This window comes from Podarcis raffonei, chromosome 4 (assembly GCF_027172205.1).
Source record: "Podarcis raffonei isolate rPodRaf1 chromosome 4, rPodRaf1.pri, whole genome shotgun sequence".
Taxonomy (NCBI): Eukaryota; Metazoa; Chordata; class Lepidosauria; order Squamata; family Lacertidae; genus Podarcis; species Podarcis raffonei.
The window spans coordinates 38814036-38958214 of NC_070605.1; the positions used below are offsets into that span (position 1 = coordinate 38814036).

The 144179-nt window shown below is 42.7% G+C and overlaps 2 protein-coding genes and 1 non-coding gene across 7 annotated transcripts; 2 read left to right on the plus strand and 1 right to left on the minus strand.

The window, feature by feature from the left end:
- Nucleotides 1-19358: 19358 nt before the first annotated feature.
- Nucleotides 19359-73894, minus strand: MORC1 (MORC family CW-type zinc finger 1). Of its 5 annotated transcripts, none has more exons than XM_053386287.1 (27): nt 73759-73893; nt 68877-68930; nt 66999-67033; nt 65234-65302; nt 60265-60352; nt 59322-59430; nt 58860-59019; nt 57163-57268; nt 55354-55479; nt 54243-54322; nt 48549-48622; nt 46509-46573; nt 45029-45172; nt 43423-43577; nt 40313-40441; nt 39472-39577; nt 38552-38684; nt 37855-37920; nt 35837-36055; nt 34903-34995; nt 32358-32424; nt 26129-26231; nt 24616-24762; nt 23807-23897; nt 23217-23267; nt 21761-21943; nt 19359-19896 (listed from the first exon to the last, which is right to left on the minus strand). In XM_053386287.1, the coding sequence occupies exons 1-27, from the start codon at nt 73827-73829 to the stop codon at nt 19786-19788; spliced, it is 2835 nt and encodes a 944-aa protein (XP_053242262.1). In that variant the 5' UTR covers nt 73830-73893; the 3' UTR covers nt 19359-19785. The 5 variants fall into 5 exon arrangements, with proteins under 5 accessions (XP_053242262.1, XP_053242261.1, XP_053242265.1 ...); XM_053386286.1 differs by having other exon boundaries at nt 35837-36058; XM_053386290.1 differs by lacking the exon at nt 21761-21943 and having other exon boundaries at nt 35837-36058; nt 73759-73894.
- Nucleotides 73895-75208: 1314 nt separating this feature from the next.
- C4H3orf85 (chromosome 4 C3orf85 homolog) lies at nt 75209-80771 on the plus strand. The gene is made up of 4 exons (XM_053386296.1): nt 75209-75327; nt 77312-77445; nt 78452-78537; nt 79399-80771. The coding sequence occupies exons 1-4, from the start codon at nt 75279-75281 to the stop codon at nt 79514-79516; spliced, it is 387 nt and encodes a 128-aa protein (XP_053242271.1). The 5' UTR covers nt 75209-75278; the 3' UTR covers nt 79517-80771.
- A 13609-nt stretch (nt 80772-94380) lies between these two features.
- Nucleotides 94381-94456, plus strand: TRNAG-UCC (transfer RNA glycine (anticodon UCC)). Its single transcript has one exon. It is a non-coding gene; the product is annotated as a tRNA-Gly (tRNA).
- The last annotated feature ends 49723 nt before the right edge of the window (nt 94457-144179 follow it).

A 144179-nucleotide genomic window follows, 5' to 3' on the forward strand; every position in this document is an offset into this window, starting at 1 on the left:
AGCAACAACATAGTGTGTGTTATGGACCCAGAGTTATCACATAGTTCATGAGTAAGGTGTCTCCTCATGAGTAAGGAATCACCAAAATTTCTTCCTCTGCCAACAGCTGTGGTTAGGTTGTGGCCCAGGAAGGGTATATAATGCTTCCTTCTTGAGTTACTGAAAACAACAGAGGTCTGTGGTTCTTCATTCCAGAGTCTAGTCCCCTGTGTTGTATGTTGCCTGAACACCCTGTGATATTGACCTTGGATTCCTGCCTGACCTTATGTCTGGATTGGATTTTGGATCAAGACCGATACACTATGCTTGACCTTAGTTTGTCTCAACTGCATTGCATCTGTAACCCTGTCCTCGTTGGTGAGTATTTTGCTAAGAGGCTTATGCCAATTGGAACCCCACCGCCTGAGGGCACTCACTAGAGCATGACAGCTGTGTGTTGTGCCTGGCTGAAAAGTGTTGTTGAACTCTGCTAATGTCTCTTGCTTATCTGGCTGGAGGATAAAGAGGAGTCTATGTAGAACGGAGAATTTGTATTTGTTGCACCACCCACTTTTGCTTCTGGACACACCCATCACTGTCATGTGGCCCTTGGGAGGTTGTACAGAAGGAAGTGTGGTCCACAGGCTGAAAAAAGTTCCCCACACATGGTCTCTAAGTTTCTTTGGGCTTCCATTGGATGTATTTCCTACATCCACTGAGATCTTTTCCTTTGCCTCAGGCAGCAAAATGTCTTGGGCTGGCTTGGGCTTATGAATTCAACCTCTGTGTAGACTGGTGCTCAGCAAATGTTGATAATACCCTTTATCAAATATTGATGGAGCCTTTTCAAATCTGAAAGAAGCTCAAGAAAAGTGAGATGCTGATTTGATCCCTCGCTGTTTTGGGGGGCAAGGAAAGGGATCTCTGCCATTGAGATCAGAAATAGGATACATACAGATCTTTCAAGGACTGTACCTAGCTCGAGTGGTCCCATATACTCCGGTGATCCATAAAATCATGTCTTGATTTGGTTCCCCAAACAAATTGCCACAAAAAATGAGGGCTTATCCAGAAAGAAGGGAAAACCTGAATTAGAGGCTGCACTATTCCCATGGTTGCTCATGCTATTAAAGTAAAGGTTCACTGAGCAACGCTCACCAGGGCTTAGCCCTAGAGCTCCCCCCCACCCCCAGATGCTTGGTCCTGCAATATGCCAATTCAATAAATAAAGATAAGAATGAATATATACAGGTGCGTTGTCTCCATTGCTAAGTAACTAACTATATACAGCTATTAATATACTTTAAACAGTAACACCCTGCTTTTCACCAGGTGGGTCCCAAAGCTGCTTATACTGTATAGAAAAACACAGAAGGATAATGAGATTCTACACACTTGAGCTAAAGGGAAGGACTTTCAGCTCAGAGAGTGTTACATTCATGCAGGATTAACCTTTAGTGTGTAGCAGTGGTGGAGTGACCCGTAGCTAATTGTTTTGGTGTGGACTGCTAGTTATGCCCTCCTCCAGGACAGAATTCTTTCTCTTTTTTGCCCCTCCCTTTAACATAATGTGTATGCCCGCCATCTTCACTGTATGATGTTTATATTGCTATTCCCAAATCTGGTAATAGTGCAAATTACAGGTCAATCTCCTTAATTAATGTCGATGCCAAGATATTACCAGCAATCCTTGCTTGCACCTTGCAGGGTGTGATATATCAGGTGGCGTTTGTTTGCCAAAGGCAGGGTGCACATAATTTAAGACTAGTAGCAAATCCGGTGGCTTTAAAGAGTGAAAGAAATTATGCTGCTTTGATTCCCAATCCCCCTTGATGCTGAAACAGCATTTTATAAAATATATTGGCTGTTTCTTTCTGTTTTTTAAATTTGGGTTTCCTCAGGAATTTATTAATTGGATTATAATATTGTACCTGTCTCCCCAATCACAGTTGAGGGTAAATGGGATTCCCTTCAGCATGGCTGGTTTAGAGAAAGGTAGGAGGCAAGGCTTCCCTCTCCGTTGATCTTTGATTTGTGTTTGGAGCCTTCAGAAGAACAGAGATTCATGGCTTTGTACACAGACAAGTGGAATTTAACACCGTGGATATCCAGATTCATTGTTGTAATTTATCAGTAGGCCCAAATCATCCATAATTTTTGTGTGATTTCTGGCTATACAATTAACTGCTTAACATTTGAATTAATGTCAGGGGGCGCAATTAATATATCTAGTTTATATGCTAATTGGCAATTTATTTGGTACTTAGAGGTTATAACAGATTAAGTTACAGTGAAACCTCGGTTGTCGATTGTAATCCATTCCGGAAGCCCATTTGGTTTCCAAAATGTTTGACAACTGAGGCGCAGCTTCCAACTGGTTGCAGGAGCATCCTGCACTCAAGTGGAAACAGCGTCAGATATTCGGCTTCTGAAAAACGTTCGAAAACTGGAGCATTTACTTCCAGGTTTTCGGAGTTCAAGAGCCAAAACGTTCCAAAACGGAGCTGTTCAGGAACCGAGGTTTGACTATATTTTGTTTCCAAGAAGCATTTCTCCATGATTAGATTGATTTTCAATAGTTTGACAGAGGAAGCTGTTTGGAAACATGGGTGTTTCTTGGACTTCATATTAGGGTGAGGCTGAATAAGATGAATATTTGGTCATGGATCATATGTGCTTTATAATATTTCTTTATGAATTCCCCAAGTATTTTTTTCTCAAATTTCATGGGGCATTTCAGAGGTTTGCTTGGGAGACCTCTCTCTCTCTCTCTCTCTCTCTCTCTCTCTCTCTCAAAAAACCCCCCCAAAAAACTTTAGTTGTCAATATTGGAAGAAAGATTTAATTTTTAAGGTCTTTGTTTATACCTTAAAGCATACTTTTTACCTTGTACAAATGATTGGTGAGCCTCATTTTTCTACAAATACCCTCATGTGTATAAACTTGGTAAGGGTGCATTTGGTACCCTTTTATGGATGGATGTTGTTAGGGTCTACAGAAATAAGAAGAAAAGGACCAGCGTGGTGTAGTAGTTAAGAGTGGTGGACTCATAATCTGGTGAACCGGGTTTGCTTCCCCGCTCCTCCACATGCAGCTGCTGGGTGACCTTGGGCTAATCACACTTCTCTGAAGTCTCTCAGCCCCACTCACCTCACAGAGTGTTTGTTGTGGGGGAGGAAGGGACAGGAGATTGTTAGCCACTTTGAGACTCCTTAAGGGGAATGAAAGGCGGGATATCAAATCCAAACTCTTCTTCTTCTTTTCCATCTGTAGTTTCAGTGGCTAGGGAGGCATGACATATAATGTCTCATCAGTTGTATTTTGACAAATATTTTCATGCCAAATTAACTCCTTGTACCTTTGATCAGTTGTTTGGATGGGATGGATAATTTTAGTTCTTTTCAATGCTGCTGTTTAGGTACCACTTACCTGCTTGGGCTGAATGGTATTATCTTCAACTGCAGCACCTATTGGTGCCCATTTATGGATCATCAGCTTTGAGTTGCCACAGCATCTCATATATTGCTGGAGGAAATAATTGGATATTTGCAGAAAGCTAAACCCACAATAGTTGTTTATAAATGTTTATTGGAATGTTCTAAATTGGATGTTCAGGATCTTAGAGATGAATGGAATAAGGTGTTAGAGGGTTCCATACAGCCTAATCAATGGAAAGTTGCTTTAGTGGCTATATTTAATATTTTTTAGATTTAAAATGGAGACCAACTTAACAAAAATGGATGTTCTTGGTATACTGGACTCCACAGTGTGTTTTTAAGAAGAAATTGATTAGTTCAGAGAGAAGCTGACAATATAATTCGGATAATGCCTCTTTGAAGCATATGATTTGGGCATGTCCTGTGCTATTCTTTTTCTGGTCAGAAATTATTGTTCAGGTCGACTCTTCAAAAAAGCAATGCTTTGAGAATGTTCATGCACTCTCAAATTATATTCTTGTGGTGTGGAGACTAGCAGATGGACAACAAAAGTGTCTGTCTTATGGTTACAAAGAGATTTATACTTCAAGCTTGGAAGAACAAACAATTTGAACGCATAGCTTATGGTCATCAATCTAGTTTGGATATAAGTTTATGTGTGGAAGTCAAGATTGATGGAATAATTTTGTGTGTGAATGTCAGCTGACTATGTTTCTTTCCTGTGTGTTATATTTGCAAAAATAATGTTGGCCACCTCAGTTGCCAATCGCAATCCTTTACACCTTACCCAACCTTACCCAAGCCTGCCATATCTTCACAGCTTCCCTGTGTCCATCCATCCCTGCTTTATTCAAACTTTTGCTGTTGTTTAAAACTCTCATTTTAAAACCTGCCAAACCTGCCTTCTGTTACACTCTCATTCCCTATCCTGGCTTTATTCAGATCCAGGACTGTGATGTGGTACTACAAATCCTCCAGTGGAGACTGCTCAATGACAGCTTTTACATTTTAACATATGTAGGAGGGTGCATGTAAAATCTCATGCTGGCATTTCTGTCAAATTCTCGGGTAGTTTATGTTAATAGAAGAATACAGTAAAAACACATTAACAAAGCTCCATATTAAAATGTTAAATCAGCAGGAAACAGGAAGGCACAAACATGATAGAATCTAACAAAACATCACTAGGTGTTCTGAGCGAATGAAAAATGTTATGCCTAGCACTGAAAAAAGCTGGAACTACACAAGCTTCTTTAGAGCAACACAACCAAGCAAACCCTCTCCCCATTCATATTATGCCTAAGTTCAGAATATACTTGTAGAAGTGCATGTTTTCTTCTTAAATTCTTCACATGAAAAATCTCATTTGGAGTCAAAACGTGTTGGGTTGGACTCCCTGCCACCGCTCTGGATTAGCCATGTGGATAAAGTTGGAAACATTAGTGTTACTTCTTAACTATCCATAGATGGTTTAATCCAAACTGGAAACTGAGGTTAATTTTAACGATGGCTTATTTGAAAAAGCCAGCGTCAGAAACCATGGTTTGACGTTGGCTTGTTTGTGGGTGGTGTTGTGGGTTAAACCACAGAGCCTAGGACTTGCTGATCAGAAGGTCGGCAGTTCAAATCCCCGTGACGGGGTGAGCTCCCGTTGTTCAGTCCCTGCTCCTGCCCACCTAGCAGTTCGAAAGCACATCAAAGTGCAAGTAGATAAATAGGTACCGCTCTGACGGGAAGGTAAATGGTGTTCCCGTGCGCTGCTCTGGTTTGCCAGAAGCGGCTTAGTCATGCTGGCCACATGACCCGGAAGCTGCACGCCGGCTCCCTCGGCCAATAAAGCGAGATGAGCGCCGCAACCCCAGAGTCGGTCACGACTGGACCTAATGGTCAGGAGTCCCTTTACCTTTACCTGTTTGTACAAAACCTTAGCTAAACTAACTACAGTGTGCCCCTCTTCAAACAAAACAACAAACTGTAGTTACTTGAAAATGGTGTTGGGTGCTTCCAAGTTCCTTCCAGCAGGGGAGCAACAAGCCTGAGTTTCCTTCATGTAGAAATCAGCAGAGGGAGCCTTCTTGGTAGTTCGTCCACCCTTGGGTTTTGAAAGGAGTGACTTGCAAGAGGGAATTCTTTGTGGCAGCCCCTGAGCTGAAGAATTCCCTCTCCACAAAGCTGCACCTGGCACCCTCATTGCACAACTTTTGCCCTATGCTGAGGAAATGACCTTCTCTGTATGAAACCTGCACTGGAACCTTTCTGGTGAAGAGAAGGTTGTTGTTATTAACAACAACACAATAATACTAACATGAGAGATATGTCTATGTATGACAGTTCACCAGTGGTGCTTTATATGTTTCTCCTTAGATTAGAGATAATGGTAGATATTTATTTAAAATTGCATACCGTATTTTGCCCTTCACAGAAGCATTTCTCTGTGCTTCTTCTGGGGTAGTTTGTCCATCTTTGGTTGAACATCCAACTAAAGGAAACCAAGAGTCCTGTCCTTTTATGGGGGGTGGGGACTGAAGATTGAAGCAAAGGACGACACTATCCTTACCCTTGTGACATTGTACAGTCATTTATGTGCAAGGACTGGAGAAGGTCAGAAGCAAGAGTTTGTGAAAAGCTTATTGATGAAGCTCATTTTAAGAAGAGTTTTTCATTAGAATTTCCATGCCAAAAGTAAGTTACTTTGAGTGTAGATTCATTATTTAGAACAGGGAGGCCAAATCTGTAGTTGATCTATCTCTCTTCCTCCAAACTTGTGTTAGTCCCTCAGCACAATAACAACACACACAAAAACTATTTATCATGACTATTTCTCCCCATGATAGGACAAGGATCAGCTCTTTCTGTGTGGGGGATGCATATTAATAAAATGGCAGGGAAGGTTTAAACACCTTTTCCCAGTGTCTGCCCCCTGGGAAGATCTTTTTTAAAAGTCAGGCCATCCAATCAATCACAGAAGTCACATGTTATGTTGTTTTGACATTTAATGAATGGATTACTAGTACTAAAGCTTCATATGAAGTCATTCTGTTGCCTTTTAAAGCTTGCCCTCTCGCATTATACAATCTGCAAAGGTCACTCACAGCATACATTCCGATTATATTCTAAACGAAAAAAACGGGCAACAGATTGCAAATTGCTGGATGCTATAAAGCTCCATAAATTGAATAGGAATTGTGGAAACAGCCCACAGGAACTTTTTTCTTTTGCATAGCTCACAGTCCACGGCCCTGAATCTCCAAAGATCAAGTACTGCAGTTTGCTATCTTATACCTCACTGAAATAGGCATGGCTACTCTAAAAAGTTTTGTTTGATTCCAGTTCCTACAATTTCTATGTGTCTGTTTCTAGAAGACAGTGCTGCTTTTAAGTTTTGTCAGCAGTCTTGTTTTTAGGAAAGAAACTGAGCTCGTATATAAAGAAATGTGGAAGTAAATGTGGAGCAACTTCCCTATAAGGAAGGGTTACAATATTGGGTGCTCTTCTTTTAGTTTAGAAAGAGGGTATAAGGAAAATGTCTGGGGAATGTTTGCCATAGCATGCTGAAGTCCCAAGCCCAGATCCTGCTATCTCTAGGTAGGGCTAGGACAGACCCCTAGAGTCTGATTTTGTATAGGGCAGTTTCCTACTCTATAATAGAGGAACATAAAATTATGCCTGGAGTGAAGAAGGTAAACAGAGATGTTTTTTCTTCCTCTCTCATAATATTAGAGCCTGCAATCATCCAGTGAATATGAGTACAAAATACTTGGGACAGACTGAAGGAAGCACTCCCGCAGCACTAGAGATTGTGGTGGAGTAGATGTGATTCAGTTCACATTTAACAACAATTTACTTCATTTATGCTTCCTGAAACCATAGATGAACTGAAATGTAATTGTCCTTCAAAATTTGCACTTCTCCAAATTGTGCAGTACATTTCTCCAAACCATGTAAACAAATATGCATTTACTAGGCAAAGTGTGCCTAAAACCCAGATATTCTTAAAAATAGTCTTAAAAAAATAACATATGAAATGCATTATATTAGGAGAAATTCACACAACGCTGATGAATTTTCATGAAGCCTTTTTTCCATATTTTTTTTTAAATCACAAAAAGATGTGGAAAACTGCACTTCATTGGGGGGAAAATTAGAATCTAAAATGGACAGATTAGTCTATAGCTACACAGCACTTAGTTAAACTATGGAACACGTTACAAGGTGTACTGATGGCTTTACAAAGGATTTGGACGATAAGAGTTATCAGTGGCTACAAGCCACAATATCTATGCTCTACCACCACAGTCACTGGGAATCTCGAATGACTCCTATCCTGTTTGGGAGCTTCTGATAGGTATCTGGCTTCCCACTTTAAGAACAGTGTGCTGGATGAGATGGGCCTTTGGTCTGATCCAGCTGGGCTGTTTTTATATTCTTACGTATATGTATAAAATGAGAAGACACAATTAAAATTACAATTTTAAGAAATGCTGGTAAGATTTTTATTAAATCACCTTCGATTGAGAATTTTCTTTTTCTTCAGCATCGTTGCTGAAAAATGTCGTTCTATGGCTATCAATATAAAATTTCAATGCATGGTATGAGTCATAAACCCCAAAATATCAGGAGAAATACTGCAGAATAATTTGTTTACTGTCATCACGTTTAGAAAGTTTTAAACTGGCACAGATTCTTTACTGCCTACGGTTATTTCATGTAGATGCCGCTATTGCTAAAAGAAACTGTAAATCTGAATATGAGTCAAGAATAAAATGTGAGCTATTCAGAATTTAAAATAATTGAAAAATAAGTGATGCACAATATAACCCAAACAATGTACTCTAGAAATAATTCTTACCTTATTTGAATCAAATATATTAAACACTGTCTCAACATAGGTATTTGCCTGATCAGTTGGGTTATCAAGACCAAGGAGCCTCTTGCATTCATACATGCTGAGTTGTCCAGACGGGCATTCTTTCATGAATTTTGCATACCAGTGATGGTTTTCCATAGCAACAATCTCCTCAATTGATTCATTGCCACCCATCTTGTTGTAAGATCCTTGTACTTCTCTTTGCTCAAGTCTGCTTCTACACAGGAATCTACCCTCACTATCAATGGCTCTCATCCAACTGGGATACACAAAGAAACTACAAACCCTATAGCTATTGTAAACCTCTTACACATCATTATAGATGTAGGCTGGGTAAAAATAGAAGCCAAGTGGGATTACCTACAGCAATCCATTTTAATATGGGTGGATTTCATCGATAAGTGCACTCCCATCGAGTTATAAAAATAGCAGTAGTCTTCTGTGAGGACTATAAAGAAGGCTGATCGCCAAAAAATTGATGCTTTTGAATTATGGTGCTGGAGGAGACTCTTGAGAGTCCCATGGACTGCAAGAAGCTCAAACCTATCCATTCTGAGGGAAATCAGCCCTGAGTGCTCACTGGAAGGACAGATCCTGAAGCTGAGGCTCCAGTACTTTGGCCACCTCATGAGAAGAGAAGACTCCCTGGAAAAAGACCCTGATGCTGGGAAAGATGGAGGGCACAAGGAGAAGGGGAGGACAGAGGATGAGATGGTTGGACAGTGTTCTCGAAGCTACCAGCATGAGTCTGACCAAACTGCGGGAGGCAGTGGAAGACAGGAGTGCCTGGCATGCTCTGGTCCATGGGGTCATCAAGAGTCGGACACGACTAAACGACTAAACAACAACAACAATTGTCAAAATGGGGCATCATTCAGGCTCAAAGGAAACTGATATTCAATCTACCATTAGATGTCCTATGAAATGTTTTGCGTGGGCAGGGAATAAAATACTGGTTGCCCCAGTGATGGTCTGAAAGTCCCCACTGTAAACAGCGTTCAAAAATTCCCATTGTTCTAGGCGCATTTTGCAACAGGGAATTTCATTAATGCGAGCTGTTTCTGAGCTCAGGGTGCAGTACTGAGCCAAAGATTTCAGATTAAAACTGCCACTGCTGGAAGAAAAGGATTTTTTTTCTGCCTCCCCACTTCCAGCCGTTCTCAGAAGACTAGAGAAGAGACCCTCATAAGAATATTAGGAGGGTGGGCAGGGGAAGTATGGCTTTGTTTTTTGCAGTCTTCAGATGAGGACTAGACCATGTGAAAAATGGACATAAGATTTTAGCTGCAGTTCATTTTCAGTTTTGTATTCTTCTTATAATAAAGCGCACCTAGACACACCATTGCGGCGCCCATAACCTAGGTTTAAGGTGCCATTTAGCTCCTAGCTTTCATATCTCTGTTTCTAACACTGACTGTAAAATGTGCTAGCAACCAGCGGTGCTCTTTGCCTCCCAATAACTGTAGCTCATGTGTTAACAGTATCCCTTCTTCTCCTTAAATGTGCCTAAGTTTGTATCCCATGTGCTGATTCCACCAATATATATTCTGCCCTGAGTAGGGCAGTCCTGGGACCTTGCTTTTGGCCAGGTGAGTAGCTGACAGCCTGTAACCCAGCTGGCAGTGTTCCCCTGGCCAGGGGCTGGATTTCAGTTTGGTGTGATTCAGTGCTTGGGACAATCTGGGCTCTAGGAGAAAGTGGGAGCCCATCAAGATTTGAGACATGCTGGGATGAGTTCTATGTTACACAAAGGACCAAACTCTACCAGCACATCCCTACAAACATGTGTCAAAAGAACTGAGGAAGGGTCTCAGTGGACTTCGCCAACTATCTAATCTAGCATCCCGTTTCCAGAGTGGCCAATTGCAGCGGTGGACTTTGGGCTCTCAAATTTCTGTGTGATGCTAAAATTTGGTGCCCCCTGTCTCTCGTGCTCTACTCTACAGCATTGTGTTGGATCTTAAAAGTGAATACCTTGTACTGAATTCTGCCCTTTATTTCCTTAACTTGCATTGTTGATGGTTTCTTTGCTACTAAGAGGGCAGTTTATTGTGCCACTTCCACATCAGTTCAAACATGGCTCTTATTCAGTTCCCTCTATTTAGGCGGTTTCCTATTCCTTAAAAGATATTAAGCATATAACTTCTTGGAAGAGGATTCATTAATTTGTCAAAGAGGTAATAAGAAAGACGCAGCAGGGCTCCCAATCTTTAAGCTTTATAGCATTAATTTTATCTGATTAATTTGATTATATCTGGATCACAGTTTTCACAACAAAATTCATCGGCCTCGTGCAGAAGTTACACTTATCAGTTATTGAGCTAATAATTATTTTGCTATCAGATTGCCTGATCTATGAGCCACTGCACCACAAAATATCTCTAAGCATGGGGGGTGGGGGTGGCTGCTCACGGTTTTCACAACAAAATTAATTGCTCTCATGCAGACATATTCTTGGTTCATGAGATAGTATCTGTATTCCCCCAGGTTGCCTGATCTATGAGCCACTGTACCAGCAAATATATGTTTTATGTATGGGGATGGATGTGTGTTTGATGTGCCATCAGTGTTATGAATGGTGATGCTGTATGGGCCTCATGATTCAGCAACCTTAGAATCTAGATTATGCTGAAGTAGCTGCATACTTCATTTATGCTGAAACGGCTGCCACTGTTGATGGTGCAGTGCTGTACATTTTGGGATAGTCCATCAATGTTGAGGGGGGGAATCCTGGATCACATTTCTTCTCTGTCCTTCTCCTGTGGTCATAATTCAAACACACACTATTTTACCCTAAAGTAAGTTCCATTGAGGGATGTTGGGGGCGCTGTGGTCTAAACCACAGAGCCTAGGGCTTGCCGATCAGAAGATTCGCTGGTTCGAATCCCCGCGACGGGGTGAGCTCCCGTTGCTCGGTCCCTGCTCCTGCCAACCTAGCAGTTCAAAAGCACATAAAGTGCAAGTAGATAAATAGGTACTCCGGCGGGAAGGTAAACGGTGTTTCTGTGCACTGTTCTGGTTCACCAGAAGCGGCTTAGTCATGCTGGCCACATGACCCGGCAGCTATCTGCGGACAAACGCTGGCTCCCTCGGCCTATAGAGCGAGATGAGCGCCGCAACCCCAGAGTGGTCCACGACTGGACCTAATGGTCAGGGGTACCTTTACCTTTAACTTCCATTCAATACAGTGGGACTAACCTAAGAATATACATTTGAATGCAGCATGAGGGTGTTTATGGGCTTGCACAAGTTTAGCGAGCTTTTTCTTCTCTTTGGAACATTCCCTTTATTCAACACTGCAAACTACATTTAAAATAGGCCCGTGTCTCCAAAAGCAATTTGGAGTGCGTATCGGGCCAGGCATGCAGTTCTCTAAGGTGTGGCCCCTTTCAGCAGAGATGGAAAGCCCATCTTCAAAAATCCTGGCTTGTGCTTCCCTTCTATCAAGAAGAGCTGACTCCATGCTTTGGGGGGGGGCATTGTCCAAGGGCCCTTTTGTGAACCTCCCCATATATCGCCTGGCTCTCTCCAGCCCTTTGCCAGTGTTCCTTTTCTGGTGGGGAGCACTGGTAGTGGCATACAAGAGCAATACTGCAGGCAGCTGAACCGGGAAACTTGCCATTTAAATTCCCCACAAAGCCCTGACATGACACGAGCTCAGGAGCACTGTGGGATATTAAAATAGTGGGCTCCGGACCTAGCTATTTGGTGCCAATTGGAGCAATGCCTCCCTCCATCCCCAGAAAAGGCATTAGTGGCAGATCCTGCTGGGGTCTTGATGGCTGCCTAATATTACTAATAATACAGAGCCTTGGGTGCTAATAAATGCCCCTTTACTCTTCAGCAGATAAGATTTGCTTCGCCTTAAGAGGTGTAGAAAGAGTTCTCCTGAACAACAGGAACAGCTTCACCCTGTCCCTTGATAATCACACCAGTCTATCAGAGGGAAGGGAGAGCCCCTTCTCTCCATTTTCCTACTATCTAATTGTTGCAGCAGTTGAGACCAAAAGGCAAGCAGTTTCGGGGCTAGTTGCATTCCCCAATGAGGGAATGACAGCTGCATTCTCTTCTGAGATGTAAGAAATTTGGTTTTACTCCTGTTCGATTATACAATTTTGAATAGGCCACAGCTCCGTTTCCAAGCAGAAGCTTCCAAATTCAATCCCTGGTATGTCAGATTCATTGGACTCTTGAAGGGAGCACAGGGATGTCTCTTTGCCTGTGGGCCTGCAAATATACCACTGAAGAACAAAAGTGCTCTGAAATTCACGAGAATGTAAGAGCCGACTGGATCAGGCCAGGGCCCTATCTAATCCAGCATCTTGTTTCTCCCAGTGGCCAACCAGATGTCTATGGGACACCCACCAGTAGGACCTAAGCTCAACAACACTCTCCTCTCCTTCAGAGCATACTGCCTCCTACAGTGGAGGTTAAAATATAGTCATCCTAGTTAGTAGAAATTGATAGCCTTTCCTCCATGCCTTAAAAAAGCCCATTGAGCTTCCATATGGCTATTGAAGGCTTTCCCTGGTTGGGGAAAACTTCCCTCTGGTGGACCTCTGCCCTTCATCAGAAGGCTTGGCAGAATGACCTGTCTGTGGTAGCAGCACACCAAGCAGCACTAGGTGGCTGGATTGAGTCAGCTTTTGAGTTTCCCACAATGCCTCAGGGCATAGGCATTGTTGGAGGTTAAAAGTGTGGCTAGATGCAGCCACTGGACGATGCTCATAATGCTAGGTCATATTATTTTTTTAGGAGTCCGGGGCAGGTAACAGCAATAGGCCCCGCACCTGCTCATGGCTGCCAGATGCCAACAACATTCCTTTTTATTTTTCATATACTACAATCTTTGACCAGAGAAAAACCTGTAAACACGGATCTAGGTTTTTAGGTCTGCTAGGTCTAGTTGCTTGCTAGAGATGGGCACCATCCCTATAACTATTCTTTGAGTTGAAAGAACACTAGAGAACACGAATTGTATTATTGCTTCCTTCTATTTCTCTTATCACTTCCTCAACTGTGCACCACTTTCTTCCACCCAAAGTGCAGGTGACGTGACAGCTGTTAGTGCCTCCTTACCACTGCTGTGACTCCAGTCATTTTGCAATGGTTTATGTATGTTCAAGTACTGACCAACTTAAAGTTCTAGGAACACTGTTATACAGTGGTACCTCGCAAGACGAATGCCTCGCAAGACGAAAAACGCGCAAGACGAAAGAGTTTTCCGTTTTTTGAGTCGTTCTGCAAGACGAATTTCCCTATGGGCTTGCTTCGCAAGACGAAACGTCTTGCGAGTTCTTGCGAGTTTGTTTCCTTTTTCTTAAAGCCGCTAAGCCGTTAATAGCCGCTAAGCCGCTAATAGCCGCTAAGCCGCTAATAGCCGCTAAGCCGCTAATAGCCGTGCTTCGCAAGACGAAAAAACCACAAGAGGAAGAGACTCGCGGAACGGATTAATTTCGTCTTGCAAGGCACCACTGTACATGTCATCAAATTAGAACTGTGGTGTGCCCCGAAGAATAGGGGTAGCCAACACTGTTCGAGGGCCTGAGTCATGTATAAACCCAACCACACACCTACGTTTTTGTGGCTTCCCAAGCCTCTCCCAATTTTAGTGATGGACGCAAAAATAATAAGTCCTTTGAAGGATATGCAGTTGCTCCTTTCCCAGTCATCAGGTAGTTCATTCAACAAGTGGAGAGGGGACGATGAGCATTGATCAGCTGAGGAGGTGGGTTGTGCCTGTGTGTGCATGTGAGAATGTGCATGAGTGTGGGGTGGACATGCCCACTCTTGGCCACTGGCAAGTGACTCCCAAAGGGTTGGCTCAAGCTCAAGGGGGTCCATGGGCCCAAAAAGGGGTGATTGCCTTGCCTTAAGTGTATGAGATGTAAACATGGCTTTTAAACACTATGCGTACATGTCACAGGGGACTGGAGCCCATTGCAGCTGCCTGCAGTGTGGACACACTGGGCACAATTCAGGTTCCCTTTGCATTCTTTCCATCTCCCCTCTCATCATGTTTTGCAAAGGAGTTTCCAGGCCTCCTCCTCCTTTCCCATCAGCATCCCTCTGTGATTGGAGAGCTTTGCTCATGGGAAGACATCTGAGGCAAAGGGGTGGGCCTCGTAGCAGGGAACACACAAAGCAGCAGTAGCACATCCCAGAAGGCTTTGGAAGGACACAAAGCGGGGACTGGATCATGCCAATGGTGTATTTGAGATATGCATGCGATGTATCTCTGTCGCTATGGAATACATGCTGGGGGCACACATAAAGATTGGATTTGTCTGAAGCATTGCTAGTCTGTTTTTACTGGAAAAGCATGTATGATTTTCATGAAACCTTTAATGTTTATTGATCAATCCACTAAAAGTTGTACTGTTTTTATCCCATCCTCCTTCCAGGGAGTGTGGAGTGATTTCCTCTTTTTATCCTGACAACACCATGAACTAAGTTCGATGGAAAAGGAATGATGAGTACTCTGGTGAGCTTCCCAGCTGAGTGGATATTTGAACCTGTGTCTCACAAGTCTTAGCCCAACACTCCATCCACCACACTGACTTTCAAATACAGGCTAGATAGCTTTGGGTTCAAATCCACATTAGGCCAACAATTAATCGGGTATCGTCAAGGCAAATCCATACCCTTTTGCCTCAATTTATCGCCGTTAAAATAGAACAATAGCACCGTTGGCTGAAAAACTAAGACAAAATTGAAAAACTACTGTATATTCTAAGTGAACCAGAGTCACTAATAACAACCGATTTTCATTTGCTATCTAATAAATGTATCATTCAACACCATGGTGCAAAATTCCAGAAGAAAAACCCAACACCACTTTTATATTCCACGACAAGCCACATCCATTCTCTATCGCATGGGAATGTTTCCTAGGAATGACTGAACAGAGTTTAAATGATTTGATTAGAAAGGACTTGATGTCTAGCATATTCCCCAGGGAGCCACAGAAATGCAATTGTCAAGTAAGAAGCTGGATTTTCAAAAGAACATGGGCTATAAATTGGCATTTCTTTCATTTCTAAGCATTGCATTCAATGAAACGGTATGATGCCGAGATACATTTCGAAGCGTATTCAAAGTTGTTTAAAGGTGGTTTTTATAGCCAAAGTACCAGCAGTGAGAACAATGCAAATGTAGAAGATAATTATACCTTACCTTATTCATATCAAAAGTATGAAAGACTTGCTCAACATACTTATTGGCTTCTGGAGTGAGTCCTTGTAGACCCAACACTGATTTAAATTCATGTAGACAGAGCTGTCCAGAGGGGCATTCCCTCATAAACTTTGTGTACCAGTGGTGAATTTCCAGAGCATCGATGTCATCCGCAGACCCATTGGCACCCATAATGTCCAACATTCCAAGTATCCTTGTTTGATTTTTTTAGTATATTTTCATCCAAGTGATTTCACTGCCCAGTGGCAATTGCTTTGCTTATAGCTACCATTCAAACACCAACATGTCATATAAGGAACGAGCTACCGTAAACCTCTTTACAGCTTACTGCAGAAATAGGCTATGTATATATAACTTCCTAGACAGATTACCTTCAGTACCCAGTTTAAATACAGAAAGGTTTTCTCAGTGGGTGGCAGTCTCTCCTCAACCAGAATTAAGTAGTACGATGTCTCTGTGTATTTATTTGTACAGTGCATCGTGCAATGATCCCAGCTGTCTTCAGTGTGTGTATAGATGTTGCTGAGTTGTTGTGTTTTAAATATCCTGCGTTGATAGGGGTAGGACCTTTGATGCAACTTCCAAAGCTCTGTTTCTACCAGGCTTTGATATAAGTAGCAATTGGGGGAAAAGTTTTCTTAGTAGGGTATTCTTACCTTACAGCAGGCTTTCTCAACCTGTGGGTCCCCAGATGTTATTGAACTACAACTCCCATCATCCCTAGCTAGCAAGGCCAGAGCTCAGGGATGATGGGAGTTGTAGTCCAACAACACCTGGGGACCCACAGGTTGAGAACCGCTGCCTTAGAGGGTCTCTTCTAGGACTTTGCTATCGCTTTGGTGGCACATTACTTTTCTGTTCTCCTAATCTTTAACGTTCTGAATTTTACCGTGGTCTTTTTTAAAAATAAATAAATTGTAAGCCTTATTACTTTTTATGTTTAATTACACCGCTTTCATTGTTGTTATATTATCTTGTTGGAAACCAACCAACCAAACTCTGTGAACTATTTGGCTGAAGGGCAGTATATAAATGTACAAAATTAACTAAACTGACCTCTTTTGGATACCTCCAGACTGGCATTAATTTGCAGGAGTGATTCAAATGCAGACTGGAGGGCTAGGTTTGTGCATTTGAAGTGGGTTAAAGAGCTGTGTTGTCCCACTTCCCAGGAATTTTTTGCATGTTTGGAAGGTAACTGGGAAATGCATTGAAAAGCGTGTGATGAACAAATGATTAACGGGAAGAGCTGTAAATACCCTATGCATATGGGATGAAAAAAAGAATGAATGCTCATGGTCACATCACTGCCTGGTGAACAAATTGGAACAAATACTCAACAAAGACTGGACATAATCCAACCATGCTGTAATCTTTGTACAAGCAAATCAGGATGAATGTTGAATCAACAGGTTATCGGGAGGAGCCCTGTCTTAAAACAACTATGAGACGTTGTTTAATTGTATGAACTTGGCAGGGTAGCAACTTGCTCACACTGACTTGCTTCTTCGGTGACAAGGGCAGTATCAAACTTCCATGTTTAGGACATGCTATTATGCCAATTGACAGCTGTTTATTCTGGCTTTCCCCAGTTCAGACTTCATTCCCTTTATTGTATTTTCCTTTCCTCTCCTCTCTGATGTGTAAAACAACCGTTTTGCAGCCTCTTAAAAGACTAACCTACTTATTATGGCACAAGATTTCATGAACAAATGGAATCGAGTCCATGAATGTATATGGCACCTATAACTAGGCAACCCATCTGAAAGTTGCTCCTTATGTGTTTTGCCTTTACCGTTTAGATCACGAGTGGGAAACCTTTGGCCTGTCCAGATGTTATTGGACAACTCCCATCAGCTACAGCCAGCATGGCCAAGCTGATGGGCGATGTCTCAGCAACATCTGGAGGGACAAAGGTTTCCCCAGCTCTGGTTTAGATTGTTATCATGAGGACAAGGCAAAGCAGCATAACAAAAGTGCATCAAAAGATCAAGGGTTTACCCCAGGTTACATTCTCCTTGTCATCATATTACTGTGAAGCTAAGTACATAATGTACTTTAAAAGTCCAACTTCCCCACTAAAGATGCATATATAAAAGACTCCTGCATGAGTTTGAGTGGAAGACAGAAGTGCCTGGCGTGCTCTGGTCCATGGAGTCACGAAGAGTCGGACACGACTAAATGACTAAACAACAACAACAACACAGGAAAGTTCCCTGCCTCTAAGATCCCAGTGGCTTCAGGTGTCCTCACTATTTGAAGGTGGAAGATGACCCACACATTTTCAACAGTGGCACTAAGGGTTCAGAATTCCTCTTAGAATAAGTTTATTTTCTCTCTCTCTCTCTCTCCCTCCCCCCCCACTTTATGTTAGTTTTCCAATGCCAAGCAAAGGTGGTGTTGTTTCAGCAGCTGTTTGGAGTTCTCTGGGTATGAACGGCATTGCTCTCCAACTGCTGTATTAGGTTTTTCTTTTTGCTATTTTGCTACTGGACTGTTCTGCTGTTTATAATGACTGGTGGGGTGGGGGCAGGCATTAAATCATAAATGGTCCACTGTCAACTGTCCTCAAGTGCCTTTGGCAGAAAAGGCCAGATCAACATACTTAAATAATGGATAGATTAAAAAGTGATAAAATACAAAACTTGAAGCAATGTTTCTCATTCTCTAAGGTAGTTGAGGCAGGCACACATGGAATTTGGCCGCCGCAAATGGTTTACTTTAAGTCTCTATGCCAGTTGTTTTTTTTCTGGTGACACCATCGACTTGTGATAGAAAACGTATGTAATTCTTCCTTATATTTCCCTAAGTGGGGTTAAGTTTTAAAATGGAGATACAGGCAAAATTGTCTCCTCAGAATTAGGCATCAAGCATCCCTCTTATAGTTCCCCACTGGGAAGTATAAGTTATGAGTTTAAAAAAAGGAAGGTGCCTTTCTGAGAGCGTGACCTCAGGATCCTTTGGTAAACTTCATGCCTGTAGCATGAGCCATGCGGTTTAAACGGACTGTAAGCCTATAAAAGAGATTAAAAACAGATGAATAGTCTCAAATACTATGGCAGAGAGCAGGTGAAATAGACAGCAGCAGCAATTCTGGTTTGATGTCATTGAGAATGAGATCCAAGTTGCAAGACACTGGCATTTTGATGACTTTCAATTTATACTCAATGTGTGTCTTTTCTTGGTGTGTGTTTTTGTGTAGGTACATACACACACAGACACAAACACCGCTAGAGATGCCAATGGCGCATCTAGTCTTGTTCACATGATGGCCAACCAGGTGCATATGGGATGCCAAAATACAGGAACTCAGCACATCAGCCCTCTTCCTGTTTGTGATTCTCAGCCACTGGCATTCAGAGGCATTATGCATCTAAGAAAGCACCAGTATGTTCATCATTAGCATTCTGAATGCATCAGAATGTGCCCAGCATGGCAGGGAAGTATTTGCTGCAACTCCTGGTCTTGGTGCATCCATATTGATTCATGCACACCTACCCTGCAACTTCAAAATTACATAACTTCAATGCTTGGCACGAGAGCATAGTGAATCGGGTGCAGCATCCAAAAGGACCTCATCCTAAGAATCATTTTGCTTGCAATAAATATATATATATTAGGTTAGGATTACTAACATCCAAATCTGCATCTGTTATTGCAGGAGGAAAGCACTCAAACTAATCCCCATGGATTAAATGTTTCAAGTTGTATAAATACACATCAATTAACTTCAATCTGTAACACTTGGCAAGTTGAGCAAACTGCAAATTATCTTCCTTTATTATGCAAGGTGATTTGTATCATGAATACGTTGAAATGAAAAGCTTTAATCCCTGTTGGGGGGGAGGAATAAACCCCCAAAATGCCCACTATTTACATTCATAGAAGTTAACATTTTATGTTTAGTGAGGTTATTATTTCCAAACAAACAGAAATCACTTTTAAAGCAACAACAAATGTTTCAGGGTGTTTTCCCCCCACTACATAATATTCACAAGGACCCATTTGGCTGAACCATGTCCACACATTTGTGTGGCGTGTTCCACTGAAATGAAGAGAAATTACACCGCAGCAGTGCAAGTAGGGCTGGATGCGACACCACCAAAATATGGTAGGCAAAGAACAAAACATACTTAGGATGACACCATCCATATCATTTCCTCTACAAGCTCTGCTGTAATATTTAAGGTTTCAAGGAAGATTGTGTCCTGTGTGGCTTGTTTGCTATCTATTTATATTTTTGGCCATACATTATCAAGTGCTAAGACTCTTCCCAATTTCTTCATGGAACAAAGAAAGTTCAGCTTAATTTTGTGGTGTTAACTGTTCACAAGGACCAATGCTCTCATGTCTGTCTTTCTTTAGAACCTTTTCTAGGATGTTGTCAAAGTCTTCCTGGTTATCTATTTGAAGATGCTGAAACAGAATGCAGCAAAGAGAGACATTATTACAACATTAATAGGCTCCACGGAAAGCTAACCAGAATAAGCAGTCAGTCAGCTCTTTAGGCCCCCAAACTGCACAACACAGGCAACTGTAAGTAACGGAAAAGACAAATTGGAAGGTGCATAGGAGGAAAAGCTATTGGGGGGGAGATGATTTGGAAGGAGTAAATGGTAGTTGGGGAAAGGGCATCTCCCTGCTCATCCCTCCAGTGATAAGTAATCATTGTTTCTTCCCTGGCAGGGCTGTTGGGCTACAGTCCATGACCATTTCAAATGGTGTCGCTCCCAGCCCCCATGAACTTGTGTTTTAGTGTAACTTGCGGCTTGGGTCTCAGCATCACAGCTTTATAAAATTTCTGTAAATATAACCACATAATCTCATTTCCAACAAGATTATCTTCTCATGAAGATAAAATGATTATAAACAAGACAAATGGACAAAGGGTGAAATCAGTTAAGTAGTTAGTGTTAAAGAGAATTTCTAACACTAGTGATTAGAGGAGGACTGGAAAAAAATTATGGAGTATTATTAGCGTTAATTTGATTTTTATCACCTGCCCTTCGCCATAAGGTCCCAGGGTGGGTGACAACCAGGGCTTTTATTCAATTGGAACACAACTGAATTCAGTTCCGACACCTCTCAGGTGGGCACCCTTTCCATTATAAGAGGACAAGGGAGGCGTTCATGGTGAGTTCCAGCACCACTTTTGCTAGAAAAACAGCACTGGTGAGAACAATTTAAAATACAAAATTGGAAACTGTTTAAAACAAATTATAACCACAGTTACAGGGTTGCTCTCTCTCTCTCTCTCTCTCTCTCTCTCTCTCTCTCTCTCTCTCTCTCTCTCTCTCCCTCTCTCCCTCCCTCCCTCCCTCCCTCCCTCAACTGTCAAAGGCCAAAGCTATGGATTCTGGGGACGTGCATTCTCTGTGTATCCTGATTCACAGGGATAAGTGGGATTTCTGCGTTGGACTGCTCAGTTAACAAGGCATCTCAAGTTGGATCATGGACTCCCCGAGCTACGAAATTGCCTATTGGAATCACCTGTCCAAAAAATTCACAACTGCCCCCCCCAAATAAAACCAAGTTGTTGGGGAAACACCTCAAGAGGGTAGGAAGAGGTGAGTTGCTGAGGTGCCCAGCTGAGTTGTTGCAACACTCTGAGATAGGGAGATGGGGCAGCAGCAGCAGCAGCAGCAGCAAGGTGCAAATGGAGCTAAACTGGTGCTCCTGACAGTGCATCAGGTATGTGGTACAGCGCAGCCACGCCATGTGCTGCTGGGACGGGGGCAGATATCTTTCATCTCGACAAGCTTCTAACTGTGGTGAATCGTTTTCCTAGGGTACTGCAATTGCAGTGGCTTGGAGGATCAATTAAAAACCACATTTGTTTTTCACATGGGTCTGTCCACCAACTGGCAACATTAATCCACTCCGGAAGGTCTGCTATGCTTGCAAATTTCTGTGAGAAGGAAGGGGGGGGGGGAGTAGCCATTTTTAGATTCCCTGTTATAGTGAATGAAAGGGGAAGGGAGCTTTGTTTCTAACGGATCTAATTTGGTCCCCAACAATGCGTTGAACTGGCAAGGTACCAAGCATGGCTGCTTTTCAGAGATACAGATATAGATTCAAGTTGAATCTCGTGACTGGCACACACCGCTTAATGGATGAAATGGTGGCTCTGACAGTAAATCTTCTACCACCACAAGTGACCTACAGCATTTCTCTATCCATATTGCGGCCATGTTAGAAATATTAGAATGCATCCTATTTTCTCAGATGTAGCAAAACCAGTTAATCAAACCAAGCACTGGAATAAACTGTCAGCACTTACTGGATGGATGCGCAGTAGTAATTGTGCTACTTTCTCCTGCAGATGCTTAATTCGTCCTTCTGTCGCTTTTATTTGCGTCCCACACAGACTAATCTTTTTTTCAGCAGCTTGTTTGGCTAGAAGCCCATGCTGCCTTATAGACAGGAGTTTTTCAAAAAGTTGTTCATCATATTGCGAAAAATACTGTAACAAATATTGATACCCTTGAAATTTTAGTGTGGACTTTAAAAGCAATTTCCCCTCTTACACTCTAATATACAATTTGTTCGTCCAACTAATCAAAAAGAAGCCCCAAGATATATCCATGTGGTAAATGTATTGTCCACCCCGGTCTCAGAATGCTGCCCAGGGCAGCGAGAGAGTCATTCATTTGTCAATAGCTCTGCCATCCCCTCGGGATGAGAGCTCTGCTCTTGAAATTATAAGCAAATGGAAATATAGGGGGAGTTGCTTAGTGGTGGCTGAGTGGCACTTTATACAAGCATAAAGGTAAAGGGACCCCTGACCAATAGGTCCAGTCGTGGCCGACTCTGGGGTTGCGGCACTCATCTTGCTTTATTGGCCGAGGGAGCCGGCATACAGCTTCCAGGTCATGTGGCCAGCATGACTAAGCCACTTCTGGCAAACCAGAGCAGCACACGGAAACGCTATTTACCTTCCCGGCGGAGTGGTACCTATTTATCAACTTGCACTTTGACGTGCTTTCGAACTAGGTTGGCAGGAGCTGGGACCGAGCAACGGGAGCTCACCCCGTTGCAGGGATTCGAACCGCCGACCTTCTGATCGGCAAGTCCTAGGCTCTGTGGTTTAACCCACAGCGCTACCCGCGTCCCTCTTATACAAGCATAGAGGTACATTATTTATGGTCTTTAAAGAAAGTACATGGCCAAAGATGGAGGATGGTGCTGAATAGGCTTGGTGGGAAGAGGAAAGGGGGCAATTCCAAAAGGATTGCAAGAGACCTTTTTCTGTTTACACCACAGGTAATCATTTTGTGTAGATGGTTACCAGTAGGGTAGTTGTACTGTGGAGTGGTAGCTTCAGTTGCATCGTCTCCATGCATCTATACCAGGGAACAGACAGATAGGTGCACCCCTCAGCCACCCAGATCCAAATTGGTGGTGAAACTGGAATTAACCGCAGGATAGGAGACCATACCATATCAACATTGCCTAACTAACACACCTGTTAGGGGCACAACCCTCAACAGCTATCACTTCCTGGCAATTTAGAACTTGAGTGAACAAGGAAAAAAACCCTTAACACAAATTAAACTGCAAGGGTTTTTGTTTGTTCTTTTTAGACATTCATTTTTAGACTGTTATTTTTAGACATTCATTGAAGATGCCAGCCTCCCATGTGTTGCATTTCTCTTCATAAATCTCACATGCCTGTGACTGATCCAATAGAAAATCATTTCAGAGAATATGAATTGGTCGTATTAAATAGCTTTTACCTGAATTATGTCCACAGGCACAGCCTTATTCCGCTCAGAATCCCTGTTCAGCTATTGGCATAAAGGAAACAAAATGCCTAGACTTAGAAAATGGCAAGAAGGGTGAAAATCTTGTACGGTAAGATGCAAAGCAGTAGCGTGGAACCTGTGCCCCACAGCAGAATTTCATCCAGCTTGAGACATCCAGTGCTCTTTCCCACACTGCCCCATCAGGAAATGATTGACTGGGGCAGGAGCACTGGATGCTCTGCATGGAAAGTGGGTAGGTGTGGGAGCCCAACAGTGTTGGCTTGCCCCCACTTGGCTCCTTCCTTGCCTTCCTCATCTTCTTATCAACATCATATCCTATCTTCCAAGTTGGAATTAAGAAACAGAAGTTCCAAATGCTGAAGAAAATGCAAAATCGGAGCAAGTGTCCTGAAGCTGAACAAATGAGACAGCAACATTATAGTCCCTAAACAACATACTCGGAACAACTTGCGCCGCATACCTGAAATCTGAGTGGTTAAGCGTCCTTGTTCTCTTTAGACTAAATACAAATAGTTCCAGCACATTCCCACAATTTTTATATAATTCAAATGTCCACTCACCTTGAACATAGATAAAATGTCTTCAGGGGTCATAGAAGAAAGATGTTCTCTTGTAAGATTGCATTTGGGTAAAAAGTATAGCAGGATCTCTCTGGAAAAGACAACAATTGCAACATACCAAAACAGATCCTTCCATCATAGGTTAAAAAGGCTGAATCCAATGTGTGGGGAATTTTTAACATTCCTCCCATACTGTTTTCTCACCAACCATAGCAAAAGCTGCCATTTGCTCCTGAAATGAGGGTTTTGGATAGAAAATGATGCACGGAAAAGGAGCTAAACTGCAATTGTTCCATGATCTTGACTACCCCCCCCCCCAACATAGCTGTGCTTTGTTAAAAAAGAGGACCTAACCACATTTCTGAGAGTATTTCATATAATGTGTAATTTGGCCTTGAGTGCAAATGCACACTTTCAAAAATTGGGCTCATTGTTTATCTATCCATAATGCTAGATTATTATCAACTGAGTATTTTTTTTAAGTAAGGATCTTGATGGAATTACTTGTCTGCAAAAAATAATAATGCTGAAAGCCTTAACAGAGTTATTAAAAATATTTTTAAGAATCCATACAAGCAGCTATTCTTGTTGACCATATAATCTATGCCTTAAACTGGTCACTGGAGGACCATTTCAATGTCAATTCCACACAGTAGTGTATATTCATTAAGTATTTCACAGTCCAATAGGCCCATCACTCAGTTGCCTTCTTGATTCATATTTAGCATGAAATTAGGCCTCAAAAGGTCCTTGTTAGGATACAAGGACATCACATTTGGCTGCAAGACTGTACCTTTAGGAATACTTACTTGATGCGAGCTGTCAATGTTTCTACCATTTTGTTTTCAGAAATGCTCTGGGGATCCCCACATGTGTGCAAAACTGCATCATTAGACTCCTGCTCAGCAACAAGAGCTTGCTCTTTGCTGTCGTCTTCTGAGGTCTCCATGGAGTCACTGAACAGACATACCACAAAGATCAATTCAAGGACCATACCCCTCCTCCCAAACAGGGAAAGAACCATAGCTGTGGGGTAGAACACAGGCTTTGCATACTGAATTCCTGGCATGCCATCTCAGTTAAATAGGATTAGAAAGGTTTGGTTGAGAACATGGAGAGAGGCTGCCATTCAGATTAGACAATACTTAGCTAGATGGATGAGTCTAGCCAACAGGAATGTTGTCTGCCTTATTTCAAGACTGGCTGGGGCAACAAGGCCAGATGGGCAAGGTCTAAATACAGTGGTATCTCGGGTTAAGTACTTAATTCGTTCCGGAGGTCCGTTCTTAACCTGAAACAGTTCTTAACCTGAAGCACCACTTTAGCTAATGGGGCCTCCTGCTGCCACTGCGCTGCCACTGCACGATTTCTGTTCTCATCCTGAAGCAAAGTTCTTAACCCGAGGTACTATTTCTGGGTTAGCGGAGTCTGTAACCTGAAGCGCATGTAACCCGAGGTACCACTGTAATAAAATTATTATTACTCAAACTATTGGCCTATCTACCTTTGGCAGTATCTCTCCCAGATTTCTGGCAGCAGTTTTCCCCAACCCTACCCAAAGACAATAGGTTTGAAACTGGGAACTTCTGGGCTCTCTGGCACCGTGTTCCAGCTCCCACCCCTCCCTATTCACAGTGCTTAAGGTGGAATCTACATGCATATAAAAACCGTTCTGAAAATGCTTTTTTAAAAAAGCATTTTTAAAAATACATTGAATTTTCTATAAGGTTCACCATCGCCATCTAGTGTCACATTGCATATTGCACTTAAAACACACTTAAAATGTTTTATTTGCAGCTGTGTAGCTGAGTCCTAAGTCTCTACAGCAGGGCTTAAACTATCTTGGCTCTTTTCATGTCTGCCCATATTTACATTATTTCTATTCCCTATTGTGATGTATAGGGTGGTGCTGTGGGTTAAACCACAGAGCCTAGGACTTGCCGATCAGAAGGTCGGCGGTTCGAATCCCCACGACGGGGTGAGCTCCCGTTGCTCGGTCCCTGCTCCTGCCAACCTAGCAGTTTGAAAGCACCTCAAAGTGCAAGTAGATAAATAGGTACCGCTCCGGCAGGAAGGTAAATGGCGTTTCCGTGCGCTGCTCTGATTCGCCAAAAGCGGCTTAGTCATGCTGGCCACATGACCCAGAAGCTGTACGCCGGCTCCCTTGGCTAGTAAAGCGAGATGAGCGCCGCAACCCCAGAGTCGGTCACGACTGAACCTAATGGTCAGGGGTCCCTTTACCCTTTACCTTTATTGTGATGTATACACTGTAAATAAATTAGAACTCAAAACCTTATCCAGTGAGGATCCTGGTACACTCACCTTTCCAAGTTCGCTGGTGGCAAATGTTTTTTCTCAAAATCAAAACAATTATTTGGGCTGAATGCACTGCCTCCCTTTTCATCACACTCTTCCTGTTTTTCTTCTAAGTGAATTAAAAATATCAGAAGAAATAGCACGCAAGTTAGCTTTAACTGAGTGAGCAAGTCTGGATGCGGGAGCCCCATGCAAGCTGCAGTGAGGTTCCTGAAATGTGCTTGGCTAAATGTTAATGGGGCTGGAGTTCATTCAAGTATGAGTTGGTTCATGAGTTGGGTTTCCAGTAATTTCAAATCCGGCTAGAAATGAACATGTAGGTCAAGTCTGACAAACATGATAGGATTTTTCTAGAAGTCATGTAATACAATTTTGCAGTCCTTACAAGCGCATTCTGAACAACTGACTGCCAACAATAAGGGCACATTGGTGTAACACTGGTGTAGTGCAGAAATCTCTAGGTGGCTGTGCAGACACAAAACCAGTGACATTTTCAGCCTGCGTCAAAGATCTTTTCACAGTGCCTGGCACCACAAAAACAAATACCTCTTCCGACCTTGGCCACATACCAATGGCAGCAACCATGATGCTATTCCCTTATCATCTGTGGTTATGAGTCCTCAAGCACAGCACTGTCTTTAATTCACCTTTAAAGCATTATGTAAGTGGAGATACTGGTGTCAGGGAACTGCCATCTGAGACGCAGGAGGTGAAAGGGCTCACGGAGGGTGAGAGAGACCATTCAGCTGAGGAGGGGACCAGCAGGGGGAGAAGTGGAGTTCCAAGGGAAAGTGAGTCGGAGGGAGGGCTCAGAGACACTTCAAGCGAAAACAGTGGGGAGGTTTCAAGACCTCCTGTAGGGACACCCACTCCTCGCCGGAAACTGTCACGCCGAGAGTCCAGAAGACGCGTTTCCGTTAAGGAGCTTTTATGCTGGAAGAAGTTCCGTAAACGCCCACTGTCCGATTCAACGAGCGACTGATGGAGCCATGCTTAAGGAGCTCCGTCAGAGACAGAGGTTTGTGGACTTAGCCAAACTCTGAGGGACTAGGATTTTACGCACAAGCAGCTCACCATCCCATCACAGCAATCGGACAGTCCCTGAAAGCAGCTTGTGCAGAGAGGCATCATGAGCAACCCAGCCGGAGCCGGGGGAGCAGGAGGAGCTGGAGAGGGTCCAAGCCTGGAAGAAAGGTACAGGGTGTTGGAGCTCCAGCTAGCGCTGCAAACGGCGAGGCTAGAGGAAAGGAGGGCGCAGGATGCAGATAAGACAAAAGGCGCCCCACTAGCAAGAAAGATGCCAGGATTGGTGCAGAAGTTTGGGGGGGACCCCAGGAACTATCAAGCCTTTAGGACAGAGATGCAGTATGCTCTCGAGCTGCAGTTTAACGACTTTCCCGACGAGGCATCGCGAGTGGCGTTTGTGATTGGCCATCTCGAAGGGGGGGCGAGAGACTGGGTTAGACCCCTGATGGCAGGGAATAGTGAAATGCTGAAGGACACGAGGAAGTTTTTTCGCGCCATGGATTTGATGTTTTCCAGTGAGATTGAACAGGGACTGGTGCGCAGACAATTGATGGCTTGCAAACAGGGGAGCCGATCGGTTCGTGAGTACTGGACTGAGTTTACAATGTTGATACATAAATTGGGATGGGACCTATCGGCGGAACCCATTCAAATGCTCTTTGAAGAAGGGCTTTCTTCGGCGGTGAAAGACGAACTTTCCCGGGCGCCCAGGGCGGAGTCTATGGACCAGCTGACCAAATCAGCGCTGACCATTGGAGCGCGCCAGGAGGCAAGAGCCTTGGAGAAGCGGGAGGGGAAAGGAGAGCGTTGGAGGGATTTCCGCATTCCAGAGATTCCAGAGCCAAGTTTCCCGCCAGGAGAGCCGATGGAAGTTGGAACAGCGCGCGTGCGCGCAGTTTCAAATCCCAGTGAAGGGAGGAAGAAGGAGGGAAAGAGCGCCAAGAAATGTTATCTCTGCCAGCAGCCAGGTCACTTTGCCAGAGTCTGCCCGCAAAGAAAGGAATGGCAAGGGATGGCGGGAGCTGTTGGGGGGAAGGAGGAGGGAGTCCAGGAGCCAGTAAAAGCCAACGCCTGGCTGCCACCGTCGGGGCACTGCAGCCAGGCCAAGGAGCAGTAAAAGTGCCCACTCCGGAACCTCCAAGACCAGCCCTAGTAATAGAGGTGTTGCTAGAGCTGGCAAACGGATACCCACTAAAGACAAAGGCGCTGTTGGACTCAGGCAGCTCCTGTAATTTTATGAGTAAGGAGTTTGCAGCTGAACACCAGATACAGACACTCCCTTTAAGCAACCCCCTGCAGGTGACCACGATCGATGGGAGGGAGCTGTTGGGAGGAGAAGTTAGCCTACAGACCGTCCCAATGGTTATGAGGGTGGCCAGGCACACCGAAAGGATAGCGTTCAATGTGGCCACCCTGGGAGGGGCTCCCGTCATTTTGGGAATGAGCTGGCTAGCGTTGCATGACCCGCTAGTGGGCTGGCATCAGAGAGTGGTCTCCTTTGGGTCAGCACATTGCCTGGAACATTGCAGAGAGGGAAAGGTGCCAGAAGGGGCAAAAGCCTTTCTAGCAGGGACGGAAGTGGCAGACAAAGGGAAGGTGCCCAAACAATACGCTGATCTGAGCAAGGTCTTCAGCGAAAGGGAAGCAGATAAACTACCACCGCATAGAGACTTTGACTGCCAAATTAACCTGGTCCCTGGGGCCCAGCTCCCCGTGGGCAAGCTGTACGCCATGTCAGACAGGGAAATGCAGGAGTTAAGGGAGTTTATTGATAAAAACCTGAAGAGGGGCTTCATCAGAGAGTCCAGAGCGGTGGGGGGGAGCCCAGTGTTTTTTGTGGACAAAAAAAACACGGATAAACCCAGGCTTGTAGTGGACTACCGGCGGCTAAATGCCGTGTCAGAACCAGTGACTTTCCCCATGCCCAGGATTGATGACATTTTGACCAGGGTGAGGAAGGGAAAGATATTCACGAAATTGGACCTGAGAGGGGCATACAACCTGATACGAATAAAGAAAGGGGATGAATGGAAAACCACCATGTTCACCCCTTTGGGGGCTTTTGAATATCTCGTTATGCCATTCGGATTGCAATCAGGCTCCGCCTGTTTTCAATCGCTCATGAACCATGTCCTGGGACCTTTGCTCTACAAGAATTGCGTGGCCTTCCTCGATGACGTGCTGATATATTCAGAGAATGAGGAGCAGCATGTAAAGGATGTCAGGGAAGTGCTGAGCCAGCTGCAAGCAAACCAGCTGTGGGTGAAATTGGAGAAGTGTCAGTTTCACACCAAGGAGGTGGAATTCCTGGGGTACCGCTTATCAGACAAGGGATTAGCCATGGATCCAGGCAAGGTCCAGGCGGTGCTGGAATGGAAGACACCGAAAACGAAAAAGGATGTGCAAAGGTTCTTAGGGTTTGGGAACTTTTACCGTAAATTCATCAAGAACTTTGCCCACTTAACGGCTCCCATCACGGACTGTCTAAGCAGCAAGAAGAAATTCGTTTGGACGGCGGAGGCGGAGCAAGCATTTGAGGAATTGAAAAGGGCATTCGCTTCGGAAGAACAGTTCCTGCATGTGGATTTACAAAAACCCATGAGAGTGGAAACTGATGCCTCAGACCGGGCGGTGGGGGCGGTGCTGCTTCAGCCAGGGAGCAATAAGTCGGAATGGAGACCGTGTGCCTTCTTTTCGCGTAAGCTGAACAAATCCGAGAGGAACTACACCGTATATGACCGAGAACTACTCGCCATTCACGAAGCGTTCCGGAGATGGAGACACTTACTAATTGGCGCACAGCATAAGGTGCAAGTGTGTACGGACCACAAGAATTTGGAGTATTGGAGAACGGCACGAGTGCTCAACCAACGACAAGTGAGATGGGCCCAGGAGTTCTCCAAATTCCATTTTGAAATCTGCTATGTGCCAGGTCCAGAAAACATCAGAGCGGACGCTCTCTCTCGCAAACCTGAATATTTGGAGGGGGAGGGAGCGCCTGAAGAGAGACATATTATCCCAGAGGACCACTGGGTGTGTGGGGCGGCCTGGGTGGGGCAAAGAGAACTGGTAGAGGGAACGGTAAATGATGAATACGCCCAGGATAAGCTCAGAGGTTTAAGGAGAGAGGGAGAAGACCCCGGAGGTTTTGAAGAAAGAAACGGGGCATTGTATTACAAAGGGGCTCTATATATACCCGAAGGGGAATTGAGGGGGAGAGTACTCAAACAGCTGCACGACAATCCCACAGCGGGGCATTTTGGGCAACACAAGACCATGTGGTTGGTGACCAGGGAGTTTTGGTGGCCCAAGGTGAGGGAGGATGTACGGGAGTATGTGAGAAGGTGTGACCAATGCCAGAGAGCCAAAGGAGAAAGGCGGGCACCAGCGGGGTTATTAGAACCGTTACCCACACCAGAACGACCGTGGGAGGCGGTATCGATAGATTTTATGACTGATCTGCCTAAATCCCAGGGGAAAACCGCCATACTAGTCGTAGTAGACCTGTTAACTAAGATGGGTCACTTTGTAGCTTGCTCACATGCAGTCACGGCGGAAGAGACAGCGAAATTATTTGTAGAACATATTTTTAGGCTGCATGGCGCCCCCTTGAGGGTGGTCTCCGACAGAGGGAAACAGTTCACGTCCAGATTCTGGAGGAAACTTATGAGCTTGTTGCACGTAGAGGTCAACTTTTCGACTGCCAGGCACCCTGAGACCAATGGGCAGGCGGAGAGGGCAAACGGTATCCTCCAACAATACCTGAGGTGTTATGTCAATGACAGAGAGAACGATTGGGTCGAAAAGTTGGCGCTAGCGGAATTTGCTTACAATAATGCGGAGAATGTGTCCACCGGGATGAGCCCCTTTTTGGCTAATTATGGGTGCCACCCCAGGGCGTTTCCAGGGGGAGGAGGGGAGAGATGGAGTGTCCCGGCCGCTGAACATTTTGTAGAAGAAATGGAAGCGATCCATCGTCAACTCCAACTCAACTTAGAAAGGGCCAAAGAAGAATATAAGAGGCAGGCAGACAAGAGCAGAAGGGAAGGTGAAACCATTAGGGTGGGGAGTCAGGTCTGGCTATCAATCCAAGGGTTGCCGTTCAAGGGGGGTTGCAAGAAATTGAGACCCAAAAGATTGGGACCATTTGAGGTCATCCAACAGGTCAACCCAGTGGCTTTCAGACTCCGGTTACCGAACCACATGAAACTGCACCCAGTATTCCACAGGTCATTACTGTCACCATATAGGGGGGAAGGTGAAGGGGTATCCACACGGGGGCCAGCCATAGAAGAAAGGGAAAGCAGCAACCATGTGGCGGAAATCATCGACTCCAGGTGGAAGGGTAATCAGGTGGAGTATTTGGTCGCGTGGGAAGGGGAACCGGAGTCGGAAAACACCTGGGTGACGGCAGAGGAGGTCCGTGACGAGATCTTGATCGAAACGTTCCACCAAAGGTTCCCCAGGAAACCTCAGCCAGTAGCGAGGTTCCGGAGGGAGTACTTTGGCACCACCGACGATGAGGAGGAACTGGAAGGATTCAGGGAATCGGAGTTGGAAGGAGGAACAGACTCCGATGAGGAGGAGTACTGGGAAACCGGAAACAGCAAGAGGGGGAGGGAAGTGTTCGAAACTTCGGAAGATGAGGGAGGTTCCTTCAGGGGTTTTGCTCCCTCGCCTCCCGCAGAGGAGGGGAGGGAAGGGGGTGAAGGGGGCCCTGGAGGGGAGGTGGATGTCAGGGAACTGCCATCTGAGACGCAGGAGGTGAAAGGGCTCACGGAGGGTGAGAGAGACCATTCAGCTGAGGAGGGGACCAGCAGGGGGAGAAGTGGAGTTCCAAGGGAAAGTGAGTCGGAGGGAGGGCTCAGAGACACTTCAAGCGAAAACAGTGGGGAGGTTTCAAGACCTCCTATAGGGACACCCACTCCTCGCCGGAAACTGTCACGCCGAGAGTCCAGAAGACGCGTTTCCGTTAAGGAGCTTTTATGCTGGAAGAAGTTCCGTAAACGCCCACTGTCCGATTCAACGAGCGACTGATGGAGCCATGCTTAAGGAGCTCCGTCAGAGACAGAGGTTTGTGGACTTAGCCAAACTCTGAGGGACTAGGATTTTACGCACAAGCAGCTCACCATCCCATCACAACTGGCTATGATGTATTTTAGAAACATGAAAATAGATATCCCACTGACAAAAATATGACTGCTTTTACCTTTGTACAGGAAAATAACGTCTTCATCTTCTGGCGTAACTTCGGTGTCACTGTCAGATAGTATAATCTGCAATGTAACATTTTGATTATGAAGAGGTCTTTTCTCAAAATATTTAGAAATACATGCATCTTTGGCACTGGGAACCCCATTGGAATTTTAATTTCAACTTGGTAGCTAAACTTGTAGTAATCTCTGTCTCCTTTTTAACCAGTACCTTACTGACTCTACTGTACAACTTCACTTGCATCTGACTATAAGAACATAGGAAGAGGCTGCTAGATCAGCCCAACACAATAATTACAAGAAAAGAGATTATTCTGCACATTTCCACCTGCTTAAAATAATTCTTGTTGTGGTGTTCAGTACATTGTTCCTAGCTAACTTCCATCTGTCTGCACCCCACGCAGTAACTTTCAGGATCTTTTCCTGCGATGCAGTATCAGTTGCTAAAGCAACTGCAGTTTGACCAGGAGCAAAGCTTACTCCACAAGACTGTGTATGGAGGTCCTGAGCTGCCCAAATGACAAGACCCCACCTCTGAGCCTCACTGATATGCTCCAAAGAAAAGCAGAGCATATGTTTGGCTCCAGCTTGGCTGCAGGAGTTGTTGGAAGGAGACATACAAAGCGCCATCCAACCATCCTGGGGACTCCAGACCTGACTAGGGTGTACCCCTTAGCCTTTTCTTCTCCCAAAGACATCCTGCAAGGCAGCAGAGGTTTAGGATCAGAGTTCTCCTACCTTCCTAGGTTAATGAACCCCATCTTCTCCTTATTTCCCTCTGCAGCATGTGCAGAAACCACTTTCTTGACCATTCAACCCGCCATGGGTCTTGTCCACTCAATCCACTGGAGCCTGTCTTCGCATGCAGAGGAAGTCCCTAATTCAATGAGGGCTTAAGACCCATCGGCTACCCTTGCTGGGTTTAGCTGACCAATCAAAGCCTTTTCCTGGCATGTGGCCTCTGTCACATGACAGCTTCTGGGAGCCACAGATGAGAGCTGATTGCACGGTGGGGACCAAAGGTGGACCAGCTACCCCAGAGGGAGCACAACGTGTCCCCCATCAGAGGTACTACCCCTCCCCTAACACCCCTATACATACACCCCTAATTTGATATGGATTGATTAATAATTATTCTTGTAGGGAGAGCTCTTCACTTAAATATCAAATAATATTTCCTGAGTCAGAACGTGTAAAAAAATCAACAAAAGATTTTCCATCATATCTACATTTCAAGTTCTCTCTTTGGGGAGCCCAGCAAAATTGGTTTCAACCTTTTGTTACTGCCCTTTATAGGGCCCTCAATGGCATAAATAATCTTAAGTAATTTAAAGATGTTTGTTTTGCATTGTTTTCTGGAAGCCATTGCCTTAATTTTCTGATGTTTCTCATTATGCTACTTGCCAGCACCGCAGCCTCCCAAAGTAATTGTAAACATAAGACTTGACATATGTTAAGTGTAATCTCACTTGCTGGCATTCTTTTTGTTTTGGGTCGACCACCTGCTATTTACAATAAGTGGCAGGAACATAATTAACTCAGGATAGTGAACTCTTTTAAATGTGTGCTAATTATACCTGCATAATACAGTTTGTCGACTGCTTTTTTCTTTGTCAGAGGAAGTAGTACATATTTCTAGACAACCAAACAGTTGAGCAGATGAGCCACAAGTAATTAAAGCAAGGAGTATTTCAAAGGAGAGGCTTAGAGTGCTCAAAGCAGCCAGCTGAGTATTAGGGACTTTTAAGTAATTCAGTCCCCATCTATGCTACGTTTTCTGCAATGAAAATTGCTTTTTGGTGCCAGTATCAGAAAAACAGGCAAGGGCATTTTTTTAAAAGGAAATGTTTCACTCTTGCCACCTGTTCAATATATATGTTTTAGAAGCAGCCATCACCTAAGAGATGTAGGTAATGTGGATTTCAAAGTAAGCCTGTCTCAAGCTACATGTAACCAAGTTGTTTCTTTAACCCTAGGTGTGCCCCAAACAAGAGCAAAAGTTCCCCCTGCTCCCTCCAACACTTTTCTCTCAGGCCAGCCCAGCTTCTGATATTGGAACCAGACTGTGAGAGGCAAGGCATGGCAGAAGAAGGGTTGAGCACTGTGGATACCTATTCTATCCTCTTTATACAGTGGTACCTCGGGTTACATACGCTTCAGGTTACAGACTCTGCGAACCCAGAAATAGTGCTTCAGATTAAGAACTTTGCTTCAGGATGAGAACAGAAATCGTGCTCTGGCGGCATGGCAGCAGCAGGAGGCCCCATTAGCTAAAGTGGTGGTTCAGGTTAAGAACAGTTTCAGGTTAAGTACGGACCTCCGGAACGAATTAAGTACTTAACCCAAGGTACCACTGTATTCATAGTATGAGGCAAGCTTCAAAATTATCTTGCCCAACAATTATCTTGCTCTGGTACCCGAGGTACCACTGTACATGACTGAAGCAGATATGGTTCTGAAAGCATGCACCTTCCTCCACGTTTAGCCTAAACCTCAGAATCCAGTCTGATTTGCGCAAGGAAGTAACCAATGGGCTCTTACGCAAATGATTTCTTGCTTGCTATCCGCTTCAGTTTTGCTGAACTCAAGCTTTTCATTACATGGCTTTTCATCTTGTGTTTCAATAGGTGACACCTGCATTAGAATGAGAACAATTAGGGCAATTAATTATAGCTCAACGACAACGACATAAGTGTTTGCTACATAAATAAAAGAACCCGCCTTTCCCAAGATAGCTTACTAATTTCAACAGTGCTGGAGCGCCATGATTAACAATGACTGTGACGGAGTCTATTGCCACGGTAGCTAGATGGCTGCAAGCGGAATGTGACCTCTGACACAGAATCAAGCTACCTGCCCATTAATGTAATGATGATAAGCGATAATAATAATAATAATGTTGCACAAATATCTGGGAAATAGTCTGAATGCGCTAGTAAAAAGAAAAAGAGCTGGTTCACACATGCAGGTGCACCACCTGATTTCTCTACACCTGATTAATGTACACCTGATGACTGGAAGCTGAATGTGTGAACTGATGCCACTGAAAAGCACGGCACATGAAGGATGGGAGAGGACTCGTGGCACTGTTTGACATGTCATGGCCATTCACACACACAACTGACCACTGGATGGTCACAGTAATCTAGACATGAATGTGTGTATGTGTCAAGTAGCCCAATGCCTTGATCAGAATACCAAGCAACCCCCTCCTAATGCCCTGCCTCCTCTTTTCTCTGAAGTTGCAAACCTGTTCTCTAATCTCTATATTCTGTTATATTCTTTCTGTGACTCTTGAATGCACTAAAAAAAAACACCCCAGCCCAATTTTACCCTATGTGGATGTGCCTGTTCATTTAAGCAACAAATTAATAGGGGGAAATGAATCATTCAAGGGAGAATAAGAATTATGAAGCACATCGAATATTGTGAGGCCTACTGATTGTTTTCAACACATGCTGCCATATGCCTGTACCTCTGATATATCATGATCCTTCTCCTCCTCCTCCGCTGAAAGGGAACATTTTTCTTCCTGACAAGGATGCTGTCTCCTTTGAGGGCAAGCCATTTGCTTTGCAGGTGGCTCCTTTTGATGGCTCGAGTGCTGTGTGCGTCTTTTATTTGTACTACTCTTAATCAAACGTCTGCAGGCTGGATGTGGATCTTTATGAAAAGCTTTTCTCTCGCACAGCATCTTCTGGGCATTTGAAAGAGAAACTGGCATCACTTTTTCAAGCTTGGATAGAATTGTTCCATTGGTTAGATTCATGAGATAATAGAGACTATTACTTGATTAAGGACAAATCTAAAGACTACTGATGTTACTGATCCTAAAGATCAGATTATTTGCCAAATTATTTTGCTGAGTCACCTTTCATAGCAGTTCATATTGGGTGAGTACCTGTTGTTTCACAAGGTTGGAAGAACAGATCATGAACCTTAGAGTCTAGATATACAGTGATGAAGAATATATGAGCATACATATACACACATTACTGTCTTTTTCTCCATCCTTTTTTCCTTCTATCTCTCCCCTAAAGGCCACATAACACACCAGAAACCAGGAAATAGAAGTATTAACAAATGGGGCCCTACAACAAACTGTTGCAGTGCATCCCTGGTGTTATCTAAGCCCATGACTGAAAGGGTTAAATGCATAAATATAAGCATCAAAGGCAGGAGTCTTTGCTCTTACTTGGGTCTTATTTCATGTCCATTTCTTTCTTTCTTTAATTTTTGAACATTTGTAGAACCAATCTGCATGGAAGTCAATGGACCATGAAACTTCCACATGCATTCGACCCGGGAAGAGATTTGAGGGGATAATTTGAGTAAACTGACCTTTCCGCAGTCTGAGAGGTATGTCGATTTTTGAATGGGAATCCAAACAGCTGGCCTACATGATTAACAACCGACTGCATTGCAAGGTTGTTGTAAGCTATTCATTCCCAGCACAGGTCTCCGACCTTCCCTACAGCTACACTGGAGGCTTGCTGTAAAATCTTGCTGAGACCTTCCCTCTTGTGGGACTTGTATTCCAACAGCATTTAGAGGGCCTGAGTTGACATCTGGTAGCAAAAGGCCTTTGACTGCCAGGTGAGCAGTGTTCCTCGAGCCATGGGTGTTACGTACTGAAGTTGTCACCCTGGGCTAGCAGGGGGATACTGTAGATAGTTTTCACTCAGATCCACATATGCAAATAAGGGATCGAAAGGGACATTCAGTGATTGGATAGTTACAGAAAATTGTTACTGTTGCGTTCTAGTGGAGCTCTATATAAGCAGGCTGGCTGAACCCTTCAGTTCAGTTCTGTTCTGGCCTGTGAATAAACAAGAGCTGTTTGAAGAATTGCTGTGTCGTCTGATATGTTCACCCACAACTTAACAATGGGCCTCTTGATGGGCCCAATGCCATCTCCAATATTGTGGGGCTGGGTCCAGGCAGCCAAGGTTGTAACTCATGGGCAGATGACATGCATTCAGGAAGCTGCCCCACCACAAACATGCCACCAATGCACGGAGACTCTCCTACCCCATGTGATTATAGTCGTGTGAGGCTGAATACCTGAACTGTGCTGGTGTGAATACTAGAACCCACTACGTTGGTACAGAGGTTGCTCTGTATCCCGAGGTTGATTGAGTTGAAATATTTCAAGAGCACCGGGTTGGGGAAGGTTGACCCATAGCAATTCTCATGTTCCTCCTTGCTCCAGCTCTTGCTGAAATAGCTGGACATCTTTAGGTTGGGTGTCCCTCTCCTTTTTTGTAGGTTAGGTATAAAAGAACGTTTCTTGAATAAGAAGACCTCCGAGTGCAGAAAAAACAACAACCCATTTGATCTAACCTAATGAGTGCTACACAAATTCTTAATAACAATAGCATGCCAAAATAAATGGTTTACTGCCCAATGACAGCCATGTCTCTTAAGGTGGCAGTTCCACTGATCTTAGTGGTACTTATTCACAAGCTTAGGACTGCAATCCAAGTGACTCACATCCTTATGAGTTTTGCTGTCAGCTGTAGGCTGGACAATTGTATGGGGTTGTATCAAGTGAAGTTTCTGTAAGGTAAGAACAGAGGAATTGACAAGCAGGCATTTTAATCTATTCAAAATTCTTATAAACAGAAGCAATGATCTTATAATATAAATGCAACTGTGTTCTTTGAACAGACTTAAGACTTGGGACTGCAGAAAATACTTTTCTGGAAATATTTCTCAGAATTATTAAAAAAATTTTAGGGGAATACAGAGAGACCCAAAAGAGCTCCACAGCTGCTGCTGCTACTATTATATTATATATAATTTCCAGTGTAAAAGTGGGGTGGGGGAGAGAGGATAAAATTATTAGAAGAATTTTGGACCTCAGACACATAATCATCTCTTAGTTTTTGTGCCTAGAATCCCCCCCAATGTCTCTTTACGTTTGGCTATTCGAAATTTCATCTAACCCTAAGTGCACTCAATAAAAAGGGGAAACCTTAAATTCCAATTATCCAATTCCACAATGAAACATATATAATGACAGGCAACTCCCTGTTTGCATGGGGGTTGCGTTCTGACAAACTGTGTGCGTAAGCCCACTCTGCCCCCATTCTGCCCCCTTCCAGGGCTGAAAATGGTGCACGCAACATATGCCATTGTGGAGTTACTTGTGTATGGACGTTTGTACAAATCTCAGGAAGCAGCTCACCTGTTCCAGATTTTCCAGCCTCCATTTACGTTGCCGAATGGCATCTACGACGAGCTTTTGTTTGTCATTCTTTGACTGAGTTGGGTTGAAGGTGCCCAAAGGGATGCGGGGCAAACATTCTGGTGCACCACACCTAGTAAGTAATATTGACTTTTAGCAATTCAATAGAAACGCCTGCGCCGTCTCTCTAAATGGGATAGGCAAGGACGGGCACATAGCTCAGTGGCCCAGCATCTGCCTTGCATACAGGAGGTCTCAGGTTCAACAGAGAGAGCAGCTACTGGGGGGAAAGTATGTCTGCCCCCTTGAGTTCTTTGGAGAAAAGTTGGGATATACATTTAAGAACAGATAAATTGAATTACACTTCCAATGTCATATTTTAATAAACAGAAGTGGACATGTGTCTTAGAGGTGTCTTGGAGAAAGTTATTTCCAAGATACATGCTAAAGTTGGTATGAATATAAAATACTTGCCAGCGTTACATCCTTTTTCATATCATGTTATGCATTTTTGCACGTGTGTGTAAATATATAACTCTCGTTCTGGATTTCCTACACTTAGGAGATTGTTGGGCAAGATGATTTTGAAGCTTGCCTCATACTATAAATACAGTGGTACCCCAGGTTAAGTACTTAATTCGTTCCGGAGGTCCGTTCTTAACCTGAAACTGTTCTTAACCTGAAGCACCGCTTTAGCTAATGGAGCCTCCCGCTGCCGCCGCGCCGCCAGAACACGATTTCTGTTCTCATCCTGAAGCAAAGTTCTTAACCTGAGGCAATATTTCTGGGTTAGCGGAGTCTGTAACCTGAAGCGTATGTAACCTGAAGCGTATGTAACCCGAGGTACCACTGTAGTAAGAAAAGAGAGATCTCTGCTTACTAGATAAGTCTGTAGGTTCAAGCAAAATGTAAAAGCTTACTTATTTTCGAGAGGGTTAGGATTCTGTCTGCAGTTCCAGGTGCCGTGATGCCCTCCGTGTTTTATACTGGTGTCATATGACAGGAGTCTCCATTTGAGGCAAATATCTAATGAATGAAATTAACAGATTTAAATCCAAATTAATGGTTACAATCAGTAATGGCACCATTGATTTAATATGGTACTGTGGTTGATTGCCAGCATTTTTGCTCTTTAATTCTCAACCCCCTGACAACTTTGGTCACAAATGAGATAGAAACTATTTGAGCAATGGCATTTTCTCTTGAAAGAAATGTTTCTTTGACAAACAGGTAGCCTACACAAGATCCTCAGTGCAAGTCCTAAAACAGTCCACCCTAGTCTTTTTGAGCTTATTCTATTTGTGCATCTCTCCTACATCTCGCCCCAAAATGACAACCTCATGCAGAGAAAAATTTAAAAACAGGTGTATGTGTAGATTTATGTGTGTGTTCTTTTTTAAACCACACAAACAAAAAGCTCGCAACGTGCCTAGAGTTTTCTTTATCCCACACAGAGGCCTACAAAGCCACTCAAGTTATATGCCAGCAGCCTTTATAACAAAACATGAATGAGACCTGTTACATTAGCTGCCCCACAGTGTGCTTTTAACGGCAGCAAAAAGTGAAACAAAGGAGTTGTTTATAAGAGGATCCTTTCAAAGAAGAAGAAAGTGAAAAACACAGCAGTGCATGGCATCTGTGAAGAGGAATGCTCGAGCGAACATATTTGAAGTCAAAGAACAAAGAACTCTCATTTTCACCCCGCTGAGTTCTACCTTCCCCCTGCCTTGTCTTCCTATTTGTCCAAATGTAGAAACTCACCACACTGAACAATGTCAGGGATTTCCACGGCCCGCCTTCTCTTGTACTGGATGCTCTCTTTAGGTTTATCAGACCAGTTCTTACTCAGATACCCAAAATCGTTCCAGAACAAGGCTTCTTCTTTTTGACCTCAGGAGACAAATTGTTGCAATGTTATGTTGAAGTGTGCATGTACACGAAAGCTCATAACAGTAACAAACTTAGTTGGTCTCTAAGGTGCTACTGGAAGGAATCTTTTTTTATTATCATTGTCAGCAGTGAGACAACACACTGATGAGCACTGCAACATAGCATGGGTATAGGCTGGATGATCATGAGTGCCAGGCCAGATTGCTCTATAGAAGGCTGCCTTATTTACTTCAATGTAGGGCATTGATGGCTACATCCAGAAGAGAACTGCTGGCTGGCCAGTGCTCAGCCATCTCTGGTCCGCAGACAGTGAGACACTTTCCCTAAGAATAGAAGTATAACCTAAAGAAATGGGACTCAGTAGCGGGAAAGCCCTATGGAAGAAGGGAAGATCAACAAGCTTTCCTGGCACATGGTTATGAAAGACAGCGAGGTTCAGGTGAATTTTGTGATTGGAGCTTAGGGCTTAACTCAGGAGTAGCCAATGTGGAACCCCCTTCCCTATGTTGTGGGACTACAACTCCCATCATCCCTCGCCACTGACTGCGCTGGCTAATGGAAGTTGTAGTCCTTGTTGATAACCACTGGTTTAACGAGACAGTAATCACACTGCAAGCGTGGCATATATTTTTATTTAATTAATTACAGGCCTAGGGTTAATATTCACTGGGAACACAAGGGCATGGGAAGGATTAACCCTACATCTGCCATGCTTGCAATGAAAAGACACACACACTGCAGTTAGGCGTGGGGTGGGAGGAGAGTCCTAACTGATGCTAACTGATCCCTTTCCTGCAGCTAACTGCAGTGTGAATGGGAGGGGGGAAGGGTTGAATATCATTACAATTCCCTTAAGAGGAAACAGGTAAATATCTCCACCCCACCTTTATGAGCATTGCTTCTCCACGCCAGTATTAAAAATGATTAAAAATGTGACATGATTGCAAGTGGCACAATTAGCATTAGCCTTTCATTTATCACAGTCCTACACACTTTGTGACCCGCTAATCTGAATTTCATCTACCAGAGGCTTCACATCTTCTGTTTTGGCTGCCTGCCTAAGGCTGCACAACTACCTGTGCATTTTTCTTATATATAAAAGCAAGAGCACACACAGACTATAATTGCTATTGGCACTCAGGTATTGGAGAGAGTGCATCTGATCTTTTGCAGTTAAGCAAGGAAAAGTATCCAAACTATTTGGAAGGCAAAGTCAAAGACGGGGAAGGGAAAAAAAGAAGCAGCTTTGGTACATTATTTAAAACATTGAGAATTCACATAAATATTAATGATTAAAACCAGATTTTTAAATGGGCATCAGAGCAACGGCATTCAGATTCCAAAATGCAGGTTATTGAAAGCATTTGCATATGCACACAGATCTGATTTTGCAAAAAGAATGCACAAACGTGTTTGCCTGTTCTTCTAGCCTCTCTGCTAGGTGAACAGCAATTGCTTGTCAGATTTTATTTGCGGGAAATATCTTGCAGTTTCCCATCTCCTTTCTATTCGCCCCTTGCTGCTATGCCTTGTTTCTTCTGTTTGGAGAGGCTCATTAGCAGTACTCAAGCCAGGCCTGGCCCCAAGATGTTTTGGTTCTCTTGCCATTATATTAAAATTGTTATCCCTCCACTGGGATCCTAAAATGGCTGCATTCCTCTCCATTATATCCTGAACTTCCTGCATCTCCTGGTCTGTTCTGAATTGAATACTTAACATTCTGAACTACCCAGGACTAGCTGTTGACCATTTTAAAGCATAAACTGACCATTCTGTCCTTCACCACTGTTTTGGCTACCCTATGACAAGCCTTTCAACCGATTACTATGCATGTTGAGTCAATTGGTGTGTGTTTTTGTGAACCTAAAACCTAAATGGGTGTTGATATAAATTTTGCAAGGATCGCTGCATGCGTTTTTCCTTTTTGCATGGACTCTTGTAATCAAAGTCATAGTAGATGCACATTTTGTATCCTCTTGGTGTGTTCTACCTTTTTTTTAAATGCACCTTTGGGCAAGGTAATGAAGGAATGAGTCTGCTTATCTGAGAAAGAATGGGCTGAAAAGAGGTTGGGATGAAACATGAAGCCAGGGGTGTACTTAGAAAAGTAAGGGGGTGGAACCCACAGATCATCTTGTCACTCAAAGCCCACAAAAACCTGGAACTGACCCTAGTATCTAATTCTCACATTTTGAGAGGAGGGACATTGCTCCATTCCACACCATTCTCTTTAAAATGCAGAATATATTAGAAATAAAAGAAGAAGAAAACCACACGGAAGGAACCATGCCATGGCCACCCCTTATATGGCCCTGCTGTGATGCTTCTGACTCTGTAGCATTATTACATTACTGGCAGCAGCTGGCATGGAATCAGAGCGCCTAGCAAATAAATGGTTCCCCTTATCTATTACGAGTCGAGCAAACTTTTGCATATCTTGGTGTAGATAAAGGGCTGAACTGGTGTAAGGATGAGTCAGAAGCTTAGTCACTCAGCCACTCTGATACATTAAGGGTAGTTGTTCACATAATGTGCTTTTAAGGCCGGAATTGTAACTGCCCAAAGGCTCCTAATGCTTGAAACTCATACATTAGCAGCTCAATTACTGTTCAGGTAGCCCCTGAAAGACCTTTTAAAGAGTCAAAAGAGCCGCTATTTATTTATTAAAAACTTTTGCCCTATATGGCAAATCAGATGTGCAGGGACCATTTAGACTAGACAGGGATGACTTTGTTGCGCTAAGCTGTTTGCTTAGAGGAGCTCACCACAATGACCCTCTTGTATTCAAAACTGTCACCACGCACCCCATTAAGGAGGGTCTGTCATGAAGTGGAGGCTCCATGCTGTGAATTATTCAGTGAACAGAGCAGCACATATAGGGCTGGATTTTATGGAGACACCATGGGGCTGCTTAGTTGTACGCTTTGGTACCCTCCTGCTTAGACTACTGCAAGGCATTGCACATGGGGCCCTCTACTTACTCAATCCTATGTCTTTCCAATACTGAACAAGACAGTTTTCCATTGCCTTCAACAAGCGGTTATATTCCCTGGTGTTTGCAAAGGCCTGCTTGTTGTGCGTTGGCTCCATGATTTCGCACGGCACATCCACGATCCCTACAGCTCCGGAACCAAAACTGCAATAGTAAAAACATACTTTAGATTACACAGTGGGCAGGGCCTGATTTTAGATGTAGCTTCACCACAAACTGAGCTTTAAAAAAAAATAATATACAGTGGCTGAAGTTCAATTGGTAAAATCTTATAATATTTAGGATTTAGAATAATTAATTTGGATTTATAGTGAGTCCAAACTGCCATGTGGTGCAGTGGTTAGAAATTTGGACTAGGACCTGGGAGACTAAGGTTCAAATTCCTGCTCAGCTATGAAGCTCACAGGGTGACCTTGGGCCAGTCACTGCCTCTCAGCCTAACCTGGGTCACAGGGTTGTTGGAAGGATTAAATGGGTCGGGGAGGAAACCATCTACACTACCAAGAACACCATGGAGCAAATGCAGGATATAATGCAATAAATAAACAAATCACAAAGGCTCAGGGCAGGTAAAACTATTTGCCAGTCTCAGTTAGCCATACAACCACCATGTAAGGTAGTTTGCACATTCCTGTCTGAATTTTAGTATCTTCTTCAGGGATCTCTGCCAAGTGAAATGGGGTGGTGGCTCCAGAGGAGAGGTCCTTCTTCGTGGTGGCACCTCAGCTGTGCAGTATTCTGCCCAGAGATGCTTGCCTGACACCTTGGAAGGGGTGCCTTCCTTTCCCCCGTCTTGTGTTTGGACTATATGTATGATATCTCAGGAGAGATGGCTCAAAGGGCAAGATAATAAAAAAAAAGAGAATACACCTTTGGCTGTGATGGGCACCACTGCAGAATTAAGAGACAGGATGCAGCCACAAATCTGGAAACGACTCTGCTCCAGACACAGTACAGAGAGATCAGCAGGGTATTTACACCTGTGGTCCTGTCATTGTGCAGAGCAGACTGGATAAGTCAGTTACACACTCATTGGTTGTGCTATGCTTCAGGTGTCAGAGGCAGTATGCCCCTTTGTGGTGCTCAGGTCCTGCTTTCAAGTTTCCCATAGTTGGCCAACTGGGAGAACAGGATGTTTTTACTAGACAGGCCATTTCGTCCAATCCAGAAGGCTCATATTATGTTTTCAACTGGTTTCTCACGCAATGTGTGACAACCCTTTCACGTCACAGTCTTAAAGTTGCTATAAATCACTGCCAACCAACGAGGAGGATTTCCTCCCAATGCTAACACCAACTTCAAATGATGGATATAACTCAGGACCACTTTCCCTCCAAGGACTCAAAGCAGAGAATATGGTTTTCTCTCCACCTTGATTTCATCCTTGCAACAGCCCTGTGCAGGAGGCTGGTCTGGGAGAGAGTAACTATCCCAAAGTCACCCATTAACCTTTGAAATAATACTCAAAATGACACAGAGAATATTTCTATCTTTAAGGAGAACTTTGGAGCAAGCCCACCGGCATGTAGCAGAAATGCATTTTCAAGTAACCCTGAAAGGTGGCCCTAAAACACTGAAAAATGAAGAAAACTTACTAAGATCCTCTATTCTTCTGTGGTCCAACTTTCTCAAACATCTTGATCAAGCGTTTATTGCTGTAGATAAGCATGCCATATTGACTTCTGTTCAGAATGTTGACTCCAAATGTTAAGAAGAGCTTTTTGGGTTGTTTCAGATTTCTAAACAGCAAACAAATAAGACTTTATAAAAGATTTTCCCATTGCACTTAACTTCATTTTGAAGGCTACTGACTTCCACAAGTAAATTGCGTACGTAACTATGGATTTAACCCAATTTGATGCGATAAATTAGGAAAGAATCTGATTTTGCTCTGTGGCAAAAAGGTTTAACCCATGCACCATTATTAAACAGATATTCATTCTATGTTTTAGAAGTATGGCTCATGAGCAATTTTCAACATTTCTACTGAGCCTTCAGCAAGCACCACTGAACTCAACGTTAATTATTCTGAAGTAGGCATGGATAGGTTTCACTGTATGACTCCACAATGATTTCGCAAATTGCCTCAAATGCAGGAGAAGTTTTAATTGCACTAGGTTGGTGTTCCAATTAGAACTACAAACCACACTACTGAGACGACGGCCCCATCTGCACTATACCTTTAAAGCAGTATCATACCACTTTAAACTGTCATGGCTTCCCTCAACGAAACCTGAGACCTGTAGTTGGTTAAGGGTGCTGAGAATTGTTCCCCTCACAGAGCTACGATTCTCAGAGTCATTTAACATCAATCCCTCTTCCCATAGAACTCTGGGAATGGTAGCTCTGGGTAGGGAACAGAGGCTTCCTAACAACTATCAGCAATTGTAACAAACTACAGTTCTCAGCAGTCTTTGGGGAAAGCCACAGCTGCTTCAAATGGTGTGATACTTCTTGAAATATACAAGGGTCCTTTGTTTTCCCCTTTTCTTTACAACAGCAGTGAGGATGGTCCAGCTTGTGGGCCTAGTTAGGCCTGGGAAGCCTCTCCATCTGGCATGTAGAGCAGTTTTGTCCAAGCCACACCCACCCGACATACATCTGACATCATACATGACACCAGGTCTGGTGCAAGCAAAGTTGCAACTCCCTGATCGCCAGCGGCTACAAAGCCACGTCCCTTTGCCTGTGTGGTTCGATTTCAAACCACGTGGGCAAAGGGAAACCCTTCACCTGACATCATGGTTTGCTAAAAAACGTTTTCCCAAGTGATCCAGCACTGACTGTTAGCCCCATTCTTCATAGGACCCATATTGAACAGTGGCTTTCAGTGTTAGAAAGAGGCTGCCTTTTTTTCTTTACAAAGTAAAGTTTGAACAACGGAGGTAAACTCTCTGAAATGTTTCAATGCCTACATAACTGAAAACATAATGGCCGGAATATATAGCACCCACAGGTGCCCATGCTTCAACTGGCCATTTTAGGCACGCAGGGCTTATTGTTTTGCACACGCTCCCCTTTCCTCTGTCGCAAGACCATTTCACCAAAAGTAAACCACAGTCTCATTTAACTTGCCTCTGCTTGTCTTTCAATGTTTCCCTCATTTTCTTTTCATTCTCCACTGCGTCCATTAATGCGAGCTGAGCACCCCCATCACCAGAAAGGAAAGAGCAGTAGAATAAGTTACTCTGAGCACATATTGTATTCCAGGAGCCTCCCAGAGATTATTTATCTGTTTCACTTATATCTCACCCTTTTTGCATAGGAGCTCAAGGGGGTGTACATGGTCCCCCTCCCGCTTAATCCTGGTCTTCCAGATCCTAGTCTGGCTCTCAACACCACGCTTTATCCTACAAATAAGCATTCTTTTTTGTATTACACTTGTTTATTGGAAACTCCTGGATTACGACTCCACCACATTCCTTCGGGGTTGGACAACCTTATTTTCTGTCAAGTGCCACAACATTCTCTCAGGTTCTTGCAAGGCAGGTGCATACCTCTGGTGGGTCATAAGGTTAGTAAAAATCAATAGCCTTCTCCTTCATGAATTTTTTCTAATTCTCTTTTAAAGCCACCTACCACTGCTTCCCGTGGGAGCAAGTTCTGTAGTTAAATTATGGAGACTGTGTGGAAACTGATATCTGAATAGGGCTTAAAAGTAAGTAGTTAAATTGCCTTGTCTTGGACTGTGTCACGTTTATTTATGTACAGCACCTAGCACACTTTTCACACCATGCAAATATTTAGGTGGTGCATTCAAAGCATTAATCATAGTGATAGTTGTGGAAGGCTTGTAAATCAGTATAACGGGGATTAGTATAATAGTGAACGTTCCTATGAATATAAATGATAATTTGCGCAGGTGCAATTAGTCTACATAATTATCACATTGAAAGTCTTCTGAAGTGGAAAGTGCCTTCTAAACACTCTTTAGGAAATAATTGAATCTGAAGCCAATGCAGCTTAATAACGACTTTAAGAGTCCTCAGCAATAGTAAATAGGCAATTAACAGGATTGGAAAATCTTCCCCACTGTTTAAAGGTCATGCTAGGCAAAACTTTCAAAAGCCTAGCATTAACACCGTGCATGGCCTATATTTCTGAGCAATTATCTTTTAAGTCTATCCAAGTAACACAGCCAAATGTGGAAAAAGTTGACACTCCACACTGGCAATTGTGGGCCAATAAAAACGGCTTGCGAAATAAAGCACAGACTTTGGACACAATTCACTGAGAAATCACCCTACTCAAGGCCAGTGAAATGCAGTGGATCGGTATTAGAGATTCTGCTTAATTTTAAAAACCTGGAAGTGGTTTACATGAAATAAATTATGCATTAAAATGCATCAGTAAAAGTCAGAGTTAAGAATAAATTAACCTTAAAAATTAATTATTTAACATTTGTAAGGTTATTCACAAAATATAAATAAAACCAGTTAAAAATATTGATTATAACACATACATACATATTAAAATGTGCATCAACTCTACATATCTGGTTAGGTTTGCCTAAACAAAAATGTGGGTTGTTTTTTTTAGCAGAAACCAAAAACAGAACAGCAAAGGAGCCTGCCTGATGTGCACAGGCTGGAAGTTCCAGAATGCAGATCTCTGCAACACTGAGAGATTGATTCCTTATAAGTGCAAACATTGGGTGGTGCATGTCCAAGTGCCCATTCTGCAGACTGAAGTGGCACACATAGGGTAAGGTGGATCTTCAAGTAACATCATGGACTGTGTATCAGAGCCCTCTTCTTCAGGTCCAGAAAGGAACAAGGTTTTGCAACATCAGCCCCTACGACAGGTAGAAAGCTTGAACACTCTGGATTCGCCAGGTTCTTACTACAAGGAGCCTAGCCTTTGTGGCTTCTTTCATTTCTCACTCCAACCCCTAATTCTCAGGAACCCTGAGGCAGAAGATATACTTTCCCAGCCTGGGTTTGGCCATAGTTACCTAAGTCTGCCCCTAAAAGGTGGTTGTGTTCACGTTCTTGCACAGCTTTCATTCATTTCCCATGGAGATTTCCAAGGTAAGACTGTGTGCTTTGGGTGGGCGGGGGAGGAAATAGCAGCACACCCTAAATACCGCAAACATTTTTATCCTTGTTACTATACCTCAAGTTTTTCCTGGAAGAGGGAGTCCTGTGACTGCTGTAGCGTGCACTTGGCTTCTTTCACAGCATCTTCAGCTATAAGTATAAGCAAAGGCACCTGTTAAACCACACAGGAGAGAAACTAACCCGATCTGCCACACACAGGAAGAATGCAACACGCCATTAAGCAAAACTCTGTTTGGCATCTTGGCATTAAACAAGCTCAGGTGAGCACACACTTGCCTTCCCCTCTAACCTAAGCACATTTGGGGGAGAGTCTTTATTTCCTTTTTTATTATTAAATATTTTCTTGATTTACAAGTGTGTGCAATGTCTCTTGTATTATTATTTTTTCCATGTAACATTTTTACAAATCAGTTTCATTTGTTGAGACATTAGGAAGAAAAGGGGGACAGAGGTGGAGGGAGGAGATGGGTGGGGTCGGATGGCAATGTTTCTTTTTTACTTAATATATGTAGGGTTCGGTGTCAGCATTGCTTGTGCAGGTTCTCTGCTGTTCACTTGTGTTCCTTTGGTGGTGAGAGAGGTTGGGGCTGGCCTAGGGTGTGGTTGTTCATTTGTGGTTGGCTATGGTGGTCTTTGTTTCCATGTGTGAGTGGGGTGGGTGGGTGTTTTGGATCAGGTCAGCCATATTGATTTGTATGCTGTTGGTGGATTTTTGTCGTCTTGTTGGGCTGTGTGTGTGATAAAGGGGAGCCATACCAGGGTGAAGGCGTCTTCTTCTATTTGTCCCCGTGTCAGTTTCAGTTTATTGGTTAATTTTTCTAGTAAGGCTGTTTCCCATACTATTTGGTATCATTGGTCCATGCTTACTCCTGACAGGTCTCTCCAGTGTCTGGCTATGATGCTTCTGGCTGCTGAAAGTAGGTGGGTTATGAGTTCTTTGTGAGGTAAGTGGGCATTATTGTCTTGGAAGATGTTTAGTAAGGCCAATTCTGGGGTGGTTTCTAATACTTGCTTGGTTATTTTACTTATTTCTCGTATGGTTGTTGTCCAGAATAGTTGGATTTTGTTCCCACCACATGTGGAGGTATGTGCCTGTGGAGGTGCAACTTTATTTCCTTTCTGACCTCCCTGTTTACAATCCCCTTCTCTCATCCCCCCAGCCATCTGTACATAAAACTCTTTAGCTCTAGATAATGCTTCACGCATCTGAATAAATGGACAAAAAGTATATATGCCATAATAAATTTGTTAACTTTATTAGAATATCGCTGTAATAAATTTAACTTTTTTAGCATATGTGCCATAATAAATTTGCTGACTCTGTCTGTAGAATGGGGTCAACTTCTGAAGGCATCTAGGCCCAGTTGAAAAGTGGCGTGGGGCAGGGGGGCGGGGAGAGGTGTCAGAGACTGTACAAAACTTGCAATTTAAATCTTCCCATTCATTTCATGACATTACTATTTTTCAAATGCAACTCCATGCAGCTTTACTCAAGGCAATTCTTAAATCTGCCACTTTTGCCTTCCACTAGCCTGAGGGAATTATCTACCAATTTTCCTCAACATGCAGCGATATTTGTACTCGGCACTTGCTGTGGTGTCACAGTTCTAAGAACATGCAGGATCAGGCCAACAGCCTGTCTAGCCCAGCGTCCTGTTCTCAAAGTTGTCATCCAGATGCTTAGTGGGAAACCCAAACACAGGACTTGAGCACTACAGCGCTCTCCCCTCTCTTGTGGTTCCCAGCGACTGGCAGTCATTCATTCATTTTATTGGTACGCTGCTTTCCCACAAAATAAAAAAATAAAAACCACGCTCAACAGCAAAGAAAACAAGAAGGCATTTCAAACAAACACTACAAGAGCAATTTCACAGCAACACTGCAAAACCATAACATAGTAACTATTTCATAACGTAGCAAGTATAGTAAAATACAAAAAAAGGCCACATTTCAATACTATAAATATAACATGATTACAGTGGTACCTCGGGTTAAGTACTTAATTCATTCCGGAGCTCCGTTCTTAACCTGAAACTGTTCTTAACCTGAAGCACCACTTTAGCTAATGGGGCCTCCCGCTGCTGCCATAGCCCGATTTCTGTTCTTATCCTGAAGCAAAGTTCTTTTTTCTTTTTTTATCAAGTAATTTTTATTTTCATAATTAAACATATATACAATCTAGATTACATAAGTTACTTATAACATTGCTGTTACCAAAGTCATAAACATAATACATACTTATTTAGAGCTCTGCCGAGCTTTGGACTTCCCTTCACTTCATTGGTAAGTATCAGATAGTAACAAAAGTTACGTGTTTTATCTACTTTACAAATTTGTCGAACACTGTTAGAGTTGTTCTATTCCTGCCCGAGTTGTCAAAGTTCTATACTTATCTCTTATATATACCAGATATTTATTCCAATTTTCATAAAACTTCTGATCATCTTGGTCTCTTAGTCTTCCTGTTAATCTAGCTAGTTCAGCGTAATTTATCATCTTAATCTGCCAGTCAATTATGGAAGGTGTTAATTCCGTTTTCCAGTTTTGGGCTAACATGGTTCTAGCCGCCGTTGTGGCATATAAAAATAAATTTTTATCTTCTTTTTTGATTTCTTTATCAACAATTCCTAATAAAAAAGCTTCAGGTTTTTTGGGAAAAGTATACTTAAAGATTTTTTTGAGTTCGTTATAAATCAATTCCCAAAAGCCTTTTACTTTACTACATGTCCACCACATGTGGTATAATTCACCGTCTCCCTTACCACATTTCCAGCAATTCTTAGTCTTCAATTTGTAGATTTTAGCTAGCTTCACTGGTGTAAGGTACCACCTATAAATCATCTTCCAAAGGTTCTCCCTTAATGCCATACACGCTGTAAATTTGATGTTTACGTTCCACAATTCTTGCCACTTTGCCAAATCAATATTATATCCTATGTCTATGGCCCACTTTATCATGGCCTCCTTCACCAATTCATCTTTTGTATACCATTCTAGTAAGAGGTCATACATCCTTGATAATAATTTATTTTTTCCTTCTATGATTTCCACATTGAATTTAGATTTTTTGTCTTCAAAACCTAGCTTCCTTTTATCTTCTTTTAAAAGGTCATTCACTTGGTGGTACTGCAACCACCCCGTGAGCACATTCTTTACTTCTTCGTAAGGTTTAAGCTTTACCCCCTGTACTGTTTTATTAGTAAGTTCTTCGTAGGTAGCTCTTTCCCTTTCCATGTTAGTTTTTTTAACAGTTAGAACATTTATTGGTGAAATCCACCATGGGGTTTTCTTTTCCAGCAGGTTCTTATTTCTTTCCCATACTTGGAATATAGATCCTCTAATTATATGATTAAGGAAGCCTCTATGAACTTTTACCTTTTCATACCACAGGTACGAGTGCCACCCGTACCTGTTATCAAAGCCCTCTAAATCTAGAATGTCGGTATTCTCTAACTTTATCCATTCTCTTACCCACGTTAGGCAGGCCGCTTCATAATATAAACTCAAATCTGGTAAAGAAAAACCCCCTCTTTCTTTTTTATCTACCAATATTTTCATTTTAATTCGAGGTCTTTTTCCCTGCCAGATGAATCTCGCTAGGGTCCTTTGCCATTCTTTGCACCGATTTAATCCTTTCAAGACTGGTATGGTTTGGAACAAAAATAGCATTCTTGGTAGAACATTCATTTTGATAGCTGAGATCCTCCCTAAGAAGGAAAGTTTTAATCTCTCCCAGATTTCTAGATCTTTTTTGATGCCCTTCCAGGTAGCCTCGTAATTATCTTTATATAGATTTATATTTTTCGCTGTAATCCACACTCCTAGATACTTTACCCTCTTCGCAACCGCAATTCCCGTCCTTTGTTCTAAGTCTATTATATCTTCCTTGGCTATGTTTTTTGTTATCATTTTAGTTTTATTCCTATTGAGCTTAAGACCTGCCACTTCTCCAAATTCTTCTAATTTCTGTAGGGCTTCTGGCAAACTATTCTTAGGGTCTTCCAAAGTTAGTATCAAGTCATCCGCAAATGCTTTTATTTTAAATTCCTTGCTTCCTATCTTAATTCCTTTAACTCCTAATGATTCCCTTAATTTTTTGTTAAACACTTCTAACACTGTTATAAATAACAGAGGAGATAAAGGACAGCCTTGTCTGGTCCCTTTGGCAATGTCAAATGCCTCCGAAGTACTATTATTTATTATAAGTTTGGCTTTCTGCTCTTGATAGATAGCCTCAATACCTCTTCCAAAACCTTCACCAATTCCCATCATTTTAAGATTTTCCTTCATAAAACGCCAGGAGACGTTGTCAAATGCCTTCTCGGCGTCAATGAAGACCAACGCCGCCTGCTTATCTATTCTACTGTCCAAATATTCGATAATATCTATCACGCTTCTTAAATTATCTTTTAATTGTCTCCCCGGAAGGAAGCCGGTTTGGTCTTTATGAATTCTTTTATTTAAAACTTTTTTTAACCTTTCTGCCAATATGTCTGCGAACAGCTTATAATCATTATTTAGTAATGAAATAGGTCTATAATTTTTTACCTCTAAGCTGTCCGCGTCTTTTTTAGGAATTAAAGTAATATGTCCTGAAGCAAAGTTCTTAACCGGAAGCACTATTTCTGGGTTAGCGGAGTCTGTAACCTGAAGCGTATGTAACCCGAGGTACCACTGTACTTAAACAAAATGCAGCATCCAATAGCAAAAATAAACAAGGAAGCTTCACAGTTTCACCTTCGTCCTAGAAACACCCCTTCCGGGATGTTGCTCATTGCCCCTCTCCTGCAGCCATTTGCAAGGCTTCCAAGGGTGAGGGTTGGGCTACCTAGAAAGCCCCTCCCATTCAGAGGCACGCTGCCTCCGACAGGGGAGGTGGAACGAATTATTAACAGTTAAAAGTGAAGGTGCAGGTTTCAGGTAGATGTTCAAACCTTCACTGACGATTACCCAAGATTAACCAGGGACATAGGTGGAATCTACACACATATAAAAACATTTTGAAAATGCTTTTTTAAAGCGTTTTTAAAAAATATGTTGAATTTTCCATAAACCGCACCATTGCCATCTAGTGTCACATTGTATATTGCACTTAAAACACACTTTAAACGTTTCATTTGCAGCTGTACAGCTGAGTCCTTAGTCTCTTTATCTGAGGAACAATGAAAACAAATTCAAAGTCTAGGATGAATGCAGGCAGGCAGTCACCTATATCCTCCACCCTCTTCCAAATGACAGAAATCCCACCATCTGATTGACATCTGATGCTCCCTTCAACTTCCCCATTCCACTGACTTTAGCGTTCTGTAGTCCAAGTTATCTCCTCCCTGTTCTCTGAACACAAATCCCAGAAGTGCTTAATTCCATCAGTATTTGGTTTTCTGGAGCAGATATTGAGGATGAGTTTAATTGCAAAAATGGAAGCCTGTTGTGTGCATGGAATGACAGGCACTGGATACAACCCAGTTCCCCCCCCCAGGCTATCCAAAATATTATACCTACATCAATCTTTGTGTACTAAACCCGTTGTTGTACCTATTCAAGTGGTGGTCCACCAAGTGCAACGACAAAAGTCATCCCGCAATGGGAAAGAGATGCATAAGTAGATTTGCTCCACAGATGCCAGAAATTATTTGCTGTGAAGCAAAATCAGAAGTGATGCGCAAAAGCATCCCTTTACAAACAATGCTAGCAACCGCTTAGAGAGCACTTAGTATTAAAACTATTAAGGTTACGGGACAATGCCTACCAGCCTTCACATCCTTTTCTGCCTTTTGCAGTTCATTTCTAGCAACGTGTTTGAACGAAGATGATATGTATGGATACATCCTGTGAAGACAAGAAAAACACAGTCATGGATAAAAGTTATCTGACATGCCATATGAAAGTCAAATTGTTATAATAACACAATGAGGTTGACCCCTATTATTTCCATTTTGCAGATGGGAATGGCAAGGACTTCCTTGCACAAGTGAGGACAGGGTATGCACAGTCCTTGTGCCCTACAGTAAACTGACTTTGCACAGGCCTCAAAAGTGCATGAAATGCTCAAAAAAATCAGTTGTGCCATCCACAACCAATACAGGATTCAGAACCATGATCTACATGGTGACAGAGGCATCATTTGGATTTCCTTTTATCCCAAGGACGGGTGTTCGTCTGCTAGAATTTATCTGGTAAATTTATTTTTAAAAATTTTTTGGGTGGTATTCACTTGTGTGTTTGCCATCACAAAGTCCTTTCAATTCACAGAAGACTCAGTCATCTGAAAACTGAATGAGTACACTTGCCAAATATGAAGCCCCATCCACTGTACTGTTAAACTGTATATTTAAGATCCCTGCCTCCTCACTTCATAGGCCCTCTATAACTCAGTGCAGCTAGAACTGGATCAGATCCTATCAATACTGGAACTTGCACCAGAACATTCATTCAGCTTGTTAAACCGCACTTCAAATGCATATTACACATTATAAGATTAGGAGTCCATTAAAAAAGGACCTCTATAAGTGGCCTATAATCATTTAGTGGCACCTTTACAGAATTGCCTGAGCAACTTTCACTCAAGTGAAAACATCCACAGAAAAACAAACACCACCTCCCCCCTCCCCGCAGTTCGGTGATTATCTTATGTAAAGTGTTCTTTGTTCTGGGTCAAAGTGTTTGGTCACAGCTGATTACCTTTTCTGCAGTCCAGCCTGCCAGTGTGATTTGAACTTGGCTTAGATTACAAATTGCTCCGCCGTCAAAGTCAATTTCTCTCCATGGCCAAAAAGAGAGAAAAGCTAATGCTTTCAAGCACATTGCTTTGGAAATTTAAATATCTGGCTTTATAACAGTCTTAGGAAAAGCTGGCTCACCTGGGTCTGTAAAAGCAATGTGGCAAACACTTGGTTTTTACTTCCTTGGCTTGAATGAATATCTTCATTCGTGGGTCTAAGTACAATATAGCTGTGTAGGCTCTCAGCGACTGTCGTTCTGGAAGGCTGACACAGAAAAGTGTTTAAGGCAGAATAATTTTAGGCTCACAAAGGGAGAACTGTGGTGGATAGAGGAAATTGGGCACGTAATCCACTTGAACAAAAAACAAACAGACTCAAAACATGTTCTCACTTAAGTGCTCTTGAAGCCTTTCAAGGTGCAATACAATTCTTCAGCGTGAAATTAAACCAACTTTCTAAAACTTTTAATGCTGGCGATTCTACCCACCTTCCAGGGAAGAATTTAAACACTGAGTTAAATAGACCCAACTAGAGATAAAGGTCTGCTCATTGGTTTGCCGGGAGTCCCATGTCAGCTGCTTTAGTATTTCTCAAGGAAGAGCAGGATATAATTAAAATTTGGCAAATACTATTGTGAATTAGCACATGATCTTTGTGGATATGTTGAATCCTGCAATGTGTTGCTATAAGAAGCATGACCTTACACCTAGGTAAAAACAGAGCCATGTCTTTATGCTATCTTGACGTCAGCACAGCTCCCAAGGAGGGGTTATACAGGCAACGACCAATTTATGCACATCCAATTGATGCATGATTACGTGCATGGGGCAGAACCCGGAAATGACCAGAAAACGTCACTAAAAGGGTGGAATGGGGGCGGGACAGAATGTTTTACATGAGCCCTGCGAGTGCATGCAGGGATCCGTAATGTAACCTGTGTAAATCAAGGATTGCTTGTACAATAAAGATTGCGGTCCCTTAATATGTATACCAGGTTGAGGAATTGAGGTGGGAGAGAGAGAGCATGAAGTCACACAGAATGTTACACTGGCCACCCTACATCTAGCCACTGGAGAAACCGGGGGCGTGAGTTGACTGGGCCTTCTTGGCATGCACAGAGGCATCAACACCCCACTCTCTGGGCACACAAACAGTGAGCTGAATCACACCCATTGTTTGAAGGATGTTTTAGGATGCAATCCCATGCACACTTTCCTGGCTGTAAGCTCCACTGGGATTTGCTCCCCAGTACACAGGCGCTGTGGTCTAAACCACAGAGCCTAGGGCTTGCCTATCATGAAGGTCGGCGGTTCGAATCCCTGCGACGGAGTGAGCTCCCGTTGCTCGGTCCCTGCTCCTGCCAACCTAGTAGTTCGAAAGCACGTCAAAGTGCAAGTAGATAAATAGGTACCACTCTGGCGGGATGGTAAACGGTGTTTCCGTGCGCTGCTCTGGTTCGCCAGAAGCGGCTTAGTCATGCTGGCCACATGACCCGGAAGTGTACGCCGGCTCCCTCGGCCAATAAAGCGAGATGAGCGCCGCAATCCCAGAGTCGTCCACGCCTGGACCTCAGGGGTCCCTTTACCTTTTACACAGAGATAGGTTTGCACTGCTATTCTCTCTCTTTCTGCTCCTAATCCATTATAATTTGCCTGTCATGGGGAATACATGGCATGGAAAAATTTGGGATTCGAAGTACACCGTTACAAAATTAAAGCAGGTGTTAAATTCCATTCACCTACACATTGTAAGTACATTCTGTGATTTCTAGTGTCCAAGCAAAATGGATTGTTTGCAAGGAGCATCTTCCAAATATATATTTTTATTCATACCCTTTGTCCATTCAACGTATTGTTTGCTTGCTCTGTAAAGAGTCTCTAAGCTACTCACAAAATGTCCACAGCATTAAAGTATAACATAAAATCAGAAAATGACCATGAAACTTACTTCTCAGGTGCCACAGCAAGCAACATATCCTCCTCATCTGTTAGGATATCAAGTTCTGGCTCAAAACTGAGAGTGAGTTTCAGATTGTATATTACCAGCAAGGTTCCTACGTGTGAAGGTTAAAATCTATTACTGAAATATCAGTTTTACAATTCTTATGCCAATTAAAGTAGAAGAGAAGCAACAGTACAGTGTTGCAGTTAAGCAAACTGGGGTCCAGTCGCAAGATTAGATTCCCCCCTCTCCCCAGATTAATATACTGTTTAGAGTTTGGGGAGGTGGAGAGTAGGTTGTAGGCAGAGACCTTTCTAATGCCTAGAATAGCCAAGTCAGTCTGGTAACAGCCTGCTAAATATGGGAGTACAGTGGTACCTAGGGATGCAAACAGGATCCATTCCGGAGCCCCGTTTGCATCCTGAAGCAAACGCAACCCGCGTCCGTGCGTGCGCAGGTCGCGTTTTGCCGCTTCCGCACATGCGCGTGATGTCATTTTGACCGTCTGTGCATGTGCGCGCAGCAAAACCCAGAAGTAACGCGCTCTGTTACTTCCGGGTCGCTGTGGAGCACAACCCGAAAATACTTAACTTGAAGCACATTTATCCCAAGGTATAAGGTAACAAAGAAAGTGACAAAGGGATGGGCCCCTCTCCCTCATCTGCCTGTTACTTAGAAAGACAAAAGAGAGTTGAGTTATGTGAGATAGAAGCAAAGCTCCAGACTGGAAAGGCAGAGAGAAAGGGAGAGAGCGCCATGCCTGATTTCTGCTGGAAAGACCCTCCTGAGGTGCTGATACTGTGAGCCCTTCCATCACAGGCTCAGGTTGTATATACAGTGGTATCTCGGGTTACAGATGCTTCAGGTTACAGACGCTTCAGGTTACAGACTCCACTAACCCAGAAATAGCACCTTGGGTTAAGAACTTTGCTTCAGAACAGAAACCAAGTGTCAGTGGTACAGCGGGCAGAGGGAGGCCCCATTAGCTAAAGTGGTACCTCAGGTTAAGAACAGTTTCAGGTTAAGAATGGACCTCCAGAACGAATTAAGTTCTTAATTAACCCGAGGTACCACTGTATTTGTAAGTAAACCATATATCCTAAAGATACCACAGTCTCTTCTGTGCCTCATTTCCAAAAGAAAGACAAACCCTGGTAAGCGCCTGGAACCCCCTGAAATCTTGCACTGAGAGATTGGGGTGGCACGCAACAATACTTTGTCATAAGTCTAGGTGGGATTAAATCGTTTTGGAGGCTCTCCAAACGGACAACTCTATCAATGGCTAATACGTGTGGTGGCTGTGTACATAATCAGGTCAGAGACAGCATGCCCCTGAATGCCAGTGGCTTGGGAAGAACTGGAGAGAGCCATTGCCCTCATGTCTGATTGTGAGATTCTCGTAGTCATCTGCTTAGCCACTGAGGGAGCAAAATGCTGAATGAGATGGATCTTTTGTCTGATCTAGTAGGGCTCTTATGGAGTCAAGAGAATGCTGCCTTTACTGGGGGCAGGCGGTAAAGAATAATTTGTTTGTATCTCATTCATGTGAGAGGAGCCAACTGATGAACAAAGATCCATAATTATTCAGGGGAGGGGGGCACCCAGCATAAAATAAAACAAAACCCCTGGCATCCATGTTTAGTCCTCAAAACGCTAATTATAATGCATTGGTTAATTAGAACTTTCAGGGATAATAAAGTCACCTGTTTTTCCATAAATGGCATCAAACTGCTTCACCAGTTCAGCATTATTCTTAAAAGGTGAATATTTGTAAATTATGGACAACTGTATAGCAAACGTCTCTGGATTGTCTATTATTGGCTCTCTTGTATGACTTGACCATGAAAGAATTGGGACTATAACCTGTAAAGGAAAACAAAATGAGAGTGGACCCAAATCAGAGATATTCTCCTTCACTCACACCTATCACATCTGAACAGGTAACTTGAGACAGTACTGTTTGCTTCCTTTCTAACTCCCAGTGCCAAAGATGATGGTGCTGATAGTAGTATGAATAGCACACCCCGTATCAAATACCAGCAGCATTTTGAGTTTTATCAATGATGTTCCATTCCAGGAAGTCCCACCCCAGAAGTTCCGGTCCTGATGACATCATCGGCAAAGCAGGATACAAATATTTAAAGGACGAATGAAGACAGACGTACCTCACTGAGACCTTCTGTTTCACAAAACGTCTGAGACAAAAGGAGACATGTCATTGTATTCTCTTCCTTGGTGAATAATATTAAGTCTTTCCCTATGCGCATGGACCCTCTATAGTAAAGATACAGGAAAATACAATTTTTGTAATAGCTGCAATGTCTGGATGTTAACACCTTTAGGGCAATATAGGCAGTAATATAGACAAAGTGGGTGTCCTGAAGGCAGAAAGGGATTTCCCATCAGCTAGGCAGCCTGAGGTTTCTCTTTACTTTCTGTCTGCACTATGGAGGACTAGGAAATACATTGACAATCCATTCCCTTCTGATACATTTAAGGTATCTAATAAAACAGTGCTTCCCAAACGTGGGTCTCCAGCTGTTTTTGGACTACAACTCCCATCATCCCTAGCTAGCAAGACCAGTGGTCAGGGATGATGGGAATTATAGTCTGAAAACAACTGGACACCCAAGTCTAGGAAACACTGCAATAAAACGTAAATGTGGCAGACAAATTATTGATGAGGCCCAGTCATTGGGACCATGTGACTCCTTTGTTACAGCAGACACAATGGCAACCAGTCTGCTTCCGGTTACAATGCAAAATGCTGACCTTGAGCACCATCTGGTGGAAAGACGGGATACAATTTCAATCATAGTAGTATTATTACTGGGGTTGGGGTTTTTTTTGCTACTCTTATGCATATGTTTGCCTTGATGTAAACCACTTTACATCAAGCCATTTTTTTGATGAGAACCAATATGCAAGACTGTAAGAACAAATAAACAGGTTCCTTCAATCCCAATACTTAAATATATAATGCAAGCCAAATCACCTTTACGGTCACGATCGTGAAACAGTTTTTCATTCAGCACAAAGTTAACAATTCTGAATCTTGCCATTAAAGGGGTGTCTGTCTGACAAACAAAACCAACAAAGAACTCTTACGATTTAAGCCCGTTGCCATAGCATCCAATCATGTCAGGCCTGTCCCGCTTAGAGGATCTTCCGAAGTGCACAAGATCCACAGTTTTTCCTGCAACAGATTTGTAATAAGGTTTCCCTCTAGGGCCCGCACTAGAATTCACTGTTACTGTTATTTACAGATCAAAATCCTTCACATTTATTAGCTTGCTTTATTCTCCACAGCAGAAATGTGGAGACAATGTTCCTTCAAGTGTTTTTGGAGTCCTGTCAGCCCAAGCTAGCATGGCCTATCATCAGGGATAATGGGAAGAAGTGCCATCCTGCAACTTCTGGAGGGCTACAGGTCCACCACTCCCACTTTACAAGCTTTAAAGATAGGTATTTTTGCCCCCGTATTTCACACAGTGAGCTGAGGCTGACAGACTGTAGCTTGCGTAAGGCTACCTATCAAGCTGGCTGCAGAGGTGAGATTCAAAACCACAACGTGCCGCCTCAATGCTCTTAGCTTTGTTTCTTATAGCTCACCACTACCAATGTATTTTATAAATGTATGTGTCAATACTAAGCCTGCACTGCAGGGGGTTGGGTTAAATGGCCCTCGAGGTCTCTTCTAACTTTACAATTCTAGGGTTCAAAGAATACTTCTGAACAACTAAACCTCCAGCACAAGGTCTCTGCTGTTAGCAAGTCAGTCACTGCTTCCTCCACCTCCCAAGGGAAAGCTTGCTGAAGAAGGAGGGATGCCATAGCTGTCAGTGGATAAACCTAACATCCAAACTGTGTGTTGTGGTTTAGTAGTAGTTGTAGTAGCAGTAGTAGTACTAGTAGTAATCTTATTATTTATACCCCACCCATCTGGCTGGGTTTCCCCAGCAACTCTGGGCGGCTTCTGGCAGAATATAAAAACATAATCAAATGTCAAACGTTAAAAACTTCCCGATACAGGGCTGCCTTCTGACATCTTCTAAAAATCATGCAGTTCTTTATCTCCTTGACATCTGATGGGAGGGCATTCCACAGGGAGGGCGCTACCGTTGAGAAGGCCCTCTGCCTGGTTTAGGTGCAAATATGCTATACTATTAACTGAATAATGCTCATAGTTTGCACTACAGTAACAATTTGATGGGAGAACGTGGTCCCTTTCTCAAAGGATGTAAAGAATACATTTTATCCCCTTTTGAACTTGTGAAAATGGTTTCTATGGCGTGCAGCGTGTGAAATAGCTGTTATAAATTTGACTGATAGTTCCTGGATGTATAATATACAGCTGTTTCAGCTGGGGGGGCCTTGACGGATGTGGCTTCTCCTATTCCTGCCGACGGATGTGGTTTTAAAATGTGCACTATCTGACTATGATTGCTGTGAGATTTGCTGCTGATCCTCTGTGATTTTTGTTCTATGGTTGAATTTCATTTTTTTGCCACAGGGCAGCTAGCCTCCCTCTCTCTGTGGTGGTTTCTCTCAGGCTTCAGAATGATGGGGTGGTACAGTTGAAGGATGAAAAAAATGTTAACCTGCAGACCAGTGGTGATCTGATAAATAAGAGTGGGAAATTCAGAAGTAGTTTAAGCATCTTTTGTGTGAAATGCTCCATGGTGTTTTGACAAGAAAACCCTTGAGCTGTGTACACACCATACATTGAAAGCAAAGGACTCCCCCTCCCTTCCGCCAAAAAACATTGGGAACTGTAGAGTTTAAGGGTGCTGGGAAATGTAGTTCTGTAGGGGGTAAATCAGTTTCCTGGATTCTTTGAGGGAAGCTAAGTGCTTTAAACGTATGGTGCGTACACAGCACTAATATTCCTTCTCCTACCGCCAGATAAAGAGAACAAAAGTTGGGGATCCTGCCATCTTCCATTCTGTGGACATGACGAGGCCAGTGTAGACGTCGTTGAGACAGGAGTGCAAACATGCTGGGAATGTGGGCTTGGGAGAGCACATCTTTGAAACCCTGTCCTGCCATGTGATACCCAAAATCTTCCTGACAGCATGTGGAAGGCGCTGATGGTTATAAGTTGCCCACGACTCATTTCCATAATGCAGCATGCTCAGCACAAAAGCCTGGTAGACCTTCATCTTGTTAGCACTGCATTTCCCCATACCCTTTTGGAGAGGCAAGTCACTGCCGTGTCTGCCTTGCCAATACGCTTATCTAGCTCAGCATTGATGGAGAAGCTGCTGGTTGTGGTGGAACCAAAGTAGACAAAATTGCCTACCACTTAATGATGGCTTTCCCCCTATGTTTTTAGCTGCTTCTATGTTAGCTGTAAGCTACCTTGAGTCCCTCTCAGGGGGTGTAAATGAAAATAATAAATAAGATTAACAGAGAAACAACCCCCTGATGCCTCAGTCCTGTATACCTGAAGGAGTGTCTCCACCCCCATCATCCAGCCCGGACACTGAGGTCCAGTGCTGAGGACCTTCTGGTGGTTCCCTCGCTGCGAGAAGTGAGTTTACAGGGAACCAGGCAGAGGACCTTCTCGGTAGTGGCACCCGTCCTGTGGAACGCCCTCCCAGCAGATGTCAAGGCAATAAACAACTATTTTACTTTTAAAAGAGACCTGTTTAGGGAAGTTTTTAATGTCTGATGCTGTATTGTTTTTATTATTCGGTTGGAAGCTGCCCACAGTGGCTGGGGAAACCCAGCCAGATGGGCGAGGTATAAATAATAAATTATTATTTTATTATTATTATGACCGACGTTTTTCAGTCCTGTTAACAGTGTGGCCTGTGTAAATAAGGAGACACCAGCACACAACGTCACATCCATCAAAGGGAAAGAAAATCTTCAAACTTTCCACTCAAGCTTGGAGCACCTGTTTGTCAAAGCCTGAAAACAGAACCACCGTCTCCTCATCCTCACGCAGCTAAAAATACCAACCTCCACCCTTGTTTGCAGCTGCTTCAAGCGGCTTTTTACGCAACGAACCAGCCCCACCTGCTGCTCGCCACTGCAAGTACAAAGTCGCCCTTCTTCCTTTCGCGCTGGAAGTTTGCAGGCCAAGTTTCAAAGAATTAATTTGGCACAGAGGGGATTCTCAGAACCCCTGAGACGCACGTTCTGGGAACAGTCTATTTCAGGCGCTGGTTAACCTAAGCTGCAGGAGGCAGACGTCGTGTTATCTCCTTGGCACCAGCTCCAAGCAGCCATGATCCCTTCTTACTGATTAAGCTGTTTGTACTTAACGACACCAGAGGGGGAGAAAACAGTTGACTCCTGGCAAAAGGAAGCCACCAGGCAAACAAAAAGAGAATTGAGCTTATTGACTTTCACCACTTGGAAACCTATCTCCACATGGAGCAGATGTGAAAAGCTAAAACTATGAGTCGTTATTTAGGGCAGGTGAATGGGATTTTTTGCATTGCTTGTGGGACTACTGCCAGCATATGACACCTCGCTCACGGGTTTGCACCAGCTGCCAATCTGGTCCCAGCCCAAGTTCAAGGCTTTGGTACTAATGTACAAGCACCTATACAGCTCAGGAACAGGACTGCCTTATCCCTTATAGTCCCCGTAGGCGACATCCTCAAAGTATCAGAAGGCCACTCGGAGCAGGCCTCTGTATTCGGGATCAGCCTCCATGTCAAGATACAGTAGGTGCTCACTAGCTGTAGTCTCCAGGGGAAAAAGATATTTTTGTTTTGACAAGCTTTCCCAACTGGATGATTAGGAAAACAACTCGGGGCGGAAGGGATAAGGATTGCCTCTCCAAGTTTAACAGCCCAGACCAATTCAGTGCCTTCCACTCCACCCTTGTGTCTTTGCCTCTAAGCTTTAAGAAAGACTTTGAGTGCCTCCTCCACCCCCCTGCCGGGTGATGCTGAGAACCTTTGATCTTCTACATTTGAAAAACATGCTCTGGCACGAGGTTACTGGTTCCATTTTAAACCGCGCCAAACCAGTCCCCTGTGAACGCATCCTCAGGATCGTGCCAAAATCTGTCCTGCAGATTCTCCAAGACTTTCTTCACTTGAGAAAGAGGATTCCATTTCCCTGCATCATTCCCAGGCACTTGATGATTTCTTTAGAACTGTGGTTGAGCTTATCTTATTAGTGTGAGGCGGTTAAGGGTGGTGGGTGTTTTCTTCCTCATCCAGTAAACAGATCTCCAGCGCTCTGCAGTCTCCCTGCCCATGGCTGCCCATGCTTCCTGACCTCAAACCTCCTCACCGCAAGAGGAGTTGTCTCATGATGTCTACCTTCCCCTTGGCTTTGATGAAAACACTAGCACCCGGAAAGGCTACAGAGTGCAGGCCACTGGTGAGAATTGAAAAATGAAAGGAAGGGCATTCGCAAACAACCCCCTAGCCACCTTAGAAGTAAGGGGAAAGCGTCAAAAACCCTGCACTCCACTCATGTGAATTTCACCAAAATTCTCTGCTTGGATCATTTTTGAAGGCAATTTCTTTCCAAGTTAACTGATGGAGAAGGGTTGGGAAAAAAACACAGGAGAAATTTCTGGCTCAGTGCTAGTAGTTTCTCTTGAGCTGTCCTGTACACAAATACTCCAATAAAAACAGTTCTTTGGAACTAATATAAACTTATTTGAAGAATTTCTGACCCAATAACAGTATATATAACACCAGCGGGAGACCTGATATGGCACATATCGGGTCCATTGCCAATGTCTGGACATTTGAGGACAGAAGTGGTACCAAGGTTAGTTGCATGGCTTAGTTCCTTCACATGTATGGGTCTTCATATATGAATCACAAGGAGTTGGACCAGATGAACCTTGGGGTCCCTTCCAATTCTATTGTTCAAGTACTGGAGTTTATTGCATTTATATTTTACTCTTCCTGCAAGCCAGCACACAGGGCTCTTCCCTGTTTTATCCTCACACCAATCCTTAGGTAGGCTAAGAGCGTAAGTGTGGCCCAGTGAGTTTCGTGGCTGTGCGTGGCTTTCAATATGGGCCTCCTGAGCCCTGGAATGACACTGTCCTAGCACCCAAACACTCAGTTAAATGAATACAGCAGTATTAACTCACGAGGAGTCATGCCACATCCATTGTCCAAAAGGCACAGCAGAAATCCTCCTTGCAGGTCCTCGTTATTCACTGCAAAACAAAGTATGGGGAAAAAGAAAACAGGTCTTAATAAATATTTGGAAACCATACATTGGTAAGAAGGTTTGTAGAAGAACAAACAACCATTAGGTCAAAAAAGAAAATTCCCGTAATGGGAAGAAAATAAACAAACAGTTGCCCAATGAGGACCGAAAGTCCTCCGTGGGCCTGGAATAGTCACTGTTGATGGGAAGAGGTGGTTAAAAAGTGAGGGTGGGGAGGAGAATTGTATGATTTCCTTGGAAGGGAGCATGGCCAGCTGGCTGGAACTTTGAACAAGGGGCATTCTTCATTGCAACACTTCGTTGCCAGTCCCACTAAGTTGGCCAACCATTGCTTCACCTTCTCAGTCGAAAGGGTATTTGTTGGCTTTAAAAGACGATTAGAGGACAAGGCCATCAGCAACTACTAGCCATGATGGCTGTTCCACCTGTCAGAGGGATTATGCCTCTGAATATCAGCTGAGGAAACTGCAGGAGAGGAAGAGTGCTGTTGAGCTCAAGTCCACTTAACACAGGTCGGCCACTGTGAGAACAGGATGCTGGCCTGATCCAGCATATTATTCTTTTGTTCTTTTCGTTCTTAAAGTACAAACATCTCCCCCACTTTTTGGTCTACATTTGCAAGTAACGCATCTGCTGGTGATGTCATTTCAAGGCCCCTAAACAAACAGACCAAGTTAAGCAGACTGCTCTCCTGTAGATTTCTTCAGAAGGCATTTCAAACGAACTGAACGGAGACCGCTTTTAGTGTCCTCAAGATTGCAATGCATAATTGTAATCCTGGGCACGTCTGGTTACTAAGCAGCGAGTCCCATTAAACTAACTAGGATAAATTTCTGAGTTAACTTGCTGCAAGGGGATCAGGCTGAAACGGGACTTTCTCAGATAGAGCTAATGGACAGTGGACCATGATGTCAATTAGTGAAGCCAATGGCCATGGGAGGATTTGTATTAATTAGCATGCATGGAATTAGGCCAGAGCCACGATTTATTTCTTTTAAAGGGGTTTCCTTTACAGAGTTATGTGCACACTACTAGGCCTTTAACTATGTCAATTGGTTAACTGTCGTACAAGACAAAAACGTTTGAGATCCTCCCTGTCCCCATATATTTCTCAGTAGGAAAATCATCCCAAAAGGTCAAAATTATATTCATGTCAGAAACATGTAGAGTCTGCCAAATAGTACATTTTGGCACAGAAGCAAATGTGCAAACTTTAATGCTATGCTGTTTATATTGTAATTATTTGAATGGTTTTAATAGATTTTTATTTGTATTCCATCAATGTTTAATTGTTTTTACATAACTGGGTTTTTTCCGGAGTCCCTGTCATGGAAAGGCAGTGTTTAAATAAATATATCATCACCATCTTATGAAGCAATTTCTTTTCGACAAAACAGATACAGTGGTACCTCGGGTTAAGTACTTAATTCGTTCCGGAGGTCCGTACTTAACCTGAAACTTTTCTTAACCTGAAGCACCACTTTAGCTAATGGGGCCTCCTGCTGCCGCCGTGCCACCGGAGCACGATTTCTGTTCTCATCCTGAAGCAAAGTTCTTAACCTGAAGCACTACTTCTGGGTTAGCGGAGTCTGTAACCTGAAGCGTATGTAACCCGAGGTACCACTGTAATGTGATCGAACTAAGAAGCATTCAGAAACAGGACCCCCATTTAGACAACTTACCTGTATATATGTCAAGTCTGGTGGCATCCGCATCTCTGGAAATATTGTTTAAATGTTGTTAAAAAGGTTTTAAATGGAAACATTAGCGCATGTAGATACACATAAAGCAACTCTATTTCTGAACAGTGTCTATGCTAGCTGGAAACACAAAAACACTCTGATCAAAACTGCACTTACTTAAATCACATGAAATCACTTGAATGCTACTGTACATATTCTGCGCCCATGGTTTTAATTATATTGTATGCCACCTTGGGCTTCCAATGGGAAGGAAGGACAGTATAGAAATCAAATCAAATAAAAAAATATAATGCAATAACAACTCACTTCAATGCAGTATCTATGTATGGAAAAAGGAATATAAATAAATTTAACAAAATCAGTGGACATAACTTACTTTTTTTTATATCAGACTTCTATAGTAGTATTGTGCAACGCTAACAGTCTCGAATGAAGTTGTAAAATATGAAGCTGATCCAAAGGAAAGAGTTAAAGCAGTAGCATGCAAGTCATCCTGAAATTATCAATATACCATCCCAGACTGCCAGTGAGAAGATACTAACTGTGATCCAATAACAGGAGTGTCTGGGCTTGAAATCCCAAGGGAGGCAACAAACCCTGAGAGGAAGCAGTAGAAGGTGAATTTCACAAATTGATTTGAAATAACCAACCACTTTCAGAGGGTGGCAGAAACAAATCCTTTAACTAAGCCTCAAGACCAGGGGTCAACAAACTTTTCCAGCAGGGGGCCAGTCCACTGTCCCTCAGACCTTGTGGGGGGCCAGACTATATTTTGAAAATAAAAATGAATTCCTATGCCCCACAAATAACCCAGAGATGCATTTTAAATAAAAGCACACATTCTACTCATGTAAAAGCACATTGATCCCTGGACGGTCCGTGGGCCGGATTTAGAAGGCAATTGGGCTCGATCTGGCCCCTGGGCCTTAGTTTGCCTACCCATGCTCAAGACTCTATCTGCTAGGGGTCTAAGCTTCCTGGTAAAGCTGCTTGGAGGGAGTGCAATGATGCCACAATTGCAGAAGTCTTGTCCCTGTGAGCACCTTGGCCAATAAGACTCCAGCTTCCCAGGGTGAAGTGCTTCCAGATGAGTGTTCCCCACAGGATCAATGTTGTTCATACATGCACTTTTTTTTTGCAGTGTCCACAGAACGTCTTCTGACCAAAATGTCGGAAAAGTATTTAATCCAAATACTTACTCTTTCCAAGAAAAATCAGGATGCTATCCAGATTATTGTTATTTTGGGGTGGGATTCAATCACACAATAGGAAGTTCAAGTTGCACTACTGCAGCTGATTGGGACATCTTGTGCAACAAACTCTCTTCCCCAAAAAATTCCAGAAATTTTGCACTGGGCAAATGATGTGGAAAATGCACTGGGCAGTGAGGAATAACACGTGCTTCAGTCAATGTCATCAAACCTCTCCACAAACCAATCAGGAAGAAAGCTACATAAACAGGTCACCTGGAAGTGCCCTCTGATAAAAGGAACCACCTGTTACCAATTACACATTTGTTATAACCTCCCCTGTGATTTTAAGCCCATCTGGAAGCAACAGTTGTTGGCCATCCCAGCCACAGAGGATAATGTTGTTCGATTCTGTGGATAAGCCCAAATCCGAAGAAAAGAATTGTGCGGCAGGAGAAATAAGCTTTCGTATACAACACTGAATAAGGAAGGAGTATTCCAAAGCCATTTCCTACATTTGAGAATGATTTAAAATCTGACAGCTGCCTTCTTGCGCCAAGTAGAACAGAACAAAACACATCTATTTCCACAACCTAGCATGACACACTCTCTCAAGACCCAAGTACAGTAAGCAGCATAAAATTTAGTTCCTAAAAGTAGTATTTACCGGGAATTGTCAATCAGTTCAGCGATGGCTCCAAATAAAAAGTCGTGTGTTGTGCTAGAAAGAAGCATTAAGGGAGTTTTAGAAGAGAGAACCTGGAACAGCAACAAATCGAACACTTAAGCGTTATTTGGCATGCAGGAGAACAAAGCACCTCCTCTTCAAAACGTGGAAATGTCAAACTGAGGGCAGGGGAGAGAATGCTTGACTGGGGGTTCCTTCTACCTTGACATTTGAAATACAACTGGAAGGTGCGCATGCAAAAGGTAACAGCAATTCTTCTACCTGAGCGGGTCACACGATAACAGGAGACTGCAGTCCTTACGCAGCCCAGTCCTATGGATATTTACTCAGAGGTTCAATAGGACTTCACATTCAAGCAAGTGTGACTTGAGTCTTAATCCAATCTTTACTCAAGAGATAAACACCACTTAATTCAATAAGACTGACCCCCCCAGATAAAAAGTACAGACAGGATTGTGCTGCGAGAGTGTTACTGCCAGATATATCTATATATTATATTTTGACAATGGGTGACTGCAATGTAACAGGTTTGTTGTAGCATAAACTCTCGCAGACTGCATATCATTTTGTCAGTTTCATGAAGGGTCTCTTGTTTTCCATACAGATTTGCCCAGGTTTTACACACTGTCATGCAGGCCTTGCTCTCTGGGCCATCGCAGACTGCATGTCACAGCTTCCTCTTGTTTGGGAAACCTGACTCCACAGTGCTCCCAATGTTTGTAAGTGTATTCAGCAGAATGTGCTTACAATTCTCCTTCTGACCTTCGTGACCTGCTCAGTATAGGAAGTCTGTGGTGGGAGTGAAACTGGGAAGCCAAACACCTCCCAGACAGTGAACGTCATAACACCTGAAGAGGGCTGCAGAAATAGCTGGGCGGAAATCAACTCTGTGGTTGTGTCTGGCGTCACCAAAACAAATGTCTGCACACAAGCGACAAGGAAAAAATAGAATTCAAATGGCAGGCCATTACAAATTAGGCCTGCAACTGAAGTTGTGATCCGCTGCACGCAGCAAAAGAGAAAGTACAAGGCTGCATGCAGAGTATTTAAACCTTTTACCCCTCCCACCAAAATTGCAACATAACTTTTTCCCCAGCAACTCAGCAATCCAATCACTGCCCCCTGGCCATCTTGGAGAACTTACCCAGCAACAAAGGGGGTGGCTCAGTAGACCCCACCGCAACACGTGCTCTCCGTGAAGGAGAACACGCTTTGTGCAAACAACTCCCCTTTTCCACAAGTTTCAAGGAGGCAGAAAGAACACAGAAACACTGGAAGATGCCTTGTACTGTATCGCACCAGTGATGCATCTAGTTCTGTATTGTCTACACTGATTGACAGTGACTCTCCAAAGTTTCATCCTGGAGACATTCCCAGCCCTACCAGGAGATGCCAGGGATTGCATCTGGGACTTCTGCATGCAAAGCATGTGTCCTGCCACTGAGCTATAGGGCCCTTTCCAAAAGAAAGAAAGACAGACAGACAGACTTAGGACCCGGTGTGGCATGTTAGCATTTACAGTACTAATTTCCATGTAAAGATGAACATTTAGGCCACGTTTCAGTGGGGAGGGGAAAATCTGGCTCTTGCTGCCACAGCTTAGTCTGAGCTCTGGGTGCAACAAGCTTTTCTGGGCCCAGCACACTGCATGTTGTGGACTGGGTCTTCCACCCCACCCACAATATATTGACAAAAACTGCTACATAGTTACAGAACTGCATCAAAATTATTTTGAACAAATTAAACCATTGAAAACAAATTTGATTAACAGAAGCCTCTAAATGCAACTTTGTGGCCCATGAAAAAGGCTGAAGATATAAACAGGAAATAATAACATGTAGTTACTGCACTGGGAGCTGTAAAACAGCCAAAGCCATTTCCCCCCCACAACATTATGATGACCTGCATATAAATGCTACTGATAGGTAGAAGCTGTGCTCAGGGTGGCATTTTCTTAAGCCAGCCCTGCCCAAACACTTTAATCTATATATAAAACACATGTTGGCACGGTGAACTTGGCTTGCCTCGATTGGGGTAATCAATAAATAATGGTTATGAACCTCATATCGCAGGAGATATTTGTGGGATGCTGTTGTACCTCTTCAGGGGCACCAACGTGTAACATCAGATTCGATTTTAATAGGTTCTGAAATGACTGCATGTGGGATTTTTTTTTATTCTGCTTGGTGGGAACTGCTCTTTGCTGTGGGAAAATAAATCCATCCTTAGTCTTTCCCTGCATGGGTGCTGTATATATTGAACAAGAACAAAGAGCCACGTGGTCCCATAAAAACTAATGTATTTATTTATAGCAGAAGCTACAGCAGAGGGAATTTATTTTATGAGTCATCTTGTAATGCAATAAATAAAGACACAGAACTTCAGTGCAATAAATGTGTTGGTCTTTAAGGTCCTGCAAGACAGGTCTTTGGCTATGTATACACCAGTGGCTTAAAACACAGTGAGGTCCCCCCCCCCCAACTGTGTTCCTTGCACACTGGCTGAACACACCAGAGAGAAGACAAGGATGCCATCACCTGATGTATGTTCCGTTCCGTTTCCCCATGTGTGTAACTCCCCTGAACTCCTATTAACGAAGCTGTCATCTGTGCATGTGCAACAGCTGCCTCAAACCTCCACATCTCATCTTAGCTGTGAAGGGCACGAGACTTATGTTTTCAAATCAGACGGAAGCTGGTTTGAGGGGAAATGCCCCAAACAGAAGCATTTCTCAAAGAACTACAGGATAGATATGGACTATGGCTGATGTCATGCGTCCACCACTATGGGACTGTGCTGGAACCAGAGTAAACGGTAATGTGTACACACTGCCTTTGTTTTCCTTGCTCTAGTAGGTTAACGGTGCAATCCTATAGGTGTCTATTCAGAACAAATTCCCCCTGAATTCAACAGGACTTGCTCACAGGAATGTTTGGGCATGTGTACAGGATTGCAGCCTGCTACCCCTAACAAAATCTTTGGACCGGTGACTCCTATTATGAGCTTACCTCTACTGGACAAAGAGGGCTGGGAAGAGGGAAAGGACATTGCCTTGGGAGTTTGGAAACTACCATTCTCAACAAGGGGAATTTATATTCGGGGAGGCACAAGCAGCTTACCCATCACCAAGCTGCAATTCCCAGCAACATTTAATGAACCACAGTGCCCAGAATTCTTTGCAGGAAATGATGTGCTTTTGAATGTGCTTTAAAGGTACAATATGGTGCACCCACGGCCTGTGGAACCCTGTACATGCTTACATGCGTGAAACCTCCACTGATATACTCAACTACACTTTATTTATGAGCAGGATTGGGCTGCAATTTTGTTCTAAAGGAGGATATGCAGCCACTGGGACTTTGGGCAAGGTGAAACGGGGTGTAGAAGTTACTGCAGGGCCTTTCCAGGATCCTTACCCTCTATGTTGCCTTTACTGTGGGCACCCTCTTCACAATTTTTCTGCTTCACTTCTTCATATGCTCTTCGAGCAAATCAGGGAATTCTGCTTCCTAATGAGCCTGCTTCAGAGTCAGACTGGATGGCTGTGCCCATTTACTTGGAAGCAAAAGTGGGTCTCAAGATGGCTTTTCTTCTCAGTAAAAGCCTAGGAAAGGGACTGCACTCTGGAAGTTGTAAGACGACAACGCTCATAACTCCTGACAACTGGGTGGGCTGGCTGAGGCTCATGGGAGCTTCGGCCTAACAACATCTGGGTGGCCACAGGTTCCCCAACCTCTGGCCTAGGATGCATGCTTCACCAAGTTGTGCCTTCCCCTCTTCCTAAGAGCTCTCACACGGTCCTCTCGAAACACAGCCAGCCTGGTGGCAAGGCAGGTCCAAGCAGACGCACACAAAGAGCTCCAGAGAGCCCCCTTAGGGGCTCAAATGTCTTTTAAAAACTTGGCTGGGATGCACAAGACTTGTCCCCTTCCCACAGAAAGAATGGTAGCTCAGTGGTAGAGAATTTGCCTTGCATGCATAAGGTCCACTGGTTCAATCCCTGGCGTCTGCAGGTAGAGTTGGGAGAAATGCCACCAAATCCTACACAGGTGCTGCTGGCCAATGTGTTAAATGCTGAGCTAGGTAGACTAGTGCTCTGACTTGGTATGCTGCTTCCAGAACATTTAGATGTACAGTAATCACTGGTTGTTGTTTTTTTCTTAAAAAAATGTTTAGGGGTACTCTCATTTTCCAACTCATATTGAAATACTGCCCCTCAATGAGGCCAAACTTAGATTCACAAAATGTTTAGGGGTATGCGTCCCCGCCAGAAAAAAAGCACTGGCTGTAATAAAACAGAGGGGTAAGATAGTAAGGTGTTTCTTGCTCATGCAGAAGAAAACTCTCTTTCCCATTCTTCTAAGTGCTCAAAATGCTTTGCACAGAGCATTTATAAAACAAACACTGAATTTAGCCAAAGTCTCCAGGGCACAGTCTATGCTTTTTATTCTTGGAGCATCAAGTCGGCGTTGCCTCATTATTATTTTTAAGTGTGCTTTCCTTGACCCAGCCCTCATTTCAGTATGGAACAAGTTTTAATGCCAAAAAATACACGTTATTGCTGCCATTTAGAACACACATCCCACCTGGGAAAGGCGGAGACTTTTCCAGATGGTCTCCTCTACGCTTTTAGAGAGTTTTTTTCACTCTTCCTTTCTGTTTTTCAAAAAAGCAAACCCCTCCAAATTTGGACCTATTTTTGAGAAGCATGTCCCGCTATAGGAAATGCAAAACTCCTTTGCAGCTGCTGGACCACCCCCGTCCTGCCCCCACCCTCCTGCCCATGCCTTGGTGAAGCCAACAGCTAATGCATTTGGCCTGCATAAAACGAAACTGGAAAAGCAAAGGTCGCTGCACTTACGAGTTTGCATACAGGTACTCTAGCCTCAACCCTGCCCTGCAAAGAGCGCTGTAACGCGCAGCGTCGGCCATCGCCGCGGGGCCTGGAGCGCACGGGCCCAGACGCAGTCGCAGGGCGCCCCCTTGTGGCCAGCGTGCGGCGACGCACCTCTAGGGCCCAAGGCGAGACTTGGGGGTTAGGAAGGAGGAGGGTGGCGACGCCCTTCCGGCTAAGACCACCTTGTGATAAAGCTGAAGGCGATCGGGGAAAGCCAAGGAGGCAGCAGGAGGCTAAAGCACGGAAAACGCCCGAGAGAGAGAGAGGGAGAGAGGCTGGCTCCGGGCTAAGGAGGAGCCAGCCTAGTTTAACAGAAGAGCCCAGCTGGTTGAGGCCAACGGCCAAGTTGATCCATCATCCTCATTTTCACGCGGACCGACAGATGCGCTTGGAAAGGCCGCAAGCAGCACCTGAGCGCAGGAGCGCTTTTCCCTACCTGCTCTTTCTGAGCTTTTCTTCCACGGGGGGAGACCTTTCCTAGCCTTCTCCTGCAGGAACTGCAACCCCCAAATCAAAGAAATAATCCGAAGTTACATATATATGAATATACCAAAATGGAAGGAAAAGAGAGAGAGAGGGATGGTATTCAGTCTTTCTATCTCTGCATTCACCTGTTTGAGGTCCATGAGAAGCAGCGGATGTACAAAGCAAATGTCCTGGCGTGTTTGTTTATTTGTGGAATTTTATATCCCACCGTCGCTCTGCAAGGAGCCCCGAGTGGCGTACAGATAGGTGATTTAAAAGCAAAACACGATAAGCAGAAACATTCTCCAAACAAGCAACTTAAAAGCATTTGCATTTTTTTAAAAAAGTCCAAAAAGTCTGCTTTCTTGGTGGCTGCAGTGCTCCCGGATTTTGGAACTCCCTTGTTAGGGATAATAATAATTGATTATTTGTACCCCACCCATCTGACTGGGTTTCCCCAGCCCCTGGGCGGCTCCCAATATAAACACAATAAGGCATCAAACATCAAAAGCTCCCCTAAACAGGGAGGCTAGACTGGCTCTCTCCTTGCTGCAGAGGAACACTGCTTTATTCTGGCAGGCTTTGGGGAACTGAACTCACAGTTGAAGATCTTATTGGACATATGCAGAATATTTGATTATTTAGTGGTCTTAAGTGCATGCCCCAAATCATAGACAGGACTCTTGCAGTATAAGGTAACTTCACCAGTTCATAATGCAGCCCCGAAAATGGAGCATATCTGATACTGCTGGTACTCAACATTTAGTGGGTAAATTTGGGAGGGGGAGGGAGAAGGGGACACGTCTGAGTTATATCAAAACTTCCATGTAAAAAGTCCAAAGGTTAGAAAGAGGTCGGGGAAACATGTCAATGCAACAGTGGACCCTGCCCTCTGCCTGCAGAACTCTTCCGATGGACATAGTAAATGATTGATAAAGCGAAGGGGATCTCGAGTACATAAAATACCTGGGTTTGAGGGTTATATACTCTGCTGGAAAGGTTGTCGAAGAATATACACCATGTCTGCCTCCGTGCTTCAAGTTGCTACATGTGCTATATTACTTACAGGTAAGCTTTTAGGCTCTGGCGTCGAAATGATTAATCAACCCTAGTTGTGGATGAAAAAGAATAGACAAAGATCGGTGAAGGAATTCACAGTTAAGTGAATAATAATAATAATAATAATTTATTATTTGTACCCTACCCATCTGGCTGGGTTTCCCCAGCCACTCTGGGCAGCTCCCAACAGAATAATAAAAACACGATAAAAAAACCAAACATTAAAAACTTCCCTGGGTGCGCCTCTGAAGTGCCCTTCAGTCCTCCAGATTCACTTTCCGTGGGAGAGCATGTAGAAAAAGAGCCGTAGAGGAACTTAAAAGCAGATTTCATTTTCATGTGGCATCCTGTAATGCCGGCAAAGCATTATCTTTTAATTGAAATACTTCTGTGGTCAGAATGAAGAAGTATTGCCGAGCTCTTTTGTTTGTTGCACTTAGTAACATTAGAACGGTAGTGTTGGGAAGGGTTCTTAAAAGCTAATACAACCTCACCTACCCAGTGATTCAGGACGTCTGCTGCTTTAGCATTCCTGCCAGGTAGACATCCAGCTTCTGCTTAAGAATCTGTAAAGATGAAGAGTCCACCACCATTCGCGACACAGCATGCCAAAGTCTCCCGGATTTTGGAACTCTCTTGTTAGGGATAATAATAAAAGCCTCTGAGCATTTTACAGAAACCTAACATACAGCATTAAAAATTATCAATAAAAACAGGTATTTAAAAATATACAAAAGACAATTAAAGTCAACAGCGGCTAAAGAGGAAGAGAACACATGGATAGACATATCTGAACAAGCAGATTCAGGAAAGAGTACAGTGAAGGGGCTGGTCTGATATCAATAGGCAGGGAGGTCCATGCACAGATGCTGCCATTCTAAAATACCGATTTCTTACAAGTGTGGAGCAAGTATTGTATAGCACCTGTGACAGAGCCAGTTCCGCAGTTTGAAGTAGTCAAGGGGGAGGGGGGATGGATATGGGCTTAGGATCTCCACAAACCCACAGCACAGATCCTGCAGTTGGCTTTGCTTCCTGCTATGCTCCTGGGGTTACACGGAGTAGGTAAAAACAAATAAGTGGGAGCAAAATTCTACATGTGTTGGTATCAGAACACGTTGCGTATGGATACATGTGCCTTAACTAACACCTCCCCTTGTTGCTGCTGCTTTCCCCTGACTGGAAAACTGCTCTTAAGCGCTCAGTTGGAGCAAGCAGCAATTCCGAGTTTTCTCTGGATTAATGTTTGCTCTGATTTAGCACTAAAGAGTGGGTTTCCCCTGGGAAACGGGTGGGGCAGGAGGAAAACTGCTTGGACCTGCGCCTGGAAAGCACAGGTCGAGCAGAAAGCCCCTCGGAGCTGTGCTTTCTGGGCATGGGACGAGTGGATGTTTGGGTGAGCCCTTCGTGCAGATTCACATTTGAAGCTATCCAGGCAGTTTAAATCGCTCAACTCCATTGCAGTGATTTGCCCTTAGTGCACTTTAATGTGCTGGTTTTCAATGCCTTGGCTTTTCAAAGTTTGATGTTAAAACATCACTGTGAAATCTAATCTAACTGCTTCGTTAATGTAGAGTATTAATCAGTGCATTAATCATGGGAGAGATTCAGCTAACTTGTCCCTCTAGTGCAGTGCTTCCCAAACGTGGGTCTCCGGCTGTTTTTGGACTACAATTCCCATCATCCCTAACTAGCAAGACCAGTAGTCAGGGATGATGGGAATTGTAGTCCAAAAACAGCTGAAGACCCAACTTTGGGAAACATTGCTCTAGTGGAAGGACTTCAGCTGGTGCAACAGGGCTCCCCCCCCCTCCCTGCTGTCCCCAGAACAGAGCATGCGGGGAGAAGAGGGGGAATTCTTGTATCTGGACAGCTGACAATTTTTGCTGATGGAATGGTCACTGTGACGCCATGTTAAATTCCTGCCCGTATGTATGAAATCTGCACGTTCTGTTAATCCATGACTGTGATTGCTGTGCCTTTGCCATTTCAGGGATTTGGGGACTACCATTTGTCTCCGAGGAAGAAGCCAATGAGTTCTTACGACTTAGGAGACAAGCACCTTTTTCAGGCTATTGGGATCCAGCTAGCCCCCAGAATGGCTGGGGTATGACCGTGGCAGAACAGGTATTCATAATTTTCTAAGATTTCATGGTAGAGCTTTGAGAGAAGGTCAGTGTGGTTTGGGGGGGCAGAGGATTTGCATTGCTCACTTGCAGATTTGGTGGGTTGTGTGGGTCTGCGTGGATTTCTCTGTCTAAAAAAAATGCAACAGTAGCCCTTTTTAGGGGTTCAGAAGTGTGGGTGTCAAATGTGAATGGGTCTGGGGGAGAAGTATCCCCCCTCAGCTTGTTAGAATGCCTATCAAGGGCTCCCAGGTCTATGCAGACATGGCAGACCTTTACAGACAGAATCTAATGAACACAGTAGGTCAGGAATGAAACCTGTCAGCAGGATTTCACCACCTTTCCCCCTCAAATAATGTGTGTCCATTATTCACATTGTGAATGTCTCCAAATGCCCTCCCCCAAAAGCACCTAACCTCTATTTAATTACATTTAACTTTTAAGTCATTTCAGTTTTTAAACAAAGGTATTATTCCACAAATTGCCATGAGTTCTGGGAGGCTTAAAACCATGTTCTATTGATGTTACATATATAATGAAACTATACCAGGTGGATTGACAGGTACTGATTTTCTTGTCTGTTTGACACTCTCATACGTGGGTTTTTAGTTTGTCCGTTAATATTGTTTGAGATCTGGATCTCACAACTCTGGGACTTATTGTTAATGGGCAAAGGGACAGTATCCATAATGCATGAGGTATCGTGGTTGAGAAAGGGTTGGTTACATTAAGAATGCAAGTACTTTAGCATTGCTATGGTAATATTACTGGTGAGTGAGTGAAGTGAATGACAATTCTGCCATGTAATCCAGTGTTTCTGTTGAGTGTTGGGTTATCCCCCCCCCCCGGGAAACACACTTGAGGGCAGAGCAGGCTGTGAATTGATTGTAGCAGCAAAGTTGTGGGAGGGGGCCGTTAACCGCTTTCCCATTCCTTGGGGGGGGGGGCGGAATCTGATTCCTGAGGGTGGGTTGTTGCTTCTGGCGTTAATCATCTGTTCTTACCAGGCCAGCGAATACTGGACATCGCTGAGGACGTCAGCACAGTACTACATGGATTTGGGATCTGTCGCATTTGGTACCGATACAGCCAGGTAATTTGCATGTGTGTGAAATTCAGTCTGTGTGAAGGAATCTCTGAACCTACTGCATTCAGTGAAGTGCATCTTAAATTCAAAGGCAGGATATAAAATGCCTGAAAGAAATTTGCATCGTTTGTGAGTTACTGCTGACATCATTGGCCTAGGTGAGCCAGCTTACAATTCTCTCTGTGTGTTCCTTAGACTTGATAGATAGATGATAGATATAGATGATAGATTGATATATATATAGATAGATGATATAGATGATAGATTGATAGATAGATCGATAGATAGAGTTGGAAGGGACCACAAGAGTCATCTAGTCTAACCCTTTGCAATGCAAGGAATCTTTTTGCCCAAGGTGGGGCTTGAACCCACGGCCCTTAGCTTAAGAGTTTCATGCTCTACAAACGGAGCTATCCCACAGGCTCAAGCCATCCCACTTGCTCTAGACTTGTGCATGTATAAAGGAAAGGAACGTAGCTCAATGGTAGAGCATGTGCTTTGGATGCGAAAGAGCCCAAGGTTCAATCCTTGGCATCTCCAGGTGGGTCAGGGCAAGGCGACAGTCTGAAACCCCCAGAAAATTGCAGCCAGTCAGTCTTGACAGTACTGAGGTAGATGGACCAATGAGCGTGGGTTAGTCTTATGCAGATCACAGGTTGTATCCAACACTGCATGAACAGTGCTGCATTCATGCCATGGGACTTCCACTTCCTCTCCTTTCCTTCTGCACTCACAACATGTGCTCTAGAGGGTCCCACAACCCTCTGGAGGAGATTTTGAGGGTTTGCCTGGGGCTGTAGGGGAGAAAAGCAAATGTTTCCATGCTAAACCTTTTGCAGGAGTCTGACAAAGAAATTCTGATTACAGGGACCACATTAACTCTTACATGGATCTGTTAAGGGAATCGGGAGCGCATCTTCAGCAGCAGAAACGTAAACGCCACGTTATTACACCTGAACCAATCACTGACCCTTATTGTGCATAAAGTCCATTGCTTATGCCAACTTGACTGTCAACACCTCAGATGAACTGTACTATCCAATGGAAATTCTTTTCACAGGGACCAAATTAACTCTCATATGGATGTGTTGTGGCAATTGGGAGCAAATCTTCAGCAGAGGAGAAGTAAACGCCACATTGTTATAGTGGAACCAGACATTGATCCGATTCCTCCATTCAGAGTTTAGTGCACTGCTTATGTCAACTTGACTCTAAACTGTAAGATCAACACCTCAGACAAATTGTACTATCTAATGGATATTCGGCATCCTTTGAGTCAACAGAAACCTCTTCAGAAAGACTTGGATTAAAACAGGCATAGGCAAACTCGGTCCTCCATATGTTTTTGGCCTACAACTCCCATGATCCCTAACTAGCAGGACCAGTGGTCAGGGATGATGGGAATTGTAGTCCCAAAGCATCTGGAGGGCCGAGTTTGCCTATGCCTGGATTAAAATAACAAGAGCAGAATCCATCAGGAAGCCATCCATCTTTCTCAGACATATAGGAGGTGCCCAAGAGGTGCCTATTCATCTCTTGTACAGCTCTTGTTTGCCTCAGGCTGTAGGTCTAGAGCTGCTAAACCCTATTGTATCCCACACATCCAACAGAATATAAAAGAACACAACAGAACATCAAACATTAAAAGCTTCCTGATACAGGGTTGCCTTCAGATGTCTACGGAATATCACATAATTGTTTATCGCTTTGACATCTGACAGGAGCCCGTTCCAAAAGGTGGGCACCACTACCAAGAAGGTCCTCTTCCTGGTTTCCTGTAACTTCAGTTCCCTCAATGAGGGAACCACCAGAAGGCCCTTGGAGCTGGACCTCAGTGTCCAGGCTGAACGATGGTGGTGCAGATGCTCCTTCAGGTATACTGGGCTGAGGCCATTTAGGACTTTAAAGGTCAGCACCAACTCTTTGAATTGAGCTCGGAAATGTACTGGGAGTCAATGTAGGTATTTTAGGACTGGTGTTAAATGATCCCATTCTTGTATCTTCAGGAAGTGTTGGTTATTCTTACCATCTCTCTGCCATCTCTTCCTACCCGCAATCACCACTTTTGTATTGCTTCCTTCTTTTGTTTGCCTTGTCCTTCCTTCTTCCTGTATTTACTATTCCAGCTTCCATGTCAAATATTCAGACAGCAGTTCTGAAACATTTCCCCTAAATAACCTACTTGAGAGTTGCTGTTAATTTCAATGGACCACTAATAAACTTTGTTCTAAAAAATCAAAGCACAGACAAGTGACTTCCTTTATTAACCATAATTTTGCCTCTCTTTTCTAATGTGATGGATGCGTCTGGATGTGAGTGAGTCAAGTTTTGTGAAGTGGGCTGTAATGTTTGTCAGCTTCAGCTTTGAGTCAGGCTCAGCATTGCCTTTGCTTCTGTGTTTGAAAGCATGCTGGCTGCCCACCTTTCCACAGGACAATGATAAAAAGTGCTTCTTCACACCGCACATAGTTAAGCTATGAAATTTGCTTTCACAAGTAATAATAATAATAATAATAATAATAATAATACCTTGCCCATCTGACTGGGTTTTCCCAGCCACTCTGGGCAGCTTCCAGCACATATAAAAACTTAATAAAATGTCAAACATTAAAAACTTCCCAATATAGGGTTGCCTTCAGATGTCTTCTAAAAGTTGTGTTGTTCTTGACATCTGATGGGAGGCCATTCCTCAGGGTGGGCACCACTGCTGAGAAGGCCCTCTGCCTGGTTCCCCTGTAACCTCACTTATTGCAGTGAGGGAAACACCAGAAGGCCCTTGGAGCTGGACCTCAGTAGGGATGGTCAACAATTAAAAGATAAAATGGTAAAGGACCCCTGGACGGTTAAATCCTGTCAAAGGCGACTTTGGGGTTGTGACGCTCATCTCGCTTTCAGGCCGGGGGAGCCGGTGTTTGTCCACACACAGCTTTCCGGGTCATGGCCAGCATGACTAAACCACTACTGGTGCAACAGAACACTGTGACGGAAACCAGAGCGCACAGAAATGCTGTTTACCTTTCCGCCACAGTGGTATCTATTTATCTAGTTGCACTGGCATGCTTTTGAACTGCCAGGTTGGCAGAAGCTGGGACAGAGCCATGGGAGCTTTCCCCATCACAGGGATTTGAACTGCCAACCTTCCGATTGGCAAGCCCAAGAGGCTCAGTGGTTTAGATCGCAGCACCACCTGTATCCCTTCGGCCAAGTATGGCCTTAAAAGAGGATTAGACAAATTCATGGAGGATAAAGCTTTCAATAGCTATATTCTACCTTTGCTGTTGAAGGCATAATGCCTCTGAATATCAGCTGCTGGGAATCGCAAGTGGGAAGAGACCAGTGTAGCAGTCATGTCCTGCTTGTGGGCTTCCCATAGGCATCTGGTTGGCCACTGTGAGAAAAGACTGTCAGACTAGATGGGTCTTTAGCCTTCTTCAGCAGGCCTCCTAGGGAAACTGCTTCTCGTTTTTATATATTAAGAACTTGGGCTATGAAACAAAGATATGCTACAAAACTATGTCTCTTTTCTCATTAGTCTGCGAAGATCAAATCACCTGTTACCTGTATGTGTTTGAAGAAAACGCAAAATCTTTGGAAGGGATTTCCCTCATAATAAGAAAACCACCCAAATCTCAGATGATAATGATATAATAATAATAATAATAATAATAATAATAATAATAATAATGGGATATAAAAAAGGGAGGCGTGAGGAAGTCAGGAAAATAAGTTAATTGAAGATAAATAACTAGAAAAGAGTGATTTGTGTTTTTTCCTATTTTATTTTTTGTGTGTTGATTGTTCTTTTTTTTCCTTTTGTTAAATGTTTGTATTTTATGTATTGTGAAAGTTTGTATTGTTGTTTTTTATATTGTTTTTCTGTGTTTTTATTGTCCTATTTCTCTATTGTTAAACTTAATAAAAATATTATTTTTTAAATAATAATAATAATAATAATAATAATAATAATAATAATAATAATTTATTTATACCCCTGCCCCTCTGGGTGGCTCCCAACAGAATATTAAAAACACAATAAAACACCAAACATTAAAAACTTCCCTAAACAGGACTGCCTTCAGATGTCTTCTAAAAGTCAGATAGTTGTTTATTTCCGTGACATCTGATGGGAGGGCGTTCCACAGGGTGGGCACCACTACCAAGAAGGCCCTCTGCCTGGTTCCCTGTAACCTCACTTCTTGCAGTGAGGGAACCACCAGAAGGCACTTGGAGATGGACCTCAGTGTCTGGACTGAACAATGGGAGTGGAGACGCTCCTTCAGGTGAAACTAGAAGTGAAACCTGAAGGATTTGTTATATCCAAGGCAAAAACTAGATACAGCAACAGATGAGGGCCAAAATTTCAGCTCTCATCCCTCCCACTCCTTCTCCATAATGTTCCACAGGACCAGTGTGGGGGTTCATCCCTGTGTGCCTGCTGAGGTCCACAACTCAATAATCATTGCTAATCCATAGAGCTCCCTGACCTGCTCCTCTTCATCTTTTTTGTTGTCACACACACACACTATGGAAGTGAGCAATGACAGGAAGCTTCCACTTGCCTTGCCCTTTTGCTCTGAGCAACCATGCCAATTGGGCGGTCCAAAGGTATGGCAAGCAAATGAGCAGCAGCAGCAACAGCAGGAAAAGTGAGCTTACTAAAGGCATCCTAGGTAAAGGTAAAGGGACCTCTGACCATTAGGTCCAGTCGTGGCCGACTCTGGGGTTGCGGTGCTCATCTCGCTTTATTGGCCAAGGGAGCTGGCGTACAGCTTCCGGGTCATGTGGCCAGCATGGCTAAGCCGCTCCTGGTGAACCAGAGCAGCGCATGGAAACGCCGTTTACCTTCCTGCTGGAGCAGTACCTATTTATCTACTTGCACTTTGATGTGCTTTTGAACTTCTAGGTTGGCAGGAGCAGGGACTGAGCAACGGGAGCTCACCCCGTCACGGGGATTCGAACCGCCGACCTGATCAACAAGTCGTAGGCTCTGTGGTTTAACCCACAACGCCACCCGCGTCCCTCTCCTACCCAAAAGGCTGGCACTGTTGTCCTCTGATGCTCCACATGTGCTGGTTTTTCTATCCATTCTATAACACACACACCCCTCCATGTGAATGTGAAAAGTCACAATACAGTGATGTTGCATTATGTGTACACTATCCCTAAACATTGCACAGGGACAGGGAAGGAGAAAAATGGCAGCCTGTTTCTGAGGGTAGCTCTATCTAGTTCCAGCCTCAGAGATGTAGCCATTAGCCAGGGGGCTAATGTGGCACCAATGGGAGCTTTTCCCCCAATGGTAATTGCTTTGCCCAGAAATGGTGCTTGCGTGTTTAATCTCTGACTCTCTCCTGCAGTGATTAGGCCTTGTGCCAAGAGTCCTGCAGAAGTGCAACCTGAGTTTATCTATCTTATAACAAATTTCACTGTTCCCTGAAAAAAAGACACCATGCAGCGGAATATATATAGCGTTTGAAATAGCACTGGAACAGCAGTGACAAATTAGATCATTGGGTTGAGGTTGCAGAGTAGCACATAACTGCTCTACCAATCATATGCTCAATATAAATAATGCATTTATGCATGTTCCTGTCTCATTATCTTGTGAAAGAACCACTCTTCACTTTCCAGTGCAATTATTTGTATAAAGCCTCCTTAATGTCACTTGCTATGCCTATCTGTTCTTTCTCTTTGCTTGTTCGTTCCATTGGGAGGACTTCCACAAATCCTGCCCCACACCCTGGAGTCGATACTCTAAAGCAGGGCTGGTGAATCTGTGGCCCACCAGATGTTGGGACTACAACCCCCATCCACCCCTGACCATTGGCCATGCTGACTGGGGCTGATAGGTGTTGGAGTTCAACAGCATCTGGTGGGCCGTAGATTCCCCAACTCTGCTTTAAAGCAACAATGGCTAATCCACAATTAGAAGAAATATCTAGCCTCTAAACTGCTTTGTGGTCCAATAGGATTTAGAATCTGAGCCTCACAATTTTATGTTCAGAGCTCGGTAGTGGTATTCAAGTTAGAATGTGCACTTGCCCAGGAATATTCTGCTATGAATTTCAGTACTGTAAGGAAAAGCCCCTGCAGTCTAAAGCCCAAGAAATAGTTCAGGATTAGCATCCATGCCAGAAGGAAAGCTGTGATTTTCTAGAAGTTGCTGGATATGTTAGTACTAAATAAAAATAATATTTTTTTTCCATTTATTTATTTGCTTACTGTATTGGTTAAATTTGTATCTTGATTTTCCACCAAGCTAACAACAAAAATTAGAAAGCAATAAAATAGAATAAAATACAGTAAAACAGTAGTATAATATAGCCCCTCCCCAAGCAAGGTTAAATATTATTATTATTATTAATAATAATAATAATAATAATAATAATAATAATTTATTATTTATACCCCGCCCATCTGGCTGGGCCTCCCCAGCCACTCTGGGCAGCTTCCATAAAAACCAAAAATACAGTAAAATATCACACATTAAAAACTTCCCTGAACAGGGCTGCCTTAAGATGTCTTCTGAATGTCAGGTAGTTGTTTATGGCTTTGACATCTGCTGGAAGGGTGTTCCACAGGGTGGGCGCCACTACCGAGAAGGCCCTCTGCCTGGTTCCCTGTAGCTTTGCTTCTCGCAATGAGGGAACCGTCAGAAGGCCCTCAGCGCTGGACCTCAGCGTCCGGGCAGAATGATGGGGGTGGAGACGCTCCTTCAGGTATACTGGACCGAGGCCGTTTAGGGCTTTAAAGGTCAGCACCAACACTTTGAATTGTGCTCGGAAACATACTGGGAGCCAATGTAGGTCTTTCAAGACCGGTGTTATATGGTCTCGGCGGCCACCCCCAGTCACCAGTCTAGCTGCCGCATTCTGGATTAGTTGTAGTTTCCGAGTCACCTTCAAAGGTAGCCCCACGTAGAGTGCATTGCAGTAGTCCAAGCGGGAGATAACCAGAGCATGCACCACTCTGGCGAGACAGTCCGCCAGAGCAATAATAGCGATAAAAACAATCAGGTAAAAGCTAAGTTAGGATTACTCCTATGAACAGAGAACATAAAATAGACCAGATCTGTTCATCCAACACCATCATCTCCCCCTCCATCACTGCTGGCTCCTTCCCTGGGGAGAAAGATTGTTAAACCAAACATGGTTGGCACCATGCCGACCTCACTGCCACCTCCCCTCTCCCCTTCTGCCTCTCAGGAAGCAGTAGTAGGGTAACTGACCAGAGGTCAGGTGACCGCCCACCCATCACCCTCTAATAGAAAGATACACAAATGCATACACAGAGGGAGAAAGAACGAATCAAATATCATCATCATCATCATCATCAATACTAAATTGTGGCTGTGGCTGAATGCCAGCACACCATCCATTACTGTACAGTATCTGTATCCAAATCTATGTGATGAAAGGGGAAAGGTTGTAAAATAAGTTTGACCACCTAAGAATGCCAAGGAAAAGCCTCCTTATGGCGATTTGTTCCATGTTAAATGATTGTGTCAATCGGGGATATAAATTATGACCGAGGGAAAAAAGAATCTGATAATTTGGGAATTTGTAATGTACATGCATTTTTATTTTATTTTTTGCAGCGAAACTTGATAAATGTGTATTATTTCTGTCAAGGAAGCCTGACAGCAAAGTCATATTATTACAGCCCTCTCTTTAATACTTGTCACGCAGGAAAAATAGGCTTTGAGTCTCGAAGCGACTGTTAATATGGGTGAAATATTCTACAGCAATCCCCGCAACTGATGTGACATTATTAATACAAATGTTTTGCTAAGATAATAGCCACTGCTACTTATCTGCCAGAGCAATTAAAAAGTGCTAATAAAATAATATTGAGATAAATTACACAGTGCTTTCTATTATAGAGCCGGTTGCAGGGAAGGGGCGAAAAAACCCTCTAATTTTTTTACAGCTCAGGCCACAACTTGTTAGGAATTCATTTTTGCAAGTAATACCACGATAAATTTTAATAGTATAGATAGCGTGTGCTTCATTGCCACATTAATTATGCATTTAAAACTCTGCGGCCCAACACTTCCAAGCAGGGGGACAGGCCGCCTGTCTGTGTTGCAAGCTGAGCCAAATTGCAAAGGTGCCCAATACGTCAACAGTGGCGGCATTTGACATAGTTATTCTACTCCAGCTTCTCTATGCATTCAATTACTGTCATGCTCCCTTACCTTCCTGGCTTATGGAGGGAGGAGCAAGAGTCTCAAGGATGTGCTTCCAGGACTTCCAGGCCCAGCTGATGTTTAATTATTGGAGCAGTTTCTCCATGTTCCCAACTAGAAATGATATCTGGCTCAGGTGTGTTAGTACACTGGGCTACAAACAAAATGACTATGGTCCTGATCGTCTGTGTTTTGCTCAGGCAGCAGTGGACATTCCGTGGACTCAAACATGGCCTCTGTCAGATAATATGGGAGAATGCCATCATCATGTTTGCGGTGAGGTGAAAGGTAAAAAAAAAAGCCGGGTAAAGGACCCCTGAAAGGTTAAGTCCAGTCAAAGACAACTATGGGATTGCGACACTCATCTTGCTTTCAGGCCAAGTGAGCCGGCATTTGTCCACAGACAGCTTTCTGGGTCATGTGGCCAGCATGACTAAACCACTTCTGGCACAATGGAACACCGTGACAGAAACCAGAGTGCACAGAAACGCCATTTATCTTCCCCCGCAGCGGTATCTATTTGTTTACTTGCACTGGCAAGCTTCCGAACTGCTAGGTTGGCAGAAGCTGGGACAGAGCAACGGGAGCTCACCCCGTCGCGGGGATTTGAACCGGCGACCTTCTGATCTGCAAGCCCAAGAGGCTCAGTGGTGTAGACCACAGCACCACCCGCGTCCCTTGCTTACTTCAGTCATTTGATCTTCCCCTGCTCTCTTCAGCCTCTGTAGGTTACAGGTTGCCTCTGAAGGAAGTCAAATTTGCATCAAACTTTTTAAAGCTATTTTATATACATTATTATTATGATTATATATTTATTTATATACTGCCATCAAAAGGGACTCAAGGTGGCTTACAAATAAAAATAAGGACAGCTAAAAAACATGGGGTGGGGGGTGGGGAGGAACAATCTTTAAAAAAATTAAACATTGATAGAATTAAAACTAAATATTTCTATACACATATAATTGCACATGTGAAATTCTGTTAAAGCCACACAAATCATTACAATAAAAACAGCACAGCACCAGCCCCTTCTTTAAAAGCACTCAGTTCCCAATGCCAGATGGAACAAGAAAGGAGGAATCTAGTCTAACTAGACAGATGGACCAATACTCTCACTCAGTTTAAAGCAACGTTCTATGCATATGGTGTGGTCCTAACTAAACTATGTGCATGCATTGCATTAAGTTATTGCAACAAAGGCCATAATCATTGCTGATGTGATGATGTAGTTCTGTTCGGACCAACCTTAGGTGAAATTTTGTGCTCAGTTTTGGACTTTTAGAAAAGTAGTCAAGAGGGGAAAGTTAAGATAGCTTACTGTTTTCTTGCCTGCTATTTAAGCCTGTTTTTGCCTTTTATCTACAAGAAAGAGACAACATTCTTTAATAATATTTTTTCCCCTATCACAGACTTCTTGCGATTCCAGTGCAGGCCATTTGTCTTCTCATTAGCATAGGATCCAGCATCTACAGAACAACATTATTTGCTCCAAACCATTGCAAAACCATGATGAAGTGCCATGCATTTAAAACAAGAGACTCCATGTGTTTGTGCAAGGAGCATCTTCAGTAAAAGGAAAAATAACTAGATTAAATGGGATGCAGGGCAGCTTAGAAATGGATACGGGAGGGAGGGGGATGCCCCATAAACACAACAGCCGCCGAGATTCTTCCTTGAGATTAATTGGTGTGTTTTGACGTGCTCTTAATTATTTGCAGTCACATGGAACTAGCCCAGCTGCTTTCTGCATCCACAAAAAGGCAGAAGGAAGCAGGAAAGAAAACGTGTGTGTTTTGCTGCATCCAACAATTAAAAGTACAGGGCAAAAGTCAAAATTCCGCTAAGCATAATTAAACAAGGAATTAATGGCAAGTCAGTTGTGCAATGAAGCAAACACAGCTGGGCTGAATATAAGAAGTCCTAGAACTTTCTGTTGACAGACTGGAAATTACAAGAGGCACATATCATAGGAATACAGGAAGCTGCCTTATACTGAGACAATGGCTCATCTAGCTTAATATAGACTACTCTGACTGGCAGAAGCTCTCCAGGATTTCAGATAGGGGCATTCCCAATCCTGCCTAGACACGCCAGGGATCGAACTTGCGACCTTCAGCACACAAGGCTCTAGCACTGAGCTATGCTCCTTGCACACATCCCTGACAAGTAGAGCTCTAAGTTGAGTTACAAATGCTGTGATGCTGCCCAGCCACTGTTTATGGTGCCTTGCAACATATTTACTGCTAAGAAAAGGAGACTGTAAAGGTGGATGCAAGCATATTAAGTAGGATTCCCAAGTTAAGTTGCAACACTTTCAGGACTCTACCAGGAAACGGGTGGGGTGGGAATCTGCTATAGTGATCTCTCTGGACTTTGAAGATTTTTGTTTGTCCCAATGAATATAATATTTATTTGTCGCATCATTTCCTTCAGTTTGTGAAAATTTATTAAGAATGTATTGAGTAATGGTCGAAATAATGTTTTGCTGTTGAAAACAGCAGCTAAGCGAGACTTAGGCAGCCAGCCTGCTGCGTGACATATGAGACTCACATCAAGGTCGTAAGCCCAACGCTTTGTCTAATGTGCTACTTTGGCTCACACAAGCTGCCAACACCATGCAAAAGTAATCCATGATTTTCATGTGTTTCAGAAAATACTCCTACAGTAAATAGATATCTGTGTAGTGAAATTCCACACGTTCAGTTTCCGAGATGAAGAGGACCACTGTTTGCTTATACTTTGTTCAATCCATCATATACATAAATAATGGAATGCATTTCTTACTTTCCTCTTTCCCCACACTCTTCTTCTGAGTGTTATACAGTGGTACCTCGGGTTACAGATGCTTCAGGTTACAGACTCTGCTAACCCAGAAATAGTACCCTGGGTTAAGAACTTTGCTTCAGGATGAGAACAGAAATCACGCTGCGGTGGTGCTGTGGCTGCGGGAGGCCCCATTAGCTAAAGTGGTACCTCAGGTTAAGAACAGTTTCAGGTTAAGAACGGACCTCCGGAACGAATTAAGTTCTTAACCCGAGGTACCACTGTATACCCAACTATCTATCTATCTATCATCTATCTATCATCTATCTATCTATCTATCTATCTATCTATCTATCTATCATCTATCTATTGTCCTCATGGAAATTATTCATCATCTTATTGTATTTTTCTCCCAATATACAAATTCTTGCAAGTGATTTCCCATTACATAATGCATATTTGTATGTTATATTCACAAACATGTTCATTTTTATACACAATGTATCCTAGTACATGCATTTTTCTACAAGTTACTTGGCTGGAGAACTGCACTACAAAATTCAGAGCAGTGCAAATTTGGAAGGAAGGTTGAACGTAGTGTTTCAAAAAGTGCCAAATGGATAGGTTTGCCTCTAAATGTGAATGGAACTAAATTTGTCCCACTTCTCACATTAGGCACAGAAATGTTTGTACAAGCTGAATAGAATGAATGAGAGAACCAATTTTGCATTAAGTATCACAACCTCCCAAGAACTAGAATCAGCTTGTAATGACAGACCACGAACCCTCTGCCATGACCACACTCTATGTGATAAATAGGCTTGAATTTTATAGTAAATCTCCTCCACCTAGAGAGTCTGTTTATCACTGCTGTCCTCTCATTAAAACAGGGAGCACAGAAGGAGAAAATGAGCTTTCATCGCAAAGGCAATTGCTTTCCTCCTCTGATATATTGCAAATATAAGCATGCAAAACAATTGTGTTTTCATGTGCATGCATAGAAGTGGACCCTGCCAGGGAGAAAAAAATCTGTTTGTTTTCATTTAGAAGTACAGTAAAGCCCTCTGGTACTAAACAATGTGTTCCCTGCATAAGCAGCTGATTTGAACTATAACCAGTTCTTCAATTTGCACAGCAATGGCTCAAAAATCGCTCAGGTTGTGAGGTAAGGAAAGTAAAGGTTGTCTAATGCTGCTGAGTCCACTTTAAGAGTGCATCATTGGATGAAGTAGATCTTTTCAGCAGTTGTGCAATTTTGGAGACACCATATTGGAGCCTCCACCTCCACCTAATTTCAGCAAGGTTCTCAAATACAACATCACATGAGTCCATTGATATAAGTTTTAGTCTGATATAGGCACAGAGGTTCTGTTCACATTCTGTATTTCCTCCCCTCTGGTATTTCTTGCTTTGAAAAATAGTGCCCCATATTTTTTTCAGTGAAAATATCCTTCTATTAGTGTATTGGAACTTCTGTAATTTGAACTTGTATTGTGCTCCTCACCGGTTCTTGGTTAGGAGCTCGATTTCCACTGCCATCCGCTTCACAAATCCTCATAGCTTCTGGATGTCCTATGTAAATTCCATCCTAGCACTGGGGAATCATTGGAGTAGGCAAAAACTTAAATAAAAAATGATTTTCTAGAGGGCTCACTAGAACCTGGGTGAGCCCTCTAGAATAACAACATTCCAGCTCTTAGTGTAGGAATTTTTTTGTTCTGGGGTGTTAAATTTGAACACTGGCTTTTTATCTACTTAACCTCAAGACACTCCCAAAATTGAGTTGTTCTTTTTTTTTAAGGAGAGCCCCAAAGTTGTTGAGCATTTTATAACAAAAGATCGAGGACAAAGTGCCCCCAAGACATCAATTCCACCATTGAAATCCTGGTAATGTCCAAGAAAATCCGGACGTATGGCAACCCTACTTTAAGTATTTTTTCGGGTTCAGAGCATGTGACCCACATGTGACCCAGATGGTGACCCAGATGGTTTTAGTTCAAGAATTAAATATTGTGATTGGTTTTTTAAGTACACAGAATGTAAAAAAAAAGGAAATATAAAGTAAATAAAAATAAAATAAATAAAAACAAACAATACAGAAAGGGTTCTTGTGTGCACAGGAAGAGTTTTGCTAGCACTCCTGCACCAAATATAGCAATTTCCCTTAACCTGAAGACCTTACTAGAGTCTTTACACTACTAAAACCTGGATGTTTGGTCAGCATCCTGGATTTGCAGAGAGCTTATGCTTGTTATTCTTTAAAATAACTTCCACTAGGTCATGTGACCTTTGTGATGCCATGCACCAGGATGTAACTAGGTGTTTTGTGGTGCATCTTGTGGTTTCCTTTTGTCTACGACAATGTCTCCATTCCCCCTCATTTCCTTCCCCACAATTTATAGCTTCTTGTTCTTTGCTCTTCCCCTACGTGAATAAGCTTGTGATGAATTTTACCTTAGATCAGTTCTAGGCTATGTGAAGATTCCCACAGCAAGCTCAAGGGAAGGTAAACACAATGAAGGGCACTGTGAAGTGCCCACTTGCCAGGCACAGTATGTAGATTTCACCCATTTACTTATTGAATTTATGAAAACAACAGCTATAGCTGAGCAAGGGCAGGAGTTAAATCCCAGGAGGTAAGTCCACAAGGGTAATATACCAGAAGGGCAACCGACACAGTATACAGTACTTAGATATTCAAAAGGCCTTTGATAAATTACCCAGCAAATATTCCAAACATTCATGGATCAGTAGCTGTTTAAAGAATGGAAGCAGAGAGTGGAAGTAAATGGACAGTTCTAATAAGAAGTGAGGTTGTCCATGGACCAGTATTAGGGCCACTGCTTTCTAACTTCTTGCTTTCTAAATGACCTGCACTTAGGGATGAGCAGTGAGTGGCCCAGTTGGTGGATGATACTAAATCCTTCAGGGTGGTAAAGTCAAAAGGTGGGGTTGATTGACCTGGAAGCTAACTCTCAAGATGGACCTGTCCTGGAAATACTGTTGCTGCTGTATGGTTGGTTGGTTTGTAGTTTACTTTATTGAAAATACAAAAGATTAACAATGCAATTTTTTTTTAAATGAGGGTTTGTGGGGAGAGTGCTGCTGCTCTCAGAACTGACTTGTAGGCTTCCCAGAGGCACCTGATTGGCCACCATGTGCACAGGATGCTGTCCTAGATGGGTCTTTACTCTGATCCAGCAGACTCTTCTTATGCAATGGCTGCCTGCCATCTGAACGAGTGCTTAGAAACAGCAGATTTGCAGAAACTCAAGCTGGTCCATAAAATGATCTGTGGATCAGAAAGGTCTCTGTTTAGATGCAGGGGCTTCCCTCCCCTCTTCTGACCATTACCCAGATGATTCTCTCTCTTTCTTCGAAATGATTTTTATCAAGGATTATCACATTTACAGCCTATATATATATACCATTCAAGTATTTCCCTCTCTCCTTTTAAAAAGAGAAAGAAGTCAGTTGAAGCTCCTAGGCCTGTCGCGGGTGGCGCTGTGGGTTAAACCACAGAGCCTAGGGCTTGCCGATCAGAAGGTCGGGTGGTTCGAATCCCCGCAACGGGGTGAGCTCCCGTTGCTCGGTCCCTGCTCCTGCCAACCTAGCAGTTCGAAAGCACGTCAAAGTGCAAGTGGATAAATAGGTACTGCTCCAGCGGGAAGATAAACAGCGTTTCTGTGAGCTGCTCTGGTTCACCAGAAGTGGCTTAGTCATGCTGGCCACATGACCCGGAAGCTGTATGCCGTCTCCCTCGGCCAATAAAGCGAGATGAGTGCCACAACCCCAGAGTCATTCGTGACTGGACTTAACGGTCAGGGGTCCCTTTACCTAGGCCTGTCAACAGGAAACACCCTCCACTTTAATCATTAGGTGGCCTGAGTAAGTTGCCTTTCACCATGCTTCCTTTAAATACTTTTTGCAAATCATCATTTTCTGCCCTTCAGGAGTTATTCACACATTGTGAGCATGAGAAGTAATGGCTGCACTAAATTAAAACTTACGAATGCAATGAGTTTGCTTTAATGTTACCTGGCAGACATGGACAAATTGGAAATTTTACATCATGCAGCCGTGGGTATTTCTAGCAGGCTCTCTATTTTTAACACAAAGTATTCTTATACATACCTTTTCAAAAAAGAAAAGAAAGAAAAGAAAAGCTTAAGTTCTTTGAGAATCCCTAGAGAGAATTATATTTAAAAAATCATTCTGTATAACTTAGATACTATAGTCCCTTTTTTGTGTTAACAGCTAACGAAATACAGCTTGTTAAATTGATTTCTTTCGCTTTGTTTGACAAATGCCATTGGTAGATGTTACTCAATATGGATATTCATTTTCAGAACTTGTGCAGAGTGGCTATTAGCTTGAAATATGTGCATTGCTTGCACAGCAGGAAAAAAAAGCTTCCATTCTTTGTACTTTTAGAAAATATATATCTTGAGGAACTGATTAACATGGGAATAGGAAACTTGTGACCTTCCAGATTATGTTGGACTACAACTTCCATCATCCCTGACCATTGGCTGGGCCTGATGGGAATTGGAGTCCAATATATGGAGAGCCACAGGTTCCCCATCCCCATGTGGTTTGAGTTCCATGAGCTTTAGACCATGTGCTGCTAAAGTGATTATAAGGCACTGGTAAACACAGCCTGCACCACCTGAAATTCAGCATTCATAGAAGTCATACACCTATTTATTTACATTTTTTATATATCTCACTGTTCTACTCGTAGAACTACTCACTGAATGCAGCAGTGCATTAAACAATGCTGTTGGACTCGAGCTTGCATCATCTCTTTCCACTGACCATGCAGGATGGGGTTGAGAGGGCTTGAAGTCCAACTGCATCTTGAGGACCATAGGTTCCTTATATCTCTTACCACTGGGAAGAACTGTAGCTCAGTGGAAGAGCATCTGCCTTCCATGCAGAAGATCCCAAGTTCAATCCTTGGCATCCCCAGGTAGAGCTAAGAAAAGCTCCCTGCCTGAAGCTCTGGAGACCTGCTGCCAGATGATGTAGACAATACTGAGCTAGGTGAAGCAATTTGTTCGGAGCCAACCAATCATTCCCCTCCATTGGAGGGAAGGAAAAGGAGGTGGAGTTAAAGCACAAATCAGGGCAATCTATCCTTAGACAACCTTGTCCAAGGTTCATCCCAGAGACTGAATCTTACTATAAAAGAAATGAACAGTACTTTCCCCTAAGTAAATATATGGCTTAGGAACGTAATGGAAATTAAATCAAAGCATGTGTCAGCAAAATCAAGTCAACTGCATACTAAAAAAAAACAATATTCTATAACCACACAATGTAGTAAATGGGTTTCTTGCTGTCCCACTCCATCTCTAATTTAAAATAAAAATAAAAACGACATTAACTTTAACCAATTTAACACTTCAGTTCGCAGCCCACCAAATCTGATACAGATAGCATAGTGTATATATTAACATGGAGTGAGTGCAGCAACGTGCCATTTTTCATCACGGTCTAATGCAGCGTGGTCTTTAACATACTTCAGTGCTTAATATCTAAATTCTTGCTGTATTTCTCATATCATGGTCATTTGTGATTAACAGATTTATCAGAACAAAGCTTTCAAAGCTAAATTTAAGCGCTGAATCTCATTCTGTGTGAACTACCCTAAAAATATACTTCTGTACGATTTAAAAACACACCACAAGCACAATACTAAAAAAAAAGATTTATTTTAAAAAAATTCACATTATGGAAGGGTGCGTCTGTGTGGGGAATCATGTTGATAGGCTTTATTCTTAGTTTGGGTAGTTCTTTTGAAGTCTTTGCTTAGATATCAAGTGATGGTAGTTTCTAAGTTGAGGGAAAAGTTATAATTTTTGAGAGTTAAAGCATTTGCAAGTCTTAGTAGCTCCATACCTTTGGTTTCCACCACTGGAGACCAGCAGACAGTGTATGAAGAAGCCAGGAGTCAGGCTGGTATCAGCAGCTTTATAGAACCTAATGGAACCCTATTGGCTCATTGAGTCACCCGACCCTGGTTGGCCTAGAAGCTTCCGTTTTACTCTTTGGACATCTGTGGTGGAGGTGGTGTGGCACATCAGAGATCCAAAGATAGTATCACAAGTTACACAGTTAGAAATCTCAACAATCGTGAAAATAACAGGACTAATCTTTTCCTTAATGAACATTCATATATTTGAATCTTGATAGCAGAAGAATCCACCCATAAAATCAACAGTTGCTCAACATTCAGACATAGTTCCAGTATATACCACAAGGTGTTGCGCTTAGTATGTAAGGAAGCAGATAAACAGTTCCCAAAAGAATTCAATCTGTTGAAGGAAGTCCATAGACTCCCTGATATGGGTAGTCCCATGGCTCCATCTATAGCCAGTTTATTTATGGCAGATTCTGCACATTCCCTTTCATACAGTACCTTTAATCCTTTTGCATCAGATCTGGTGTTCTATTGTCACTTCATTGACGATATCGTTTTGGTGTTTCCATACTTTTTGGCCTGGATTAATCAACCACCCCACTCTTTGGTGTTCTCCGCCAAGACTAGCCCTGAATCCGTTCCTTTTTTTTTTGGACACTTTAGTTATGTGTTCTGTTGGGTGGGAACTGTTTATCTGTTTCCTTATATAAAAAGGACACTGACCGCAACACCTTGCTACATTTCAAATCACATCACCCCTACAACCTCAAACGAAATCTACCTTTTCACCAGTTTTTATGGAGAAAGAGGAATTCCTCTATTCCTGAGTCGTACCAAAGTGAGGTGAGGGAGTTAGAGACTGCCCTGAGAAACAGAGGCTATCCCCGTCATATCATTCATAGAGCTAGATTGAGAGCAGATGCATATGACAGGCGGGACTTACTTGTCTCCAGAAAAGGAACACCACATGTTCTTTTGAATATATGCCTCAGACAATGGTGATCTGCCAGATTATAAACAGGTATTATGTCTAATATTGCTTGCTGTGATTCTCCAGGACCCGTAATTTGAAGGATTGTTTAGTCCATATGGGTGGGGTATAAATAAATAAATAAATAAATAAATAAATAAATAAATAAATAAATAAATAATTTCTACCCTTATAGATTTACCCTTTTTATGAACTAATAATTGCACACTGTCTACATTTTATTACACAGGTAATGTTGCATGTATGCATTCTCTTCCCATTTTATTTACCTCATATGGAAATAGATGTTGACTGGAATCTTGTTTTATTTAATTTTGTTAGCTCGATGACTAAGCACCTCTGGGGAAGGAAACGTGATGTATACAGGAGCTACGTCTGAATGTTGAGCAACTGTTGATTTATGAGTGGATTTTTCTTCTTTCAAGATTCAAATATATGAATGTTCGTTAAGAAAAAGATTACTCCTGTTATTTCCATGGTTGCTGAGATTTCTGTGTAATGGTTGCTCTGGTGAAACTACTGTATCTTTTGTTACATTGCATTGTTACATTGCATCACCAGCCTCCCTATTGTGTTGTTGATATATCAGAAATCAAAGCAGCAGTTCCCCATCTGCAAAATCCCATAGTGTTTCAAGAAGTAAGGCGTGTCGACTTTCCTTTCAGAGGAACCTTACTACTTCTCACAGTTCCCCGCAATACTGTAAATTCTTTTGGCTAATTTGAGATCCAACCATCCATCTATTACGTTACACTTTTATGCCATCCTTCCATCCTATCAGGTAGGTTAGGTTGACTGGTCCAAGGTGACTGATCCAAGGGGTACTTTGTGGCTGAGCAGGAATTTGAATCTGGGCCACCCCAGTCCTAGTCCAGCACTGAGTCTGCTGGACAGAGTCTCTACCACTCTGATTCATTATGCAGAATGGTGATCAAAGCACAAAACTAGACATCTGCAGACAAGGACCGGCATTTCCCAGTGAAATATGAGGCCATTTTGCTTGAAGAAGCCAGTTGTGACTGATGAAGCACTGAGATTAAAAAAACAATGTTGCACAGATTGTCGTTGTGCTTAGCAAATCAGTTTTCCAACTGGAGAGCATCTGGCACAGAATTCAGCTACACTTAACTGAAAACCTAAACAAAAGTTGGAGAACATGATCGCTGTATCTCAGGAACTTGTGGGATGACTAGCTAGGAAAGTTCCAGTGCTATTTGTGCAGAGCTTTAAAAGTCTTTTTGGAACAAGAACAAGTGAGAAAGGAGCCAGAAAAATCCTACATTACTGGAAAGAGATGTACTATATTTTTGTATTGCTGTATTTTTGTATTAGGGATGCAGGTGGCGCTGTGAGGTAATCCACAGAGCCTAGGACTTGCCAATCAGAAGGTTGGCAGTTCAAATCCCTGCGACGGGGTGAGCTCCCGTTGTTCACTCCCTGCTCCTGCCAAGCTAGCAGTTCGAAAGCACGTCAAAGTGCAAGTAGATAAATCGGTACCGCTCTGACGGGAAGGTAAACGGTGTTTCTGTGCGCTGCTCTGGTTCGCCAGAAGCGGCTTAGTCATGCTGGCCACATGACCCGGAAGTTGTACACTGGCTCGCTCAGCCAATAAAGTGAGATGAGCGCCGCAGCCCCAGAGTCGGTCACGACTGGACCTAATGGTCAGGGGTCCCTTTACCTTTAATCCTGGCCTGAGTGTCTCTCAGATTCTTTGCAAAGTGGTGTTCTTCATGACTTGGACCCAAAATCAGAGCAAGTGTTTCTGTTTATCTGTGTGTGTGTGTGTGTGTGTGTGTGTGTGCGCTTTTGACCCTATTTCCCAGCATCCCTCAACCCTATGTCCCCTGGAAAAAAACCACCGCAAGAGGAACTCTTTGGAGTGGCTACTTGAGGGGTGCAAATGGCAAATGGTCAGGGGTCCCTTTACCTTTACCTATTTTTGTATTGCTTTCCAATTCCTTCCTTCCTTCCTTATAACATAAGAACAGCCTGCTGGACTAGGACACTGCCTCATCAAGTCCAACATTTTGTTCTCACAGTGGCTAGTCAGATGCCTATGGTAAGCTCACAAAAAGGACTTGAGTGCAGCAGCCTTCCAGTAACTGGTATTCAGAAGCATACTGCCTCTTACAGACAGTCAGGTCATGCATCCATAGCAGTGACCAGAGGAATGACCACGGGGTGGAGTGCAGAGAGAAGAAATGGCATGGCGCATCTGCAGCAGCACAATAGGACGCCTCCATTTGCCCCAGCTGCAACGAAACATGTCTCTCCTGTATTGGTCTCTTCAGCCACAGCTGGCACTGGAATCTTCCAACAGTTTGACTTCACCCCCAAAGGGGCACACTGTTTCCTGAGAAAGATGGATGTCAATGGCTTCCAACAGTGGTATTAAAGTACAGTCATCAGGGCTATCCTATTGCCTATATACTAGGTTAGACTGCTTGTCTCATATCATATACCCTCACTGGCAGTGGCTCTGCAAGGTCTCCAGCAGTCAGGGGCCTTTTATATCAGAAGAGCTCTGCTGGATCAGGCCAATGGCCCATCAAGATTAGCATTCTCAAAGTGGCCAATCAGGGAATTTCTCCTCCTCCTCCTCCCTGTGGTCCGGCTCTGCTCAGCAGCACCCTCTCCCCTTCCTAGGGCACGCCTTCCAACTCATGCCTGAACTTGCCAGCCATTCATGCCAATCCTGCACCATCACAGATAGGTAAAGGTAAAGGGACCCCTGACCATTAGGTCCAGTCGTGACCGACCCTGGGGTTGTGGCGCTCATCTTGCTTTATTGGCTGAGGGAGCTGGCATACAGTTTCCAGGTCATGTGGCCACCATGACTAAGCCGCTTCTGGCGAACCAGAGCAGCGCACGGAAACGCCATTTACCTTCCCGCCAGAGTGGTATCTATTTATCTACTTGCACTTTGACGTGCTTTCGAACTGCTAGGTGGGCAGGAGCAGGGACCGAGGAACGGGAGCTCACCCCGTCGCAGGGATTTGAATCACCGACCTTCTGATCAGCAAGCCCTAAGCTCAGTGGTTTAACCCACAGCGCCACCCGCGTCCCACACTATCACAGATACACCATCACAAATAAAGATACATCACAGATACTGCTTACTGTTCTTTCTGAGGCACAAACACCCCACTTCTAAACTGCAAGATCATTACTTGTTAACTGAAAAGAGAGCTGCCCACTAGCGAAATAAGCAGGAAAGATCCTCGGCTTTTCTACTTAACTGTGCTTAGCTCTTTTATCTTCAAAGCCTTTATTTTAATAATAAAAAAACATGCATTAACTAATTAATCCTCACTACACCCTGGGGGAGAGGGAAAGAGAGACTTATGTTCGATACTGTTATTTCCCAGCTAGTCCAATTAGGCGTAATTGTGTCTCATTTAGGCTGACCATTTAAAGAGTCAGGCAAACAGAGGCAGCAGCAGATTAGAGAGCCTCACACATAAAGCCAATGAGGAAAAAGAAATGACTGTGAATGGCATAGCTGCTGCTCACTCTCCTCTCTCAGGTTAACTAGAGTCGATTCGCACCGCCAAATGCCTATTGAGAGAATCACTTCTGCAGGCACATTAGGACGAGTCATTCTGTCTGCAAAAAGTGCACACTTTTCTTCCAGTGGGAATAGAAATCGCCCCATCATTGCTTCCCCCATAAGCTCAAGACACAATCCTGCCACCAGCTATCTTCAGGAAAGCCCCACTGACAGCAACAGGGCTTCAGTACAGGGGCCACAAACAGGGTTTCCAGACTCAAAGCTGGAAAAGGTTCATGTACATTAAATCCAATGCAGCAGGAGATAAAGTAGGTGAGGATTTTCCTGCGTGTTCCCTCCTCAGTCCTATTGCCCATCCTCTCCTGAACTTGCTATAGTTGATGAGTGATGTAGGTATGTCGCACAGTAAGCAGCAGAGGAAGGTGGACATCAGAGCTTTCCCCTTATCTCCTGCTATTTTGGGGGGTTTAAAGATTTTTCAATATTCATTTTCTTGACTCTCTGGCAGCCCTGTCCATATCCCAACCCAGATGCGGTATAGTGCATGGCCTGATGCAGCAAGCTCTTCTTATGGTCTTAGTTAGGCAAATTGCAATTCAGGGTGTGGAGAACAGCCATTACCAAAGGTGTCATGGGCTTTGAAGACACTTGAACTCGGGATGCAAGGGAGAAACATGCTAAGAGGAAGGCATGCTTGGCAAATCCACACCGTGATCAACTCCTGCCCGGAAACCAATGTCCCCACTGTGGAAGGACATATGGATCCAGAATTACCTTCCACAGTCATTTACAGATTCATTGTTAAAACCGTGTTTATGGGAGACAATCTTACTCGGCTACGAGTGATCGCCAAAGAAGAAATGATCGCCAAAGAATCTGCATTGAAGCCAACATTCCAAATTCTTCATTCAAATGTTATCTCTAAACTCATCTGAAGAGCTGGGTATGCAAAGAGGGCTGATTTGCAGAATACACCCTGAACTTCACAGCTATGTAGAAGTGACACAGAATCCCAGTTTACTGGCCACTAGGAGTCCAGCTTGGTATTTATTTGATTCGTGAGTTCCGAACCACGCACTGTCCCCATGTTTGGAAGTCCATTCCTGCAACTATAAGCATTATAAGTAGCAGCTCAGCTGTCAAATTGTGACCAAGGCTTAATTTGCATTGGGTCTGACTAGTGCTCACTTCTGATATCTATTTACATTCTTGGGTGACCTTTCTTTTAAGCAAACATACAACGGCGCCAGTTTTAAGTTACTATGCATTGCAAGTTTAATTTGAGTTTAATATAAGGCATCGTTCGCAGTGAAAATCAAGCTGCGCAAACATAGCGTGAATATTAGATCTGCATGATATCTAAAAGTGGGACCTGCAGCAAAAGATTGCAGTGTAGAGTGTTTCTTTTGCAGGTTTTCTGCCACTCGTCTTATAGGTATCAGACAACTCTAGCCTGTTTTTCAATTTAAAATAAAATTCCCATAAAACATTATGGGTTCAGTAAATGTGATTAGTAAAGATAAAAAGGGAAGATTTGAATTTTGAATAGTCTTTTAAAAGATCAACCAAAGCATTACTTTAAAAACTGCTCAGCCACCATTATCTCCCCTCACTGTGGGGAAGAGCTGTAGCTTGGTAGGAAAGCATTTGCCATTGAATGCACAAGTCCCAGTTTCAATTTCCAGCATCTCCCAGTAGGACTGGGAAGACTCCGGTCTGAAATCCCGGAGAGCCACTACCAGTCAATGTAGACTATACTGAGTCAGATGAACCAATGGCAAGGCTTGGTATAAGACAGCTTCCTGTGTCCCTACCTATCATGCAGTTCTTATTGTCACTTTTCCTGAAAATATATATTTTAACCCTTTTGAAACATAGTCACTCTATTTTTAATGCACAACTGATACAGCAAATGGGGGGGGAAAGGGGGGAGTCTTTTCCGGATTCAAATATCATTTAATTGTACATGCAGTAAAAAAATGAAACAACTTCTGTAAACAAAAGTAAGACATTCTTGAGCAATCACCGAAATAGGCAAATCTAGGGCTTTGCCGGTAATCCTTTTTCTGAGAAATTGGAAGAAACAACAACAAAAAAGGCTTGTGTTGATTTATTATGTATTTAACTTACTTCTAGGGTGGAATGTGAATGGAACAAATGAACTGTAAAGCTTCAAACTGTCTGCTCAAATTGATAGATTTTTAAAAATAATAAAAAAAATACATTTGAGGCTGCAAATCTGTAAGAGGCAGCTCAGAGACATTAGGACTCTTCTCCCAACAACTCCCATCGCTCTGGCCATCTTGGCAGGAGCTGATATGGTCCAATCTTAGCTGGAGTTATAGTACAAAACATCTGGAGGGTACCATACTGGGGAAGGCCACCTTAAGGTGTTGTACACACCTCTTCCCCTGCTTTCTAGCATTGACTTTGCTAACAGTCAACTTTCACATCCATAGTCATTTATGCACCGATTTCTCAGCCCAAACATTTTCAGGCTTAGTCAAGACCTGTAGCTGCATTTCTCTTAGAGTCAATTGTCTTCCTCTGTATCTCTCCTGCTCCTTAGGCTTTCGCCATGTGCTCAGGTAGAATGTGATTCAATTGCAAGTTTTCCATTGTAGGATATTGCCAGAAGTTACTTCCTACACCCCTGAGTAAGGGGTGAAACTCAAGAGCAGGCGTAGACAAACTCAGCCCTCCAAATGTTTTGGGACTACAACTCCCATCATCCCTAGCTAACAGGACCAGTGGTCAGGAATGATGGGAGTTGTAGTCCCAAAACATCTGGAGGGCCGAGTTTGCCTATGCTTGCTCAAGAGGCAAATTGGCCTATTGTGGTGCACATAGCCTTGCTGTGGGAATGAGAGAAGGCTTCCTGAGGGAGCATGGAGCAGTCAAGGAAGGGAGTCTATGGGAAATGACACTGACAAGGGATATCTTTTCTTTATGTTTGGGTTTCTTAACTTTTTATTCCTCTTTTCCATCAAATGGTGCTCAGGGTGGTCAACAGCAATAATGCAATAAAATGCAATAACAGCAATTCTGGGAAGAACAATCAGAGGAATTAATGCAGTTACACAAGTAAGGACACAAGATAAAAAAGCAATGCTCACATATCTGAGTTAAATAGTTTGCTGCCTTACATTAAAGCCCTTATTTAGAAATTGAAAGGTTTTGGCTGTGGATCTGGCAAATAACCTTATTGCTCATTTGGGCAGCCATAGAATTTTCTATGTATTCAAAGAAGAAACCTCATTTCAAAAGAGAAGAATTGAAGAGCCATTTTGAAGTGAAATGAGGTTGTATAAACAGATTGCTCCGCCATCCATTTTCCACTTACAAGCATCAAGGGGCTCTTGTTTGGCGTCAATAGCCAGGCAAAATGAAACACAAGACAATGAAAGAATGGTGGCCACCCCTTGTCCACTGACAGAGAAAGCAGATGCCTTGCATGCCAACAACAGCTGATCGCGTACGATGCTTGAGAACAAAAGGAGCCCTTCTGGGGAATATTTCATTTCCATGGGTAAACCTGGATTCCAGTATGGCTTGTTAGATCAGCCCTCAAAGCTTTTGAAATACTCCAGTTTTGAGTTGGTCAAATATGCCCTTAAATTCAGGTTGGTCTGACGCAGTCGAAATAAATTAAAAAATTGTCCAGTAGCACCTTAGAGACCAACTAAGATTGTTCTGGGTACAAGCTTTTGTGTGCATGCACATTTCTTCAGATATGGAGAGGTATCTGGTATCTGAAGAAGTGTCCATGCACACAAAAGCTTATACAGTGGTGCCTCGCAAGACGAAATTAATTCGTTCTGCAAGTTTCTTCGTCTTGCGGATTTATCGTCTTGAGAAGCACGGCCTTTAACGGTACTTAGCGGCTTTAAGAAAAAGGAAATAAAGTCGCAAGAACTCGCAAGACGTTTTCGTCTTGCGAAGCAAGCCCATAGGGAACTTAGTCTTGCGAAGCGACTCAAAAAACGGCAAACTCTTTCGTCTTACGAGTTTTTCGTCTTGCGAGGCATTCGTCTTGCGAGGTACCACTGTACCCAGAACAATCTTAGTTGGTCTCTAAGGTGCTACTGGAAAATTTTTTAAATGCCCTTAAATGTTCACAGACCTTTACTAGAAATCAGAATTGTTATCTGACTTTTGCATCATCTTTCATCCCGACTTTCTTGACAGGCACATGGAGTGTACTCCTTGCTATGCAAATCTTTGTGGGCTGCATCTGGAACTCAGTTCAGAGGAGAAAACAAGGTCTTATAGCCCAGCATTCTGACAGTGCTCAACAGGCAGCCAGATGACTTTGGGGTGGGTCATCAGAGGCCATGAAGGCAGCAACCCTCCATCTTGACTGTCCCCAAGACACGTGGTATTTGGCTCCTCCTCTCTGAGAGACACATCCCCCAGTGGGCATTGTGTTGCTTGTTAAACATTTATAGAAGAATTAGTACCTGGATTTGATTGTTTTCATGCTACCTCCCCATATACCGCCGCAATCATGTCTTTTAGATTGGATTAGATTGTTATATTGGAAGTCTGCAAGCAAGGACTGCGTTGTTTTTAATCTTGGTAAAGAGCCTTCAGAAATTTTCACGGCAATCATCATCAAGTATTTAGACTAAACTGCTTCTGAAGTTCCACTTAGGTATAACAGCTAATAAACATTGACAGATCTATCATCCAGGTGTATCCACAGGTTCCGGACTTATTACTAGAGTCTATTTTCAGCAACAGTCCTGTGCTACAGTTATTAAACTGAATGCTAATGATAATACTGCAGACACCGTCTTTAAGAAGGCAAAAGGGATGCAAACAGCTGAGTCACTGAATATCTCCAACCAGAGCTCTGCTCAACATTCAGGGTTCCTTGTGGTGCTTGCTTTCAATCTGAGGTGAGAATTATATGACACTCAACAGTTTGGCTCACATTGTAATCTGAGCCACAGAAGAACTCCATCCTACTCACCACCAACTAATTTACTAATTCATTCATTCAAACCTTGACCCTTTCTTCACATGAGATGAGCCTGCCGACCTATCTAGTCTGGCATTCTGTTCCCAAAGTGGCCATATACAATATACCTGTGGGAAAGTGGCAAGCTGAACCCAAGCACAAGAGCACTTTCCTTTCCAGAGGATTCCAGCAATTGCTATTCAGAAACATCACTGCCTCTGACCATGGAGCCAGAGCACAGCCACTGTGGCTACGAGCCATTGAAAGCCTTGTCCTCCATGAATTTGTCCAGTCCTCTGCTAAAGCCACCCAAGTTAGTGGCCATCACTGCCTCATGGGAGCAAGTTCCATAGTTTAACAATGTGCTGCGTGTGAAGACGTACTTACTTTTATCCATGCAGAATCACCCAGAGCTCCACTTCACTATTAACCTTATGGAACTGCAGTGTCTGTGGTTGTGGAGAGCAAGCAGGTAAGCCTTTCCCTCCATCCCTGGCAGATAGGTCACCGCTGAACTAACACAGGTGGCAGGGAGAGAGGGAGGGACGCTGCCTCTGTTTCCATCTCAGCATCAACCATCCAGGTAAGGGAAAAGGAGAGTGTTCTTCTGGTGTTGCTGATGCTGCTAGTGTTACAGCAAGACAAACAGGTAAGATGGTTTCAGAGGTGTGAGGTCAATGATAGCGATTAATAGGAGAATTTGAAGAAAGAATTCAGACCCTGTCATGCCATTCTTTCAATGGAGTGGAGCTTGAAAAGGGCTTGTAAATAGACTGGGGGGGGGGACCTAGTTATTTTCTGATTTTTAGGGTAGAGAAGAGGAACCTTTGGCCTTCCAGATGTTTCTGGACTCCAACTCCTATCAGTCCCAGTAAGCATGGCCCATGATCAGGGATGATGGGAGTTGTATTCCAGAAACACCTGGAAGGCCAAAGGTTCCTCATCCCTGTTTTAGGGGAAATAGTTCAGTTTATTTATTTAAATATGCTGAAAGCGATGCCCCAAAATGCTAATGAATACATCATTACAATAAGAGCCAAATACTAAATCATTTCAAGTACAGCAATCCAACCAATCACTCTGTTTGATTATCAGAACATTATAACATTTTAAAGCCATCATGAAATGAACTATTGATCATGAAAGCATATCATTGATCATATATTACATGGGATGGAATTCAGCACAGCAGTAAAACAATTGTTCCACCAGCACAAGCATTTCTACTTGCCAGGTAGAATGATCTCCCCTCCCCCTCCACCTCTACCATGTGCTGTTCTGGGGGTTCTGCTGAGGAGATTTGGGCAGGATGCAGGAGGTGTGTGAGGGGAGAAGAGGGGCAAGTCCCATTGCACTAGCAGGACTCATTGCACTGGATTTTGCTAGCGCAACAACTTAGCTGATTCTGGCCCATAGCAATTAATAAATCTATACTATCAAGTGCATAAAGTATTTATAGAGGGCCTTAAAGTGCACACTTTCCATAGCAGCTTGATCATACAAAGTGCTTAAAAAAATCACCTCTTTATCAGTCCTCCATGTAGCCAGACACAATTCTAAATAAAGCCCAGGACAGGTGGGCTGATCACTGCTTCCCATCATGCCAAGGCTGTGGAGCTATTTGGTGGCTCAGTTGGTTTTATATATTTATTATGAACATGCATGTCCTGCCTTTCTCCCTTTGTGGGACTGAAAGGGCCATATATGAGACTCCCAGGAGGTCTTCTATCCAGGCACCGAGAAGACCCAGCACCCATTTAGTTCCACCAAGGTGGCTGCCTCATGTGCTTTCAGGCCATACTTTTACGAATGGAAAAGGGCAATATCTTCTAGAAACATAGAAAATGTGTTCACATCACCCCAATGAGACCTAAGTTTCTCTGGAGATTGGAAATATTCTTTCCCTATAATGACTGTATTCACCAAGATAAAAAACAAACAAACTTTGGGTTAATAAAAAAGCACACTTGAATATCATGAACAATGACAACAGTTCTGTGCCCAGGCACAGTTCACTAGAGGGAGCACTAACACTATTTCCTTCTCGACGGCATCATCTTTTTACAGAAATGGTTGAATTGTAGGTTGATGTGTTTTCCATTTCTAAAATCTAAATGACAATAATAAATGGGCTGAGAAATCACCATAATATAATTGGGGGAAGCTGTCTCTTCAAAAGAAAATGGAAGTATTTTGATAAGTGTGGTTCTATTAAATAGATCCTGATTTGTATGCTGAGGGACCAACCTTTGCGAAGCTGACTGGTTGATGTTTCCCTTCATAGTTAATCAGGGACTGGATCAAAGTATGCTAAATGTTCCTTCCTGAAAGGGAAATCTCTCTCCCCAGCCTTTGGAAGGAGACAACCTACAGGTGAGGGGAAGGGCAGGTAAGTAGTTTAGAGGTAGTTTGCAGCTTGAACTGGGAGGCAGAAAAAGAGAATGAGCAAGCTGTGATTTGGCCAGAGATTAAACATCTCAAGAATGTGGGAGCTCTCTTAAGGAAGCCAATGTGGGAATGAACAGAAGCTCTTCTACCTGCCACTGGAGGGTGGCCAATTCCTCTGACTTTGGCTTGAATCAACATCTGCATGAGTAGTAGATGGCACAGAAGTGCTGCTCACTTGATCACCCTCTGACTGAGCTGCTGCTGCTGCAAACTGGGGTGTTGAAGGGAAAGGGGCAAGGTGGCTGCAAGGTTGGCACAGTGCAAAGACACCAGCAAAGCCAATCCAGTGTTCCTGCTGGCGCATTTGCACCATGCTGAACTCACTGTACTATTCCATCAAGCTGTCCACTACTGCCTGATTAATTTCAGTAGGGCCAGTTAGCATATTTGCAAATAAAACAAATACTGCAAGTCTTCAGTGTGCTCTCATCTAAAGGATACTTAACCTTTTAGTATTACTACTGGATTTCTCACCACTTGGGGAAATGAAGAACATGTGTGCTACTGGCCTTGGATAAATCCTAGCGACATTCCATAATGTATTTTTATTAGGTGAAGAGCACTCAGCAAAACACTCTTCCTCCAATGCATAGAAGCAAGAAGTTTAAGATATCTCCTGATGTAAGATGACCATGACTCCTGTTCTACCAAGGATAGTCCTCATTTGCAGGTTTGTCAGAGAACAACCCTCTCCTGAAGAAGTCATCTGAAGTACTGTCCTAGAACTATAGAAACATAAAGTTTGAAGGGACCCTGAGGGTCATCTAGTCCAACCCCTTCCAATGATGGAATCACAGTTAAAGAATCCCTGACATATGGCAATCCAAATACTGTTTATCCCCTCAAATACTTCAAAAAAAATTTCCAGTGAAGGAGAGTCCACCACCTTCCTAGATAGTCGCTTCCACAGTCAGAAATATCTTCCAAATGTTTAGTCAGAATCTTCTTTCTTGTAATTTGAATCCATTACTCCATCTTTCATGTGACAGTCCTTCAGATATTTGAAGATGGCTATCATATCACCTCTTTTCCAGACTAAACATACCCAGCTTCCTTCCTGCCCAAGTCCAGTGAGCAGGGACCTCTGATTTGCACAACAACCTAGACAGCAGACTGAAGTCAGCTGGACTGAAGGCAAAGAAGTCAGCTGCTCAGAGTCCTCCCCACTTTGTTGAGATGTCTTCTATTAAAGTTACAGGCACTATTTCTGAATGTGCTATAAATATGAATTAGCATATTAAAATTTAATGCTGACTGGCATCCTCCTCCTCACTGGTGGTGCCCCAACTGTGGAATTCTCCCCCATCTAAAATATGGATGGCTCCATCCCTTGTCACCTTTAGATGAAAGCTGAAGAGGGCATCTATTCATTTAGGCATTTGATGGGCATTGGTGTCTGTTGTGATTGTGTTTTAACTTCCTGGTTGTAATACGAGCAGAAGCTGGTTGCTGGATGGGACTCTGCTGCTGTGGGGAGGTTGGCGTAGTGCAAATGCACTATGGGGAGCACCAGATTGACTCCACCAATGTGTGTGTGTTTTATGCTCGCCCGCTCTGATATTGTTTTGCAATGAAGGGCAGGTAACAAATTTGTCAGATCATCAGTTAAAATTAAGCAGTTTACACAATGAGTCTTTAAAAAGCTGGTGACATATTTCCATCCCCAAGAGTCAACTTTTGTCCATATTTTCTTGTCCTGGAGTACCTAAGGCTGCTCCTTTTCTGCGCACCTAATGAGTCCTTTGCAGGCTGCTGCTTTTGTGTTCTAGTGATTCAGTCGAAGTCACTTGTGGCATGAAATGCCACTCATCATTCATAGTGGGTGATATATTTCTCTCTGTATCTTTCTTCCTATATATACTAACAGCTCTTTTGTGTATATATATTTTCTCTGGCACTTGCAAGTGTACCAGTTTCTTTCAAAACAGACCACTCAATCATGAAGAATGATCTGTGTGGCACAGGAAGTACTACATTTCTTTCTCTTTCAGTTCTTCAGAAGGGCTGGGTACCAATTTCCCCCCATCAGCTCCACCAGGGAATATGCATTGTATAATGATATACAAATCAAATGAATCTAGCCCCTTCTTTTGGGACAGCTGCTTGAAGATAAAGTAAACCAACCCTCCATGTAGAGATGGCCTTTGACTGGACAGATGAGGCCTAAGGGAAAAGGCTGGGAGGAGAGCTGAGGGCAACAGCAAAGTGAAAGGGTTGATGAAGAATCTAGAATGCCTAGGGATGGATGTGCATGAAAAGGAGCTCATTGAGGTCCAACCAGGGCTCAATTAGAAGCATTGAGAAGAAGTAAGGAAACAGAACCAAGGTAACTGGATAGCGTAATTATTGGAGCTGGGGGAGGGAAACCAGTCTGGTGTAGTGGTTAGAACATCTGAATAGTTTCCTCAGACATTCCTGCATTGTCAGTGATCTTCAGATTACAGGCTTTCCTACCATTCATTGGTGCCCTTTAGTTGCTGGGTTTTGTAAAGAAGGATAGTGGGACCCTAATACGACTAAAATTAAGGGAAAGCAGAGGTTGGCCTTGCAGGTTTCATTAAGGGTCTTCCGCACTTTACTCCCCACCCCCTGTAAATGCAAGTCTTGATGGTTGGGTGCCATGGTCACTGAACTTGCTCTATGAACACATTGCAGGAGAATTTGTGCAATATTTTTCTAATTTTCTTTTTTTACAGGACTTTTACAAAGATGCCCAGGGAAATATGAAATATTACTTTTACTGCCGGAGTGAAATATTCAGTAGACGCAACTACAGCATGAAACAAAGTGTTCTTCTGAATGCTTTTGGGATATTTTTTTTTTAAAAAGGAAAGAACCTGAGGTTGGAATTTTTATATACTTTTAGCGGTTAAAAGCAAGTCAATATAGTTTGCTAAAGGAACAGGAGCAAACAGTCATGAATAAAGAGCATGACAGCAAGTAAGAAATCTTCTGTGACTTCTGAATTCACCTTTATAAATATTGTACATTGTGCCACATTCTCTGTAATCAAAATGGAACAAGCGTTTCCTTCCTCACCTCTCAAATATGTACAAAACTGAATAGACATGATCTGTCTGAACAGAATAGCTCTGAGCTCTTTTGAGATGTTCATCTTCTGGGTTCAACCAGTATAGAAGAGTTGGAAGGCAAGGGTGACAGCTTTGTCTCTCATCATCTTTCCATCACCCTCCATGAATTAAAGGGTGAATATCTGCAGCAGGGGGCCAGCTCTACTTGTGTTGGCTCTCTGTGCAATGTGAAAGCCTTGGAAATTAGGGTTCTATATAGTGATGGGGCAGAGCCAACCAGGGGCCCACTAGTGAATAGAGCCTCGCTGGTGGACTGCGTATTGGCCGTGGCCACAGCGGTCAACCAGCAATGCATAAAAGCCATCTGCACCTGACTCCCTCCCTTTCATGCTCCTGTAATTGTGCATCATTAGCCTTTTATTGAATTCAAATTCAAGGCTTTTGTTATAAAATTTAACTCTATTTTGCTTCCTAGGTTCCTTGTTTAACCATGGTTTTGCTTCGTTTATTGCCTGACCTTGCTATGGTGGCCAGTGGTGGCCAGGAAGGAATTTGCCTGCAGACAAATTGGTCTGTCTGGAGGTTTTGGTTTACACATAGCGAAACGTCACAACTTTTGGTGGTTGAGGCACTGAGTGGAATCCTAGTCATTAAGCTTTTGAGTGAAGTGATGCCTCATCCTGTCATGAACCAGCAGTGTAGTCAGGGTACTCCTTAGAGGAATCTCAATGGAAGTCTCTGTCCAGAAGCCAAATGGGGGCCATAAAACTTCCAGTGACAGTCTTTGGAGGGCCACCTTGGTAGATTGGCATCACGGGGAGGCCCTAATCCTTGGCATCACCCTAAGTTTCAGCCCTCCAGCAGGAAGCTAGAACAGATATACACCAAATGCCTGAGCCAAAACTCTATCTACATCTGTAATCAATAAAGTTGTTGCCATTTTTAATCCAGCTCGGTGTCTGCCTGAGTTTCTTTATCACACCTTAGCTATACCTGCTGCGCAGGGAAGGGTGACACTGCAAATAGCGATGTAACCCAGAGGATGAACACCAGAATAGGGCTAGCATCTTTCTGGTTTTTTTTTTATAAAGCCCCTGTTTTATATATTATATATATTCTCTCTATTATGCTGTGCTTGATCTAAACATTGTTTATTGGTTAAATATCATTATCTGCTCTTTTTGTTTGTTGATTTTTAGGGTTGGTTTACAGGATCTTGAAAGTTAGGGCTTGCAGCACTGCATAACAACATGCTTTACATGCAGAAAGTCTCAGGACCAGAGGCAGCTGGTGGAGAGGAGTTGTGCTGCACACCTAACGCCTAGTCAACCATGTTGCTGTGCTTACTGGAAAGGAAAGGATGAGATGGCTAGGAGGTCAGTGCAGTGGAAGCCCAGAGGAGCAAGCTGCTGATAGGTTCTGCTGCCGTGTGTTCACTGTGCTGACCTCTCCCTCCTAATAAGCACAGTGGTGCAGCTGACGGGTGGCTGTGTGCATGGTAATGTCCCTCTCTGCTCTGGCATCTTAAATCAAAACAATTGATATAGCAGGACTTGGAGGGGGGGACCCTGGTGAGAATGATAAGAATTATCTGTGAAATATCCTTAGTCCACAGAACTACATCTCCCAAGCTTCCCTGGGGAGAGAAAATTAATACTATACTTCTTTCAGTCTTTAGTGTATATGTGGCCTAACTGAAAGAAGGTTCGATTCAGTGCATCCCTCATTCCCTCCTCCCAGTGACAAGCAAGTAATGGAAGGGCTTTGATTCGACAAAGAGGCACATAACAAAGGAGGAGATGCTATTAATCACTGGAGATTATATAAATCCTAGAATTCTTACATATGAATGGTTTAGCAGAAAAACATACACAGGTTTTTCATTAGCATTTGCTTTATTTATCACATTCCTGAAATAAAGCCTAACAGATGTGACTGTGTTTGCAGATCAGGCAGCACATATTAATGGGGAAAGAGACTTGATATTTAATTGAAGCATGTGGGACAACAGCAATGACACCTGACACCTGGGGATACCTGCCACAGTTTGGACTATGTGCTGCCACTGATTGTTTTCCTTTGACTTCACTGATGATGATGATTTATCAGATATTTTTCCCCAATATAAAGAGCAAACAAACCCACACGCATCAGTGTGCAGCTGAGCAATGGATTGAGTCCCCTTGAATTCAGAACTTTTTCCTCATAAGGCTTGCTTTCCAGACACTTGAATCCCTCAGTGCCAAGCTTTGGGTGAATTCAGACAGGAAGGGAAAACACACACACACACACACACCAAACAACACGTGTGAGGCCTTTTCCAGCACTAATAGGGGGTAAGTGGATCCTGTGACTCCACGGTCTTCAAGATTATAAGAGCACTCAGGTAAGTTCTGAGTGGTGCTATTTGTCCACAGAGCATTGTGAAAAGATGTTATATGAAGCTCCATACACTGAATTGAGCCATCTTGGAATGCAGGGAAGCTGCATTATATTAGATCAGGCTGTTTGTCTGTTCTGACAGTCTGTTCTGACCAGCAATGTCTCTCCATCATCTTGGGGAAGCCCTACCACCTACGACCTATCATTTTAAGTGGAGATGCTAAGGACTGAAAATGGGACATTCTGCATGCAAATTATGGGCTCTGCCACTTAGCTAGGGTCCATCTGCATCCAACCCATCACCATATATTCTGGCAATGGTTGGTCACTGTGGGATACAGGATACTGGCCTTGGGAGGGACTTTGGCTAATACTGCAGAGCTTCTCTTATGTTCTTGGTACCCCTGCACCCTCCCCCCTTTGCATCAGGGCTCGCTGTGGTGCAAAGAATTGGGCCACTGTCCAATATGGATGGCTTTGGGGTTGTTGCTCGTCTAATAATCAGAAGCCATATTTGGAAAACCGATGCTTTACTCCTTGCATTGACATATGTTGGGAAGCAAAAACAGGCAGGACTCTTGAGTGTTGTTCAACACTAGGTGCATGAAACCTGAAGACATAGTAGCTCCCCCCCCCCAGGGGATTAATATTGACACATTTCAGAGTAGTTGACCCAGGAGTTTCTGTGCTAGCCCCCTTGCAAGTTTTTGTTTTTCAAAATGTTTTCAAAAGTAAAAAGTAATAGCCATGATGGAATTCTAAGAGCCTAGGTAGACAGGTATTTTTAAAATAGTAGACTCAAGCTTATTGCATCATCATGCTGCTAATGCTAACTTCTTTAGCATTTGTGTGTTGCCTGTGTGCACAATATACTGGATGGTGTATAAAATGTACTAGTCTTTGGGGGACAGAACTATCAGCATTTAGAAGGGGGAAAAACTGTTGAAAGCTACTTAGAGCCTATAGGATAAAGGGATATAAAGTACATCTATCTATCAATGAAGCTATCAGATAATTAATATTGCGGAGATTCTCATTAGTATTCTGCCATTTGAAGTACTGTAATATAAAAATTAATATAAATCAATATAAAGAAACAAATACAGTCTTCTGAAGCTGAAGGTTGAACAGTCCTTAGTGGGACTACTCTAAATTAGTTGCAGCAGATAGACAGGTACAGCTTTCAAAATCTGCGTCCTTCTGAAAATCCTGCAATGCTTGGTTCCATATCCCAGGCAAATGAAAACTCCCCCACTTCCCCTTTTTAAAAGTGACTTCAAGTATATTTATTGCTTGGAGGTGACCATTAATTTTGCATTGTGGAGCACGTTACATTTCTCCTGTGTGCACTATTGCTCTCAGATCATTTCCAGTTCCTTTGCACTCGTTCCATTTGGTTTTGCTGTGGTCTGCATTCCGAAGATTAATAAAAAAATATATTCTGCTACCTCTTCAGTCTGAGCCTTCCTTCTGAATTGATGACCTTGATGTATTAGTCAAAGCTCAAATATAAATCCTTTTTTTTTTTTTTTGCAGAATGGGACCTACATGGCATCCCTGGATGTTCTTGTGATATATAATTTCTCCCTCCAACAAGGTGAAACTCATGCATATGAAAGAGGAATACAACAGTTCTCACCGTCTGGTATGGAGAACCATTTGGAGAGAGAAGACCCAAGGCAAATGTCAATCCTGATGGTAATTTCTGCTTAGGTTCTACAAGCAGAAAAACAATACAAGTACCAAGATTGCCATTTATGTGACTTCTGAGGCTGGAATATGGAATGACTATATACATGGAAATGAGTGGTTGAGTTCTACTGTCTTGCATAGAGCAACTCAGCTCTGACTTGCTGAAAATTAATATTTCCATGACAGATGGTACATTGTTCCTCTATTTTCCAAAATTGGATTCAGCTCTATGCTAGAAATTCCTTCCATAGAAGGTGCCCATTGAACACTAAATATTACTCTGTTTCATTTTCTGTTTGTTTCTTTTTTTACACTACACATACTGGGATCTTAAAAAGTACTCCGTTGTGCAGGAATGGCATTTGTTTTCTCATCACATAACGGGAAGGAATTGTTATGTTCTTAGGACTTAAAATGAAACCGGGGAATCGGCTTCAGAAACACAATAACCTGGAAACTTGGGTCCTACAGACCTTTCATTTTACATCTTCTCCATCATGGGACATCCATGCCAGGGAATGTTGCAGTCTCTTTGCCAAATGGGGGTTTATTCTTTTTGGGGCCACTGCCATTAGGTGAGTCAGGATGGATTCTAGCATGGTGAGATTTCCTTCCATGTCCTGACCTTTGTCCTGCCATGGGGTGGGGAACATGAGCAAGAAGCCGCAACCTGCATTGTATTGCAAGGATGGAAAGCAGGTGAGGATGCAGTTGAAGGTGATGAGCTGTGCGACCAGAGGCAAACCTTCCCCTTCCCCTTCCCTCTGTCTTTTCTCTCATGTATCCTGAAATGAAGAGAACAAAAAGGGGGACAAATCTCTTCTGCCCGGGGGCAGCACTGCAATAAAGGCACTTCGGGACATACTCTTTAAAATATATTAGGTGTGTGCACCTAAAACTGCACTGCAGAAATGAAGCAGCCTTCCATTCATGGCTCCTTTGGCCACGTCACAGCAGCTCCTTTGCCTGAGACCTTGAAGCAGGTGGGAATACCTGCCCTGAGAGGAAGCGTTTGCAGCTCAAGCTCTTTCTGATAAGAGGGTAAGAAGAGATTTATAAATGTATTATACATACACATAACAAAGTACTCCATGAGCTGTTACTTTTATCTTTTGTTGGACAAGTGATCCTGACAGACAGGTCTATTATTCTTATCTGAAAATGCTTCTTCCATTCTCACTCTCCCAACACCTCACAGTGCAGCCACAGATTTTAATGGATTTGGAACTGGTAGCTGACTCAGGTCAGCTAGAAGGCCAGGATGTCAGTGAAAAACAAGTGCAAATGATGGGGAGAGAAGGGGGGAAGATAGAGAACTGGAGAGAGAGAGAGAGAGCACAAAAAAAAAAGACACTGGGCTCAGATATACAGGCAAAAGGATCCCCCATCACGGGCAGAGGATGCCGACAAGCTCCTTCTAACTATGTTGCATTCGGTCACAATGAAGCCTACAAATTACATTTGCTGTTTCACATAAAGTCGATTCTAGTCTTGAGCAAAAGATGATGCCCAACTCACCCATGCTTGAAATCAGCATTTATGTTAAATCATTGACTTGAGACTGTACTTCCTTCCACTGTTTGCGCTCTACTCTTGTATAAGCAATGAAGATATTAATTAGTGCCCTTGGCATAGCAGACCGATCTGTAAATGGGCACGGGGGGGGGGGGCAGGACTATGTGCTGCCACCTCATAAAATGATAGGGGTCACTAGTGATGCAGGAAGACTCCCTGAGGAAGGTATTTTTACAGCACAGCTCTTGACTGGACGTGTTGGCCTTGCCGTGCCATCATTGCTAAAATAGTCTTCAGCAAAGCAACTAAACCAAATCTCTCCCCATCACCTTACACAGTCAAAGTTATCACCACAGAGAGCTATGTAGTGGAATGGAAAGAAACTTTGGCCAAGGAGCTTTGGCCCATGGTTTATTTTATTTATTTTTATTTATTGAATTAGTTAGATGCTTTCTCTTGCCCAAGGCAACCCAACGCAACTTACAAGCAAACAGACAGAACTATAAACAGGGCTGAGGACTTATCCACACACCTGTTTGCCCAACCGCTTTTTCCTGGGGAAACCTGATCTTTAGTGCTGAATTGGAACAAGCAGCAATCAGGTTTTCTGAAGGTTGCCATTTGTTCCAATTTAGCACTAAAGAATAGGTTTCCTTGCTTCTATAGGTAGCTATAAAATCATTTCTTTCCTCTTTTGATAATGTTTAGAAGAAGCTGCTATATAGCTGTAACATAGCAAAGCTTTTGATTAGTTTGGACTTGTGGGAGGTCTAGGCAGTAAATCAAAGCAGAGTTGAACAATGATTAACATTATTGCTAGCTTTGCATGCCAAACTTACCATTTGTAATAGTAATTTTATCTGTTGCTTAAATATTTTCAATATTTTCCTTCTAACTAATTAAGCTTAATTAATCCCAGTTTACCATGCTGTAGTCTTGGCATAGATTAGCTACTCCAATTTGTGGTTTAAGATTGCATGTTCATATTCTATTTTGTTTTTCCATGTGATCCTTGTAATTTATTTTCCTAGCACATAATGTTTCTTATATCTTCCCGTTTCCTAAGATTCACTTCTCCATAATGTGGCTTTGGATTTACTTTTGATATCCTTTGTGCTTTAACTTTCAAAATGCATTTACTGGTTTTCTGCTAAATAAATTCATAAAAACTGATTTCAGTCTCTGGTCATTTCTGACTAACACCTTCTCACCCATTAGGGTGAATTAAGGATTGCACTTTCACATTGCTGACCTTGGTTTCATTTTGCTGCATTTTGCATATTAATTAATTATGGGCTTTTAAAGCTACCCACTCATGAGCAGTGAGTTTGAAGATATAAATAGAGGCTTGTAGGAAAAGCTCTATTAAACTCTTGGGTAGATAAACACGAGGTATTTACTAAGAATATGGTAGTCACTGCCTCGTCTATTGTGGCTAAGTTCCCCTCTTAGGAAGGCAGATTCTCATGTACATTTGCTAATGTTAGGACAGGTTTGTTTTCTTCTTGGTCCCTGACGAGGCTCCTTGGAGTGCAGCCGTGCTGTGAATATTTCAGATAGGCTCACTGCTCCCATTATGTCAAATAGCCGCACATTACTCTTCTTTATCTTCTGGCAGGCAAGAGCATCCATCTGCATTCGAGAGCACTTTTTTTCCAAAGGCATTGCTGAATAGCGTCAGATGCTCTGTTCTAGCCAGCTAGCTACCTTCTTGGCTACTTGATATTATCGCTGTCAGCCAGTGTAATCACTCAAAATCACACTGAGTTGGGTAATGGATGTACTTTTGTGAACCCTGGCGCCAAACATTTGTGTACATAACCTTGACCAAGTTTTTCTTAAAAGAGTACCAGGAAAATGACTAGTTCCTTTGGCAATGAAAGGTTATGATTTCTAACTTCTTTTCAACAGATGACAAAGTTTCTTCCATCTAAGGAGTGATAATGAGTTACTGGGACTCACTGAGCACCTTCAGGAAGAAGGGCAGGATGTAAATCAAATGATTATCAATGCTAACAATAATTTCTAGAATGTAAGTGTATCTAATATTGCATAGTAAGCATATATAGTATTTTGAAGTGGGATTGTTTTATTACCTATAACCCTTCCTGGGATCTTATGGTGAAGGGTAGATAACTAATAATAAAAAATTAGCTCCCTACCTTTCATTATTCTATGTTATTCATTATTATTCATTGTTATGATTTAGCAAAAGTTTAGCAGTGTGGTTCTATGGAGGGAAATACCATAACCACTTACTGTGATGATAATATATTATTATTATTATTATTATTATTATTATCATCATCATTATTGTTGTTGCTATTATTATTATTATTATTATTATTATTATTATTATTATTATTATGCCACCCATCTGACTGTGATGCCCCAGCCATTCTGGACAGCTTCCAACAAAGTATTAAAACACAAAAACCTCAAACATTTAAATAACTTCCCTGTACAGGGCTGCCTTCAGATGTCTTCATTTAGTCAGATAGCGACATTTCAGTGTTGAGTGGGGAGGTTTGTAGGTGGGTTCTAAGCCCATCTGGCTTAACGTCCTTTGAATTCTCCCTCCTCCACAGTCTGGAATCCTGCACTATGAGGGTTCTAGACTGAATGAAAGCTTTTAAATTCTTTCAGCTGAATGCACTTGCAAGCCTCCTTCAGACCTTCCCATGCAGCACATGAATCTGTAAGTGGGGTTGTTGTTGTTGATGATGATGAGGATTAATATGGAAAGACCTAAAGCAAGCACTGGACTTTGCTGGGACCCATTCACAAACATAAACATGGACCAAGACATTGTGCTACCAAAAGCAGCCTCACTGTGTAACCTGAAAATTGTACTAGACCATCTCTCAAAGAAGATCATGAAAAATAAATGTGTTACATTGGGGAAAATAGGTTTGCAAGAATGCATATATTACTCAAAACTACATACAAAAATGTATATATTGGTATAAATCTGCACTAAATGCTGATGAAGTTTCATGATTTTTTTTAATGTTACAAACTGATGTGGGAATATGGACAGCTGAATGGAAAAACTGATTGAACCTCAAATTGACTGATTCATCCATCGATAGTCAATGGTGATGGATTATGGGACTTGTAGTCCAACTACATTGGGAGGGTCACAGGGGCTCTATCATCGCTCTCCAGTCAAAGGCAGTATGCTGTTGAGTAACAATAGCTGGGGACCTCTAGAGTCCCCTTAATGTCAGTTGCACTGGACTAGAATGCCAATAGCCCTATATAAACATTCTGAACAGAAGAATAGACACATGGTGACAAGGCTGGGATAGTGCCCACTGACCACACATAACCTCTATTCATTGATCAGATTGGTGTGCATAGAGTCCACACATGCATAGTGCACAGCAGGGACGCGGGTGGCGCTGTGGTCTAAACCACTGTGCCACTTGGGCTTGCCGCTCAGAAGGTTGGCGGTTCAAATCCCCACGACGGAGTGAGCTTCCGTTGCTCTGTCCCAGCTCCTGCCAACCTAGCAGTTTGAAAGCATGCCAGGGCAAGTAGATAAATAGGTACCACTGCTGTGGGAAGGTAAACGGTGTTTCCATGTGCTCTGGTTTGTGTCACGGTGTTCCATTGCAGCAGAAGTGGTTTAGTCATGCTGGCCACATGACCCAGAAAGCTGTCTGTGGACAAACGCCTGAAAGCGAAATGAGCACCGCAATCCCATAGTCGCCTTTGGACTGAACCATCCAGGGGTCCTTTACCTTTTACCCTTTTAGTGCACAGATCTCATCATTGCATGGAGGTCAGGGGCAAGCAAAAAGCCCTCATTCATTGATTCACACCATATGTCCTGGCTTTTGCCCAGACCATGACAATAGAGGCTCTTACATGCGAGTAAGGAATATATCTTGAGAGTAAGGCAGTGAAGAGATGCAGACTCAGCAACAGATAGAGTCACAGCAGTCGCTACATTCAGGCTAGATGACAGGAAAGAAAAGGCTCTCCAGCTAGAAGCAGCAGTCCAAGTATTTATTGTAAGCTGCCCAGACAACGTTATGTTATTCGTCAGCATGCAAATATAATAAATGAAGCAAAAGCAAGTAAATAAGTAAACTGGCACAAATAAATGTTGTGAGCTTAGGGCATGTCCACACACACACACCATATGCCACTATGTGTCTAGTTATTTTAAATTTTTGTCATGGATTAAAAGAGAAGCAATGCAAAGGTTGTGTACTGAGTCTAATAAGAGATGAAAAGCTATTCTTCTGTCTTCTAGCTGTGACACCCACTACATGCTGAATAATAAGCACACCAAATACCTGTCAGTTTACTGAACACCTGTTTTACATTCAAGCATGTGAAATCCAAGTATATTTGAATGCAATAATTGGTGCCAAGTGCTTTCTTTATGATGTTGTTGCTTTTCAGCGAGCGCCTTGTTTTACCTGTCAGTAGCTTAGAATCACTCACTTTAAAGTATTGTTGGTTTACAAGAGGCAGTTTGGCAGCCAGGCTTTGAAAACACCAAATTACTAACATTCAGTCTGATCCACAAACCAACATGCAAGCACAATCATCATAATGAAGAAAGGGTTGTGCACTGGGAAAGTGTTTTGAGGATCATGGTTGTTAACTTCATTGTAATGTCTTCTAAGAAAGAAAGAAAGAAAGAAAGAAAGAAAGAAAGAAAGAAAGAAAGGTGATTCGAGAAACAGGAGCATTTGTTGTGGACCTGCAGTCTGAAGATGACTTAGTATCGGGTAAGAAGATCTGCATCACATGAGATATAAGCCAGGCAAAAATAAAATAAGAAGCGTATCTTTGAGTGCGCTAGATACATGAACATGATCAACAGCTCCTTTTCACATCTGTTGCAAATCATTACAGGTTAATGTTGCAAATTCAAGAGTGTAATAGCCTATTGCGCCAATTATGCCTATTCATTTCTCTGCAATTCATCTTATTTTGATTTTTTCCCCACCAGGTATAACATGACAAGCACAAGGCAACCCAATTACCTGGGCCCATAATGACCTAGAACAAGACAGACATTCATCATTCCACAGTCTTAAACTGTGTAACGTCTACAGGTATTTTGCAATTAGTAGCTTAATGCCAGCTTTGCAGCGAAAGGCACGCGAAGCATTTATGCTCGTTTCTGGGCGATGCTCATTTGAATTGGTAGAAATAGAGAGTCCTTGAGAGCGCCACTGCATATGTGTCTGCTCACATATACCATTCAATAATATTTTGGCTTATTCATTAGCACACCGAGGCACAATCCTTCCCCCGTAGTTGGAAAGAGTGTGAGAATAGCCTTGAGCAGGTTGCACTCACTGCCTCTTTCATTTCTCTCCTTTTAAAGCTGTACCTTCGTCACTGGATACTCTCACGTCCACATCCATGCTAGAGAAGAGTTTCAAAGCACAAGGGACTGGGTTGCGCATTGAGAGGGGAAAACATTGCGTCAGGGAAGGCCAAGTGACAATTATCTGGAAACTTATGCAGGTGGCTTCCAAGTACTTAAGCTGCCCCCTGTAGTCATTGGATAAACAAACAAGCCAACCTTGACATCTTCAGGGATTATTTTTTTAAAAAAAGCAATCGGAAAACTGATGTATTTTGACACCTGGAAACATGCAAAAATAGAAAAATACATTGTGCTTTCACATGTGCCAGCCCATTAGGCCTATTGAACTGCATGCTGACAGCTTTTAGAGAGTCTAGATCTTTGAGCATTTGACCTTCTCATTCTTGTGGGATTTTTTTTTTAGTTCGTAGGTGGCAAGTGCTTCTTTAATTATGGATGCATATTAATAATGCAACTGCTTTTGTACAAAGAATTGATGGGATGGTGGTTCAAGGATTTTACATTTTTCTGCTAAGAGGGCTTTATTCGTGGTAAGAGGGCTTTTAGTTAACACGATGGGTGTTGTTTCCTCCTTTTACTTCACTCTGGAGTATTCTCAGAATTTCACAAAGTTATCTATAAACGAGGGGAAGTCGTGATATTGCTACGGTGCTGTCCAGCTGACTCATGCATTGAGTCCCATTTGAGCATATGCATGTGCTCAGGGTTTTGAAATGGAACAAGTAAATCAGATGTAATTTACAAAAGTGAAGCAGGCATTTCTTGGTCAACAACAACTGCTTGTGGTTTATGCAGAACTTTTTTTCCAGGTCTCTCCCCCCCCCCCCGCCCTTTACACGACAGATTCTAAACAAGCCTAAAGCTTGCATATGCTTTCACCAACAGAGATTGGTCCATTAAATTGTACCACCTTTCATACACTTGTCAATTTCTTTGGCCCAATTCAGCTAAAAGAAATGGGTGTTTTTTAAAAAGGAAGCTGAATGTAATCTTGTATGTTTGATATGTTTGATCACTAAAGCAGATTCATCTAATAATTTCAGTTTGAAAGCAATTAAGCTGTCAGTTTTTACTTGTCACATAGTCTACATTAATCAAGGTCATTACTGTTGTATCCTAAAGAAATGTTATAAAACTGTTCAGCAAATTCAAATATCTTTTTGCTCTTTTTGTCTGGGCAAATATCAGCTTGGTACAGATTAGGGTAATGTGCCAATGACAACATTTGGTTCAGGCCAATTTGACTTGGACTGCTTCAGGTACAACTCACTTTGCTTTGGGTCCAAATTGGCCCCTCACTTTAGAAACTTCACAGTTTCATGTTACTCCACATTGACTTATATGGAGAAATATCACAGAAATGGAGAAAATCTGCAGGCCTAGTAGCCATTCTGAGCTTTTGGCCCTCTCTGCCAGAAAGTTCTGGGAAATGGATATAGAGTTGATTATGATTTATCCTATCAACAACTGGGTTAGGCAGAGGGCTAGGTCATTACCCCAAAGTCGCCAAGTTAACCTCATGTTGGAATTAGGATTTCAGCACAGGACTCCCTAGTCCAGAATATTTTTGAATGCCTATGAAGCCTTCATGATTCCTGCTTTATGTCTGCCTGGAGTGCAGCAAAATCTAATTTGCAAACTGTGCCTTAAATGAACTGTTCTCACAAATCAAATGTTACTATTGCATAATAAAATTTCATATCTTGTCAAAAGTCTCTGTATATCACACGTTAAAAAAGCTCTTTGTCCTGTCTTTAGTTTTTTACTTAAAAACGTGAAAAAGGTTATAAATCAGTGTTTTAGAAAAGTTTAGATTCTACCATCCTGATCGTGCTAAAAGTTAGAGATATGTCCAAAGCAAACTTTTTGAAAATAATTCTGATAGTCCCCAAACTGCTACAGATCTTGTATTTTCTTTTTTTTTTGCTCCTTACTCAACATATACTTCTCTAAACCAACAGAAAACAATCTACACAAATAAACTTGAGATTCAAACAAGCACCTGTTTTATATGTTGGAAAACATATTCAGAAGGTAAACAGACTTTCCAGATCGCACTGCATTTACAAAACCCTCATAGTCTCATTCAGTCTTCTCCAGAAGAGTCTGCATGAGAATCACATAGCCTTGTTCAATTTTCCCCTGGAATAGATGTCCAGGAACCACTAAAGTAAAATAAGCCATTCAGTGAAAAGGTCACTGATCTTTGCTATTGTGTTACTGCTATGCTTCTAGGCACAGTAGTACAACCTCATTTTTCTAAACCACCTGGAAGTTGTCAGGAGCCTATGTGGAAGTACTGTTTACATTAGTTTATACATTCACTCTGAATTTGGGTAACAAGGAGGTTCGAATAATCTAGATTTGATAAGCCAAGGTTGTATTGCATGTGATTTGTTATGTTTCAGATTCAAATGTCTGGACCTCCTATAATCCCACCTCAAACTTTGCATCATAGTTGTCGGGCTGGGCAGAGGAATGGTGGAGACCGCCTCCCCATCCTGACCCTTCCAGAGAGGAGGAAGAGGAAGACAGTATAGATTTACAAGAGTGGTTTGTGGGAGGTCACAGCTCAGAGGCAGATGAGGGGAAAAGTTGAGAAATAATAGGAGAGGAGAAGCAGGCAGAGCCAGAGCAGCAGCTGGTTGACACACTACAAAGCATCCCAGACCCGCCATCTCCCAGAACCCGGCGAGACTTAAAAGTAGGAGAGCAAAGAGCTCAAAGACAGAGGGCACTTAGTGGTGCTTGTAAAGGAGGTGATGATGATGACGAATGAGGAAGTGGGAGAGAAGGGGGGTGGAGATTCACTCAGGACAACGCCATTATCTAAGAGGCTGGGTTCTATAGCTTCTCTCTGTAGAATTTGAAATAAAAAAGGATGGTAAGAAATTTCCCCTTGTCTTTATACTTTCCTGGGCAACCAGTCAGGGGCCGCTGACAGCATCCTGACAGAGGTACAGATTTGTTGTCTTCATGAAAAGAGTTGATGATCGTTTTGTCCCCCACTGTGGGATTGCAGCCCTCCAATATAAATGGAGATATTTTGAAGACCCTCAGTAGAGCACCCAGACACCATAAGTGCTCATGCAACTACCAGTTGGGAAGTTTTATTTTGGATTTTGGATCCAAGTCGCTGTAAATAACAATCAAACGAGATGTCTTCTCAGGAAGCAGTTATTTGATGTGACCTCTAACTTGCCATTATAATTAGTAGTTTCAGTTATCAATAACTGGCCTATAAAGAGCAAGGCATTTCAACATGGAGAATATATCCGAGAGTAACTTGAATTCAGACAATTCCCGTCCTTGGTTAATTCATAACAAACACAGATTTCTCATTGAAGCACTGCATATGAATGCACACTTTGATAAACTAGCTGTATTACTTGCAAGTTTCAGAGAATGATTTATTCCTGTTTTTATGGGCTTTATATATATATAAAACCCTTTTAAGGGTTGGAAGCAAATTGCTGCAGTTATAAAAGTATGCTGGCATAAATTTTTAGACAGAGGAAAGAAATATGTGTAGCAATTTGCAAGTGCTATAAAGACTTAGTTTTATCAGATTTGAATATTACAGCTATTGCAGGAAAAGACAGCCTTATTCAGGAAAAGTCTATTTGGTTTAACTGGAGGAGTCCTAAACAGACTGCATGGGTAAGGATTTACAATTGGAGTTACTTCTGAGAAAGCACTCACAGCTAGGGAATCAACCTTCTGTTTCCACTTGCTGCCTCTGATAACAGAATGCCCATATTCTTGTGTTTCTGTTCATAGCGATCCAGTTTGAAATACAAAATATATGTAACACAATATTACAGTTCAGGAACTATAATATTTGAATTATCCATATCCTCCCCTCCCTCACATGTACTTTTGTCTTCTGGGTTTCTGGGGGTTTTCGTGTTGTTATTCTGTCTCTCACAGCTACAATAAACCTACCATTAAAATTATGGACAGGTCATTTCTTCGTCAGAGGGCAAACGGGCAAATTTAGCAGGGGATCAAATAGTTTCCCCCCTCACTGTATGCTGATTTTATGATTTTATACTATTGTAATGATTGCTGAATGTTACTTTTTGATGTAGGTTGCTTATTTTGAAGTTATGTTTTATTATCACATTTTGTATTGCATTAGATTGTTATAAGATGTACATGTTTTGTTTCTTCAGTTTGTAAACCGCCTTGAGCATTGTAAGATAGAAAGACAGTATACAAATTAAAAATGATGATGATGATGAAGTTAGGGGTGTGGCTTGGGGAGAGTTGCAAGGGCCATATAGGGAGAGCTGAAGGGACACATTTGGCTCCTGGGTCTAATGTTCCTCACCCCTGATTTAGTGGGCGCTCGTCAATGTTAGTAATATGCAAGGTATTTAAGTCCACTCATTGCAGTGGGCCTATGAGTACGACTTAGATGCATATGGGTGGTGTAATGGTAGGAATTAGAGTGACCTAGGAGGCCAGGATTCAAATCTTCATTCAACCGTGAAGCGCACTAGATGGCCTTAGGCAACTCCCTTGTCAGTAATTCTGAAGATTAAATGAGGTTGGGGAGACCCATGTATGCCAGCTTGAGCTTCTTGAAGAAAAAGATGGCATAGAAATGTAATAAACAAAATCAATATAATCCATTGTTATGTGTGTGTGTGTGGAGGAATGAATTCAAGATACGCTTCAGAAACATTTGCTGCAGTTCTTAAATAGTTTGTGTTTGTTATGAAAATAAAATGTGTTTACAAAAAGTTTGATTTGCATAATGGATGGGAGAATATCTAGCATATGGTCAACAGATCAATGCACACTGTACTCAGTGTATTTATAGTATTGTAGCATTAACAATAGTGTTGAGTGATGACAGATAAGACTACATGCAAACAGTCTTGTTTTAACTCTGTAAATGTTTTTGGGAAATGAGCCATTTCTCAGACCTTTCAAGATTGATCAAAGAAGGACACGTTTCATGTTTCACTCTGCTGCAAAAGTAATCTTGGAATAGCACAAACAAAAGGTTACAAAGACCATGTTCTAAATAACACAAAATTAATAAAGTACCAATTATCACAAAGAATATATTTGTTAGATAATTAGTTCCTGCAATTTTAAAATAACTTTTTCTCAAAATAATTTTATTGGCTTCAACAAACAATTTGAAGAGAAGAGATTTACATCTAAAAATGGATCTGAATGATTGCATTAAAATAAACACACATTTAAGCCAAAATATTCTGTGCCTATTGGGGTGTTTTATTTATTTATGTTATTACATTCACATTCCACCTTTCTTCTGTCACGGAACTCAAGGTAGCATTCATGTGGTTCCCAGGTATTCACCCATCCAAGCACTGACCAGCTCCAGTCCCCCTTATGTGTCTTCAGACTATACCTTCAGACCTGTTCTACACAAGACTGTATGAACAGCCCTGTTGGATCAGGCCAAATGCCCATCTGGTCCACCATTTTGTTTTCACAGTGGCCAACAAGATGCTGCTAGGAAGCTCTCAAGCGGAAGACCTCTAAAGGAAGACAGACTTCTATTTATGCTATATCCTGCTGGTTTGTGTTTGACTTTTAGGAACGTTTTTGAGCTACTGTTTCTGAGATTTCTGGTGTTTTTCTATGGTTTTTGGTGTTTTTCTATGGTTTTATATTTTATTATATGTCTCTCACTTAGCTTGTAAACAACTTTGTGAAGATTTTGAAAAGTGATATCCCATTTGTTAAGAAAAATAAGATGCATTTGTCTGACATTGTATGAACACAGGCCATCTCGCATTTGCAATTTCAATTTCACAATCCATTTGTGGAATCTTGTCCTTTGGTTACCCTTGGGTTCTTAGGGTTAAAGTGCCATGTTCTGCCATATACGCAGAAGTGGATGGCTTGGTGGGGCAGAAGCACCTACCTGACCTCCCACCAGGTTAATTCCTATTGTTTTCCACCAGGGGGAGCGGTGAGGCAGCAGCAAGTTCAGCTTGGTGCAAATGCAGCAGCTGAGCCAATCTGGCACTCCTGCTGAGGTGCTTGCACTAAACTGCCCTCTCTGCTGTTTTTCCCTTTCCCTTCTCTTTCCTGGTAAGCAGCAGCAGCAGCTAGGAGGTCAGGTAAGTGCCTCCATCCACTATGGCACCTAAGATCAAAACAGTGTTGAGTAGTCACACAGAATCTCTTACACAGTGGATTCTATGGTGTGACTCTAATGCACAGCTTGTCTGTGCTAGGGAACTACCAAGGTGCTCTGCTGTCAATTGTTAAGCACATTTTAACCCCCTAATTGAACTGCTGCAATCTGTTTTTTTCTATTGTCTTCTCTCCCTCTTGAAAATATCTGCAGTTTTTAAATATGCTTTGAGCTACTTTCATTCTGCAATGATGCCACCACATCATTTCTGAAAGCAAAAGCCAAGGTAATGGCAGCAACAGGGGAGTTTGTACCAACTGAAGAGGTGCACTGTCTTGCAAGAAAGAGCAAGGCAAGGACACAAAGAGAAACTAAGGATAATGGGGACTGAAAATGCTGTCGCTGGTAATGTAGCCCAAAGAGGAGAAAAATGACAACAGCCCAGTTTTAGCAGAAACTGTGAAACTGGTTATAGGTGCCTGTTCAATATCAGGGAAGATCATTGGGCTGTTATCTTGCTGACAACCTAATTGATCTGGTATTCATTCCACTCTGTGATTACAGAAGTGGTCTGGAACTCATGCTGCTACCAGCAACCAAGGTAGCTATTATTCCATTTAAAAAACTAGAACAGAAATGAGGAAATGAAAATAACTCATGCGGATTGCGGGGAGGGTACCTGGTGCCTGTGGTTTATCAGACCAGGCACTGACTGTGGGTACCAGGACTCAGAAGAGTCCCTCCCTGGCCTGGCCTGCCTCACACTCACTACTGAGCCCAGGTGACGGTGTGAGGGCTTCCCACCTCCATCTTCCTGTTGCTCACCTGGACTCTGAGAAAGGGCCAAGACAATCCTTCTCAGAGTCAGTTATTCTGGGTGATGTGGCTGCACTGCTGCTGTGGTTTGACTTGGCTGCCAGAAAGCTATCTTAAACTTATAATTTTTTACAAAAGATATTATTTTTTAATTTTACGCTTAAAAACTTTTTCTAGCCACTATGGCAAACTGCCTAGAAAGCCCAGAAGGACCCTGGAATTCTGCCACCTCTTAAGGGTCGTCTAATAATGATATTTTCTATAATAGAATCTTGACCATCTTCTCAGGAACATTCAAAGGTACTTCAGATTATCTAAGCTTGGAAATGGGATTCTGCCAGTTAAAATCACAGTCAATGTGTATATTTTCAATAATTGGACTGAACTAATGAACATATTAGAGGAGAAATTGCCTAGAATTGGCTCAGCGCTATTTCCAATAATAATAAATGGATTACTCCTGCTCCGGTCAAGCTGCAATCAAATTTTATTCTTGTTCGTGTATTTGAAGGCCAGTTGGACAATTAAGGTAGCTTTTGGACTGTCTTAATTAATGATCCCTGATGAGGAATTTGCTCGTATATTGGTTTGATGTTGCTGTGTCTGTTCTGTTTTTATGTGTATGGCATTTTTTAACTGTAATTTCATTATGACTTATAGCCAACACAGATAATATTTATGCACAATCCTTACAACTAGCCTGTAAACAAGGGTTAGGAGTAAGGTCTTTGGCAAGAATTATTTATATCGCTATGTGAGAGGTGATGGTAGAAAGCAATAAAATATGAATGTTTTGAAAATGAAATACCGTGAAAGGAAAGATGAAGAGGACACAAATAATTCAGTTCAACGGATTTTAGCCTAAAATAGATATCAGGAAGGTATTTGCAAAAGGCAGGCATAGGTAGTGGAAAAAAATAGAGGATGAATAATTTTGTCAGGGCTGAGCCATAGGCAGGTGCCTAAGGTGGGCCAGGAGCTAGCAACCAGTAGGTTAGCCAGGAAGTCGGAGCTCAGGGATGAGCCAAGACATCAGAGATGAGAAACAAGCAAAACCGAAGGGTGAGACAAAGCTGACGATCATGCAGAAAAAGTCGGGAAGACCTTGTTACTCAGGTTTGGGTCCAGGACCAATAGGAACACTTTTATAGCCCTTCCTATTCAGCAGTGTCCAATGGCCATCTTAAGTGGGTGGGACTAGCCCAGTGTTGGAATATAGTTAATGGTTAGGTAGGTGCTCCTAAATGCTGTTCAGTGGCTCACTACACAGAGTAGTAAACACCCAGATGTGAATGTTCATTCCCAGTATGAGCCTTGGCAGCTCCTGGCAATTTAGCACCAGTGCTACGCTATTCCCAGAATATAACTTGGTAATGGATCTTGGAGGACAATGTTTTCTTGATAATCTAAAGACCCATTAAATGCCATGTTAATGTCTCATCAGTAAATTACATGTTACACCTGCAATTTAATGAAATGTGGTAATAGGGAGGGGCTGTGATTTTGAGCAAAGGAATGGCAGAATTCACTCTATCATTTCTCCACTCAAAACTGCTCCCCCAGTCCTGGTCGGGGAAGATGGGAGTGGGTGACTTGGAGCAAGAAAATGGCTAACGGTGAAAAGGGTGAAATAACTCATTTCCTCTGTTGCTGCTCTGCTCACAGCCTTCTGTCGTGACTAAAACACAGCAATACTCCAAGAAAGGCACAGATAATGAAGAAATGAAGGCTGTTTCACTCAGAGGGAGGAGACCCTCGGGGGGGGGTGAGAACCCTTAGAAAATGAGACTTCCTCGATGTAGAATTCAGTTGAATGAGACAAAAGTTGTGTAAGTCAATACTGCCATCTCTTTATGGAGGTGGAGCCAACTGCAATAGGATAGGCCTTGCCAGCCTACATAAGGTTTCAGATGGCCCCATTACGTGACTGAGGCAACCTCAGCTAGCAAGGCCCACTGGGAGGATCCTGACCTGTTTAGAGAGACCTGACCTGACTTTGTCCAACCAGACTTTGTCCAGCTTCACTTAACTGACCTGACTTTCCCCAGAACTGACTTGACCTGCGGGTCTGACCTGACTTGACCTGTTTATTGCTTCCTTTCCCTGCAAGCCCTAAGCCCCAGCTGAACAGAAGACATCCCAATGCTGCTTTTCATTTTAAAACTGCAAGGGCTTTGTTACACAGATTTCTCTATAATATGCATTTGGGAGATCAAACCTCTGAGATGTTATTCTGCAGCAGAACAAACAGCCATATTGGAAAAATTGCTCTTTTTTAGGTAATGAGGGGAAAGCAAATAGCCAAGGCCTAAAGGGCAATGCTTTGCTGTAGATTGGAAACATAATAAACAGGAGGAAACAAACTTGAAGTAAAAGGATGACTCAGAACTGAGAGAGGTTAATAGCAAGGTGCCCATGGGGTTTTCTCCTAACCCAAGGGCATTTAATATATTAATGAGTTGAAAAAGGATATGAACAGCAATTTGTTGAAATTTGCTGATGACTCAAAATGATTTCACTAGCCCATTGAGGATTGTGAGAACTGCATGTTCCATATGCATTGGAAGACCTTTGCAGGTGAAGGGTTCATGATGCAGTCCAACAAGTACTCTTCTTGTGCATCCACCAGTCATGCTGTTGTGGCTTTCACTGGGACAGAGGCCACTGAAATTAATGGAAATAGGGCAGCAGCAGTGGTTTGAGGTCTGCTCCTAAGTCATTGACTTGGAAGTAGCAGTTGGTTGATAAAGAGGATAAAAACAGCAGTTCTATGCTCATGTGTCAATTCATGACAACTTTTCCTTCCAAGAAAGTATTGTGCACTTACCTTTAGCAAATTTGCTGAAGAAATCTAGCAGAAGCAAAGTTCATATTAGAGCTGTGGCAAACTTTCTCCTGCCTCCTGGCCCATCCTGGGATGATTCTCCATGCATCTGTGAGGAAGAGAATTGCATTTAAAAATTATGGAAGTGGAAATTAATATGATGGTGAAATTACCATGGGTGGAGTGGACTATGGTAGGTTTTTGATGCTGCCGTTGTGCTTACCTTACTGTTGAGATGGATAAAGAGTGTTTGTGAGTGTCCTTTCTTTTAGTCTACAAATCATCATACCAATCTGGTCCGCACTTTGCAGCCTTCCCAGCGGTCCACACCTCAAGATTGGGGGAAGACATTGTGTTGTAACTCTTCCAACATTCCCCCTCCCCAGCTCAGGAAGTGCAGGTTCCCAGGGAGATTACAAAGGTACTGGAAAAATGCTTACAGACCCCCTTGAAATGACAAGATGAGCTCAAGTCCCTACAGCCACCAAAATTCTAAAGTGTCCTGAAAATGAGGCAGAAAAAGGGAAGCCCCTTCCATGAGGGAAGGAAAGTTTCAAGAGACCAGGGGGCAGATCTGGGCACAACACTAGTTTATTTATCTTTTAACAAAGAGAGAAGTGTGGTCTGTGGCCAAATAGATATAGAAAATCGCTAGCGAAACAGACAAACAAAAGACAGCCTCTCAAGTACCAGAAATGCTTCTTCTCACAAAATGGCTGCCTCAAGGACACTATTGAAATTGTTGCCGTGTAGCAGCTGTTCTCTATGGCAAACTACGGTATGTCGTGGCACACCATATAATTAGCCCTTGCTTTGCTGTTTGTCTGCAAGCAAGAGACAAGTAGCATTGGGTGGCCGAATAAAGCTTAACTGTATCTTTTCAACTGGTGGGATGAATACCACCAATGGAAAGACCTTGATCCAAGCCATGTAGGAGTTCAATATATACTTGAGCACAGGAATAGCTAATCATATGGGGCAGTTACAACCTAAAGTCAGTTTCAGAAATTCTCTGTGTATTTATGGTAGCATGAGAAATGGCTAGGGATGGACAAATCTTTCAATTTTGATTTCTTTCAGGTTTACACTTTTCAGGTCCTCGTGAAAATCCATCCTCATTTTAATGCATATTTCTCTTAGTGTTCACATTTTTGTATGTTGTTTTGCTGAATATACATATTTTACAAGCATTTTCCCTTGATATAATGCATTTTTTGTATGCATTTTTCACTAATATATGCATTCATGCACACTTTCTCCTGGAATATGGATTTTTGAAAACATCAGTTGGTTAGAAAGTGCACCACAAAATTCACAGAAGAGTGAATTTTGAAGGATAGCTGTTCACATATTGTTTTGGGATATGCAAATTAGATAGCTTCACCTTCAAATGTGAACTGAAAGACTTTATCCCCCATTCTTAGAAATTGCCCTTAGAATGCTGTTCAAAATGTATTGCTTTGTCAATGTCAAGGCAGGCAAGAATGTGAAGGAGAGCCATTTTTAAAAGGTACCGTAGGCTTTGCTTTCAAGCTGCAGACATGTAAACTGCAGGATGCAAAGAGCAATGTAAGTACCATTGATAAAAATTGGTTTAAGAAGATATATTTCTTTGGGATCCAACCCCTGTTCTCCCTCTCGGAATAAACCACCACTGAACGATAAGCTGGTAGGATTTGCATGCGAACAAGAGTCTTCTATATGCTTTGAATGAAACAGTCTGAAGGACCTTTACAAAACACTGAGAGACTCACTTAAACCCGCCCCTGAGCATATGCAAAGTCGAAACTTAGAAATAGGCATAAGACACAGGAAAATAACATCTATTGTATTTCGGACTGCAAGGCATTTCAACACAGCAGCGTTCTAGATAACTTTTTCTTCTCTTTCTCAAAGCTATCATGCTGACATTTGGTTGCAAGCCCCTAGAGAAGGAAACTGATAAATGGAGAAAAGTCCACAAATGGAGCGACGGTATATAAATGACATGGTTAATATGCTGGAGGAAGAACCAGCATAAGGGAGAAAGCCCAACCAGACAAATCGGTCATTATATAAGGCAGTTTAGGAACTAGAACACAGGTCAGCCATGGAAACTGGAGGCAGGTAAATTTACAACCAGCGAAAGAAAATTGTATTTTAGGCAGCCTTTGTGAACAGCCGGTAATGACAATTACCTCAACAAAGGCCAAAAGATGAAAATTAATGAGTTTCTTTTAAAATCCATCTTCTAGGCTTTCTACAATTATCTGTGCCTTTTAAAACATTTTAAAGTCAGAATCGTAATAAGACTAGTGCATTAGTTGCAGTTAGGCCCAGCTTATTACCAGACTCCTCTCCACTGGGGTGGCAGTTCAGGGTGCTTTGATATAAGGACAAGGTCAGAAAGCTAGCAAATGGTCCGTTGGGCTTCTTACTCATTACTAGATTCAAGTCCATATGCACAACTAAGGGATGAGCTGGAGTAAGATGGCTTCTAGTAGCAGACAGGAAATGGAGCAAAGCAGACCATGGGATACAGGGAGTGAGAGGAAGGTGGGATCAAAGGGCCACAAGGACAAGGATCAAGCCTAAGTATGCAGGGCTAATCATGATACAAGGACAACAAACATCACTAGAGTAAGGCTCTCCTGCTTGTCAACAAGTCACCCTGGATTCTGCAGGGGGCAGAGTTGCTGTAGGCTTGCCCAAGGTTGCATTCTGCAGTGCGGAGAGGGGAAACCCTTTGCAGCCTGAGGGCCGCAGAACCTTCTGGGGTCCACATACCATTGATTGGCAGGGCCGGAGGCAGTGAACAATGGATGTGAATTTTACCTTTGTAAGGTGGGCTAGTTTTTGCAAATACACTCCTGTCTCTGTCCTTCAGACAAAAGGCAATGCAGCTGATGAGGCATAGCCTCTGCTCAGTGCTCTTGAATTGGTGAAAAGTAATCCTGGCCTGAGAGGGACGTGGGTGGCGCTGTGGGTTAAGCCACAGAGCCTAGGACTTGCCAATCAGAAGGTCGGCGGATCGAATCCCCGCGATGGGGCGAGCTCCCATTGCTCGGTCCCTGTTCCTGCCAACCTAGCAGTTCGAAAGCACCTCAAAGTGCAAGTAGATAAACAGGTACCACTCCGGCGGGAAGGTAAACGGTGTTTCTGTGCGCTGCTCTGGTTTGCCAGAAGTGGCTTAGTCATGCTGGCCACCTGACCCGGAAGCTGTACACCAGCTCCCTTGGCCAATAAAGTGAGATGAGCGCCACAACCCCAGAGTCGGTCACGACTGGACCTAATGGTCAGGGGTCCCTTTACCTTTACCTTTAACCCTGGCCTAAGTGTCTCTCAGATTCTTTGCAAAGTGGTGTTCTTCATGACTTGGACCCAATATCAGAGCAGGTGTTTCTGCTTATCGGGGGGGGGGGGTTGACCCTATTTCCCAGCATCCCTCAACCCTAAGTCTCCTGGGGGAAAAATCATCGCAAGAGGAAATTCTTTGGAGTGGCTACTTGAGGGGTGCAAACGGGTGCACTTCTGGTGGGTTGAAGTTGAATCTAAGCTGCATATATCTTGCACATCTAATTCAGGGTTTATTTATTTGCTGGTTCATGTTACCACAGCCTTGTTCTCTTCGGGCAGATTGCAGACCAAGCAGTTCTCAAAAGACTGTTACTAAATTCACCTGAGAGCTAAGATTGTATCTGCAAAGCTAGACTAATACACCCTCCTCTCCAGAGTCCCAGTCCTCATTGTCCAAAGTGCTGTATGTTCAGTGTACTTGCTCTTTGTGCTTGCTGCTTATTTTTGTGAAATTAGCACTGTCATATATGTGAGCAGGATGTATTGATTTAAATGGGTGGCTGCCAGTTCTATCCTTAAGGTGAGCATTCAGATCAGCTAAAAATAAAAGACAAGAATAACAGGGGTGAGGGTGGGGGAAGCCAGGAGGGACCTCTCTGTTTGCCGGGGAGACAAATTGAAAGCCTAGAAGCTGCTAGCTAAACTGATTGTTCATTTTCTCTGCCATTTATGTGCAAGAATGCCGCCAAAGCATATTTTTCTCAGTTCCAGAGATTTACCAACTGATAATATCACTTCATCACTTTTATGATAAATAACAACCAACTTGCTCTGTTTTGATCCATGATAATTTTGGTATGACAAGTCGGGAGATCAGCAAAGGAGAAATCAGTGCTGGCTATTATCTACCAAGCAGGATAATCACTTTTTTCACTCCCAGAAAGCCTGATTACAGAGCCATAATGTATCCTTTTCTATTAACAAAGTAATAAGCAGGTTCTATTCTTCCTGTAATCTCGCAACAGTCAATAGAAAACGGAAATTGTATAAAATACCCCCTAGGTTTAAGAATGTGTAATCTAAAAGTGATTCCTTCAAAGAAGGATGTTTTGTTTGTTCACCTGAAGTATCATTATGTTAACATCAGTAACACTGCTTATGCAATGCAATGTACAAAACAGGTCTGAAGATGGAGCAGAGAAAGACCCAAGTTGATATTCCCAATCAGCCATGAAGTCACTTGCACAGAGTTCTTACCCTTGCAGGGAAGTTGCATGTACAAAACTGGCTCCTTGCTACAGAGGACCTTCCTTTAACACAGTGTCTCCCAGCATGGTGCCCTCAATAGCCAGATGTTTTGGACTACAACTCCCATTAGTCGCAGTCAGAATGTCCAATGGCTGTGCAACAACTTCTGGAAGACCAGGTCCTAAACAAGACATTGGTCTTGTGTGATCTAGCAAGGCTGCTCCTTCTCCCTTTGCCCCACAGCATCTATTTGAGCTAGCTCCTTGTTTAAATATAGTGAGCTAGCTGTAGATTGGGAGTTTTGGGTGTCCTTTGCTGTCTGATCTTTGTACCCAGCCCTGATTCTCAGAATGCCAGATTATAAAGAACACATCATTATGCATTTTGGCAGCATAATAGCAGTAACCTCCCATTCAGCCTCCAAACACAAATTTGAGAAAGGCTCGTGACATATTGCTGGCAGCCCTGTGAATCTGACAGTGAATATTAGACCAAATATCAGAAGCAAAATGAATGACAATACTAGCTATTAGACTAGAAGCGAGACTCCCAGGGGAAGTGATGGAATCACTTTTTTTTCTGAGGATATTTACAGCCTGAGAAGACAAAGGATATGAGCAGAACAGAGATTTATTGCAGAATGCCCACAGGGAGACTAGAGGTGCAAAGAGGCCCTTTAAATTACTAATTTCTGTGATTTATGGCTTTGAACTCTTTCACTATAGAATTTCGCAGCTCTTAATGTAGCCACCTAATGTGAGTAGTAAGAGAGAGCCTTGTGGATTCTGCTTCCTAGAGCCATTGTTTGATCTATAAGAGATGGGTTTAAAAGTTTGCACCATTGCAGGGGGGCGGGGGCGGGGCAGGAGAGAATTGTGGTGTTATTGTGTGGGAAAGCATACAAAACCTGAAAATACTTTCCAGATATGTTTGAGACATTGCTTATATCCTGCTAGGGTTGTCTTTTAAAAAATTCTAGCACAGTAAACCTAATTCTGTCTATGTATGTAAAGCAGTGCATAGGTTAAGGAGCTAAGATCTCAGCACTGAATAACTATACCCAATAATCTGGTGGTGTTGGGGAATCTCAGTATGCAAAGCCTTTAAGTTTTACATTTTGTGAAAGCTTAATAATAATAATAATAATAATAATAATAATAATAATTTATTACCCCTCCCCCCGGCCAAAACCGGGCTCAGAGTGGCTAACATCAAATGTATAACACATTAACATAAAATCAGGCAATCAATTAAAATATATCCTAAAATCAGATCAGGATCAGAATCAAATCAAATCAAATGGCAACCTGCACATTCAACAGACTACCACCCTTCTTTATTTCTTTTCTTTCCATCCCAAAATCTCAGGGAATACAACATTAAAACTTCTCTAGCAGCGTGAGATTGAATAAGATTAGCGAAGTCCAAAAACACAATGGAAAGCCCTTATTGCTCTCCTAGCATAACCTTAACCCTCCCAAACTACTTATAGCATTTTGGAAAGATGCTCAGTCTCCAATCATCAATTCAATTCAAAATCCTTTATTAGGCATAGCACACCACACATTATCAAACAAACATCATATATAGACTGTATAAAATACGGGCTCAGCGAACACAATTTATCCCAGTCCTATTCTTAACTCCAAAAAATAAATTGATGTACATAGATAATATAATACAACACAGCAACATCACCTACCATTAAGAACCACTAAGTCAGTCTCCAATCATATTTTATTTATAAAGAAAATATCCAGATTGAGAAGCGTGTGTGCATGAAGTGCAAGATTGCCCCCCGATTATCTGCCATGCATTTAAGAAACCATTAAGAACAAGAGAATGAGCACCCAGTGAATTAATTTTATAGTCGTTTTGCTGGTGCTGGAGCCCAGTGGCTGAATCTCAGGGAAAGCGGTTAGAACACTCTGAACAGCATTGCTGGCTTATTGTCATGCAGCAATGACCAGTAAGAGTGAAATCTGACCCACGTCTACTTGGAAGCTAGTCCCAGTGAATTCAATAAGCCTGGCTAAGTGCATACAGTACAAAGGCTATGAATAAATAAGAGAAAGGCTTTCCATCTCAACATGTACATATGTTCATTTGTCAAGGGTTCAGGTCCTATTAACACTACATCGTTAACAAGGATAATGGACAAAATTTATTAAAATGCTCAACAGGGATGCCATTTCTGGTTTTAATGAAGGAGGGGGAGGTTTCGGAAGATGGGAATGGAATTCACAACAAGGGTCAAAGGCCAGCCCCAGAATCTATGCAAACTCCTTTCTACTCGGGCCAGTGGCGTAGCGTGGGTTGTCAGCACCCGGGGCAAGGCAAGTAATTTGCGCCCCCTAACCCGTGGATTTTAGCAGGGGCCAGAGAGCTGTGAGTGCAAGCGCGCCCCCCCGAATCTTGCGCCCGGTGCGGCCGGCCCCCCCTGCACCCCCCACGCTACGCCACTGACTCGGGCCCTTAGCTGCCACTGAGATACTGATTCTCCACCATCACAGGGTTGGAGAACTGGATCCAGCTGGAAGGCTGGATCCTTACTTACTCTACCCACTGTGGGCCAGGTTTGACAGGTGGAAGGGGCCTGCCAATCACCTGATCTCATCACCCTCATCTTCCTGAATGGAGAAAAGGTCAAGTGTAGAAGCAACTCGAGTTTAAATTGCAAAAATGGACAGCAGTGCATCTGAAGAGCATGGTTATACTTCATTTATTTGAACACCTTATGTGGACTAGAAATATAGATGTTGCTCTGGAATAATCAAATGTGATCTGAGCTATAATTTTAAAAATATTTTATGTTTTTAAAATGTATTATTGTTTTTGCATGTGGATCTTTTATACATTTTTATATGTTTTACTGTAATATTTTCTTTTTATTTACAAATTTTGCATTTTCGTAGGTCACTTGGATACCTCTTTTGTGTAGCAAGCAACACATAAGTTCAGTGAAGAGTGGTATTAATAATAATATACACCTTACTGTGCCCATTTTGTTTGTTACTTGTAATATGTCAAGTAGCTGGACTAAATTGCTTCTGTTTGCCTTCTTCTGTTCAGCCTAAACTGCATGTTAGGATGCTTGAAGGCTGTGGCAAAAAAATGCCCCCTTTGTTTGTGGTGAGCACACAGTTTTTGTGGCCCAGCGTAGCTGCGGTGCTAGGAAGCAGCAGCAGCCAAGTCATGATGTCTGCATGATGTAATAAGTAGGAAGCACAATAAAATGGGACAGATTTATTTTAAGCCGGTGGCTGCCAACTACTGTCACTCTGTTGTCTCATCAAATTCACTTATCTTTGTTAGTACATAACCCAAGAGGCGGAGAGGTTGGATGCCTTAAAAGAATTACATAGGGATTAGAAAGGCTTTGTATCTCAGATCTGGGAGTGAAAGAAAGCAGCTGGCAATGTGGGGTAGAAAATTCTTCCCCGAGACACATTGCCAGCATTGAATTACCTAGTAGTGTGTTTCATCTATCTAAAGTGCTGCCTAGTCAGATCGTGAACAACTCCAGGTTTGAGTGGCTGTTGGCAAAGAAGGCTCTGGTGGTCTTCCTCCTTTCTTAGCAGGTGCCAACGGCTGGTCAGCTTAGGCAGTGGCAGTGGGCAACAGGTGCAAGCTGTTCCCCGTTGTAGCTTTGTGGGGAAATTCAAAAAATGTTCTCCTGACTTGGACCTTCCAATAGAGGATTGCCTTCTGCAAAGTAGGACACATGGCCACCCTGAATAGGAAAGGGAATGGAGCATGGGTGGTCACCCTGGAGTATTTTTGTGCTTGTATATTGTAAACTGCCCTGTGAACCTCGGATGAAGGGTAGTATAGAATTTTTCATCATCATCATCCAAAGGACTAGGTGGAAAGATAGAGGGTGACTTATTCTGCCCACAGGACTGAGGGCAGCTGCCCATGATTTCGGGAACTATCAGGTATAAAATAACATTGGTGTGCTGGGAGACCTCAAAGTATGATGTATACTAATTTTGCAGGGCCAGGAACAGATACTGCTATTATTCAGTCAGTTTGGAAATCCTGGGTAAATAAGATCTTTCCCATTTTACTGGTTCCATCAGAGATCTCTCAGCCTTTTTCTTTCTTTCTTTCTTTCTTTCTTTCTTTCTTTCTTTCTTTTTGGCTCCCATCCCATATTGGCAGGTAGCCTACCTAGACTTTTCTTCAACCTTCATTGGATGTTTTTTGCCATTTACTTTTTTGTTGGATAATGGCAGAAGCGTGTACTCACCCAGCCAAATGAATTCATTCTCTCCTGAAAGGGATGCTGGAAAAATCTTGATGGCCCCATCTCAGTTGTAAGCATCTGGCTCACATTTAGGTGGGTCAATTGATTGCTGGCCAGTCTCTTATGATCTGAATCAAATTAATTCTGTCCCAGTTTCCTGGTGGCTGGAGTTTTTGAACCAAGTTCGCCAGTTGATACCTGTCTACTCTCAAATTATTCCACATTTCACTCTGTGTGGATTCTGTTGAATGTTGCCAAATAATTTTTGAAAGTGTAATTATAGTTTCTTGGATATCAGATGGCTTTCAGACTATGATTTTAATGGACTCAGGTAAGGAGGGGGGGAATTTGTTTGGATCACATTTCAATGCAAACCTACCTAATCACAGTTTCAGAACCAATAAGTGAACTGAATTGCAACTAAAATTTAGTTGCAATTCAGTTGCAACTGAACCATTTACACACACACACACACACACACACAAATTAGGGAGAAGTCTCCATAAAAATGCAAAATGAATTATATTGAAGAAAACACTTGTAAAACATATAATAGGCAAAATTTTGCACAAAACTGTATGTCTTGGAGAGATGCACACAAGAATGTTTTGTTTTTTAAATGCAAACCAATGTGGAAGTGAGGTAAACAGATCTTAAGGCTGGAAAAATAAGAAACTGGGGAAAACTGAAATAGAAAGAATCATCTACACATGGTCTCTGCACAAGGGAACTCTCCACAAGGGAGGGTGTTTGAAAAGGGATGAGGGGCTGCCAGCTCTGCAGGCAAGGGGTGACATAACTGGGCTCCTGAGGCCCACAGGGGTGCCATAGAAAGAATGTAGTTGGTCAAGGGAGCTGTGGACCCAAAAAGGTTGAAAACCTCTGGGCTAGTATATCTGGATACTGGGTTTCACATCCCTCAGCACTGCCTGATAGTTGTCCAGTAAGAAGCACCATTCACCACTTGGGCTGTAGCATTCTTCACCAACTACAGCCTTCGGACCTGCTCCTGCCACACATAAAGTGCATTACAATAGTCGAGACGTGAGGTTACTAATGTGTCACGGTGGGCAGATTATCTCTGTCCAGGAAAGGGTGCAGTTGATGTACCAGCCAAAGTTGGTGATAGGTGCTCTTCATCTCAGAGGCCACTTGGATCTCCACAAACAAAGATGGTTCCAGGAGCCCCTGTATTCTTTCAGAGGGAGTGCAACTCCATCTTGAACAGGCAGATTCCTGTTATAGGACCACTCATCCACAATATTTCTGTCTTAGCAGGATTCTGATCTATCTACTCAGTGAAGCAATATCCATTGGATAACGGATACCTTATGCTTCCTCCGTGCTGATACTGGACACTGGGAATGATTGAGCTAGATGTCACTATTAATGGACTATTTCTTTGACAAAGAATGGCTTTTCTCGTGATTGTAGGTTTGAAATGGCCAATAATCTTTCGTAGGAATTAATGGTATATACAGAGATGTAGAAAAAAAAGCCTGCCAGAAAATGCAAATTTTCATCCATGAAGGTTTGTATAACTTTTTTTCCTGTCAGGCTGCCAGTTGTAACCATTCCTCATTCAGCCATATCTTGTTGTTTGACATTCATATGCAGCCATTATTATTAACATTTGCAGTGATTATGACAGATTGCACATTAGGATATTTAATTTTAGACCAGGTTAGTGGCAATAGATTCTCTCCAGAGGCTCTGATTAAATGTAAAATTTCATTCCATTAATTTGCTGCTTCTATAAAAAAGTATATTAAATGTTTTGTAAATGACAAAAGATGCTTTTAAAATGAGTGGTACAGAAGACACAGTTTTGCTTGCAGAAACGGTACAGCGTTGATATAGGATTGCTCATTTACATTTTATTTTTTAAAGGTGTGATAGCTGAATTGCTAATGCTGTGTTCTGTGGATGAATGCAAACCAAACCAGGTTCATGCCATCTTTTTTTGGGTATGGGTTGCTCATTTATATGCTGGCCACACTCCCTGTGAGGGGAGAAATACTTCTTTTTTGTGGCTGATAGCTGCATGCTGGGACATTCACAAAGAATTTAGGGATAGGACTATGTATCCTTAAAATGAAAGAAGATTCCATATGCCTGCACTATGGGTGTCTGAAGAAATTATTTTTGGTGGGCAGGCCAGGTCTGTGACTTGTAATTACAGGCTGTTGACTATGTCCAGAAAACCATCTTGTGGCTTTAAAGAACTGGTTCAGATGTTACAGGATTGGCATGGTTGCCACTTACACCCCTGCTTGGATCCAGCATCACTCCAAATAATATCTGAAAGGCCATGTATGTTAAACCAAGGACATTGTTCCTGTGGCAACATTGCTCTGAGCTATGAATATTGTGTAGAACACAGTTGCTGGTGATGCTGGCATGAGAATCAAACATGTATTTCTCAACCTGTATTTCTTCTCTTTACAGATGCTACTAGTGTAGAGCCCTGGTACATGAGAACCCCCTTGTTCCTTATTCAGTATAACAACTCTGCGAGCTGGCAGACTTTGCCACACTTACCAAGCAAAATAGCATTGTATGACGCTTAGCATGTCACACAGTTTTAGTACAGTATGTGTACAGTTACTTATCTGCTGCTGCACACAGTCTGCAAATTGTCCTTCAGGTTGCTCTTCTCTTATAGTAATACAATCATTTCCATCCATTGCATTCATTCCCTTTTGGACGTAGGCAAAATATGGTTCTCCTCCCAAATGGCACATTAGTTGCTCCTTGTGACTGCAATGTGTAATGAAGGATGTATGTATTATGTATAACTATTGGGTTTTGCCTATATGACATAGGTAGTTGTGAGTGGACAATTATCTTTCCCATGTCTGTGCCATTTTTTGCATTTCTACTTTTTAATTCTTGGTTGTCTTTTTTATTATTAAAAAAATAGCATCCTTAGTGACTGTGTGCTTTCCTAATTTTATTAAACCATGCCACTGGAATGCTCATTCAACAGAATATATTCCATGAACATCATTCCTAATTTATTTCTGCTCCATATTACCCTACCAATTCAAAAGCAAAGACAGAGCAGGGTCACAGAACCATTTTCTACCACAAATGCAGAATATCTTTGTGTGTGCAAAAAAGCATTCTGAGACCAAGGTATACTTTTAGAGGAAAGGAAAGAAAGAAGCAGCAAAGAAGGAGCTATAATAAGAGTTAGCCTTTAATGAAAGAGAGCTCCAGCTGCTCCTGTCTTGAGCTCATTGGCTTTGCGAGCCTGAAGTCCCACTGAGGACATGTACACAGCAACAAACATAGCTTAGCACAGCTGAGCCAAATAAAGGTGCTTTCTCTGGGCAGTTATCTGACTCACTGAAGACTTAATGAGGAGGAGATATACAAACCATCAGATGCCGAGTGCCTAGGAAAGATCTGGATTGTGAAAAGAACAGAATGAATCGGTTCTAGTTGTGCCCTGTTGACCTAGACATTCTCCCTAGGTTTGCTGTCTGACTCATTTTAAACCAGTTGAATCTTGTTATCCCTCTTTTACTACTGGGAACCAGGCAGATTTTCAAACATTTAATAGGGCACCAATCTAGAGGAGGCTCCTTCCTCCAGCGTTTCAAGTCACATCTGATTATTCTTCATAAGTAACTATATTTAATTTCTGGCCAATTGATTGATGAAGTAGTTTGCTAGGAAGGAACATGGGAAACTGCCTTATATCAAGTTGGACCACTGGTCTGCCTAGCTCAGTACTGTTGACCCAGATTGGCAGAATCTCTCCAGGGTTTTAGAGAGGATTCTTTTCTGAGGCATACCTCAAGTTATTAGGGATTGAATCTGGGACCTTTTGCATGTAAAGCATGTATCCTACCACTGAGCTTCAATTCCCCCCTAAGTAAACTGCTAGCAGCAGCAATATTTATTGTCATTATCATTAATAATACTTCACTTATTTCGTTCAATTCTTTCAGCAGTAGCAGAATATGCCATACTAGGGAGCAGCTGAACCACTGAATTTTGCAGTATCTGTAGCTTCTGAGTCAGCCTGAAAAGCAACAAATCTCTTATTGGTCTATTATTTTCAAAAAAGTAACAATTATTACAAAACCAGTGCTTTTTTTCAGCCGGAACTCACCAGAGCTCAGTTCTGACACCTCTCAGGTGGGCTCCATTGCCATTATAAGAGAACACGGGAGGTGTTAATGGTGAGTTCCAGCACCTCTTTTTCAAGAAAAATAACACTGCACAAAACAGAACACACATTTGTCTCTGCACTTCTCAATGTGTGGGATGGTGAAAATGCAACATACAAGTCCTTAATTTCTTTACTACTATTGACAGCTAGAGTGG

Coding starts and splice junctions, on each gene's coding strand:
- C4H3orf85 (XM_053386296.1), top strand. CDS start 75,279: ATGTCTGCCTCCGTGCTTCAAGTTGCTACATGTGCTATATTACTTACA. Junction 75,328..77,311: donor ATGTGCTATATTACTTACAG/GTAAGCTTTTAG, acceptor TTGCCATTTCAG/GGATTTGGGGACTACCATTT. Junction 77,446..78,451: donor GTATGACCGTGGCAGAACAG/GTATTCATAATT, acceptor TGTTCTTACCAG/GCCAGCGAATACTGGACATC.
- MORC1 (XM_053386286.1), bottom strand. CDS start 73,829: ATGGCCGACGCTGCGCGTTACAGCGCTCTTTGCAGGGCAGGGTTGAGG. Junction 54,323..55,353: donor CATTGCTTTTACAGACCCAG/GTGAGCCAGCTT, acceptor TTGTCTTCACAG/GATGTATCCATACATATCAT. Junction 32,425..34,902: donor GCAAGCAAGAAATCATTTGC/GTAAGAGCCCAT, acceptor GTTACATTGCAG/ATTATACTATCTGACAGTGA.